At 67.8% G+C, this 136,368-nt stretch overlaps 3 protein-coding genes across 16 annotated transcripts; 1 reads left to right on the top strand and 2 right to left on the bottom strand.

Moving 5' to 3' along the window:
• Positions 1-63,505: 63,505 nt before the first annotated feature.
• C6H8orf90 (chromosome 6 C8orf90 homolog) lies at positions 63,506-66,405 on the bottom strand. The gene is made up of 2 exons (XM_070075720.1): positions 66,311-66,405; positions 63,506-64,027 (listed from the first exon to the last, which is right to left on the bottom strand). The coding sequence occupies exons 1-2, from the start codon at positions 66,375-66,377 to the stop codon at positions 63,552-63,554; spliced, it is 543 nt and encodes a 180-aa protein (XP_069931821.1). The 5' UTR covers positions 66,378-66,405; the 3' UTR covers positions 63,506-63,551.
• A 5,342-nt stretch (positions 66,406-71,747) lies between these two features.
• LOC138850085 (maestro heat-like repeat family member 5) lies at positions 71,748-112,949 on the top strand. Of its 13 annotated transcripts, none has more exons than XM_070075871.1 (30): positions 71,748-71,905; positions 79,407-79,588; positions 80,839-80,984; positions 81,827-81,955; positions 85,367-85,526; positions 86,310-86,362; positions 89,524-89,631; positions 89,791-89,871; positions 90,015-90,134; positions 90,490-90,642; positions 90,998-91,120; positions 91,549-91,628; positions 92,206-92,341; positions 93,257-93,352; positions 94,870-94,974; positions 95,891-96,026; positions 96,128-96,291; positions 99,049-99,198; positions 101,482-101,636; positions 103,193-103,352; positions 103,589-103,770; positions 105,910-106,047; positions 106,406-106,520; positions 107,045-107,188; positions 109,034-109,316; positions 109,512-109,667; positions 110,012-110,134; positions 110,221-110,323; positions 110,429-110,503; positions 110,788-112,949. In XM_070075871.1, the coding sequence occupies exons 1-30, from the start codon at positions 71,841-71,843 to the stop codon at positions 110,930-110,932; spliced, it is 3,966 nt and encodes a 1,321-aa protein (XP_069931972.1). In that variant the 5' UTR covers positions 71,748-71,840; the 3' UTR covers positions 110,933-112,949. The 13 variants fall into 13 exon arrangements, with proteins under 13 accessions (XP_069931972.1, XP_069931975.1, XP_069931977.1 ...); XM_070075874.1 differs by having other exon boundaries at positions 89,755-89,871; positions 109,034-109,210; positions 110,015-110,134; positions 110,455-110,503; XM_070075876.1 differs by having other exon boundaries at positions 89,755-89,871; positions 109,034-109,210; positions 110,015-110,134.
• On the bottom strand, positions 112,622-125,249 carry PTP4A3 (protein tyrosine phosphatase 4A3). Of its 2 annotated transcripts, none has more exons than XM_070075882.1 (6): positions 125,187-125,249; positions 117,305-118,190; positions 114,937-115,029; positions 113,580-113,710; positions 113,051-113,125; positions 112,622-112,949 (listed from the first exon to the last, which is right to left on the bottom strand). In XM_070075882.1, the coding sequence occupies exons 2-6, from the start codon at positions 117,407-117,409 to the stop codon at positions 112,832-112,834; spliced, it is 522 nt and encodes a 173-aa protein (XP_069931983.1). In that variant the 5' UTR covers positions 117,410-118,190; positions 125,187-125,249; the 3' UTR covers positions 112,622-112,831. The 2 variants fall into 2 exon arrangements, with proteins under 2 accessions (XP_069931983.1, XP_069931982.1); XM_070075881.1 differs by lacking the exon at positions 125,187-125,249 and adding an exon at positions 120,247-120,420.
• Between the last annotated feature and the right edge of the window lie 11,119 nt (positions 125,250-136,368).

Raw genomic sequence — 136,368 nt, 5'->3', positions numbered from 1 at the left:
GCCCCGGCCATTGTGGCCATCTGGGGAGTGAACCAGAGGATGGAGAGTCTCTCTCTCTCTCTCTCTCTCTCTCTCTCTCTCTCTCTTTCTCTCTTTCTCTCTCTCTCTCTCTCTTTCTCTCTCTCTCTCTAACTCTGACTTTCAAATAAATAAATAAAAGCAGAGACAGTAGCCATTTCCTCCAGGGATCTCTCAGGTTGTTGGGCAGCGTCAGAGTGTCTGCTGTTACCAATGCCCACCGACACCCTGTCCGTGCCCCGGACACAGACTTGTGGCCCCTTGGCCATCCCCTGGTCCCCTGCAGGCTGCTCCAGGCAGAGCAGCTGTGCTGGGCCCACGAGATCTGCTTCCCTCCCACCCTCCCGCCCGCTTCCCGCTCCGTCGCCGAGGCCTCTGAACGCTGGCAGATGAGCCGCTGCCAAGCGCCCCCAGGCACTGGTGTCAGCCTTGCGGGTGTCCTGTGGTCGACCACTTCCTCCAGGAACCACAGCCATGGACGCCTCCTCTAGGCAGGCCTCCCATGCTCGGGGCAGGGCTCCCGTCACCAACCCCTGCGTGTGACCCTATGCCTTCACTGCCAGCCACGCCCTGTCCACTTTCCCAGCTCTGCCCCCCCCGGGGGGGGCAGAACCAGGCAGCTGCAGCCCGAGCCTCACTCCTGGAAGCCACACCAGCTCCTGGACGGCTCAGGGCTTCTGCCCTGGTCTGTTGCTGCTGGAAGACTTTGAGGGTCGCGCCCGGGCAGTCTGTTGGAGGGCTGCTCGCCTGCCTGCTCTATCCTATGGGGGATGAAGGCGTGGTGGGCGCATGGGACGCCCGCCCTTCCCAAGGGACACAGGCCCCGGTCAGGGTCATTCAGGAGAGGGTCAAGGCAGAGGCCCTGGTGCGCCACTGGCCACTCTGGGCAGCCCGGGCCGAGGCCACCACTCTGTCCCCTGGCCAGAGTCCCTGACCTCTGGGAGCCCCTCCCGTGGGTGTGGCCAGGCCGAATGAGAGGCAGCGACATGTCCGAGGCAGGCTAGTGCCACCCGAGTGAGGTGGTCTGAGCTCAGAGGTCTGGAGGGTCCCAGTGGGAGACGGGTCGGCCCTGGTGGCCAAGCTTCTAGTGACCCTGATGTCGCCAGCACAGCGCCCCGGGCAGGACACAGGGAGCGGCCGCCTCTGTCCGTCTTTCTGCTTGGAAAGCCCCCACCCCGACCGAGGACCTGGTGTGACCGTCATCACCTCCAGGAGACCACCCCCAAACAGCCGGCTCAGAGGACACCGCCGCGGTCTCCGTCCCCCTCACCTACGACTCTGGGGGACCCAGCTCCTGCATGAGCGTGGGGCCCGAGCCCCCCACCCCAGCTCACAGCGAGCCCTCCATCCACGCTGGCTGACGCTGACAGCTCCGGTGCTGATAACAGCCGATCGCAGGCACCGGCTGACTCACGCTGCGCAGCGATGCAAAGACCCGCGAAGTCCAGGAAGATGTCAATCACCGCCAGCGCCCCGCCCCGCCCCCACCTGAGCCCTGGCACAGCTTCCCGCATCGCCCTAATAACTCCTCTCCTCAAACATCTGAGCTCCAGATCCGGTGCGCTTCCACATCCTAACAGAACTTCGTATAAGCTCTTTATTTAATAAAGAAATTAAGCTTTGTCTGTCATATTTGCCGGGGCCGCGCCTCTCCTCGCCCTCCGATTTGGCGGTTTAATCCTGACATGCGGGAGCTTTTCCGTTTTATGCAGTCAAATCTGTCCACATTTCCTCGGCTGATGCCTTGTATCAGCTCTAAACTTAGAAGTCATCCCTCTCCGATGAATATTAAATTCCACTCAGCTCTCGCTTTCCTGCGCCCTCGGTTTTTTTTAAATATACTTAATGCTAATCACAGCGGCACGGAGTGAGGCGAGGGGGCCGGGGGTGCAGAGCTGGGCTCCTCACGCTCCGGTGCCCCGAGACCCTCCTGAGGGCCCCCAGATCCTGGCCGGCGGCAGCCCCCGGCCTCTGTGGCCGCTGCCCACCCCGGGTGCTGGCTGGAAATTCTGGGGCAGAGGAGCAAGTGGGCTGAATCCCCAACACACTCCCAAGTGCGCCCCATGGAAGTGACCTCAAAAACGGGCCAGGTCCCTGCAGCCCAGGCCCCTCCAGCTTCCGGCCCCGCCCAGAGGGACACGCCCCAGGCTGTCCCTGCTGCCCCCCACCCCCATGCCGCCCGGGCCGTGCTCCAGGCTCTAAAACATCCACCCACATGACGCACGCCCAGCCCGCAGGTGCACAACCGAGGCCCAGAGGGTTTAGCCACCTCCCAGGGAGCGGCGGCAGCACCAGACAGCAGGCCCAGGCCCAGGCCCAGGGGACGGGGGACCCGGCTCTGGCCGTCGGTGGCGGGGTTCTCTCCACTGGCTGCTGGGCGACAGGGTGCCTTGTTGGGCCTGCGTCTCCCTTGACGCTGCCATGGCTCAGTGTAGACAGTGTGGCTGAGCAGGGACGGGCTAGACTGGGCGGCCCCGGGACCGACCGTGCCAGGGCCGGGCATGGGGGGTTGTCATTGCCTGGGAAGCCGGGACCCCAGCAGGCTCCTCTGTCAGACCCTCGACCCGGGCACCCGGCGCTCGGGCGCTGACAGGGAGGACGCAGCCCGGGGAGCTGCAGCCCGTTTGCCTCCTGCCGCATCCTGGGGGCAGCAGTGGGGCTCAGAGGCTGCAGGCTTGGGTCCCTGCCGCCCGTGCGGGCGCGCCGGCCGGAGCTCCTGGCTGCTGATTTCAGCCCGGCCCAGCGGCACTCATGGTGGGCATTTGGGGGAAACTCACTGTTGCTCTGCCATTCAAGTAGATGAAAATAACTAAATAAGCTTAAAAACAAGCAAATCTCTTTGGTGGCACCCAAGGGGCCTGGCGGGGACAGTGCCAGGGTCCTCCTGCGCTGTGTCGGCCCCTTAGGCGTCGTCCCGGCCGTTCAGAGAGCGCCTTCTGCAGTCAATGGTTATTACTTTAATAACCGTCAGATGTTATCTGCATAGTTTAGCGATCCTGCCGCGCTCGGTGCGGGAGGCAGGGGCCTGGTGGCGGCAGTGCCCCCTTGGCTCACCGTAGCGGAAGCAGGAAGGCATGGAGGGGCTTTGTGAGCACCTACTGGGCCTGGCGCTGAGTCAGCGTGCTCCCGTGGGCCACCGCGCGGACCCCGGGATGTCACAGTTGTCACGGAACTTTAGAGAAAAAAGCACACTCAAAGGGGTGGGTGGGCGCCCAAGGACCCCAGCCCTCACAACAGAGGCGCTTTGTGTGCATGGGGGGGAGGGGGCACTGCTAGGAGCGTCGGTGAGTGGGCGAGGCGGGCACCTCCGATCACGTGGCCACAGAGCCTCCTGGCCAGGCTGGGGGTCGGGGGGCGGGCTGCCAAGCCCGGGGGGCTCAGGGCAGGGACGGAGGCAGAGATGCCCAAAGATCCCAGGACCCGAACTCGCCCCGACTCGCCCAGCGGCGCAGTCTGCCCCAGCTGCGTCTCAGCAGGCTCCGGGGGCGGGGTCCTGCCGGCCTCTTCCCCTGTCTGCGCCCACACCCCCGCAGGGGCTCACCCTGGCCCTGGTGGCCTCAGCCGAGCTGAAGTGACCTCCGGCACAAATGCTTCCTCCAGACCGGGTCCCGGGGAGATGAGACCCCCGGGGGTGCGTCTGGCACCAGAGCGGGACAGTGCCAGCCTCGGCCACAGCAGTTAAACGGCCCACGTCCCCGTCACGGCTGGGGCACACGTGTGAGGCTGCCTGCGTGTTCTCCCTGCACCAGCAGCCACCTCCCTGGCCTCTGAGTCCCCACGCAGGCACGTGGCAGGTGCACGCGGCTGTGCCCCTCCGGCCAGCCCAGTTCACCCATCTGCCCCCCCCCCCACTGGGATGGTTTGGTGTGGGCGGGGCAGGGAGGGAAGGACACGGGGCTTGGCCCCAGGGCCCAGGTGAGGGCTAGGAGGCCGTGGTCCCCTTGGGGGTGGTCGGTGGGATCAGCGCCCCCAGGAGAGGGCCCCCAGGGACGCCTCTCCCTCCGGCTGTGTGAGGGGCAGGATATTCCCAGCCCACGGGCGCCCTCGTCCACACCTCCAGGCTGCGAGAAAGGAGCCCGGCTGCGCTGAGGCTGGCATCAGATTTCCAGTGCCAGCTCACTCTTGCGGGCGGCGCATCCTTTGCTGCACCCCGAGAGGGCGGTGCCCACGGCAGTGGCCCAGCGCGGGGGCCGAGGCTCTGCCGGTCGGAGGAGAGAGAACTCTGTAGGCTGGAGGAGGAACAGAGCAGTCGTCACCCCGAGACAGCCCCGGGGCCTGGGCTCTGCCCCTCCCGCAGGGCGGTCCCTTGTCAGGGTGACCTGGAGGCTGTCATACGTGCAGGGGCACAGGGAGTCTGCAGCCAGCACCGGGCTCGGGCGCAGTCTGGGCTGGACTGGAAGGCCGCGGGGCGGGGGAGGGGCGTCTGCTCCCCAGGGGGCGCCTGGCCAGGCTGTCTGCATCACCACCTTCCAGGAATGCTCACTCCCTGACTGGCCGTGAGCTCTGCACAGCCCCAGGGCAGGCATAGGACCCCTGGGTTACCGACAGGGGCAGTGCAGGACGGAGACCCTCGGGCTGCCCGGGGCGCCATGCTGCCTCCAGGACAAAGCCTGGGGACCCACGGATGCCCACCACGGCCGGGCCATCGCACCGCGCCTCCCACTGCCGGCCCTGGGGTGGTGGCACCGGGCTCCAGCACAGTCAGGAGTGAGTCAGCTCCCTGTCCAGAGCCAGCCAACGCCGTGGGACAGCGCGGGCTCTCATCACCAAATGTTCCCTGTCACTTACTGGGAAATTAATCAGCCACTCTCTCCCTGGGCCCCTGGCAAGCCTCTGGAATCCCAGGAACTTGGTGGAATCGGAATGTCACTCCTGGCAGGCCCGGCTCCATCCCACCCACCGCCCGCCAGCTCTTGGCCCTGCGTGGGTTTCCACTGCACCTGCCTCCCGGCCAGGACCGCACACCGGAAGCCAGGGCCTAGTCCCAGTGCCCATCCCCAGCCCAGGCCTTGGGCCTGCAAAGACCACCGGGGACCGGGCAGTGGCCTGCACCAGATGGGCCCAGGCTCAGGCCCCACCCCCTCCCTGGACACCCTCAGGGACCCCATCTGCATGCAATGCCCACTTCCTGCCCTGCTCACGGAGAGGTCCCCAACCAGGCTGGCCCAGGGCCCTGTGTGTGCTTGTGTGGGGGGCTGGGCCCGAGTCACACAGGCAGGCGCACCTGCAGCCCCTCCTTGCCCTGCATGTCCCTGGGGGCTCCAGATGGACACAGCGGCTCTCCACGCCCCCCTGCCCCGCTGGGCCCCTGGCTCCATCCCTGGCACTCAGGGCCCGGGTATCCTCTGTTCACCTGCACCCTCTTCCAATCCAGCTCCTGTCCCAGCATAAAAACACTTTTTTTTAATATTTTATTTATTTATTTGAAAGGCAGAGAGGGAGAGAGGGAGGAGGGAGGGGGGGAGAGAGAGAGAGAGAGAGATCTTCCATCTGCTGGGTCACTCCCCAAATGGTCACAATGGCTGGAACTGTGCCAGTCCAAAGCCAAGAGCCAGGAGCTTCTTCCAGGTCTCCCACATGGGTGCAGGAGCCCAAGCACTTGGTTATCTTCCACTGCTTTCCCAGCTGCATAGCAAAGAGCTGGACTGGAAGTGGAGCAGCCAGGACTGGAACCAGCACCCATGTCAGATGCCAGCACTGCAGGCGGCGGCTTCACCTGCTGTGCCACCGCGCCAGCCCCGTGGAAGGCTCTTGGTAAACAAGGCCAAGACGAGGGGTCTGCTCTGCCCTTGGGAGCTGAGAGCCGCCGAGCCGGGTGCAGTTCCTGCTCCCCACCAAAACGTAGTGCTCCAGATCCACAGCTGCGGCGGCCCTGCCTCCCGGCTCGCGGGTCTGCCCTGACAGCCCCAGCCAGGCCCCGGCCAGGCCCCAGGGGCAGGCAGAAGGCATTCATCTGGGAGCTCCCCGACCTGCACAGGAGCTGACGTGAAGGGAGGCTTCCCTGCCAGCTCGAGGGGCTCGAGAATCCAGGGGAGACTTACCAAGGAAGTCGGGGCGCAGGCGCTCAGCGGTTTCTGAGCTGTCTCCCAGCGCCTCCCAGTGTCACCCAGTGCCTCCCAGCGCCTCCCAGCATCTCTCAATGTCTCCCCGTGTCTCCCAGCATCTCTCAATGTCTCCCAGTGTCACCCAGCATCTCCCAGCGTCTCCTTCCTGCTCCTCTTCCTTGCCCCCCCCCCCATTGTTTACAACAGGACAAAAGCTGACAGGCGATGGCATGGAAGAGAGGAAGGACTGAAACTGACCGGGCTCCTTAGCTAAGCCGAAGGCGCGGCGGACATCGGGAAGGGAGAGAGCAGCAGGGAGCGGTGGAAACACGACTGAGCCGAGCCCAGCCCCACCCCCCCCCCAGCTCCCTGGGTCACACTCGAAGCTCACTTCGGAACACTGGCCGAGGCCCAGGGAGACCCTGACCGCCCTCAGAGGCTGCTGCGGGGGTGGGGGGCACGGGGCCAGCTGCCCAGGTCAGATCCTGGCTCTGTCTCTGCCTGTGTCAGGTTGCCCAGGTTAATCTGATGCGGGGTGGGACGGGCTTTGCCCAAAGGCACAGAAAGCCGGGACTCAGAATGCGGCACTCGGGTGACACGGCCGCGGGGCTCCGCCACCCAGGATCCACAGTAATACGGCAGTAGTACTCCTAGGGCCATGGTGGGGCCTGGTAGGAACTCACACAGGGCCCGGCTCAGTGCGGGGCGGTACCACGGACCCTGGACCCTGGGCTCAGGCGCGGCTCTGCAGGGCCGCAGGCGACCTCAGCCTGCGCCTCCATCTCCTCGCTGTAAAATGGGGTCAACAGCGGCCCGGCCCCGGAGGAGGCTGCGAGGCTCACCGGGCTCGCCTACAGGAAACTTGGGAGCTCCTGCGAGCGAGGGCACGGGTGCCATGGTCAGAAACGCCTGGCCCGGGGCGCTGGGGAGGCGGAGACGGAGCCATTCTGCACCTCGCCCAGCCCCAGGGCAGCCCCGGGGCAGCTCCTTGTTCCCCGCACTCGCCTTTGATGGAGTTAATAAAGCGGTGCCTCGTCGGCTCCACAGCAAACCCGCCAAGGAGATGGGGCTGCCGGGAGAAGAGACACCCGGAGCCCGAGCCCGGCTCCCGACCACTCTCGGAGCTCAGCCCCGCCCAGCCAGGGTCCGGCAGGGGACCGGCCAGAGAGGACGCCTCCTGCAGGCACCACCTGCTGCCCGAGGCTCCAGAGACCAGGCGGCCGGGAGTCCTCAGAGCTGAGAAGCACAGGGCATTCAGGGCCAGGCGCAGCTGGGGGCGACACCTGCAGGACGGACCCCTGCCCTGGTTTGCAGCCCCGGATCGAGGCAAGATCTTGCCCCAGCTCCTTAGGAGGTCACACTGAGCCTTGATCCTGATCCATACTGGCCCTGACCTTGGTCACAAATTGAGCCCTGATTCTAGACATAGACTGAGCCCTGATCCCAGTCATAAAATGAACCCTGATCCTAGATATAGACTGAGCCCTGATCCTAGGCGTAGACTGAGCCTTGATCCTAGATATAGACTGAGCCCTGATCCTAGGCATAGACTGAGCCCTCATTCTAGTCACATGCCAAGCCTTGATCCTGGTTGTTGAGGGCCAACCCCAGACACAAGCTGGGCCCCAATCCTGATCCTAGGCAGCCTGACCACAGCCACAAATGTAACTCTTTTTAAAAGATTGATTTGAAAGGCAGAGTTACAGAGAGAAGACGAAACAGAAATCTTCCATCTGCTGGTTCACTCCCCTCATGCCTCAACAGGCAGGGCTGGACCAAGCCAGAGCCAGGAGCCAGGAGCTCCACTGGGGTCTCCTGTGGGGGTGGCAGGGGTCCAAGCACTCACACCATCTTCTGCTGCTAGGCCAGAACTGGGGCAGCCATGTGCGATGCCAGCGTCGCGGGCGGCGGCTCCACCCCTCCACCCCAAACAAACGCAAGGCCCGGCCACTGGAGCAGGTGCTCAGGGCAGGGGAGGGGCAGGGGCGGCCAGGCCCAGCCCTGCCCTGCTGGCCGCAGCGTGGGCGGCTGCATCCGCATGGCCACGCCCCGGGACCAGCCAGTGAAGGAGGCCCAGGGCAGCCGCGTCAGCTTCCCCAGGACCCGGGCAAGGGCGCGCTCTCTGCCCCGACTCTTCCCCACCAGCCCATGCAAAGAATTCGGGAAAAGCTCTTAAGGGAGAATGCGTGTCTGACACTTGCTCGCGCGCCCAAGCTAATAACCAGCTGCCCGAGAGCCGGCTCTATTTCAGGAACAAGCGTCTGGCCGCACCTTCACCTTGCCGCCCGGCTCAAGGTCAGCCCTTGGCCCTGCTCCGCAGAACCCGCATCTGACGCTGGGGGCCGGGGGCAAGCCCCTCCCTGCCTGGGATGAGTGGGACAGAGAGCAGCGGGAGCGGCAGCCTGGTGGAAGGCGCCTCGCAAGGCAACCACTCAGCCTAGCGCTGGGGTTGATGCAGGACACCGTCCGGGTGCACAGCCGTTTGCTCCAGGCTCTCGCAGACGCTGGCTCACCTGGTCCTGCCAGGAGGCGGCCACAGCCAGACCAAGCAGGGGCCGGGCACCGGCTGGGGTCTTGTACTGTCCCGAGCCTCGTGTGCACCACGCTCGGCGTCCATGGCCAGCAGCAGGTTTGTATCCGGGGCCCCGGCTGCAGCTTCGGCCTGCTGTGAGCTCAGCAGGCAGCAGGGACCCTGTGCTGAGACGCTGAGACGCAGAGATGGGGCCCTGGGTACAGGAGGCAGGAGCACAGCTTTACACATGCGGCCGCAGGAAACCGCTCAGGCCGCCCACCGTGAAGCCAGCCTGCTGGCCACATCGCCTCCCAAGTCCCTCGGCCTCCTCATCCGTACAACGGGCACCACTGAGGCCGGCGCTGTGCTGTAGCTGATGAAGCCCCGGCCTGCGGCGCCGGGCTCCTATATGGGCGCTGGTCGAGTCCCCACTGCTCCACTTCCGATCCAGCTCTCTGCTGTGGCCTGGGAAAGCAGCAGAAGATGGCCCAAGTCCTTGGGCCCCTGCACCCACGTGGGAGACCTGGAGGAAGCTCCTGGCTCCTGGCTTCGGTTTGACCCAGTCCTGGCTGTTTTGGCCATCTGGGGAGTGAACCAGAGATGGAAGACCTCTCTCTCTGTCTCCCTCTTACGCGCGCACGCGCGTGCTTCCTCAGTCCCCACTGTGCTGTGTCTCAGGTCTGCCCTGAGAAAGAGCTGAATAAGAAACACAGAAGCAGCAGACGGGCGGCCGCCCGGGTCCCCGGCCACGCGAGGAGGGAGCGTTACGCTGTGGCTCCTCGGGGCACCTTCCGGCCACTGGGACTCACCCTGTGCTGCTGCGACGCACATGCAGGCTTTCGGCCCCAGAGTGCAGAGCCGAGGCTGCTGCCCACACAAGACCAGTGCCCAGCAGGGGGCGCACGGGCACCGCCGGCGCTCTGCATTGTCACGTGGACCCCAAGGACTCTGGGATGTGGTGAGTCTCAGTGACACCGCTCACAGAGGGTCCTGCCGTGGCCATGGCCGTGGCCGGGCTGGGCCGCCCCGGGCACCTCTCCTCAGGGGAGGGGCACGCTGAGCACAGCCAGTGTCCCCGCGCAAGACAAGTCTGGAATCCCGGTCGTCCCCTCCGAGATGACCCTTCCCTGCTGACACGAGATCCCTCGGGAAATGGAATTCGAAAATGAGCTTATTGAGGTGGAAAGAAACCTGCCACCCGTGCTCGGCTTTCCTAACACGCGCTTCCCGTGAACCTGCCCTTCTTGGCCGAGCAGACCCGCAGGGCTTTCCCAGGCGCCTGTGAGAGCCAGGGCTGGGCCGGGCCAAAACCAGGAGCCAGGAGCTCCCTCGGGCTCCCACGGGGGTGGCAGCGGCCCAAGCCCCTGGGCATCGCCTGCTGCCTCCCAGGGTGCAGGAGCTGGGGCTCAACGCAGGCAGTCGGCTGTGGGGTGCGGGGGCCCCAGGCAGGGCCGCCCCCAGCGTGGTTTTGAATGACGGCCTCAGCGCTGTAATCTCTCAGCTGTGCGCAGACCGAGGGTCTCCCAGCTGTCACTGTGTCACAAGCCACGCCCAGACACAACCCAGCAAAAGGCAGTCGCTCGAAGCCCGGCGTTCCCCCACAGGCCCAGCGGGGGCGCTGCGGGCCCGTGTGCAGCCCCGGTCCCCCGAGGGCAGCCGTGGGTGCCGTGGGCAGCTCCAGTGGCCTCGGCTGGCCACAGATGCCTCTAGAATCGTCGTGAGCAGGACGGCACGGCCCCGCCTGCGTGGACTCAGGCTGGCCAGGGATGCCCACGGTGACAGCACCCAGAGCCGTCAGTAGCGAGATGGCTCAAGTGCTTGGGCGCCTGCATCCACACAGGAGACTGAAGACGCTCCTGGCTCCTGGCTTCGGCCTGGCCCAGCCCTGGCCATTGTGGCCATTTGGGGAGTGAACCAGTGGATGGAAGACCTCTCTCTCTCCCTCTCTCTCTATAACTCTGCCTATAAATCTTTAAAACATAAGTGCTCTCAGTCCTAGAGACATGGAGAACTGGTCACCCCAGAAAAATACCACCTCTGCGTGGGAACAGCCACAGAACCGTGCCACAAGGGGTGGGGGCACAGGGGCTGCAGAATCCCACGTGCGTCCGCAGTGGCTCGGTCCCCCGGGAGCCACGACCAAGTCCAGGTTCGTGCTTGGGTAGGGGTGGAGGTCGCCTCCTGCCACCACCCAGACATCAGCGATGCTGAGCGAGGCCCCAGGAGCCGCAGGACGCACCCCACCTGCAGGCGAGCAGGCCTCTGGGAGAGGGCTGGCCTGGGCCTGGGGACAGCAGTCACGAAGCGCTGGGCCGTTGTCTCCGGCTGAAGATCCAGCGCTCGCCGGAGTCCCAGAACAAACAGCCGCGGCCCGTCTTTCCTCTCCCCGGGCCTCAGACGGCCCTTTCAAGTCTGGCAGGCGGGGGCCGCGTGCTCCACGTGCCGGGTCGGGGGTGACACGGCGGGGTCTGTGCGACTCGGGCACCCCGGGGGTGACGGGCCAGAGGCCGCCCCGCGCTGGGGCTTGAAAGCTGTCCCCAGGAGGGATGAAAGGGAGAGGAGGGGCGGAGCGCACGGAGGGAGCAACACAGCAAATACAGCAGACGCATGGAAGGCGTCCGCGGGCTGGGCACGGAACAGGCCCCGGGGCCCGCGTGGAGCTGTCTGGAGGCATCTGGGGCCAGCGCGGCTTGGGGAGGAGGCAGCTAACAGTGCCCGAGGGAGAAGCCCACGGCAGGGGCGGCTCGCCTGCGGCAGGCACCCGCCCGAGCCCCGCGTCCGGGAGGACTCCGGCTCTGAGCTCCCAGCATCGCCGCGCCTGCCTAGGAAACTGTTTGCTATTCTGCCCCAGGCCCTCGCACAGCTGGCTCCGCGCCCCGGGAGGTGGAGGGGCCACCCTAATTGCACTAATGGTTTGTAATCAGCCGTAATGGGGGTGTTTGCACACACAGCAGCCGAGCTGCAGGTGTGGAAGGCAGGCGAGTCCCACGGGGCTCACAAAGGCTCAACCGCTCCCCGCAGCTGAGCGGCCGGGGACCAGCAGCAACCCCGCCCCGCGCGGCGGCCACCACCTCCGCGGCCTGGCACCGAACACCGCGGGCCAGCCGTCTGCAGCCACTCAAGGCCGGCCATCGGCCTCCAGCCCGTCAGGTTGGCCACGTGGAGACACGCAACACAGATCTGGGCCCGGAGGCCCCCACAACGCAGCTCCCCGGGCAATCCCGGCCCGCGAAGCTGCAGCCATGCAGGGGAGCCTGCTGCAGGCGGAGCGAGGGCCACGTCCCACTCCCTGGCGGGGCAGGGAAGAGGGAGGAGGGGGTGGGGGCTTGGCCTGAGCAGGTCTGGACCCTCCCTGGGGTCCGCCAAGGCACAGGGTGGCCCCGACAGCTCCCAGGACCAGTGACCAACACAGAGCTCCAGGGAGGAATGGCCCCCGGTGGGTGGGGCCGAGGGCCAGGCCGGGCAGCCTGGAGCTGGGACGGAGTTCCCATTACAGAGACAGCGCCCTGGCCCAGGGGAGGCTGCACTGCAGACACGCGTGTCTGAGACGAGGGCGCAGAACACGAACAGGAGAAGCGTGGCTGGACTCGAGCTCCCGGCTCCCAGCTTGGCTCCTGCGCTGAGACGCTGGGTGACCTTGGGCAGGTTGCTCGCCCTCTCCGTGCTGTGGCCTCGCACAGTGTGGCCGGGAAGACCCCATAAGCAGCTGGAGCAGCGTCAGAGCCAACCCCCGGCCATAATTATGTCATCCCAGCCAGACCCAGAAGGCCTGCGGGGCAGGTGGAGGGGCAGAGCCCCTGGGTTTGCCGGCATTAAGTGTCAGGGCCCACTGCGCCGGAGGGCAAGGTTGATGGGGCCACAAGGCCTCCACCATGGAGGCCACACCTCTGGGGGCCCTCACTCAGGGCGTGCACCGCGACTGCCACCTCCCGCCCGCTCTCCGGCTTCTCCAGGGCTCGGCCAGGCTGACCAGCGTCCAGGAGGACGAGGGCAGAAAGTCCATGGGGACAAGGTGCCCGACCTGTGCCTGGGAGCCCCCAGCCTGGGAGGGGGCGCTCCACCAGGAGCGGGGACCCCGGCACCCACAGGACACACCCCAACGAGCGAGCAGAAGGTAACCGACACCTAGCGCCCAGCCCCTCCGAGAATGCGGCCTCTTGGAAACACAGCCGCTGAGGACGGATCCATGCAGAGATGAGGCCTTAGCGCTGGGGCGTGGCCCAGGGCCATGACGGGCATTCCTGTGAGCAGAGGAGACGCAGAGGGGACAGCGTGTGCCCAGAGCCGCGGGCCAGGAAGACCCCAGACTCGCCGGGGTCCCCAGAAGCTGCACGCGGCATTTGCACCCAGGTCTCGGATTCCAAAGCGCATGCCCCCCAACCCCCCGCTGACGAGGCCCCGTGCTGCACACGGCCCCGTGGCCTGCGAGGGGCTGCGGCTGGAGCAGGGGACAGAGCCCACCCCCCAACCACGCCCCACCGCAGAACAGGTCCCGGCTCCGGGAGGGGGCAGCCACGGCTGAAGCCCAGAGGAGGGGGCGTTCTGCCACCCTGCCCTGGGTGTGACCAAGCCACTGAGCAAGCGTGGCCCAGGGGTGGCCCACAAGTCCCGCCCGCCACCTCGCCCTGGCCACAGCTGCTGGCCCCTCTGCACGGGCTGGCAGCCGGCGGAGGAGCAGAGCTGGTGCAGATGCCCGCCCTCCACGCCACCTGCTCTGGGGATCCCCCCAGCCTCCGGGCGGCGTCTCACCTCCCTCACCTTTCCCAGGGCCCCGTGCACGTCTCTAACTGCCCCACCCCCGACAAGCACGAAACCCTGGTGGGGCATCCTGGGGCAGCATGAGAGCCGCTGAGACTCAGCCCCACCCGGTGCTCCTCACAGGGGCCGGCGATGGCGGGTGGGGCTCGGGACAGAGGACAGAGCGCTGACCAAGGTGCTGAGGCAGGCGTGGGGGGCGCAGTCGGCCAGGACCTGGGTCACGGGCACACTCTCATACCCATGATGGCCGAGGTCGGCAGGGACACCCAGGGCCCAGCCAGCAGAGTAGAGACAGAGATGGACCCAGATAACCCCCAAAGGCGAGCAGAACGAGAGAAGGGCCCCATGATGGATCTGAGCCTCACCACGCTCACCATGGCCTGGTCGCTGCCCCTCCAGGCTGGCCTCTGCACCACCACCTCCAGGAAGCCCCCTTTGTCCTCCCTCGGCTGGGCTCAGGGGCTGGGCTGGACGCCCTCTCCTAAGGCCCCACCACCGCTGCCTGGCCTCTCGGCAGCTCAGAGGCACCAGGGCCCACCCCGTGGCGACAGGCCCCCACCAGGAGCTCTTGTTAGTGTGGGTGAGCAGCCGAGGGGCACTGGGGGGGGGGCAGGAGGAGCTGGCAGGCGCCTGCTGGACCCTTGCTCCCAGGACCGCGTCCCCACCCCAGCTGGGTGTGCAGGATCCCTCTCGTCTGCACCGTTCATGGAGGTGCCGGGAAGGTGCAGCCTGCAGCCAGCGCCTGCCCCTCACCGGGACCTCCCAGAGAGTTGGGCGTCAGCAGGTGCACTGCTGGCCCCGCCCCCTCCCCAGCAAGAGCCCCCCCCAGTCCTCCTCGCAGGGGTCGCCGCTGCTGTGGAGGAGGAGGAGGAACCCCGGTAACAGTGACTCCCCAGCGGAGGTCTCCCCTCTCTCAAAGCCCCTGTGACGGGTTCCGTGTCCCCTCCTGGCCCCTGCCCACAAGCCCAAGAGGACCTGGGCGCTACTCCGTGCCTGGTACAGGAGGGTGCTGGGTTGGGTTCACGATGCCTCACACAGCCAGGGGCAGGCGACAGGTGACAGGTGACAGGTGGCAGGTGACAGGTGACAGGTGGCAGGTGACAGGGAGCAGGTGGCAGGTGGCAGGTGCAGGGGGCCATGGCCCTGTGTCCTCCTCTGGCCCTGCAGGTGCAGCTACCCCACCTGGTGGGATCCCCCGCCTGCCTGCCCCCTCCTCTCCACCACCCTGCAGACCCCCTGGGACGTCCCTGCCTCTGTCACTCTCAGCCCCGCTCTGACACTGCACTTCGCTCAGCGCGTCCTCCCGGGGTGGTTTCCAACCTGGGACTGGTCCCTGGTGGAACCCCCTGCCCCTCTCCCCTGCAAGCCCGGCTGGTCCAGCTCAGAGGCGCCCGGGCCAGGAGGGGACCCCTGCACCTGCCCCCAGAGCCGCAGGACTGTTTCCAATGGACTCATGGCCCTCGGGCTCCCATGTGCTGGGCACCCCAGCTTTGGTGAACCCCACAAAGCTGCCTGTCCTGAGGCTGCCGAGCGGAGCGGTCGCCCCATCTCACAGGTCCGGGAGCCGGGCTCAGAGGCTCCCAGACATTCCTCAGCGGGCGGGATAGCGGCCGACAGGTGCGGCCCCACCTCATGCCTTGCAGGGCTGGCTGGCCAAGCTCACCCGCCTTGCCCTGCACAGAGCCCTCACTGTCCACGCCCCCACCCCACGACGAAGCTGCCGTCCCTGGCTGTGGGCTCCGCCCCTCCGAGTCTGGCAGGGACACCCAGCCCACCCTGTCCCCTTACAGGTAGGGAGTGTGTTCCGGGAGAAAGCGAAGCCCAAGCCCTTCTCTCTCCAGACCCTCAACCCTGTCCTCCACGGGCCTCACCCCTGCCCTGGACACCGCCGCCCGGCCTGGGCCCCGGTCTCTGCCTCTGAGACCCCCTCCCCACACCGAGAGCTGCCGGCCGGCCCTGGGGCGGGCTGTGGGCGGGGAGGCGGTCATGCTCCTGCCGGGGACAAGATCCGCCAGTAAGTGCACGCGTGCAGCCCACAGACTGCGGCCACGAGATAAGGAAAGCGGCTCGGGCGCCCGGGACGGCGTTAGCAACCCCTTTCTTGTGGTCTTTTTCTTCTTCACTCAACTCCGCTATTCGCAGGCTTAGAAGTGACTGCTCTAATCGAACCAGGAGACCCACAGCGGGAGGCGGATTTGCTCCGGAACGTGGAAGGTTTAAAAAAAAAAAAAAGCAGGCAGAAGGCTGGGAGACTGTTCTAGAAACAGGGAGGGGGCCTCACCGGGTAGGGATGGCTCTGCCCAGCCCCGACACGGCCAAAAGTGTAGCGCTGGGGCAGCCAGGGCTCTGCCTTCAGGAAAGCCCCAGTCTGATGGCAGAGGCCCTGTCTGACGAGGGTACCAGGCCCACAGCCCGGCCGGTGGCCGCCCCTGAGCACGCCTGGGGCTGCGGCTGCCCCTGGAGGGACACCAGTGCCTCCTGGTTCCGGGCAGAGGAACGGGCCGAGCCCGACAGAGGGGGCTCTGCTCTGCCCTGTGTCCAGGGAGGAGGGAGGGCCTGTGTCTGGCCTCGCCCCGCACGTGACTGAGCTGTGATGCCGGCGTGGGGGTGCAGGACACGGAGGTAAGGCCGGCAGGGGCGGGGCCTGGGAGAGCGGCCCAGGGCACACAGACCTGCGCGCCTCTGCCTCTGGGGACCTCTGGGACCATGGCCTCCCACCTCCCACGCGCTCTCCATCAACGGGCCTCCTCACGTGCTGTTCCTTCACCCTGCGTGCCTCACAGGGCGGCGATCCCTGCCTGCCCCCTCCCCCAGGAAGCCCTCCCAGACCACCCGCTCTGCTGTGCTCCGCAGATGAGTGATTGCACCCTGGATCACCTGCCAACCTGAACCCCGAATCTGAGGGCCACCGCGAGTTCTCCTGGTCCCCACGGTCACTGCGGCACAAACACGCACCAAATGAATGCGACCTCGGCCGCTGTCTCCTCTCCCTAACCAGCCTCGTGGCCATGAGCACGCCACAGACCTGCTCCCCGAGTCCCCCAAGCCGCCACGGCCCACAGCCTCCCTCAGGGGCTCCCCAGGCACCGAGCGGTCCCTGGCCCCCGGCGGGGGGCTGACAGTCATGACCAGTCTCCCACCCCCCCATCAGGAGGCGGCCCCGCTGCCCCAACCCTGGCCTCTGTGCTGGCTGGGACTTGGCTCTGTTCACAGAGCTTGGCCGATGTGACCCCATGCAAGGTCCGGAGGCCGGGAGGCCGGGCCCTGGCCGTGTCTACCGTGCAGGACGGGGAGCTGCCCCAGTCCATTTGCCAGGGAGGGGAGTCACAGCTGCCCCGGCCACTCCTGGCAGCAGCAGGGCTGGGAGGGGCTCCATTCAGCCGATACCCCGTCCTGGCTACGACCCACAGCTGCTGGGGCGAGTCCACCCACACACGGCCTGGGCGCAGGGTCCCAGCCGGTGGCCTTCAATGCCAGTCAGGCTGCTGCGCGGGCACTCGAGGCCCCTGTGGTCAGCCTTCTGCCCAGCCGCCAAAGCTCCCGGCACACCGCCACTGTCCAGGCCCCCGCCCCCTGCCAGCCTTGCCTCCGTCTCCGGCACCCCCATGTGACACCCCCGCTCAGCGACGGGCAGCGGCCCGGCTGGGCGTCCCCGGGACCAAGGCCAGCCCTGTTGGCCTCCTCCTTGTGCCCACTCGCTCCTCGCCACTCAGAGGGAAATGAGTCGGTCCCAGTCCCCTTGCACCAGCTCCTCACGCCCGGCGCTTGGGGCATGGTGTCCTGCTGCCTCCCTGGCCCCCACCTGCAGGAGGCCAACGGCACCCCCACCCCACCCTGACCATGAACGATCCCAGGAAGGCGCAGGCCCAGAGCAGCCTCTGGCCTGGCAGGCAGCGGAGCCTGGGACGGAGTCCTGACTGCACGGAGGTGGCTGGGCCAGCACTGCCACCCAGAGGCTGCCCAGGATCCTGGCCGCTGAGCCAGGGACCCTCCTAGACCCACAGTCCGGGCGGCCCAGCAAGACCTGCAGCCTGGAGGGCAGGTGACAGCCTGGGGGTCTCCAGGACAGAGCCCGAGGCTCAGAAAGGACCCAGCGAAGCCCCCAGGACCCTGAGCACAGTGACAGGTGGAACAGCCCCGGCTGCCCCTGCCGCCGCCCGAGCAAAGCTGTCCACGGCTCTCGGGCGGAGGCACAGACGGGAGGCCTGAGCAAGAGGCCAGAGCCCCAGGCGCGCGCGGGCGCCCCGGCTCCCTCGGACCCCTCTCCACACCGGGGCCCTGTCCTGGGCACGGCTCCCTCCTCGCCACAGCCCTCCTGGGCTCCCGGCCACCCCCAATCCCTCGCTGAGGCCAGGCCAGCCTGTGTGACTCATTCTCCAAGGGCACAAACAGCCCAAGAACAGAGGCGCACATGGGCGCCCAGAGCCCGGCTGGGGGCATTGGCTGACAAGGACAGGACGCGCGGCACGCGGCTGAGCCCCGGGCACACCTCACCTGCGCCCACTCTCCGCAGGCCCCCCTGTGAGCCCCTCGCCCTGCGGCCGGCACCCCTCGCTCAGCCCAGCCCCCGAGGGCCTCCCTGCCTCCATGCCCAGCCCCACTTCACAGAAGAGGGGGTGAGGCCCGGCGGCCAGCACCCAGCACGGAGGGAGGGGTGCGGCAGGCGGCTCCCAGGCCCGGCCTCCCCCACACTGGCCCCGGCGACGAGCCCTCGAGGGCAGGCCAGGAAGAGCATCCCCTGCGGCTCCTGACAGGCTCCAGGACCAGGCCCAGCTGCTGGGGTGCCTCACTTCCTAGCCCTGAACCTGCTGTGCCCGTCTTCCCACAGAGCCGTGACCTTGACCTTGGCTGCAAAATGAGGCAAGGCAGGCACTGGGGGGTCTGTACACCTCTGGGGGCTCCTGGGGCACTTGCTGCCTGGGGCAGGGTACCTTGTGTGGGCTACGGCCTGAATGAGGCAACAGGACAGCCATGCACACGGCCCCTGATACAGAGCAGGCGCGCTAGGCCCTGGTCTCTCCCTCCCCACAGCACTATGCCCAGAGAGAGGGCTGCAGGGCCCGGGCCACGCCCTCCTGAAAATGCCCCTCCCCTCTGCTCATCACATTGGCCAGAGAGGCCCAGGGAGGGGCAGCCAGGGCCGGGACTTGGCAGGTGCACCCTTGTCTCCCGCCCCCACCCTTCCTCTCCTGCTGGGGCCAAGCACCACCAGGGAGGACGGGACAAGGCCGTGGCAGGCACTCGGTGGACGTCCCTCCTTGGCCACCTCACAGCCACCTGGGAGGCAGGTCACGGTCCCCGTGTCTCACACAGGAGGGCACTGAGGCCTGGGGTCGCCCCGCCTACAGGGAACAGGACCCGGACGGGACGGTGTGCCCATGGGTGCCAGGGCCCCACCCAGACACACCCCTGGTTCTGCGGTTGTGACTCCACCCCCGTTGAGGGAAATGGCCGCTTCGCTCCTCCTTTGGGTGTGCGTGGTTCTATAGAAGGGGCGAGGGAAGCCCCCTGCAGGGGTCCTGATGGTTGTCACCGCTCCAGGTCACTCCAGAGGAGCAATGCTGACAGCCACCTGGCCCACCTGCCACAGGCGGCAGAGCCCTCGGCCAGGGGGGCCTCCTGCAGCGCCTCGGTGACCAGCCCGGGACAGCTGGGCAGCCCCCAGATCCGGCCAGGGAACTGGCACCAGCAGGACCCCCCAGAGGGCGTCACAGCAGGGCCACCGCTAGGCCTGCACACAGCCCCGCTGAACTGCCATCGTCCCCCTGGGGGGTTGCTGGGTCTGATGCAGGCGGGGGGGGCAGGAAACAGACCCGGGAGGGAGGCGGGGCGCTGAGCCTCTGGGTCTGATGCAGGCGGGGGGGGGCAGGAAACAGACCCAGGAGGGAGGGGGGGGTACAGGGCAGCGAGCAGAGTCTGCAGGGGCTCGACTTGAGCAGCGGAACCCAGAGGCCAGCAGCTCCCACGGCCTCGCCTCGCACTTGCACTGAACATCGGAGCGCGGGGGTGACCTGCCCGAGGCCCGTGGGGACCAGGGCTTCCTGCACGCACGTAGCTCCCAGCCGCCTCATTGCTGATGACAGAGCAAGATCCCCCGAACCCACGCATTCTCCCACCGCCCAGCCACCCAGCCACGTGCTCACGCATCCACATGTGCACCCTTGCGCCCACCCACCTGTATCTCCTCATCAATCACCCACCCACCCTTCCATCCACCCCCTGGATAGGCACCCTTCTGCCCACTTGTCCGTCATCCACCCACCCATCTATTTCTCCCCATCCATCCATCCATCACTCACTCTCAAATCCACCCACTCATTCACCCACCTGTCTCTTACCCAGCTGTGTACCCATCCATCCACTCAACCTCTCAATCATTGATTTATCTGACCACCCACATACCTTATCCATTCATTCACTCACCTCGTTATCTCCCTCCCACTCACATCATCCACGTAATGATCTGTCCACCCTGCCAGCCACTCACACTCACCCATCCACCCGCCCAGTCTCCTGTCCATGCACCCGCCCATCCACCCCCCATCCACCCCCCATCCACCAGTCCATCCACCCCCAATCCACCCCCAATCTACTCCCCATCCACCCCCCATCCACCCCCCATCCACCCCCCATCCACCCCCCATCCACCCCCCATCCACCCATCCACCTGTCCATCCACCCCCCATCCACCTGTCCATCCACCCCCCATCCACCCGTCCATCCACCCGCCCATTACCCGTCCATCCACCCGCCCATCCACCCCCATCCACCCCCACCCACCCGCCCACCCACCCCCCACCCACGCGTCCACCTGTCCATCCACCCCCCCATCCACCTGCCCATTACCTGTCCATCCACCTGCTCATCCACCCCCATCCACCAGCCCAGCCACCCCCCATCCACCCTCCATCCACGCCCATCCACCAGCCCATCCACCCCCCACCCACCCCCACCCACCCGGCCCCATCCTGTCCCAGGATCCTCCAGCATCGCAGCCGAGCAGGCCCCTTGGTGCTCCTGGCTCTGCGCAGAGCAGTGACACTGACAGGAAGGGACCCCGGGGCACCTGCTGTTCGCCCGCGCCCGTTACACACCCGGGGCTGGGGGCCAGGAGCCAGAGCAGACAGGGGGGTGCAGAAGCTGCTGCTAAAGGCGGGGAGGCTCCCCCCAGCCCACCCCGCCACACTGCAGAGGTCACTGCATGCCTCCTGCAGGCCCCGAATCCCTCACCTCCCGTGCCCCCAGCCCCACCGCTTTACCCCCTGGGGCAGTGGCCCAAGCCCTGGCTCTTCTCCAACCCCCAACCCAGGCTGTGGGTGGAACTGTCACCCCGGCCTCGGCCCCCAAACCCAGCCAGACAGCCAGGTTCTCCGACCTCCGACACCAGCTTCCCGCATGACCAGGGACCTAGGTACTGGGTCCCCATCCGGCCCCAGCCACAGCCCCTCTCTGTGCCCTGAGGCACCAGGACCCCTGACTCACAGCACAGCCCTGGGTTGGGGGGGGCTGTCCTCTCCAGAAGCAGATGGAACCTTTGCCACCTCCCAAAGACTCGCCTGGCCACCACAGACAGGCCCCGCCCCCACCAAGCTCTCAGCACGGGGCCTGCCCGAGGCCAGGGCCAGGGGCGCAGCTCAGCTCCAAGGGACAGGAGCCAGGCAGGTGGGAAGGCCACTGGCCCACGAGGCCACCAAGGCCCAGGGAGGTGAGCCACCGCCCAAAGCCACGCAGCTCCCAAGGGGCAGTGGGGCGCCCACTGCGCAGCTGTCACTGGCCAGACCCACGTCCCCGCTGCCCTCACACTCCCCGCAGGTGAGCTCTCGGCCCTAGGAGGCTCTGCCCGCGCAAACCTCGGGCACAGGGCCGCGGGCCTGCCCTGGCCGGGGACCGGAGGCCTGCGGCTCAGTGGCTCCCGCTGTGGTCCTGGGTCAGCAGGCAGCACAGGCTGCCCGGCCCACACCAGGGCATCCCCACCACACCCCTGCCCCTGGAGCAGCATGGCTCAGCCCAATGCCTCGGCCTGGGAGCCCCGGATGTCCGGATGCCCCCGGACGCAAGAGGGCACCAACCGTGGCCACTGTGCGCTCGCTCACTCAGCCCCTCCCTCACTCACAGAGGCCCTGCAGCCGCTCAGGGTCTGAGGGGTGTGGGCGGGAGGGGCCGACTCTGAGGGTGGGGGCGGGGCCGTTTCCCAGGCTGCCCCGCTCTCCTTAATCGTTTTTATTATCTGCTGCACAGTATCAGTGTTTTAATACTTAAAGCGGATTTGAATTAGCATAACTGGCCCTAAGTGAAAATAAATTAATGTTAGTGCGTAAGAAGTTTCTCCAGACAATTAGAACCCGAACTAAATTAAATTAATATCTCTAATCTTCCCCGTCCTCACTCTGGAGCTGGGCTTCCAGATGGCGCGGGGTCTCGGGTGACCGTGCAGCCTGCTGGGATTCACCTTGCCGTCCCGGGCACAGGGGAGGGAAACTGAGGCCCCGACCCCAGGCAGGCTGGGAGGGTGGGGGAGGGGCCGGGTCTGGGACCCCAGGCTGGAGGGGGCTCCTCAGGTTCTGCCTTTCTCAGCCCCACGTCGAGTTCAAGGACATCGACTTGGTCAGGGCCACAGAGAGGGGGCGGGGCAGAGCGCAGGCTCACAGCCAAGAGGGGCCGGCCCCCACCCACGCGGCACTCCACACCGTGATCTGACACGGGGATTGGGACCGGGACCATGCGGGTGGAAAGCTCCTGTCTTGCACGTGGACAGCACACGAGTGTCGGGAGGCCCGGGACAGAACACTGCAGTCTGCACACAGTCCCGGGTCAGAGCTCCGTCCCTGCCACGGGATTCCACGTGGGACCAGGGCGGCCACGCCCCTCAGCAGGCAGGTCACCGCTGGAGACGCTGGAGACGCAGCATCTCATGGCCGAGCGCCCAGCTGGAGTCCAGCTCCCTGCTAATGCGCACCCAGGAAGGCGGCGGTGAGGGCTCCGGTACTGGGGTCCCGTGGGAGACCCAGGAGTTCAAGGCTCGCGGCTTTGATGGCTTTGGTCTACCCAGTCCCAGCCATTGCAGCCATCTGGGGAGTGACCCAGCGGATGGAAGACCTCTCTCCCTCCCTCCCTCACCCCTCTCCCCCTCACCCTCAAGAAGCAGCTGCAAACAAGCACCGCTGTGGGAGGCCAGTCCACGCACACTGCTAGGCTCACAGGGCTCTCAGACACCAAGGAAGGGGCCCCAGCCCCGGGGAAGGCAGCCCAGCCCCAGCCCAGCCCAGCCCAGCCCAGCCCCAGCCTGCTGCTTCCCCCTGCCCCTCCCACCCACGGACCGCCAACCTCAGGGCGGGGCACCGTCCACATCCGGCACCGCAGGCCTGGCCCCCTCAGGGGCGGGGCGTCCACGCCACGGGCCCCGCCCAGGCCCAGGAGCGCCACCACTGGGGCAGGTGTCCCCGGGGCTCACTTCCAGCGGCTCCAGGAGTCTGGCAGCTCAGGCTCCCGTCCTAACGGGAGAAACAAACTCGCGGAGAAATCTTAATCCACTGTGAGACAAGCGTGGCCATTTTATAAAGTCCTTCACCATCCACTTATGGGATCGACCACCAAGAAATTAGCCTCTTCGCTTCTCCTCAAGGTGGGCGTGCAAACTGGGAGCTGCGGCTTCCGCACGCACCCTGGAGCTCCTATCCTGGTGCAGCCGGGGCCCGGGGTGTGCAGAGGGGCGGGGCCCTCCCGGGCCCCACAATCACCTGCCCCCATCTCTGGCACTGGCTGTTCCCGCTCCTGCCCGAGCGCCCTGATCCACTCTGGCTCCAGCGTGGCCGTGGGTGAGACAATGGGTGGAGGCCACGGTGACAGCCCACAGCTGAGGACCCATGGGTCACTCTGGGGCCAGCTTCCGAGACAGCCACGCCCGGGAGCCAAGAGGCCCAGACGTTCCCCGGGCCCCACTGCAGCCTCTACCCAGACCTCGGGGCTCATCTCAGCCCCTTAGCCCCTAAAGAGGCCTCTGAGAACCTGCTGGGGTCTGTGGGGCCTTAAGAGAACCATCCCCGGAGGACGACCTGGAGCCACTGGCTCAGCTGTGGCCCCGGTGACAGCCGCGGGCCCCCCAGAACATGGCCAGGGACCTGAGGATGCTGCCGTACTTCAGAACCGCTCCCTTGGGGTGCGCAAGAACCTCAGCCCCAGCCCCCCTACCCCGGGGGTCCCTGAGCCCAGCACTCATCCCCCGCCCTCCAGGCTGGGGGAGGGACGCCCCGCTGCCTGGTTTCCCACAGGCAGGAGCCGTGTTTTCTCGATTTACCCAAACGGCACACAAGCTTGAGGCTTAGAAGCCTGTATGATCCGTGCCTACTGTTGCTAGGTCCGCCCCCAGCGCCCCGTGGCTCCACCCACGCTGAAAGACTATTGGGCGATGAGCTGGACGTCCAAGGGCACAGCGGGACCCCAGCCCTCCACCCACCCTGCACTCGTAGGTTCTCCATGCACGAGGGGCCAGGCCAGGCCTCCTGCACCCCAGAGGCCAGGCCGGTCCCCTCCCTCACGTGGCCTCCAAGAGCTGTTGCATGTCCAGCCCTCCCGGCCTGCTGCTGACCCAGCTGGGACAGGTCTGGAGGACCAGGAAGCCTCGCCGCGGCCAGACAGAGCCTGGGCGGCAGGCAGGGGCAGCGCTGAGAGATGCCCGCGCGGCCCCTGAGCAGCCCTGGTGGCACTCGGCGATGCCCAGGTGTCAGGAAGCTCGGACAGCACAAGGCTGGTCTCCCAGCAGGTGCAGGCCTCGGGGCCATGGCGGGGGTGGAGGTGACAGTGGCCAGCTGCTCTCCCGGGCCTCCCACCTGCTCTCCGCCTTCCAGCAGGCGCACATCCTTGGCCACCAGCCGACAGTGACACTGCTGCACCCAGGGACATCACCCATGCGGCAGCACAGCCCACACACTCCCCCCCCCCGCCCAGGAAGCCAAGCACCTGCCTGGAGCACAACCCGCTCAGGACCTCGAGCTACAGCTCTGCCGGCGCCGCTCGCTCTGTTTTTAATAAGATGTCAGGCCTCCCGCTGCCAGGAGAAAACCCCATGTCCTGAGCAGCGGGAGCTGCCAGCCCCGGGCTGTTCCCGCCAAGCGGAATGCAGCTGCGGGGGGGGGGGGGGCAGGTGCAGGCCGGAGGCGAGCTCCTGCGGGGCCGAGTCCTGGGGCCCCGCGGGCACAGTGCTGCAGGAGGGAGGCACTGCCCGGAGCCCCCAGCCCCTGAGGACCGCTGCCCTGGGGAGCAGGAGGAGACGGGGGCGCGAGTGGACACAGCCCCAGCCCCGGCCGGGGACCCCGCCCTCCCAGAGTTTGAGCCAGGCCCAGGAGGGGAGGTGACAGTGCCCACCGATGTGCACGCACCACGGCACTTGGGGCCAGGCAGGGGCGGTGCAGAGGGACCTGCAGACGGGTCTCACCAGCGTCACCCACTCTGCGTCCCGGGACCACGAGGCTCGGGGTCCGCCGCAGAGGCATCGGCTGCCTCATGGACACCCCTGACAGCTGAGTGTCCCCACCCAGCACACTCAGCCCACCGCTGACACCCCGCCCTTGTCTTGGTTTCTCCCTGCCAAGAAGTCACACCCCCAGGGGCTCGGCGTCTGTGGGGGCCCCCCAGCCTCTGGGCTCGGGGCCTCAGCAGGTGCAGGTGCTGACGGAATCTGAACCTGGGGCTGCAGGACGGACGCCCCTGTGCCCCAGCAGCCTCCCCGGGCCCCCGGCGCAGTTCAGGTTCAGGTTCAGGTCCATCCTGACGGTCAGTAGTGCTGGCAGGGAGGGGGGACGTGCATGGGGCGTCAGCGGGCACACCACTCGCCACCCACCTCCCAGGCCAGCCTGGTGGACCCACCCTGTAGATGAACAAAGAAAGCTCGTGGGGGCCAAAGAGCTCCCAGGCCGCACAGCCCCCTCCGGAGCCCTGCTGGGTGCCCGTCTCAGGGTTGGTGGCACCATCTGGGCTGCTGGGGTGCCAGGGCCCCCTGCTCCTGGTGGCAGACCCCACAGCTGCTGCCAGCTGTCCAGGCGCAAGCAGGGTGACCCTCCCCAGAGCAACCATGGCCTCTCACAGCAGGCTGCCCCCCGCAGGCCCCCGCGGGGCTCCTGGTGTCGCTCAGCGGGCGGGCAGGCAGCCGCAGAGAAGCGGGCGGCGCCCCGGCGTCTGCCCTTGGCCACCCTTCACCTCCCTGTGCCTCCTTCCTCGCCCATGACGGCTGCCAACAACAGTTCCTCTCGGTGAGCGCCAGCTGTGCAAGAGCCGCCTGCCTCGAAACGGATCACGCAGCGGTCAGCTCGCCCTGCCCCCACGCGCCCTGCGTGCCCACGGCACCTGTGCACACTCGTGCACACACACACAGGTGCATGCTGCACACGCCTGTGCAGTCCCATATGTGTGCTGCACGTGTGACACACACGTGTGCATGCTCGTGCACACACCGCTCCCTGCCTGTGGCAGGCTGACACGGAGAGGCCCTGCCGCCTCTCCTCCCACTCCTCCACATCCCCACCCGTGTACCCCGGCTGGGCTGCCTGCCCCACCCGGTCTGCCCCAGCCCCCTGTGACCAGGGCCCTCCCCGGGGGCCTCCTTGGACGGCCCCACGCAGGGGCTCCCAGCCCCGCGTCCCACCCCCCGTGTGGCCGGTGGTTCCGCCCACTCCCGCCTGGCAGGATCCTTGCTGTCTCCACCACTCCCCACCAGCACTGCCCAGCCTCGCCCTCATCTCCTGGCACCGGGAGGGGTCGCCGCTGCCACCCTGTGAGGCCAGGCTGTCCCTGCCACAGACACGGTTCTGGCTCGGAAGACCCCAAAGAGCCGTCTCTGGGGGGAAGGGAGTCCGGGACAGGCAGACCCTGAGCCTCCACAGCCAGGGACAGGCTGAGCACCGTGACACCAAGGCCCCTTGTCTGTGGCGACCTGGAGCCTGCCGGGGCTGGCAGCAGAGCGGCCCGGTGCGGGGCAGGGGTCCGGACAGTGAGGGCTGAGTGTACGGTGACCTTGAGCAGCAGCACACACGCTTCCGGTCTGGAACCCATGGCCGCCGCGACCCAGGAGCCCAGCACGGGCCAATCTGGCGCTGAAGGCTCGGGAGAGCCCGGCTGCTCCCTGGCCACCCCTGCAGGCCCCGCTCGGAGCCCGGCCGGCCTCAGCCCCCACGGCCCAGCCCGCAGACCCCCCTCCCCGGCCATCGGCCGGAGCAAAGGAGAGCCGGGGAGCAGAGAAGTTGGGGACGTTTTGAATAGAAGCCAAAACAGCTGACGATCTGGGACTCCCGGTGGCTTCCGCTCAGGAGTCACAGCCCCGGCTCACGGCGTCCCGGCAGGGGAACAGGGCCCAGGGTGGGGCTCCGGGAGGGCCCCCCAGGGGTGCTCCAGCCTCAGCCCTGGTCCCTGCTCCCCGATAGGCAGGCGGTGGACTCCCCCCAAGCCAGGCCTGGGGGGAGCTCTGAGCTGGGCACAGCAGCCCCCACGGCACCTTCTCTCCCCTCGTTATCTCCCACCTCCATGTTTCTCTGCTCCTACTTCCTGCACCCCACCCCTCACCTCCTCCTTCCCTCACCCCCTCCCGGCCCCAGGCCTCCCCTGATCGCCCTGAACCACACCAGAGGGGTCAGATAGGGGAGGCAAGAGAGCCAGAGGGGAGCTACTGCGGGTGGCCTGGCCACGGGCGCTCGGCAGCCACATCTGGATGGGCCACAACTCCCGGCAAACCCAAAGGTCAAGGGCAGGGGCCAGGGGCAGCAGGGGCCTGCGGGATGGAGCTCCAGGAAGTGAGGGGAGCGTGGGGGTCGGGCAGTCGCTCCGGATCCCAGTCACTGCCAGGTGTGCCTGGCCAGCAGGGAGCTGGGGCAGCGGGACAGCACACCTGGACAGCAGGGGCACAGCCTACAGGGCCCCTGCCTGTGTGCAAGGGCAGTGCCACAGACCGGGGGCCGGGGCAGGGGTCTCCCTGGAGGTGGCCATGGCCTGGGACCCTGCAGGGCTGGTGGCCGCGAGGACCAGCACAGGGCCCCCACCACCACCAGGCCCGTGGTGCTCCCGGCACGAGGAAGAGAGTGCCTGGGCCCAGCGGAGGCCAGCAGGAGCCAGGTGCCCGCGCAGGGAGGCGGCCGCACACACAAGAAGCCCGCGAGGGGGGAGCACAGAATGAAGGCCGCGCACAGGAAGCGCGCCCTGCACCACCTGGGACTGCGCCTCTCTAGCCTGTCAGGCTTGGGGCGGCACAAGGGTTTCCCTTTGATTGCGAAAGGGAGCGAGGACAGACCCACAGACCCCCACAACAGTGGCCAAAGGCCCTGCGCGGCTCGGGCAGAAGCCCCCTGGGCCGTGGGGAGCTGGCAGCCCGGGTTGGGGGGCCTGCGTTCTATGTGCGTGAAGGGGCGGCCGCCTCGCCCGCCGCAAAGGGCCCCCACGTGTGGGCCTCTTGCCGCTTACCAAGAGCCAGGCCAATTTCCACTTAAGCCCCGGGCCGGGCGCCTCCGCCTCGGATGCTATTTTGAACCGTCCAAAGCGCTATTTCAGTGCCGCAATCAATAAAACGCACCCAAACCGGGGCGAGCGCCGGGAAACGAGGCTTCTGAGCGGAGCGCTCCGGGATGCGGTTCCAGGAAAGCGCCCGCCGCACCTGCCGCCTCCGCCGCCCCCGCCACCCCCGCCGCCCCCGCCCAGCCTCGCAGCTAGGCCCGGCTGCCCCCTCGTGTCCAGGAGACACACAGGGCAAGTGAATAAGGAACCGAGCCACGCGGCAGGGCCACGCTGCGCCGGGCCTGGGGGTGGCAGGTGGGGAGATGGAGGGCGGGAGATGGAGGGACCCCGGGCCTGGGGCAGCACCTGCTCCTTGCTCTGATGACCTCGCCCCCCGGGGCGCTTCTCCTTTCTCCCTCTTCCTGGGGGCCTGGGGGCAGCCAGAGTGCCCCTGCGCGGCCAGTGTGAGGCGGGCACTGCCCCTGCCCAGCCCTGCCTATTCTGGGTTTCAGTGGCTGGAACGTGGCCTTGGCGGAGGGAGGTGGCCCCCAGACGGCTCATGGCAGCTCCTCTCTCCCGGGATGCAGTCTGAGCTGGGAGGCCACAGCCCTGGGCAGGCGAGGGCCAGAGCCTATGGCCTCCCTGCCTCCCCCAGGCCTCCGCTTCCCTCCCCAGCCCCCAGCCGCCCAGGGTGGGGCCGCGTGGACATGGATGTGGGAGCCGCTTGATGGTGAAGCGCACCTGTCCTTGGACATGAGGGGGGCGCCCCCCCGAGAGATGAGCGTCAGCCCTGCGCAGAGCAAACCCCACCCCGATGCCCTTCCAGAATCTTCCAGAGCCTCTGCCCAGGCCGGGCTGACTGCCCCTCCCCTGCAGCCGGCGGCTCCTGACCCGGCCCAGCCCAGGGAAGGCTCCTGCCTCTGTGGGCAGGTGCATCTCACGTGGGACTCCGCAGCCTAGGGGCGTGGCAGGTAAGTGCTGTGGGACTTAAATGAGCCTGCGGTGCCCCTTCTCCCCGCCCATCTCCAGGGCACCCCTCATCCCAGGACCCCCCACACCCGGCTCAAAGGTCATCACCAGCAGGGACTCCCCTAGAAACCGCCTAGAAACTGCCCCTCCCCCCAGCCTGGCCAGAGTGGGCGTGTTTCCTTCTCCGGTGAGTGACAGCGCCAGCGAGGGGCAGGGCTCCGTGGCTCACACCTGCAGGGGCCCGGCCCCAGGCTCCCGGCAAGGCAGAGGGTCCACAGCCCGGGGCTTCGTGCTGGCCCCGCTGACCCCGGCTAGGAGTGGCCCATGGCGGGCTCTGCCAGCTTAGCCTAAACGCAGCTGTGCGGCAGGATCCTGTCTCCCTGCAGGAAAGAGCTGGGACGTGCGACTAGAGTGGGGCAGGGGGCGAGGGGCGGGCACCTCTCCCGCCAGGCTCTGTGGGGATGGCCGCAGCCCCACCTGCCCAACTTTGGCTCCCAGCAGCCGTGCTTGGGGGGGGACCCCCCCAGGCCTGCGCCTCAGGCCCACTCTCCCCCTCCTGCCCACCGACCGTCATGAGAGCCTCACACGACCCCCGCTGGGGACCCGGCAAGGAGCAGCCCTACAACTATGGCTCCCTGCTGCCAAGATGAGGGAGGCCTGGGGGCCGGGCTGGGCACAGCCAGGCCAGGAGAGGCCTGGGGCTGGGGGTGGGCACAGATGCCAGAAAGCAAACACACAAAGACAAAGATATACACACAGCACACACAGATACATACAGACACAGACACACATACACACACAGAGAGATAGACAGCACACACACAGGCACAGAGATATATAGACAGAACACACAGATACACACACAGAGAACACACAGCACACACACAGACACAGAGATAGACACACAGACACACAGAAAGACACACATACACATAGCACACACAGACACACACACACACACACACACACCAGGACCCCCGGGCCCCCAGCACCGGCTGTCTGCGCCAGCCCTGGCCGACGACCTTGGCAACAGTCCCGTGAGTGAGCACTCTTCCCATCCACTGGGGCAGGGGTCCGAGCTCTCCCAAGACCACCGCCGGGTTCAGAGAGGGAGGACCCCCCCATGGGGCACACAGCAGGGTGCTGGGCACATGGGCCTGGGTCCTGGCAGGAAAACAAGCCCCACCCAAGGTCACTGAACAAAGCAGCCACCCCCAGAGACACTGGGATGGGGACAGGACAAGAGACCCAGGCAGGAAGAGGGGACAGGGAGACAGGGCGAGGGGACAGGGAGACAGGGAGAGGGGACAGGGAGACGGGGAGGGGACAGGGAGAGGGGACAGGGAGGCAGGGAGGCAGGGGGAGGGGACAGAGAGACAGGGCGGGGACAGGGAGGCAGGGAGACAGGGCAGGGACAGGGCGGGGACAGGGAGGCGGGGCGGGAACAGGACAGGAGGCAGTGCGGCCACAGAGGGAAGGCTGCCGGCGGGCACCGGGGCGCAGGGGAGCCGGGTCCCGGGGCAGCAGCTTGTCAGCACCCTGACCCAGGGGTTTTGCACCCAAGGATCCAGCAACTCCCAGAGCGGGTGCATCTCCCTGAGCACGTGGCTGATCCCGGCACAGCACAGCGCCACAGCCACTGTGCCGCGTGTGCACTGCGGGAGACCCGGAGGACTGGGCGTGCGGACTCTGCGTGGACGCCGCGGCACTACACAGGAGGCGCTGGGGCCGCCTCCTCCCAGCCCCACGTCCTGCAGGTCCCCTCATCCACAGGACTGAGCAGGGGCGGGGGCAGGGGCCAGGGCAGGGCCAGTCCTGCGGGGGTGGAAGCAGTGGACACTGGGGGACACAGGACGGGGGGCTCCCCAGTCCCCTCGCCCTGCCTGAGGACAGGCCCAGGCCCACGACAGCACGAGGAGTGTGTGTTCTGAGTCCCGGGCGTCCCTTCGGTCAGTACTACCAGGGCAGGCAGCGTGCAGGCCTGGTCCCCGGCTCTGGCCCCCAGGGAGCTGCTGTCCTGCGGGGACACAGAGGCCAAGCAGGCTGCCGGCGACAACAGCGGCAGGGAGCAGGCACCGAGGGCATCAGCCGGAGCCCGGGCTGCAGGGGGGGCTGGCGGGGAACAGCATGAGAGCCAGCGGGAACAGAGCTTGCGAAAGGAGGGAGCAGGCTGGGGCTGGGGCGGGGCCGGGCAGGAAGGAGCAGTCGGGAGGGGCTTCTGCAGTGTAGGGGCGGGGGCATGGGGCAGGCTCTTCCCCGCCCACCCCAGGGGAAATGCAGGGGTGCAGCCGCAGCACACAACCCACAAAGCTGCCTCCGGGGTCCGGGGCGGACGTGGGCATCCTGCCTGGGTCTGTTTGCTAGAATTTTCTTAAATGCCTGCAGCTAGAGTCTTTGTGAAATCCACATGAATATTCATGCAAATCATTTGCAAATCACACCACCCCCAGATCTGCTGCAGGAAAACATGGCCGCCTCTTCCTTCTGCGAGAGGGGTCAGCCTCGCCTCCGGGGTCCCTGAAGACGTGGTGGCAGGACAGGCTCGTCACCGTCCCCGCACGGCACAGCCGGGGAGGCCGGACCAGCGCGGGGGCTGGGCTGGGCGGCCGGGAGGGCCCCGGACCTGGGCACTTCTGCAGCCCCAGCCTCCCGCCTGGTGAGCCCTTGCTCTGGCTGGGAAGCCCACGCCCACGGGGGCTGGACTCCTCGGCCGTGGGAGGGGCCGTGCGGGAGGGTCCTGGATGCCGAGATGAGAAAACGGCCAGTTTGCTGTAAGACCCACCCCCGGGGCCACTGCACCGGCGCCCTCCCCTAGTTAGAGCCAGCCCGTGCCCTGATGAAACCGCACCGCAGAGCCGCAGCCCAAAGCCGGCCTCGGGGGCCCTCCCCACGCAGCCCAGCTGGTCACAGCCACCCTGGTGCCTCACCTGCAGCCAGGGCACCAGGAGCCTCGCCGCACCGCTCCGCTATCAAGGCACACCCACTCCCAGGGCCACCACCGTGCAGGCCGCCGTCCACTGGACTGGGCTCCCCGGGGGTCCTGCCCTGGGTCATCTCCTACAGCCCTTCCTCCCCGCAGCCGCGCGTCACAGCCTGCCCTGCCCGTGTGGCTCTGGGTCTCACTCACCACCTGGGCCACCCCGTCCGACTGCCCCTCGGCCTGCTCACTGCTCCTGGGCGCCCCAGCTGGCACCTGCCCCTGGGCCTTTGCACCTCCCTTCCAGCCGCCGGAACCCAGCTCCCTCCTGCACCTGCTCTGGGTCTCTGCCCAGACTCTGAAGCCTCGCACTTGACCCCGAGTCCACGTCCCCCTCATTCCTCTCCACCTGCGGTTCCCCCTCCTCCTCGAGCCCACACAGTCAGTCGGGCCCGTGCACCTGCGCAGCCGCTGAGGCCCGCCAGGGCTCCGGCCAGCCGCTGGACACACTGCCCGGGCAGCCCAACCACCAGACCCCGGATTCTCCCCACTGCCCACGCCTCCACGGCAGGGAGCAGTCTGGGGCTGGGGGTTTCTTGAGGTCCAGCTGGGCATGAGATCAGCACTGCCCCCACATCAGGGCAGCCCAGTGTCCCGGGGGAGAACGTGGCGCCCCAGTCAGGGTTGCCATGGAGGCGGCGCAGGCTCCCGGGGGAGGGGCCGAGCAGGCACGGAGGTTGAGGGGCAAGCGAGCCCCAGGGTCTCACTCCACTGTGCAAAGCAGAGGGTCGGTCTGTCTGGGGCGGCCGCCAGTCCCCAGGCCTCCCGGAGCGAGGGGTGGGCGGAGCTGGGGGCACAGAGGTGGGAGGCCCAGCCCAGAACAGGGACACAGGCCCGGGGTTCCACACCAGCCCGACTCAGCGGCGCCGTGGCCAAGAACGTGGCAGGAAAGGGCGAGGCCTGCCGCTCAGGGCGGCAACATGGTGTGAGCGCCAGCCTCCCGGGCCACACGGCCCCTGCAGAGAAACACGGTGTGAGCGCCAGCCTCCCGGGCCACACGGCCCCTGCAGAGAAACACGGTGTGAGCACCGGTGTGAGCGCCAGCCTCCCGGGCCACACGGCCCCTGCAGAGAAACGCGGTGGCTCTGGCCAGCTGGGCAGGCTGGGCGCTCACCCATATCCTCCGGCCGCCTGCAGCCCGTGGGACCCACCCTGTGGCCCCAGGGAGGCCGGAAGCCTCCACCTGGGTTCCCCTGATCCCTCACCTGCCTCCCCCCCCACCTGTCCCCCACTCCCCCACCTACCTCCCTCTCCACCTGCCCCCACTCCCCCACCTCCCTACCTCTCCACCTGCCCCCCACTCCCCCTCCACCTGGGCCCCCCCACTCCCCCACCTGCCCCCCACTCCCCCACCTCCCTCCCCCTCCACCTGCCCCCCACTCCCCCACCTCCCTCCCTCTCCACCTGCCCCCCGCTCCCCCACCTACCTGCCTCTCCACCTGCCCCCCACTCCCCCACCTCCCTCCCTCTCCACCTGCCCCCCTACTCCCCCACCTACCTCCCCCTCCCCCTGCCCCCCACTCCCCCACCTCCCTCCCTCTCCACCTGCCCCCCGCTCCCCCACCTACCTGCCTCTCCACCTGCCCCCCACTCCCCCTCCACCTGGGCCCCCGCTCCCTCACCAGCCTCCTCTCCGCCTGCCCCCGCCGTGGGCTGCCCCCACGTCCAGCACACCCTCCCTACCGGTCACAGGTTCTCCTGGACCGTGGCTGCCCCAGGACCCCCGAGATGACCCCTCTGCCCTGCCCTTTTGTCTGTCACCCCTCCTCGTCTGTCCATCTCTGACCTCCCAACAGGGCCACCCGCCCCCTCGTCCACTGTGCTCCGCGCGGGGCGGCAGCCTGCTCAGCCCTCCCCACAGCCCCCACCTGGCTGCAGGGGCTGCCCCCCCCACACCCCCGCTCCCCCAACTCAGCACGCACAAACCTTCATGAGCCTCTCACGGACCCATCGCCAGTCTCAGGAGCCCCGGGCCGTCCCCGCACAGCCCCACGAGAGGCAGGAAACTGAGGGCCGCAACCCCTCGTACCTCAGTCTCCCTGCCTCGAGAATGGGCCCACTGGAGGGCTCTGGGGGGGTGAGGCCCTGATCCCTGGGCCGGCTCCTCCCCGCAGTGGGCTGACCACCAGCCAGGCAGGCAGCAGGCACCTGGGCACTGGGGGACGTGGGGGGCCTGGGCTCTGGGGGATGCGGGGGCCTGGGCGCTGGGGGACGCGGGGGACCTGGGCGCTGGGGGACGCAGGGGGCCTGGGCTCTGGGGGACGCGGGGGCCTGGGCGCTGGGGGACACGGGGGCCTGGGCGCTGGGGGACGCGGGGGACCTGGGCGCTGGGGGACGTGGGGGCCTGGGCGCTGGGGGACGTGGGGGGCCTGGGCGCTGAGGGACACGGGGGACCTGGGTGCTGGGGGACGCGGGGGACCTGGGCACTGGGGGATGTGGGGGCCTGGGCGCTGGGAGACATGGGGGCTTGGGTGCTGGGGGACGCGGGGGGCCTGGGCACTGGGGGACGCGGGGGCCTGGGCACTGGGGGACGCAGAGGGCCTGGGCTCTGGGGGATGCGGGGTCCTGGGTGCTGGGGGACACGGGGGCCTGGGCACTGGGGGACGCGGGGTCCTGGGTGCTGGGGTACGCGGGGGCCTGGGCGCTCGGGGATGTGGGGGGCCCATACCTGGGGGACGTGGGGGGCCTGGGCACTGGGGGATGTGGGGGACCTGGGCGCTGGGCACTGGGGGACGTGGGGGGCCCATACCTGGGGCTGCTGCTGCCTCCGCCACAGGCACCTCCTCACACCCTGGGCCCCCACCCCAGCAGAGCTCACTCTTCCTCCTCACTGTGGCTCTGCTCCAAAGCCGCCTCCTCCGAGAGGCCTGCCCTGACTGCCCTGGCGCCCGCAGCACAGCCCTGGCCGGCCGCCAGCCCGCCCCAGCCCAGGGCACTCTGGGGCTCCTCCCAGCCGGGCGTCCAGCCCCTGCTTGTCGGTGAGCAGCTCCACAGGGGGGGGCCCAGGCCAGACGGCCCTGATGCAGTGGCGACTGCGTGCCCAGCTCCTGCAGTGCAGACCACGCGCCCGCAGTCCCACGCGGGGGTGGCCACCAGGGCTGCCTGCGATGGCATCTGCAAAGGCCCTGCGGCAGGCTGGGCTCACAGCAAGTGCCCCTGGATACCCGTCCTCCAGGAGGTCAGCACAGAACCCTCCTGTCTGCCCCTGAGTCCCAGGGCTGCGCCTGCGCCTGCGCCTGCGCCTGCCTCCCAGGAAGCAGCTGCTGAACAGGGAGCCAGCCAGAGCGTCCAAGACCCCGAGCTGCCCAGGCCACAGAGAGCTGTGCCGCCCAAGACGGTGCCCCGGGGCCCCGGCAGGACAAGGCGATGCCTGAGCCCTGCAGCCTGGACCCGCAGTGGGCGTGGCCTGCAGGCTGGGACCCCCGCAGCCCCGGGCCAGGGTGCCGGGCTGTGGAAGCGGGCACGCGGCCTGCTCCCCTGCACAGGAGCCCAGCTCTTGGCTGGTGGGCGGGATCCGGGCAGGAGGGGAGGGGAGGGGACAGGCCAGGCAGGGCAGGGCGCTGGCTGGCCAGGAGCTCAGAGAGCTGGCGGGAAGCTGGGGCCCGGGGCCGAGTGGTCACCAGGGTGCGGTCACAGAGCCGGCCCCTCCCAGACGCAGGTGACAGTGGCCAGGGACCTGACACCAGGGCGATGCCATGCAGCCCTCTGCCCACCCCCGATCCCACAGAGCCACCGCCCACGCCCCGTCCCCAGGCTCAGAGCCCACTGAGCTGACCCCGGGGTCCTCGCAGCTCCGCCATGGGGCAGGACATCTGTGAGCCCAGGAGACAGCCCCGGGCGCCTCCATCACAGCCACCCCAAGGTTGTGCAGAGGCGGGGGAGGTGAGACCCCGGCTGGTCAGTGAGGGAGGACAGCGCTGGGCGAGCTGGAGAGGGTCACGCAGCCCCCAGGAAACCACCCACCCCACCCCGGGGACCCTCGCAGCAGAGCCACCTCCTCCAGGAAGTCCTCCCTGATGCAGCCTGTTCTCGAGGGCCCTGGACTCAGCAAATCTGCCCTGCTCCACGTCCTGCCTGCATTGCACATGGTAGACAACCCCCCACCCCTCAACACCCGGCTCAGGGTCCCCTCCATGCAGGAGCACAGCCTTTCCTGGGGGCCCCCACTCGGGACAGCCCACTCAGGCCTGTGACCAGCCCTGGGTACCCCCCCTCTGCCTGCAGGACAGGCCACACCACCCACCGACCCCCTCTCAGGTCCACGCACGCTGGAGTGGCCTGACAAACCCAGTCCCCCTGCAGGGAGCGCCAGGGCTGAGCTGCGCCCGGGGCGGGGCCGGCGCCCTTCACAAGGCCCGGGCACTGGGAATGAGCGCGGTCGGCACAGGCGGGCGGGCAGGGCCGGGAGCACAGGCTGGGTCCGGACAGAGCGAGCGCCCCGCAGCCACGGCTCACCAGACACTGCCCTGCGGCTGCCAGGCTCAGGGTCAGCCCAGACACAGGGCTGCAGGGGTGGGAGAGGACCCCGCTGCGGACCACCCACCAAGTGCCCCCTGTGGACCACCTGCTGAGTGCCTGAACTATGGACCACCCACCTTGTGCCCCCCACTGCGGGCCACCTGCTCTGTGTCCATCTAGGTCCCCTGAGGAGCCGGAGCTGCTGCCTATGCCGTGCAATTCACAAGCCCCTGGAGCCTCAGTTTCCCCATCTGTAAGTGAGGGAGACGCCCCTCCCCAGCCTCTGCCGCACCTTCCCGGGGACGGCTGGCTCTGCCCGCCCACGCCACAGGGCCCCTGAGGACAGGCCACTCCTCCAGCCCAGCCAGTCTGGGGCCAGGGCTCGGTCCCGCCCCCGCGGCCCACCCTGGCCCCAGTGCTCCTCAGGGAGACAGTGGGCACCCTGAGCAGCCTTGGGCACACTCACGGCCGTGGCCGGGACGGAGACATCGCCCACGCTCAGGTCTGCCAGGGACATTGCATGGTTAGTAAAGTTTAGTACCAAAATGAGGACTCGGGTGGTGAAGGTTTATGGCCAGCGCCGGTGCCGGGACGGTCTCACTGCCGGCTCCCTCCGCCCCACCCCTGCTCCCGCACAGCCTCGCCTTCCTCTCAGGCCCTGTGCAGGCCATGGCACCTGCTCAGTCCCAGAGTGCCGGCGCACTGGCAGCTCCCCTAGGCCGCTGCATCCCAGATGACCCGAGATGTTCCATGGGACCGTTCCCAGGAGGATGCATGGGTCAGGGCAGGAGCGTGCGGGGGAGGCCTGGCAGCCCTGGGGCCCGGGCAGCGCCCTGGACTCATGCCTGAGCCAGCAACAAGCCCACTCCTGCCTGCACAGAAGGGTGTGGGGAACCTCAGGCAGAGTCCCAGGCGAGCGGCAAGGCCGGCGGGCAGGAGGCGGCCGAGAGCGCCTGTCCTGTTGGCTCCAGCGCCGCCCGCTCCTCTGTCTCAGGTCTCCCCCGCTCCTCCCCTCCCAGAGACTCTGGTGGGTTTAGAGCCCCAGGACAACCCAGCCTCCGCACCTGGACGCCCGGAAGCCCATCTGCAAGGCCCTTTCTCTGAGTGGGGCCCCAGGCACCGGCTCCTGGATGCAGGGGCTCCGGCAGAGGGCGGCGGAGGCCTGAGCACAGCTGGCGGGGAGGCGGGGCCCAGCAGCCCTCCCGTGGCCCTGGGGGAGGACTGCCTCCTCCGTGCCGGCTCCTGCACCGGCGAGGGTGCGGCCGAGCGTTCCAGCACCAGGGCTGCGGCGGCAGGCGTCGCCTGGGTCTTCCGGGACTCCAGGTGTGGGGCGGCAGGAGCCTGGCTCTGGGGGTCACGGGTGAGAAAGCACAGACAGCACTGTGGCACCTGCTCCACCCCCAGCAAGGAATGGGGCCCACCCCCCCACCCCCCACAAGCTGGTGCATTGGGCCTGCACGGTCAAGCCGGGGTGACGGGGCCTGTGGGTACAGGCGACAGTGGGTGCAGATGACAGTGGGTGCAGGCGACAGTGGGTGCAGGAGGCGACAGTGGGTGCAGCAGGCAACAGTGGGTGCAACAGGCGACAGTGGGTACAGGAGGTGACAGTGGGTGCAGGAAGCGACAGTGGGTGCAGGAGGTGACAGTGGGTGCAGGAGGTGACAGTGGGTGCAGGAGGCGATAGTGGGTACAGGAGGCGACAGTGGGTGCAGCAGGCGACAGTGGGTGCAGGAGGTGACAGTGGGTGCCGACAGTGGGTGCAGGAGGTGACAGTGGGTGCAGGAGGCGACATCCACTCGTCTCTGGTGCTTGGAGGGAATCGGAGCCCAGCACCATGGCCAGTCCACCCACCTGCTGGGCGCCGACACGTCCAGAGATGGTCAGGGGCTCAGGCCTGGGCTGGCTGCCCACGCGCACCCATGATGTCCGGGCACTTTGGGGGAGGGGCCGTACTGGACCCTTCTGCCCTGCAGCTCAGGGCCCTCGGCCTCCATGTCCTGAAACACGGCCCGCGGGCAGCAGTCCCCTAGCCCCCCCCCCGCCCCACCGAGGGCTCTGGGGGTCCAGGTCCCCTGGGCCACTCCGCAGGGGCAGGGCGAGGCACACAGCAGGTTCTCGGCTCTCACCTCCCTGACCCTGGTCCTGAGGCCGGCAGTACAGGAGGTGTGTGCACACGCGTGTGCCTGCCGCACAGCCTCAGCGCGCCACTGGGCGTGCGGTATTTATAACCGGCTCTCGCGGGCTCCTAATTTAGACTGCGGCATGAGGAGGAGCAAACCTCCCAACCCTACCAGCAGCGCCTCCCCCAGCCCGACTACGCAGCGGCCTTGCACGGCTTCACGCTACCTCCTGCACCCAGCTCGGCCACGCCCAGGGCTCACCTCGGCCACGCCCACTGCTCACCTCGGCTACGCCCAGGAGTCACCTCAGTCACGCCCACTGCTCACCTCGGCCACGCCCACTGCCCACCTTGGCCACACCTAGCTCCTGCCTCAGCCACGCCCAGAGCCTACCTTGGCCACGCCTGGAACTCTTTGGCCACGCCCAGTGCCCGCTCGGCCACGCCCAGGGCTCACCTCGGCCACGCCCAGCGCCCACCTCAGCCATGCCCACTGCCCACCTTGGCCACGCCTAGCTCCTGCCTCAGCCACGCCCAGAGCCCACCTTGGCCACACCTAGCTCCTGCCTCAGCCACGCCCAGAGCCCACCTTGGACACACCTAGCTCCTGCCTCAGCCACGCCCAGAGCCCACCTTGGCCACGCCCAGCGCCCGCTCGGCCACACCCAGCAGCGCAGCCCGGAGCTGCCCCGCCAGGGCTCCCAGCTTGCTGGGCCCTGCGCCTCCCCCAAGCCCCTCCCCAGCGTCGTCTGCTTTCCCAGCTCCCGCGACTGTGACACCCACTGAGCCCGAATTCCTTACAGAGGAGAAGCGGAGACAAGAGCCACACGGCGGCCTCCCCCTCCCCCTCCTCACCTCCCCCCTTTAGGTTTCAGTCTCACCGCCGGCTGTGGAAGCCAGCAGGGCGGGAGCCGGCCTGAGCCCGGTGGTTGCACCCAGGGTTCAGGACCCAGCCAGTGAGGGCTCAGGCTCTGAGAGACAGAGGGTCCCTCCAGGAGGCTGGGCCCACCCTCAGCTGCGGGGCCGTCAGCTGCTATGGGGCCGGCCAAGGGGTCCCCCCAGGGGAGGCACACAGGCCGGCGTGCGGCAGGGGCTGGGGGAGCCCGGGGAGCCCACTCCTCATGGAGCCCCAGCCTTCCTGGACTCCCCAGCCAGCACCTGCACACCCGGCCACTCCCCCGCAGCTCCACCCAGGCCAGCAGGCACCAGGCCACCCTGCCCGGCACTGGGGACCCCCGCCATGGCCCTCCAGATCACGAGAAGCCCCCCTGCTTGCCCAGGCCTCCTGGTGTGGCTCAGCCTGGACTGAGGCCTGGCCGGCCCTGGCCACCCCTGCGTGTCTCTCCCCGAGCGTCTCCTGGCCCCGGGGGTGGCGACAGGCAATGGAGGCGTGCCTTCGGCCAAGATGGGCAGCAGCCGCTCGGTGCTCCTGAGGGCCCTCTCCCCCACTGCAGCCCGGGAAAGCCCAGCGATGCTCCTGTACGCAGATTCCAGGTCACAAAGCTGCCCTGCGGGGACTCTGCGTGCCCACCCGCCCCCGGGCCCTGTCCTCACTGGGCATGGGAGCCCAGCCTGGGCTCGCTGCCTCAGGCACTGGCCAGGCCACGGCGCGGGGAGCGAAGCCCCGGTCTCTGTGGTCCCTGCGGGGACTGCACGTCCCCGGGCAGGTCCACCCTCAGAGGACCGCCCCCCAGCACTTTGTACCTCTCTTTAGGGCCAGATGAGCCAGCAGGGCGAGGCAGCTCCTCAGGGCGCTGTGTCGTGGAGGGGACGTTAGCGGCCGCTCCTGGGCGAGGCAGCCAAGGGTGACAGCAGCCCGAGGTCCAGGCCAGTGTCAGAGAGCGGCAGGAGAGTGACCCCCGCCACGCCGCTGGGAGAAACCAGCTGGACCCCACAGACAAAACCCTCAGCACCGGGCGGGCGCGCGGCACAGTGGCTGCAACGTGGCTCGGACACCGGGGTCCCACTCAGGGTGCCCAGTTCAGGCCCCAGCCCTGCCCCCGTTCCAGCTCCCTGCTAATGCAGACCCTGGCAGGCAGCAGGTGGCAGCTCAAGGAGGTGGGTGCCTGCCGCCCACGGGGAGACCTGGACGGAGTTTCTGGCTCCTGGCTTTGGTGTGGGCATTTGAGGGGTGAACCAATGGAAGCCAATGGAAAACCGAATTTTCTCCCTCTCTCTCTCCCTCCCTCTCTCTCTCCCTCCCTCTCTCTCTCTCTTCTCTCTCTCTCTCTCTCAAAAATGTATTATTTGAAAGTCAGAGTTACACAGAGAAAGAAGAGACAGAGAGAGAGACGTCTTCCACCTGCTGGTTCACTCCCAAGTTGGCTACAACAGCTGAAGCTGTGCCAATCCAAAGCCAGGAGCCAGGAGCTTCTTCCGGGTCTCCCACATGGGTATAGTGGCCCAAGAACTTGGGCCATCTTCTGCTGCTTTCCCAGGCCACAGCAGAGAGCTGGATCGGAAGTGGAGCAGCCAGGACTCGAACTGGTGTCCATATGGGATGCCAGCACTGCAGGTGGCAGCTTTACCAGCTACGCCACAGCACCAGCCTTTCTCTCTCTCCCACACACACACACACACACACTAAATAAATAATTACAATCGGCAAGGCCTCAGCCTGATGGAGGAGCTGGAGCCCCACTGCTTCTCTCGGGGCCTCTGGCCTTGGACCCCGGCCACCACAGGCTGGGGACAGGGCCCCGCTGCTCCGTCAGCACAGCCAGCCAAACGCCTGCAGCTTGGCCTAAATTAAGCACCTGTGTTTGCAAACTGACTGATTGTAAACTCACAGCATACACGGAGCTGGAGAGACTGCGCTTCAGAGAGGTGAAGCCCCTTGTCGGAGGCCACACAGCAGGGAGTGCAGGGCCCGGGCAGACAGCCAGGCTCCAGGCTCCAGGCTCCAGGCTCCAAGGCCGTGTGCTGCCATGTGACAGGGAGACCCCTGTGCCTGGGCGGATCCAGGCCTGGCTCCTCGGCCGCACCCAGCACCCGCTGAGGCCGGAGCTGTGGGCACCTCGTGCCCCCAGGGACCGCCCCAGCTCAGGTCTTGGGGTGCCTGCAGGCACCCCTGTTTGTCCAGAGGGAGCATGGGGGCCTCGGCCCAGAGCTGACTCAGCCTCAGAGACCTCTGTGGGCCAAAGAGGGCCCGGGGCTGCCCAGGCTGGTCCAGCGAGCAGAGGCCCATGACCCCAGTCACCTCGTGTGGAGGACCCCGGCCCAGCTAGGGGGCTCCCAGGGCTTGAGACAAATGCAGTCCTACAGGGTCCTCCCTGCAGGCTTCAGAGAGCTGCATCAGGCTGGTGTCGCCACGCCACAGCCCACGTGTAGAGGAGGAGCCACGCCACAGCCCACGTGTGGAGGAGGAGCCACGCCCACAGCCCATGCATGGAGGAGGCAGGGCCACGCCCACAGCCCACACATCACAGCCCATGCATGGATGAGGTGGGGCCACACCCACAGCTCACACATGGAGGAGGCAGGGCCACACCCACAGCTCACACATGGAGGAGGCAGGGCCACGCCTACAGCCCACACATGAAGGAGGCAGGGCCACGCCCACAGCTCATGCATGGATGAGGTAGGGCCACACCCACAGCTCACACATGGAGGAGGCAGGGCCACACCACAGCCCAAGCATGGAGGAGGTAGGGCCATGCCCACAGCCCACGTGTGGAGAAGGCAGGGCCACGCCCACAGCCTACACATGGAGGAGGAAGGGCCACGCCCACAGCCCATGCATGGAGGAGGCAGGGCCACGCCCACAGCCCACACATGGAGGAGGCAGGGCCATGCCCACAGCCCACACGTGGAGGAAGCAGGGCCATGCCCACAGCCCACGTGTGGAGAGGAGCCACGCCCACAGCTCACACGTGGAGGAGGCAGGGCCACCCACAGCTCACACATCACAGCCCATGCATGGATGAGGTAGGGCCACGCCCACAGCCCACACATGGAGGAGGCAGGGCCACGCCCACAGCCCACACATGGAGGAGGCAGGGCCACACCCACAGCCCACACATGGAGGAGGCAGGGCCACACCCACAGCCCACACATGGAGGAGGCAGGGCCACGCCCACAGCCCACACATGGAGGAGGCAGGGCCACGCCCACAGCCCATGCATGGAGGAGGCAGGGCCATGCCCGAAGCCCACACACAGCCTACACATGGAGGAGGCAGGACCACGCCCACAGCCCACACATGGAGGAGGCAGGGCCACGCCCACAGCCCACGTGTGCAGGAGGAGCCACGCCCACAGCCCATGCATGGATGAGGCAGGGCCACGCCCACAGCCCACACGTGGAGGTGGCAGCCCCAGGCCCGTGCCCCTCCCTGCCCACCCCACCTTGCAGAACCCAAGCTGGGAAGCCACGGGAGGCTTCAGGTGGGGCAGGGAGGCCTGCTGAGACAGGGCTGACGTCCAGTCTGAGAGAGGAGGCCCCTCAAGGAGAGGCGCCGACCCCTGAGCTGGGCTGTGGCTGTCAGACGGAGGCTGGGAGGCCAGGGGAGATGGACCCTTGGAGCAGGAGAGTCGTGCGGCCTCCACGTGCCCTTGGGTGGTGCCCGGAGTGGCTCATGGCGAGGGGGGTGCTCGAAGTAGAGCTGGGGGACATGCATCTGCGATGTGGGGGCAGTGCGGCCAGAGCCAGGGCACCCGGGTAGGGGCTGCAGCCGGTTGAGGCAAGAACTGGGCGGAGCATGGGGTGGAGGGGAGGAGCCATGGGCATCAATCACCCATCCCACCTGCCGTGTCCCTCCCAGACCCTGGGGAGCCGAGTTACCCCCAGGCCAGCTCCACGGGCCTCAGGGTCCACCACCCCGGCTGGGCTAGGCTGGGCTAGGCTGGGCTCAGAGGTCAACTGTGCCATTGACCAATCCACTCTGCCCCCGAGGGGGCCACCGAAGGTCTGGGGTCTCGCCTCCTCGTGGAAGGAAGTTCAAGGGCGTGATGCCTTCCGACCCAGAAACCCAAGTTCTACTTCCTCTCCCAGTGACCCCCCCCCCCGCCAAGGCATGTGGCCCAGGATGAGCTCAGAGCTGTGGACCTAGAGCCAGGGGCCTGGAATCAGGTCCCACCTCTCCGACCCCGGCCCTGGGCCCATCGCCTGAACCGGGCACACGGGAGGGGGGACTCCGCCACCTCGGAGCACCGGGCACGGTGGGGGGACAAGGACACTGCATGAACAGGGGCCTTCCTCCTCCTCCTCCTCCCCCTCCTCCTCCTCCTCCTCCTCCTCCTCCTCCTGCTCCTGCTCCTCCGGCTGCGGTCTTGTCTCCAAACACAGCCTCCGGCCCCGGAGGGGACAGGGCCTCGGACCTTGGCCCGCGCCAGGTCTTCCCGCAGAGCGCCCTCCTCTCGTTGCTCCCGGCAGGCCGGGCTGGCTCCCGCAGGCGCCGCGACTCCCCAGTGGAAACAGCTCCTCCTCCCAGCTCACTGGGTGTCGGGCGCCCTCCTCCCCATCCTGCTCCGACCACCTGGAGCTGTCAGCGCCTGCTTAGCCTGCGAACAGGTGACCGACAGACTTGATCCTCACGGTGCCACGGAACCTTCCAGAAAGCAACGGGAGGCCACGGTTCTGGGGTCAGTGGGTAGGAGGGCATCCCGGGGAGGGTTCTGTGTACGTCTGCTGCCTTCCCCTCCGCCACATTTGCCTAACCACATCCTTGCTGGGGACGCGCAGACCCTCTGAGCTGTAACATTTTTAAATGTAAAGGATAAATTTAGGATCTCCATGTGTGTCTCACGCCAGCACGGTGCTCACCACCAATATGCCCAGCACCACTTTGCATGCTCGTCTTGAATTAACTCTTTGGTCACCCACAGCAGCCCTGGGGGGGTGTTATCACCACGCACACCTTACGGGAGAGGAGGCCAGGGCAGGGAGGGGCTAAGCAACTCGCCCGAGTGTGCAGTAAGCCCCTCCCATCCCCCAGCAGGCTGGCCCCCACCTCGGCCCTCCGCACTGCTCAGCTGCCCGTAGCACAGAGCACAGTGACCCCCCACCCACCTTGGAGGACCCCAGGGCGGGGCCCATGAAGACTTCGTTCTTGAACCCCGGGGCGCTACCACAAAGGGAGAGCATGGTGAGTACTGAAGCCGTGAGAATTTGCTGGATGGACGGGTGAACTGCAGGCAGGTGGATGGCTGGGTGGATGCCCGGACGGATGTGTGGATACGTAGATTATGGATGCATGGGTGCCTGGGTGCATGGATGCATGGATGGATGGGTGCATGGGTGCATGGGTGCATGGGTGGATGGGTGCATGCGTGGATGGGTGCATGGGTGCCTGGGTGCATGCGTGGATGGGTGCATGGGTGGATCCCTGGATGGGTGCATGGACAGATGGATCCCTGGATGAACTGGTGGAAGGGCAGACGGACGAGCTGGTCCATGGGTGAATTGACGAGTGGATGGATGGGTGCATAGAACAAAGAATCCAATTGGGCCCGGGGGGACTGCTAGATGGGTAGAGTCAGCCCCCTGCAGAGGCTGAGCGCTCAGTAGGTGCTGGGTGCTTGTGTCTGAGTGTGTGTGTGTGTGCGTGCACGCATGCACACTCTGGCCTCTGTTGCTAGGGAGGGATTGCTTTGCCTGTGTCCGTGGCCATCACCGTGGCCATCACCGTAGGCATCCTAACATCAGCATCAACGCCAGACGTGTTTTCCGATGGGAGCCCCGCGTGGGGGCACCGGCCAGCTCCTCGCACAGCTGGGTGTGAGCCGTGTCCCCAGTCCCCTGTCAGGAAGGGACTTTGCCCACGGGCTCTGAGTGGGCAGGGCCTGCATCGGGGTCAGGACCCTCCCCAGCACCGCCCGGGGCTGTGTGCAAGTGTGCACGAGTGTGAGTGCGCATGCGTGTGCACACAAGTCTAGGTCAGGACACACGTGTGGGCTGTGCGGCTGCGCGGGTCGAGCCCTCGCGGCTCGGTGCCCGGCTAATTACTACTTTCTACCAGGGGGCCATGAACCTTCCGTTTCCAGGGGGTCCCTCAACTTCCACAGCTGCTCCTGACCGTGGGCAGCCGTGCTGCGCCCCACCGACCCCAGCAGCAAGAGCTCACAAGGGCAAAAGCTGCTCCTGCCTGCCTCGCGGCGGGGCCCTGGGCTCTGCGCGGTGTGGGGGCAGCCACGCGAGGGCCCCGCCACCCTGCCGGGCCTGGCCGGCTGCAGGCTCTGGGAGCAGAGTGCCTTCTGCCAAGCACCCCCTCCCCTGCCTGCCCGCCTGCCCGCGGGGCCCTGCTCCATCCGCGTGCCAGGAGAGCGCGGCGTGGTCAGAAGTAACAGATCGCACCATTAGGGAGGCGAGCGGCTCGGCCGCAGAAGAGAAAAATGAGCCCGCCGGGAGGAGGAGCCAGCCTCCCGGCCGTGATTAACAGGATTGGGCCAGCCACACGCGGCGGCAGAAGGTGCCAGGAGATGATTGCTTACCAAATGTACCAATTACCTCCGCGCCTTCCCGCCCACCCCCGCCGCCAGGCAAATAAACACATCCACTGCCAGCCTGCTCCAGCCCGGGCTTGCCAAGGACGCGGCAGCCCGGGGGCTCGGTGGAGGCGCTGGGAGCTCCGTCCTGGCGCCATGGGTCCTCTGCGGGTGCTCGGCTGACACTCAGCAGGAAAAGACCAAACCTCAGGCAGGAGGCGACGTGCGCGTCTTCTCGTGCACACATGTGTGTGTGCATGTTGCATTGCATGTCTGTGTGTAAACACGATGTGTGTACCCGCTTCCACGCATGCACACGTGGGTGCGCCCGCATGCACACAGCACATTCTCCGCCCCGCAGTCCCGACCGGCACGGGGCGCCCGCCTGGCTGCCTCTGATGCTGCCCGAGGAGGGTGGCCAGGGCCAGGCTAGGAGCTGACTGGGAGCTCACCAGCAGAGGGCGTGCGAGAGCAGAGTGGCTGCCGGGGCCTGCTGTGGAACCGCCAGGAGCAGGGACATGGGGTGATGGACGCAGGGCTGCACGGATGGGTGGGTGGGAGGGAGGATGGGTGGATGGGTGGATGGGTGGATGGGTGGATGGATGGGTGGGTGGATGGGGGGGTGGGTGGATGGATGGAGGGTTGGATGGATGGATAGATGCATGGATGCGTGGAGGGACTGGTAGGGGGTACATGGATAAACTGTGAGACAGTGAGGGGCCACAAGGGGCCTTCACTGGTAGGAGGTGGGCCAGAGCCAAAGAGGAAGCTGAGGGAGGCGGACAGCCAGGAGGGTCAGGCCCATCAGTCACACACACATCACACAGACACCCAGGGGCCCGTGCACACCGGGTGTCCCACTCTCCAAGCCCGGAGACAAGCCCCGCCCACCCCAGTGGACCCAGACATCGGCGCACTCCCTGAGCAGCCTTGGATCCTGCAGGAAGGAAATGGAGCAAGACTCTCTTGGGCCTTTGCCAGTCCTGGCCCCACCGTGTGCAGGCTGGGCTGGCCGTGACCCTGGGCCCCACCATGCACGGGCTGGGCTGGCCATGACCCCTGGGCCCCACCACACGCGGGCTGGGCTGGCCATGACCCCGGGCCCCACCACACGCAGGCTGGGCTGGCCATGACCCCTGGGCCCCACCATGTGTGGGCAGAGCTGGGCTGGCCAGGACCCCGGGCCGGCCGCTCACCTCTTGGCCCGTTTCCTTGCCTGGAGTATGAGCGTCGCTGGAGGACAGGGTGCCCGCCAAGGGTCACACGCAGACAGGGACACGCCATGCTTCTACCCTGTGCCCTGCTCCCTCCTCTGTGGGCCCCTCCGTCCAGGCCCCCTCTGTGCGGCGGGGTGGGCAGGTCAAGGACATGGACCCTCAGACCACACAGAGCCACAGTCCTTCTGCCCGGCGAACACCCTGCCACCGTCTCTGTCTCCCGTGGGGGACCATCCCCTTCCTCACCCCCAGGCCAGGGCAGCTCCCCCCTCCTGCCCCGTCCCCTGGCCTGACGCTTTCAGAACTGGCAGAGGCCACCTCTGGGCCCAGGCCAGCGGACACGGTCACAGGAGGGCGCACAGGCCAAGTGGTGGAACGCTGGAGCCGCCGGGCACCGCCCCGATCTGCAGAGCCGGGCGCTCAGGCCCCGGAGCTGCCCCTGCTGGGAGCCAGGCCCCACCCACCTCTGGGCCAGTGGGGGGTGGACGCCACTGTTCTCGCTGCCCCTCCGGACAGGACGAGGAGCCTGTCCCCGGAACCAGGGCCACAGCCGAGGACAGCGGGCCTGGACTGGGGAGTCCTGGGGATGAGGCCTGACCCCCCCCAGCCCTGGCCTCTGAGGCTCTGTTTACCCAGAGCCGGCCGCTAGAGGACCGCTGTCTGTGCCCAGGCTGGCCCGAGCCCTCCCCTGCACGGGAGCAACCTCCCACCGCGCCCGGCACCGCCGAGGCCTGAGCACCTCTGGGCCTCCGCTCAGTTCCAGCACTGCCAGGGGGCCTCCGCCTGCCAAACACAGCTTCTCCCCGCCTCCTGTTCTCAGGACACATCCGGGAAGGCACGCGGGGTCTTGCTGCACCCTCGTCGGCTGTTAAGGGCTATGGGCGCATCCCAGTCCCCCCTCTAGGAGTGGGGACGGTCAGCCGGGGAGCTGGCACTCACCGTGCACCGCGCGCTCAGCTCCTGTGCTGGGCCGACGGGCTCAGAGAGGTCGCGGAACCTGCCTCAGGTCACACAGCGGTCGGAGAGGAGCCGGGGGGGACAGTCAGGTGAGATGACCACACCTCGGAAGACCAAGGGCCCTCCCCGGCCCTGAACCAGGCCATGGTCATGGGAGGTGCAGGGCAGGGCCCCCACCTGTGCACCAGCACCGACCCTGTCCCGGCACAGGGCTCGGGAGGTGAGAGGCACTGCATCATCCATGCACGGTCCCAGCCCGCAGCACGTGGAGGGAGCCCTCCCCCAGGGGCCCTCACGGCAGCCCTGGGCCCTGGAATCCCGCCCCGTGACACCCTGCGACGTCCTGTGATGGTGACCCCCGGCCGCTGAGAAGCCACGCCTTCAGGGCGTGTGTGCAGGGCACTGGGTGGGGACCGGCGTTGAGTGAGGAAGGCCCCACCTGCTGCACCGCCGGCCAACGGGAACAGCCACAGCGGGGGGCCAGCGTCTCCATCCATCCTGCGGCCGAGCACCCACCTCTGCCCTCACACACCAGCGGTCCTGCCCTGACGCCTCCAGAGACAGGCGGGGACTGAGACCAGAGGCCAGGCCCCTGCGTGCAGAGGGCAGGCCACAGTCACCTGAGCCAACACCTCGTGAGACGGCCACCTCCACCTCCCTGTCCACCTGCTGCCTCCCACCTCCACCTCCCTGTCCACCTGTCTGTCTCCCACCTCCACCTCCCTGTCCACCTGTCTGTCTCCCACCTCCACCTCCCTGTCCACCTGTCTGTCTCCCACCCCCCCCTCCCTGTCCACCTGTCTGTCTCCCACCCCCACCTCCCTGTCCACCTGTCTGCCTCCCACCCCCACCTCCCTGTCCACCTGCTGCCTCCCACCCCCACCTCCCTGTCCACCTGTCTGTCTCCCACCCCCACCTCCCTGTCCACCTGCTGCCTCCCACCCCCACCTCCCTGTCCACCTGTCTGTCTCCCACCCCCACCTCCCTGTCCACCTGTCTGTCTCCCACCTCCACCTCCCTGTCCACCTGTCTGTCTCCCATCTCCACCTCCCTGTCCACCTGTCTGTCTCCCACCTCCACCTCCCTGTCCACCTGTCTGTCTCCCACCCTCACCTCCCTGTCCACCTGTCTGTCTCCCACCTCCACCTCCCTGTCCACCTGTCTGCCTCTCATCCCCACCTCCCTGTCCACCTGTCTGCCTCTCATCCCCACCTCCCTGTCCACCTGTCTGTCTCCCACCCCCACCTCCCTGTCCACCTGCTGCCTCCCACCTCCCACCTCCCTGTCCACCTGTCTGTCTCCCACCTCCACCTCCCTGTCCACCTGTCTGTCTCCCACCTCCACCTCCCTGTCCACCTGCTGCCTCCCACCCCCACCTCCCTGTCCACCTGTCTGCCCAACCATTCATCCATCCGCCCATCTATCTGTGTCTATCTCTCTATCCATCTGTCTCATCTGTTACTCATCTGTCTGTCCACCTCTGCCCATCCTTTTACCTCTCTGTCCATCCTGTATTATTCCATCTATCAACCTGTCTCTGTATTCATCTACCCTGTCTATTTACATATTCATCCATTCATCTGCTTGTCTGTCTGTTCGTCCACCCATCCATCCATCCACCCATCCATCCATCTGTCTACTTGTCTACCTACCCATCCATCCCCCCAGGCATACTGAGGTCTGGCCAAGCCTGCCTTGCCCAGCCTGGCGTGCCGTGTCCCGGGCACACTGGAGGCAAGCAGCCAGCCACTGGGCTGCATTTTGTGGATGCTTGCCGCCTTTGCTACCCTTCTCATGGCTGTTTCTCTGGGGAGCCCCATGCCACAGACAGAGCGCCAAGGTCAGGGACGAGACTACAGCAGAGACCCTGACAGGAGCCCTGGGCTCAGGGAGCAGCGTGGGCTGCAGGGGTGGGCGACAGGGAGGGTGCAGGCAGGTGGGGCCAGAGCGCCTCGCCCATGGCACGCACCCATGGGCTGGAGCGATCACAGCCATCCAGGGCCGCATCGCGCTCGGCGGCTGGTGGCTGTCCCCTCCGCACCTCAGCGCAGGGAGCCGAGTGACCTGGGTCATGCAGATGGACGCTGATCTTGTCTGGGTGTTCTTGGGATGTCAGCGACAAATACCAAGGTGAGTGATGAGCAAAACTGTTCCCGGGAGGAGCGGGGAGTCTCTCTCTAGACAGCCGCTGGAATGGGGAGGGGCCTGGAGTCAGGAGGACCTGGATCCTGGGCGGTGGGGGCTCGGCCCAAGCTCGAGGGGGACAAGCGAGGGTGTTCCCGTCCAGGGCACGGGGACCCAGGGAGGAGGCTCACAGATGTGGATATGGCCCGTGGTGATGGCGGTGACAATGGGACAACTCCAGGGCCCTCCACCCACGGCACCTGCTATGTCCCACCCTGTGGTAGTGCCCAGGCTGGCGGAGCTGGGGGCTAAAACCCCCATGCGTGAGGAGGGTGACCAGCCCACTTGGGGGGTGACCAGCCCACTCGGGAGGGTGACCAGTCCACTTAGGGGGTGACTGATTCACTTAGGGGTGACCAGCCCACTCGGGAGGGTGACTGGTCCACTTAGGGGGTGACTGATTCACTTAGGGGTGACCAGCCCACTCGGGAGGGTGACCAGTCCACTTAGGGGGTGACTGATTCACTCGGGGGGTGACCAGCCCACTCGGGAGGGTGACCGGCCCACTTGCGGGGTGACCAGCCCACTCGGGAGATGACTGGGCCACTTGGGGGGTGTCCGAGTCTCTGGGGGTAACTAGCCCTCTCGGGTTCTGCAGTCTGAGCACTTGCTTCCCAGAACTGCAGCCCTTAGCCCGCAACCTGCCCCCTGCACCACCTCCCACTCTGGGGGGAGCAGTGGCCCCCCAAATTCACACTGCCCAGAAATGGGGTCCACAGATGCCGGAGGAACCGTGCATTCATGCTGGAGGAGGCTGGGACCCAGACCTGGCGAGACACGCTGCCCCTCAAGAGAAAGGTGAGAGCGGCACTCGCCACCGGCTGCCCCCCTCCCACGCAGCTCCTGCGGGCAGCGGACGGCAGACCAGGCATCGTCCGTCTCCGTCCCTCCTGGACCTCACTTCCCCTCCAGAGCCCAGCCGCCTGGCAGCCTGCACACGGCGGTGAATTTCCCACGTGCCCATCTGCCCCACCCGTGCCCTGCCCAGGACACAGGACTCCCAACCCCAGCACCATGCTCCTCACCCAGCAGCCTGCAGCAGGAGCCCCGCCCACTGTCCCCACCTCACCTCTGACCTACCACCAAGGCCATGGTCACGCCTCCAGGGTGACGGCCATGCCTCCTGTGTGACGGCCATGCTTCCCGTAGGACAGACGTCCCTCCCACATGATGGACACGCCTCCAGAGTGACGCACACCCTGGCGCGGTGGGGGCACCTCCAAGGCCGCACCCCAGCTCCAGCCCAGTCCCTGAGGCTCCTGCCCTCCCGGGGGCTGGGTTCTCTCCATTTCTCCCTCCGGTCCCCTCCCCACTCCCACCTGCCTCGTGGATCACGAGGGCCCATGTGAGCCTGGGGTACCCAGCCCGGCTCCCGTCACAGGGCCGCGGGAGGCAGGCCCAGCCCACGCCCATCAGGGCCACAGAGGGGCTCCCGGGAGCTGCACGGTGCGCAGGGCCCCAGGCTCCAGCCCTGTCTCCAAACCTCGCTTGTGTCCCCTTGGCCGCTGTGCTGCTGGCCAAGGCAGGCCAAGGGCCAGGCCCCGGCTCCAGGGGTGGGAAGCCGAGTCCCAGGCCCCAGTGCAGGGGGCGGGGCCCCAGGAAGACGGGGCATGGGCATAGAGGCAGTGGGTTCCCAGCATTTCTTGTCCCAGCAGGGACAGGCGGGAGACAGCCAGCTCCAGCGGGAACAAGCCACGTGGCACGGGGCTGCACCCCATTCCAGTTGTGAGGGGACAACCTGGGCCGTGAGGGGACACCTGAGCCGTGTCCTTGGCCGTGCTGCACACCATGACGGCACCATACACCCTCCAACGCCGACCCGCCGCGTCCAGTGTCAGCCACCCGGAAGCCCATTTCGCTCAGCTGGCTTCGCTCAGCTCCGGCACACTGAGGGTCACCTCCGGGGCGGCCCCAGCTCCAGCCCCTCCCTTGACTTACGGCTCTGGAGAGATCCCCGGGTGTGGACGGGCCAGCCGGCCTGCCACCACTGTCCCCACTCAGTCTGCTTCCCACCGCCGTCCCCACGAGCTTCCGCACGGCTTCTGGGCTAGGAGCTTCATTCTTCGGATCCAAAGCCTCTGTTGAGTCACCCTCTGGCCACAGGCCTGACCGCAGCCCCCAGGGCCCCCCATGTGTGACAAGAGCCCCTGAGACCACCCGAAGGCGCTGTCTCCAAGGACCCTCAAAGGCCCAGTGCCCCGCGCAGCCCAGCCCAGATGCCGGCCTCCCTGTCCCCACCCCCCAACCTGACATGGACAGAGCAGGGACCGGCAGAGCTCGGGGGATCCCGGGGCACGGAGGGGCCATCAGCCCCCTGGAGAACAGCATGGCCCGCACTGACCCCATGACACAGGCACAGGCCCAGGAGAAACCACACCGACGGCCGTGCAAGACAAGGCTGCATCGATGGCGTCGGCCACAGGCTCAGCCACCGGGCAAGGCACAGGGGCGTCCCCCCGGCCTCGGCAGGAGGTGGCCGGAGAGACGGACGGACGGCGATGCTAAGCCAGAGAAGGCAGGCGGAAACATCCAGGACAGACACGCGCGCACACACACACACACACACACACATGCACACACATGCACACATGCACAGGGAGCAGGGGCTGGGGCACAGAGCAGCCCCGGAGCCAACGACAACGTGGCTGCCCGACCCTAGGACACGCGAAAGCCACTGAGTTGCAGGGATCTGAACTGGAGGTGGTGCAGGGTACAAGTTAATTTCATAAAACTTCCTTAAAAATAAGAGAGGCCAGGGGCCGGCGCCGTGGCTCACTTGGTTAATCCTCCGTCTGCAGCGCCAGCATCCCATATGGGCGCCGGGTTCTAGTCCCGGTTGCCCCTCTTCCAGGCCCGCTCTCTGCTGTGGCCCGGGAGTGCAGTGGAGGATGGCTCAAGTGCTTGGCCCTGTACCCCATGGGAGACCAGGAGGAAACACCTGGCTCCTGGCTTCGGATCAGTGCGGTACGCCGGCCATGGCAGCCATTAGGGGAGTGAACCAATGGAAGGAAGACCTTTCTCTCTGTCTCTCTCTCTCTCACTGTCTAACTCTGCCTGTCTAATTTAAAGAGAGAGAGAGAGAGAGAGAGAGAGAGAGAGAGAGAGAGAGAGAGAGGCTGGCGTTGTGGCGTAGCCGGTAAAGCCTCTGCCTGCAGTGCCGGCATCCCATATGGGCACTGGTTCGAGTCCCGGCTGCTCCACTTCTGATCCAGCTCTCTGCTGTGGCCTGGGAAAGCAGAAGAAGACGGCCCAAGTCCTTGGGCCCCTGCACCCACGTGGGAGACCCAGAGGAAGCTCCTGGCTCCTGGCTCCTGGTTTTGGCCTGGCCCAGCCCTGGCTGTTGTGGCCATTTGGGAAGTACAACCATGGATGGCAACTCTCTCTCTGTGTCTGCCTCTCTCTTTCACTCTGACTTTCAAATAAATAAATAAATCTTCAAAAGAGAAAGTTAACCCGTTTCCTGCCAAGGGCCCTGCTGCCCCCCCCCCCCGCCGGGGGGTGCTTTCTCCACGCTCCGTGGGGCTCAGAGCCCCCGTGCTCTGAGCTGCAGCTCCCGCTGTCCGGTGCGGCCATGCTCCCGGGAGTCCACCCCTGGTCAAGCCACTGTCTCCCCAAGGACAGCACTAGGGTGAGCCCCAGGGACACGCAGCGCCAGGCGCTGTGTACACAGCAGGCACCTCCTGGGTGCTGGCAGGGCCCCTGGGAGGAGTGAGCCAGGGCTGGGGCCGGCCGGGGGCGCTCCTGGGAGGACGGTGAGGACAGCGAAGGCCCCGGCCCCCATGGGAGGGGGTGCTTCCTGCCGCTGCTCGCCGCTGCCCCCCCCACAGCTGGCTTCCGGTCGGTGTGGGTAATTACCCGCCACTCAGCCTGCTTCTTTCCCTCTTCACTGCAGGGGGCGGGGCTGTCCAGCTCGGCAGCTGCTCCGCTGGGCTCCGGGAGGGGCCAGGTCCTTCCAGGGACACCGCTTCCTTCCTTCCGCCCTCGCTGGGGGAGGCGCCACTGTGGCCTGGGGGCCTTGGAACCCCAGGGCCCTTTGACTGCCAGGGGCGGTTTGAGAGACACTGGCAGGCTGGCCGGTGGGAGGGCACTGGGGCTCTCTGGACCGGCTCTGGCCCCGCCTCCAGCTCATGGGCATGGACCCCGAGGCCAGAGAGCCCTTGCTGGGTGCTGGGCAGCAGAGGGTGGCCAGGGGCGGGGCAGGTGGGGTCTCAAAGGGTCCAGCCTGGTGGTCCCTTCCGGGGCCCCGGGAAGACCCTGCCCTGTCTGTGTCCCCACTCTGTCCCAGCCTGGCCTCCCTGGCTGGTGCTCCCAGCACCCACCCCCGCCCCCAGGCTCTCATGGCCAGCTCCTCCCCAGCCTCCTCCCCTCCATCTGTGCCGAAGCTCCCCTTCTAACCAGGACACTGGTCACGGGGTCAAGGGTCAGGGCCCACCCTCCTCCCATGGGTCCCCCCTGTTAACTCGGCGACCTCTGCAAGGACCCCAGCTGCACAGAAGGTCGCAGGCATCGGAGCTGAGTGCAGCTTTGGGGGATCACAGCTCAGAGCACAACTCTCGGGGAGCTGGACTGACTCCTCGGGGGGACCCACAGGGGGGCTGCGGGGAGGGCACTTCGCCTCGAGTCTGTTGATTGAATAACAGACCAAGCACGGCTCCCACCCCAGGGGTACGGCTCCCAACAGCCAGAGGCCGAGTCTCCCCTTGGGCAGTAAAGCTGCAGGTGCACCCGGGTCCTCGCCTGTGCCCCTGAGGAAGGGACCTCCGGCCGTGTCCTGCCTCCAGGCTCCATGGTCTTGGCTGCTCTGCCTGGAGGCTGCCCCCAGCACCTCCAAGTGACCCAGGGCAGCCAGGGCACCTGGTTAGTGTTGGCAACTGTCCCAGGTCGCACTGCGGGATTTTGAGTCTGTTCAGCTGGGGACTGGCGCTGCGGCACAGCAGGTGAAGCCCCTGCCTGTAACACCCGCAACCCACTCAGGTGCTGGTTCAAGTCCTGGCTGCTCCACTCCCCATCCAGCTCCCTGCTGATGCACCCAGGAGGGCAGCGGAAGATGTTCCAAGTGCTCGGGGCCCTGCACCCACGTGGGAGACCTGGACGGCGCTCCCGGCTCCTGGCTTCAGCCTGGTCCAGCCCTGGCCATTGCAGCCACTGGGGGAGTGAACCAGGATGGAAGACCTCTCTCTGTCTCTCCACCCCTTACCACTCTGTCTGTAACACCGCCTTTCAAACAAATGCATAAATCTTTAAAAACACAATAATAAAATGTATTGAACTGGGCAGCAAAAGCACCCAGCCCCAGAACCAGCAGAAGGTGCTCACAGCAGGGGGTCTCGTGCACACCCACGGCACCGTGAGTGTCCTGCCCAGGACCCCGTGGGGGTCTCCAACACCTCCCACCCCCACAGGGAGCCGGCCAATTCCTTGGAGAGACCACGGACCTTTGCAAGTCTGAGATTAGAATACAAGGGGAAGGATCGAGGTAATTAATTTTTTAACTTTAAAAAGACGTGCCTAGTCCGCTCCCCCGCCCAGCCCGGGCAGTACAGCTGCGTGTGCCAGTGCTCGCGGCGATAACGTTAATGAGTTAATGAGCAGCCGCCGAGCCCGCTCCTCCGGATGCAGATAACCGGGCGCTGGGAGAGGGGTTACTTTTGTTTCTATTAGAAATGTACAGTTTCGGCAGCGTGGCACCCTGCAGGCAGCGAACAACCCCCGGGCCCAGCGCTGGGTTCCAGGTCCTGCCAAAGATGGCCTCTTCCCAGGGCGCTGCCAGGAGTGACAGAGCTGAGTGACGGGGGGCGGGGCGGGGGGGCAGGCTCCTCGGGCTCCTGCCTCCACTCTCCCCAAGCGGGGTCTCCTGCCTCCACTCTCCCCAAGCGGGGTCTCCCGCCTCCACTCTCCCCAAGCGGGGTCCACCCCAGGGGTCCCGGCTGCCCAGCTGAGATGGGGGAAGCCACAAGGGAGGAGGCTGCGGGGGGCGGCGATCCTGCACCTGGCGGAGGGATCAGTCCCGGGGGAGGGCAGCAGGGCCGGGCCTGAGCACGCGGCAGCCTGGGGTGTGCGCCCGCCCGCCTGGGCCCCTGCTCCCGGAGGTGATGTTGGGTTGAGGTGCCCTAGCCCAGAGTGGGCGGGACCTGGGTGTGCAGCGGCTGTGCACACAGGTGTGCGGGGAGAAGCAGGCGCATGTGCTGGGCGTGACAGGAGCGTGTGGAAGGCGTGTGCTCCCTGGGTTGTGCGTGTGTGCTGTGTGCACACGTGAGTGTGAGTTGTGTGTTCTGCTGTGACCCTGCAGTGATGGAGAGAACAAGGGGGTGTCGGCCCGGGGAGGCCAGGGCGTGCAGTGCTGTCCCGACCCCCACTGCCTCACACGGGGCTGTGCTGGGGACTCCGCCTTGGGGGAGGAGGGGTTGGTGAGGAAGCTAAATGAGCTTCCACAGGCGCCTGGATCCAGTGTGACTGGGGTCAGAGGACAGGGCGGGAAGGGGAGGGCCAGCCCCGCCCACGCCGTGATCTGGGACTCGCACCCCCGGCCTGAGCCGGGCAGCTTCTCCCAGGGTGGAGCACTCACACGGAGACTGGGGAGGGGTCTCCCTGGTCCCCGGGGGCAGCGGCTTTACCCAGGGGCCTCGGAGTCCCCACTCTCTGTGGACGACGTGAGCAGGGCTGTGAGGGCCTCTCGGGGACACCGCCTGGTTCACCCCTCCCCACACTGCACCAGAGCTCATGACCTGGGACACACTATTCTGGAAGGGGACCCTGGCCACTGCTGCGTGGGTGGGGGAGGCCAGGACAGCCAGGATCCCGATCTCCCTGCGGAGGGCTCTCACACTCTCAGAAAAGGGACAGGCCTGCCCCCTGCTGCTGGCACGGCCCCGGCCAGCATGACCAGGTGCCCCTGCACACCAGGGACCTAACAACAGGCAGCGGAGGTGCTGGGCAGGGAATGACGGACAGCAGTGCAGTGACGACCACGGGTTGGAGCAAGGCTCAGAGCCTAGTGTGTGAGTGGGATCAAGGCTCAGTGCTTGGTCTGTGAGGGGGATCAAGGCTCAGTGCTTGGTCTGAGTGGGATCAAGGCTCAGTGCTTGGCTGTGAGGGGGATCAAGGCTCAGTGCTTAGTCTGTGAGTGGGATCAAGGCTCAGTGCTTGGTCTGTGAGGGGGATCAAGGCTCAGTCCTTGGCTGTGAGGGGGATCAAGGCTCAGTGCTTGGTCTGTGAAGGTGATCAAGGCTCAGTGCTTGGTCTGAGTGGGATCAAGGCTCAGTGCTTGGTCTGAGTGGGATCAAGGCCCAGTACTTGGCTGTGAGAGGGATCCAGGCTCAGTGCTTGGTCTATGAAGGTGATCAAGGCTCAGTGCTTTGTCTGTGAGTGGGATCAAGGCTCAGTGCCCCAGGCCCCATGCTGAGACACACATCCAGACACAGGAGAGACCCCCGCTGAGCCTGAGGTGCTGAAGGTCAGGTGCAGGTGGCCCCAATGGGTTGCAGGCTGCCAGCGCCCACTGCAGCCATTGCCAAGCAACCACTGAACTGAGGACTCCGCTCAGGAATCCACTCAACACGTCCGCGGAGGAAGCATTGGCACTCGGCACAAAACCTGCCTGCCAGCCCTGGTGCCATGAGGGGGGAGTCACCCTGGAGGACAGGCAGCGGGGCCCGCCCAGCCCGAGCTCAGATCTGCACCGATGCCCACCGAGGCTTCATGAACAGGGCCCCCAGCACGCGAGACAGCCCTGCTGGGACGGTGTGCGGTCACACAGTGACAGGAGACAAGGCCTCGGGAGCCGGAGCTCAAGCCGGAGAGGCTGCCTGGAGGAAGCGAGCACTTCGAGGCAGTGTGCTCAGAGAGGTGGGGGGAGGAAGAGCAGGGAGGTGCTCGGGCTGGGAGTGGGGCGAAGGGGAGGAGCCAGAAGACCCAGTACCTGCAGCACAGGCGGCAGGTTGGAAGCTACCTTCGCCTTGGAGCCACGTGTGGGGCTGGAGGGGCTGCCCAGGGCCCCCAGGGACCACAAGCTCACGTGTAGGAGTGTGGGGGAGGTGGCCGCCCGGCCCACCACCCAGCTGGTGCCCAGTGTCTTCCACACCTCCGCATGGGCCTTGCACACGCATGAGAGGCGGTGTGGCTGGTGACAGACCTGGCTTGCGGACCCAAGGCAAGTCCCCTGCACTCTAATTAGGGTTAGGATCAGGGTCAGGGTCAGGGCTAAGGTTAGGGTTTAGGGTTAGGGTTAGGGTCAGGGCTAGGGCTAGGGTCAGGGTCAGGGTTAGGGTCAGGCTCAAGGCCAGGGTCAGAGCTAGTGCTAGGGTTAGGGTTAGGGTTGGGTCAGGGTCAGGGTTAGGGTCAGGCTCAAGGTCAGGGTCAGAGCTAGTGCGAGGGTTAGGGTTAGGGTTGGGTCAGGGTCAGGGTTAGGGTCAGGCTCAAGGTCAGGGTCAGAGCTAGTGCGAGGGTTAGGGTTAGGGTTGGGTTAGGGTCAGCGTCAGGGTCAGGGTCGGGTTTAGGGTTCGGGTTAGGGTTAGGGTTAGGGTTGGGTTAGGGTCAGCGTCAGGGTCAGGGTCGGGTTTAGGGTTCGGGTTAGGGTTAGGGTTAGGGTTGGGTTAGGGTCAGCGTCAGGGTCAGGGTCGGGTTTAGGGTTCGGGTTAGGGTTAGGGTTAGGGTTGGGTTAGGGTCAGCGTCAGGGTCAGGGTCGGGTTTAGGGTTCGGGTTAGGGTTAGGGTTAGGGTTGGGTTAGGGTCAGCGTCAGGGTCAGGGTCGGGTTTAGGGTTCGGGTTAGGGTTAGGGTTAGGGTTAGGGTTAGGGTTAGGGCTAGGGTCAGGGTCAGGGTCAGGGTCGGGTTTAGGGTTAGGGTTAGGGTTAGGGTTAGGGTTAGGGTTAGGGCTAGGGTCAGGGTCAGGGTCAGGGTCGGGTTTAGGGTTCGGGTTAGGGTTAGGGTTAGGGTTAGGGTCAGGGCTAGGGTTAGGGTCAGCGTCAGGGTCAGGGTCGGGTTTAGGGTTCGGGTTCGGGTTAGGGTTAGGGTTGGGTTAGGGTCAGGGTCAGGGTCAGGGTCGGGTTTAGGGTTCGGGTTAGGGTTAGGGTTAGGGTTGGGTTAGGGTCAGCGTCAGGGTCAGGGTCGGGTTTAGGGTTCGGGTTAGGGTTAGGGTTAGGGTTGGGTTAGGGTCAGCGTCAGGGTCAGGGTCGGGTTTAGGGTTCGGGTTAGGGTTCGGGTTAGGGTTAGGGTTAGGGTTAGGGCTAGGGTCAGGGTCAGGGTCAGGGTCGGGTTTAGGGTTTGGGTTAGGGTTAGGGTTAGGGTTAGGGTTAGGGCTAGGGTCAGGGTCAGGGTCAGGGTCGGGTTTAGGGTTCGGGTTAGGGTTAGGGTTAGGGTTAGGGTCAGGGCTAGGGTTAGGGTCAGCGTCAGGGTCAGGGTCGGGTTTAGGGTTCGGGTTAGGGTTAGGGTTAGGGTTGGGTTAGGGTCAGGGTCAGGGTCAGGGTCGGGTTTAGGGTTCGGGTTAGGGTTAGGGTTAGGGTTGGGTTAGGGTCAGCGTCAGGGTCGGGTTTAGGGTTCGGGTTCGGGTTCTTGCTCATCAAAAGGTGCCCAGACAGTTCCTGGCGCTGGGGGGAAGCTTCCAGAACTGCAAAGAACTTTGTTTCATTCACGTGGAAACGTCACAGTGCACACAGGCACCCGCAGACACACACGCAGCTCGCACTCGCGTGTGCATGGGCAGGTGGACACGCAGCCTATGCGTGCCTGCACGTGCCCAGACACAAACATCAGCATGCGTGCACGTGCACACACGTGTGCACACACATGCGCATACACACATGGGCACGCACACATACACACGTGTTGTCCCTGCCCACAGGGCCTGTGGACCTCCACACACACTGTCCTGAGCTGCGCTCGCTCAGGACATCAGACATCAGAAAATGACACCAAATCCGCAGGTGCTGACCCCCCGACACCCCCCAGGGGCACCTGGAACCCTGGTGCAGAGCGAGCGGCACAGGGCCCCCGACCCCTCCCCATGGCCACCCCAGCCAGAGACAGCGCGGACAGAGCTGGGCCTGGGCAAGCCTGGAAACCCAGCCCTCCCCAGAGATGAGCGGGGTCCCGGGAGCCTGAGCGATCCCACTGCTGTTGCCGACGCGGGAAGAACACCGAAGCCTGTGGGTCTGGAGAGGCGGGCACAGCGCCAGGGATGCCGCGGGGATCGCCCCTCTCCTGCTGCCCACATCCGGCCCAGGCATCTCAGAGCCCTGGCCGTGCGCTGAGCCCCCGGAGCCCGGGCCCCTGCTCCCGGGCCCGGCACCGCCCCACCCCAGGCAACTCCAGCTTCCTGGAAGGAGCCTCCAGGATTTCTCTTCGTTCCCAGGAATAACGGCCCCTGAAGCAGAGACTCCTGCCAGCCACGCGCAGGGATGAATGTGCGGGTCGCTGCAGAAGCGGGGGAGGGGTGGCGACATCGGCACACACACGGCCCTGGACAAACGTGCCAGGTGCCTTGAAGCGGGGGAGGGTGCTCCCCACAACTCTGCGGGCACAAGGCGAGGGCCAGGCGAGGGCCAGGCGAGGGCCCAGCGAGGGCCAGGCGAGGGCCAGGCTGAGGCCATGTGACCGAGGCCCACCTGGGGCAGCCCCTTGCCCAGCCCCACGTCTACGCCCCGCACTCTAAGGCAGGCCCTGGGCTGGGCACCCACTGGCCACCGGCATCCCCTCCGTCAGTCCTCAAGGCATCCTCCGCAGGGGCGCCCGTCACCCCAGGTCCGGAGCAGCCGGCTGGGACTTGGAGAGACTGGGGAGTCTGGCCAGGACCGGGGCAGCCGTGTGTCAGAGGGCCCGGGTCACAGGGGAGCACCCTCAGAGTCTGCTCCTGGTTTGTCCCAGCACCACGGCTGCCGGCAGACAGTCCTGCGCCTCCCTGAGCCTGCGTCCCCAGCCCACCACTCTGCCGCCCCAGGGCCCCCCAGGACCCCCACCCCGGCGCACAGGAGCCCCATCCTCCCCCTGCCTTCAGCCCAGCCCCTGGCTGAAGCCCTCTCTCTCCTCCCGACCCACCGATGAGAAAGGAGAGAGGAAGTCGGGCTGCCTGCACCCCAGGGCGGGGCCTGCTCCGCCCTGCCACAGGACCCTGCGTGAGCACGCGCCTCCCCAGGGGCTGGGCCCTGCCTGCCGGAGCCTGTGTACCCCAGGAGAGGCCCAGCTGTGCTGCACGAGGCCAGTCCCAGCACCTGGGCCAGTGTCGCCAGCTTCCTGCTCACCTGTACTGCAGAACCCACCCTGGCCCTGAGACGCGGCTGTCGGGGAGCCACCACCTGGAGCACCACCAGTCACGCCAAGGGCTCCCTGAGGGTCTCACTCCGGCCACAAGGCAGTGGACGGGAAGTGACAGACGCCACATGCATGACTCCGTCGCAGGCATTGGTCACCTGCTGACCGCCTCAGTTGCAGGCTCTGGGAGACGCACTGAGGGAGCCAGACAGGGACGCAGGTGAGGTGCACCCATGACCGTGCCAGACCCAACGGCCTTGGCCTCAACCTCGGCCCAGAGGGCCTCGTGCACGCGGCCACCACCTCCACCCAGCGCCTACCCACAGCCACTGCAGGGCCTCGGGTGTGTGCAGGCTGAACGTGGGCCCCCGGGGCAGCTCAGTTAATCTTCCGTCGGAAACGCCGGCACCAAGGGATTGGGGAGCGGGCCGCCGCTGTGCCACGGTAATTAGCAGCAACTTTCAACTCCGGGCTTCCTTTGAAGATTGTAATTGCAATTAATTAAACGTCCTCGCTGCTCCTCGAATTCCATGCCCCCAAGAAACAGGAGCAGAGGCGGGCACAGGGGGTGCTTGACCCCTGCGCCCAGCAGCCCGGGAATCAAAGCAGGGGGCTGACCTCTCTCAAGGGCAGGAAGTCGCCGGGGCCCCCAAGAGGGGGAGGGAACCCAGCCCCGTCCCCCCCTGTAGCCAGGCTCGGCCCGTGCCCAGACGGAAGGGGCCCCGGCCGCCCCAGGCATTCCACTCAGCAAGGTTACCCCCAGGGCACCAGGCTCCACAGCAGGGGAGCAGCAGTGACCGTGCCAGGGCCCCGGGGCACCTGTTCCAACCCCAGCGACTGTAGGTGCCGGCAGGGCAGTGGGAGTGGGGCCGGTGCCTCCATGCAGGGGCATAAGCCCTGGGAGCCACTCTGCTCCCTGTACAGCAGCGGCTGCGCGGCCCCGGGTGAACACACAGCACCCACGCAGGTGCAGCGGGCAGGAACCCACCCGTGTGCTCCTGACTCCAGCACCTGGGTCTGAGTCCCACCAGGGGCCAGCCCGGCCACATCACGCCCGGCCGTGCCCGGCACTCACGCGGTAGCCTCTCACCCATCCAGGAAATATGGCAAAGTCACCTTGAGAATGGATAGGAGGAAAGGGGGTGGACGTGGCCCCCGAGCCAGGAGCTAGGACCTCACTGATTCCCAAAAATAACTGGAAAGATGTTTCTTATCATGCCGGTGCAACCATCCACAGACCTGAAAGCCAGTCAGCCGGAGGCGGCAACACAGCCAGAAGGGGGAGGCCAAGTCCCCCCCAAAGGTGGTTCCTGGGGGAAGCTGTGGCAACTGGGCGAGCCGGCTCTGAGCCTTCCGGCAGCCAAAACAAGACAGGTTCCTCGCTCTTCCGGTCGGATCCTGGGTACTGCGCCCCCAGCCTTCTCAGCGGCCAGTGGGGACCGTGACCCCACGGCCTCCTGGTCCTGCCACCCCTGGCGGAAGCCCACCTCCTCCGAGAGGGCCCTTGGATCGCCACCCCTCTGCAGCCGAGCCAGCCCCTCCTCTTCCTTCCTGGCACCCTCCTCTGTCCGTCTCTCCGCTGGCTTTGGGTGTTGGAGCGGCTGGAACCAGCACTGCTGAGACGGGCGGGGGTGAGGCCCACCGCCTCTGCTTCCGGTCTTTCAGCCTCACACTTTTGTGAACTATGTTAAAAATAGACCGCTCGGAAAATGAAATTAAAAAAGTTAAACAAAGCATAAACCCGAATGTGTATGCTTTTTATCTGCAGTCATAAAATTACTCTGTCAAGTCGTCAAGAACCTTCTCAATGGCAGCCCTCGGCTGCCGCGGTGCCTGGGGGCGCACGCCCACTCCCCTCCCGGTGTCCCCTCCCCCGGCTCCCGCCCCGCAGCCCCCGTCCCATGCCCCTCCGCCACGGGTAGGAACCACCCACATCCCAGCTGTTCCTTGGAGCCCCGGGGCCCCAGCGTTCAGATCCGTGGGCTGGGGACGCTAACACCCACCACGGCGGCCCCCGAGGGCATGAGGCCTGACCCGCTGCCCGCCTTGCCGTCACCCCGCACGCCTGGTTTCCACGTGCGCACCCCGAGGTGCGCTGGGGTGAAAGCCCGCCCGCACCAGGGCCCCGGGTGAGCTCAAGAAAGCACCGCAGCGCACAGGAGGCCCAACACGTTTTATTCGCCGGATCTGGGGTCTCGCCCTAGCCCAGCTGAGGGGCGCCGGGCGCGCTGGCCTCCGGCCCCGCGGGCCCCGCGAAGGCAGCGGCGGCAGCGGCGGGCGCGGGCGCCAGCAGCACCAGGCCGGGCCTCGGGCCGCCGGCGCCCGCGTAGCTCAGCGCCAGCTGCTCCAGGCGCCGCTTGCGCAAGGCGGCCTGCGCCGTGGCGTGCAGGGGCCGCAGCAGGGCGGGCGGCGTGGCGCCAGGGCCCCGCAGCAGGAAGTCGAAGCCGGCGCGGTCGTTGGGGTCGTAGAAGGGCGGGCCGCGGGCCGGGTCGGGCCCCGGCGGCCAGGCGAACGGGAAGGGCAGCGTGAAGTCCTCGGTGAGCACGCGGATGGCGAAGTCGTCCTCCTTGCCCAGCGCGCGGTAGGCGCGCCCGATGCCGCGGAAGTGCGCCTCCCAGAGCCGCGCGTCGCCGCCATAGATGTCAGGGAAGGGCGGCTCCTGCGGGGCGGCAGCACCTGCGGGGCGCAAGGGGTGAGTGCCAGGCGGGCGGGGCCGGGAGGAGCCCCCCACCACGCGAGCCCCAGGCCTTGGAGCAGGGAGGTGGGGCCGCTCAGCCGGGGAGCGGGGACCCGGGCCTGCCTCCTGATGCTGTCTGGACAGAAAGTTCCAGAACCGCAGAGGCCGCCCCCAGCAGCCCCGAGGTGGGGTCGGCCCTGCAGAACGTGGCTTTGGGGGCGGGAGGTGACCCGGGCACTCCCGGCTGCTGTGAATGCCAGGGACAGGTCAGCCCCAGGTGGAGGCGGGGCGAGGGCCAGCTCAGGGAGAGCCTCGGGCTGGGTTGGGGTTGCGGGCCCAGCCTTGTAGATGGGGGTGGGGAGGAGCCAGGCGTGAGGGACGGGTCTCAGCCTGGACCCGGTGACGCTGCCACCAGAGGCCGGCTGCCACCAGAGGTGCGACACCCGGAAGCCATCCTGGTCGCTGGAAGCAGAGCCGGCCGCCCTCGCGGTCCCAGCACTGCCTGGGCCCTGGAACAGGAGGGAGACCTCCGTCCTTTGTCATTCTTTAAGGGATATGTTTAGCTCCGGGGACATGGAAGTGAGCTGGGCAGCTGTGGACCTCGCGCGAGGGCAGGGAGGGACGTGCACAAGCCACAGGTGGGTGCGGGGCAGAGACCAGGCGGCGAGTGGGATGGGCGGGCCTGGAAGGCTGGGAATGGATGAGGCTGTGCCGGCTCAGGCGCCCCCCCCACCCCGCCTGTGAGTCTCCTCCCCTCCACACAGTATATCACCCAGCAGGTACCACGCCAGCCCCGGCCACAGCCGTGAGCCACACCCACTCCACCTGCTGTGCTCCAAGGCCAGGTCAGCCGGCCTGGGTCAGGGCTCATTCCTTCTACCTGTGAGGACCTGGACCTGTCTTGCACCCTCCACCAGCCTCAGTTTCCCTGTCTGGAAAATGAGTTCAAATGGCCTCTACAGCCCCCTGCTGCTCACTGGATCAGCACCTTGGACAGCGTCAAGGGCACCCGCGGAGATCCTGGGCCTGCGCAGCCGAAGGGCAGGGGTGGCTGTGGCTGTGGGCGGGCGAGGGAAGAGGTGAAGAGGACAGGGCCCTGATGGCCTGGGAGTTGGGAAACGGCTTGGAGAGCCGGTGACATCACCCAGCGAGAAAGAGAGAGAGAGAGAAAAGGCCAGAGATGGAGCCGGGGCCACTCATCACGGGGTCAGAGGACAAAGGGGCCCGGTCCAGTGAGGCCTGAGAGCTGACCCAGACTGAGCAGCAGGCAGGTGCCCTGTGACCTTGACCGGGCCGCCTGAGTGAAGTGCGGGAGACAAAGCTGCGTTCCAGTGGGTTCCGGAGCACGGAAGGGGCCGGCGTGGAGGCAGCCTTGCCCCTGGGGAGCAGAGACACAGGGCAGGAGCCCAGAGGGCGTGGGGTTGTGAGGATAAACACAGGTGTGTGGGTGGGGGCGGGACGTCCCAGAAGGGAGAGAAATCGTGATGCAGGTGCGAGGGCGAGATTGGGAGGCTGACCGTGGCCGGGGGCGGGCAGCACCGGACAGAGCCCACGGGGCCCCAGGTGCGGACAGGCAGGTGGGCGGGTGCCTGAGTCCTCTGGCCATGTCCTTTGTTCAGGGAAAGGGAGCGAGGCCAGCAGCGCGCCCACGCAGGGCTCGGAGAGACGCAGCGGGGCTGCCTGCCAGGGCTGGGTAGGGGAGGCGCCCGCAGGCTGGGGTGAGCAGTAGGTGAGAGCCGCAGCAGCTGCTGGGTGCCCGCGAGGCAGGGTGGGGAGTGGGTGTCCCAGGGCACAGGTGTGGGGGTGATGAGCGTGGCAGAGGCCAGCAAGCTGGGGCCACGGCACCGGGGGCAGGGACAGGGAAGGCAGCCCCCAGCAGGCCAGAGCTGGCCGCGGAGGGACTGCGGTCCGGGCACTGGTGACCGACAGGATCCCTGGGGGACGGCTATCCAGGGGACTGAGACACGTGAGGGAGCGTGGGCCGTGCTGGTGGGGGCGGAGGGAGCCTCAGCAGAGGGTTAGGGTGCTGATGGACCATGGTGGGGGAGGGGCAGATGGCTGCCCCTCCCTGGTACCTCTGGGGCCTCAGGCCCGCGGCTGGGTCTTAGAGGGGCAGGAGAAGGATGTAGACGGGACCCAGGAGGGGGAGGACCAGCCCAGGGGCCCCAGGGCTGCCGCGTCCCTGCCGTGTAGCCCGGAAGAGCGAGTGGCTGCTTCCCGCTCCCACATCCGCAGGCCCCGCCTGCCCCTCCTCACCCGCCCCACCTGACGGTGCCTCTCACCTGGAGTGGATACAGGAGCAGGGGTCAGCCCTGCGGGGCTGGGGTCCCCACAGCACGGGGAAGCCATGCTTCTGTTGACTTGGCTGCCTGGGAGACTGGGGGAGGGGCTTCCGGGGGGGGGAGAACCTGACACTTAAAGGGCCCCCCACCTGGAAGCAGGCTGGGGCCGGGGTGTGAGCGGGGTGGGCGGGCTCTGCCCTGTCTGTGAGGAGCCATGCAGCAGCCCCACAACCCCACACCTCTCCTGCTCCCTGCAGGACCCCTGGGCGCAGACCCACCCTGACCCCTCCCTGCAGCCCAGGGGGGTCTGCTCACCTGCCCTGCTCAGGGACCACGGCCGCCTCCACCCTCAGACACCCACAGCCCATCCCTGCCACCCCGCCGGGTTCACGGGCCCCCAGCCCTTCTCCTCGGCTGCAGGTGGGCGGGGGCAGCCACGGGCGGGACCCAGCCCCAGCTCCCCTGTGTGTCCCAGCAGCCCCCGGAGCCCAGTTCAGTGCCCCCCCCCCGCAACTCCCATCGTCCCCCGAAACAGCCTCAGAGAGCCCACGGGGGGACGTAAGTTCCCCCAAAGAGATCCAAGCGCCAGTCTGGGGGCAGGGGAGAGGGGCGTGAGGAGAGGAGGGAGCAGACACCGCGAGCTGCACCCCCGGCCAGAGGCGCCCCCACGGAGAAGCAGAGGTGTGCTCGGTGCCCCTCTGGGGCTACGCAGCAGGGAGACCCCCACAGCAGGCTGCGTGTGAGCTCCAGGGTCTCCATGTAGGGTGCAGTCCCCCTCCTGGGGCCCCTCCCAGCCCGTCTGCCGTGCACACTCGGGTTCCCGGCCTGGCCCGCCCCACAGAGCCCTGCAGGCCTGGCGCTGGGTCCCCACTGGAAGTCACCCGGCCCCTCCCTCGCCTCCTGTGGTCTCCCATGTGTGCTGGCAACAACACCTGGTTGCATCCGGCCATACCCGACCCCACCTCGGCGTCCAGGGCCCCACAGCACCTCAGCGGCTCTGGGTCCTGCACAGAGGGGCCTGGGGCGTGATGGGGGGCGGCCGTGGTTGGCTGAAATCCCCTCCCCCGTAAGCCTCACCCCACACCCTGCTACCCCCAAAGCAAAGCTGGCACAGGACAGCCTGGTGGCCACCCGAGCCCGTTTTCCCCGTCTGCACGGTGGGGTGAAGGCAGCCCGCCCGAGGCTGAACGAGAACCTGTCTCTGCAGGGCCCCAGGCTGCGGCCGCATGCTCGCAACAGGCCTCGGGCCGTGGGGCTTTCGGGGACGCTGCCCTGAGCTGTCACTCTGCACTGTCCCCGCAGCTCCCTGGACCACCCCGAGAAGCTACCGCGGCCCAGCAGCCCCACGGGGCCATCCCGGGACCCAGGCTCCGTCCAGCTGGTAGCTCTTCACCCCGTCCGATGTGGTCCCCACCCGCCATGGGGACAGGGTGGGGCCATCCCTGCTCAGCGCTTCCTGTTAAGGGCGAGTTGGGTGGTGGGAGGCGGCCACTGGGAGCCCCTTGGCTCTAAGGGAGGCGGGGAAAGCCCACACCTGGGCCCGGTGCCCAGCATCCATCGGCATCCCAGTGGCCTGGGCTCCGCCTCGGCAGGCTGGGCGTCTCCTGGGGCTGCGTGCCCAGCCCCACGGAGCTAGGGTGGAGGGGAGCTCCCCAGGCCCGGGGGGGCCTCCCCGCCGCCCGCCTCTGCTGACAGCCACTGCTCCTTGGCTGGGGCCGCGGCCCACCAGGGCCTGCCTCCGTAGCCACACGGCCCCCTCCCCTGCGGTGCACGGACCCTGCCCATGGGGCCCAGCCGGGGACTCGGGCGACGTCTGTATGCAGCCCCATCACTCACAGAGCAACAGAGCCCGCTGTCGCCATCAGAGGCGACAGCTGCAGGGACCCCAAACAGAGGTGTCTTTGGGAGCCAATTTTTTTTAAGATTTTATTTATTTCTTTGAAAGGCAGAGAGAGAGAGAGAGAAACAGAGAGAGAGAGAGAGGAGTCTTCAATCCACTGGTTCACTCCCCAGATAGCCACACTGGCTGGAGCCGCTCCAATTGGAAGCCAGGAGCCAGGAGCTTCTTCTGGGTCTCCCACGTGGGCGCAGGGGCCCAAGGACCTGGGCCATCTTCCACTGCTTTCCCAGGCCACAGCAGAGAACTGGATGGGAAGTGGAGCAGCCGAGTCTTGAACCGGCGCCCACATGGGATGCCGGCGTGGCAGGCGGAGGCTCACCCCACTGCGCCACAGCGCCGGCCCCTTTGGGAGCCAACATTCAGCTCCCGCACAGCCCAAAGGCGGTGACTTGAGGGAGTGGTCCTGGGACACTGCAGGTGGGACGGGCGGGCGACCAAGCCACTGGGCCTTCCCAGTGAGGGCTGGGGCTGAGCTGAGGGCGCCCCGGACCCTGGCTCCCTGGCACGATCAGCCAGCGCTGTGGGGGCTGACGTGATGGGCGCCCAGCTGGCTCTGTGCCCCCGCCCCAGAGAGCTCGCCCACTGGGAGCCGGCCCAGGTGAAGGAGCCCAGCGTCCCAGCCCCACCCTCCTCCCTCCCCCCCAGCCCATGGCCCACAGCCTGGCCCCCATGAGGGTGGAGAGGGCCCACCGCCTCGGGTCTGAGAAGCGGCCGGGGCAGAGGGAACAGGTGGGGAAGGCCCGAGCGTGGCCGGCAGCGCGTGCCCAGCTCAGTCCTTGCTGCGGCTGCCCGGGGTCCGGCTGCCTGTCTCATGCTGTAGACGCCGACTGTATGCCCTGGCAGGTGCATGGCAGAGGGCAGGATCCGGTCTCCAGCTCTGGCTCTGGGGACACAGGGTCCAGTGAGCCCGGAGCCATGGGGAGGGCCTGAGGCCGGCGAGCGGACGGGTGGAGCAGGGCCCAGCTGCGGTGCAGTGACACGGGGTATGAGAGACCCCGCCCCCCCGGGGGGCCTCGGGCCGGTCAGGGGCGTGGGCGGGACCAGGACTCCATCCTGGGGCTGGGGGCGGCCCTCCTGCTGCACGTGACAGGGCAGCCAGGAAGCAGGGGGGTCCCGAGCCATAGAAACCCCAGAAGACCCCGCACGGGCCCGCCCCTCCCGCCGCCCCAGGGGTTCCTGGCCCACAGAGGGTGGCCTCAGCCTCGCTGGGGGTCGGCAGTGGCCGTGCTTTTCTGTCCGCCCGCTGGCCCCTTGCCTGCGCCGGGGGAGAGGCGGCCTCCCCTGGTCCTTGCTGTCTGTGGCCTGCGGGTCCCAGTGCCGCCCAGAGAAGAGGTTTGCGGATCCCCCCACCCCCAGGCCTCGGCGCCTGCGCGCTGTTGGCTGTTGCCCCTACCAAGGAAGCGGCCTCGGCTCCCTGCCCCACTTGTCTGCTTCTGCTGCCTTCGCCCGAGCGTCTGGTCTCGGATCCAGAAAAATCCCTGCCGAGGCCACCGGGAAGCAGCCCCTCCCCCGTCTCCCCCCGGGAGCCTCAGGGCCTCCCCGAAGGCAGCCGCGAGGATGCCCCTCACCACACAGGCGTCCCGGAGGAGGGAGACCTCGGGGACACAGCTGGGGGCGGGGCGCCGGGGCGCCTGGCTGCCTCCTGCCACCTGCATCGGCACCGTAGCCTGCGCCACCAACCTGTAGACCGGCCAAGCGGGCCCCAAGGAACCACAGCCAGGGAAACGCTCTGGGAGCCCAGAGAAATTGGGGTGGCTTCCTGGAGGAGGAGGTCTGGCTGGCCTTCAGGGACGAGCAGGGGCATGCAGGGAGTCCTCCGGTGCAGTCCCAGCAGGGGCCGGACTGTGCAAAGGCCCTGAACCCGCCGTAGCCACGTGTGCGCTCCCAGGTCCAACCGGGGGCCTAGGGCGGCAGAGTGCCAGGCCCCTGCCTGCCATGTCCCTTCTGCCCTGCGAGTCCCGGCCCAGAGGGAGTGGGCACGAGGGGGTCCCACAGGAGCCAGGCCTGGGCCTCAAACCCCACAGGGCTCTGCCTCTGTGCGGGTCCTGCCTGGGCCCACAGCGCCACCTGCTGGCCGCTGGGGAAGTGGCAGCCTCTGGGACTGAGTTGGTCCAGGCGCCTCCCCTCACCCTGGACTTGGGCCCGGGACCCAGATGGGTCCTGCTCCTCGCTGGGCTGCATCCCAGTGCAGAGGGCACAGCCAGCTCCCAGACTGCCCTGAGAGGGAAGGGACGCCCCCTGGCAGGGATCCCGCGCCCAGGAGGGGGCATTACATCCACCAGGTGGACAGGCACACAACATGACCCAGCCAGGGGCACCGTGGCCCGGACACGCTGCCACTTCCAAGCGGGTGAGGAGTGGGGGTCCTGGGCAGGGCCAGACCCCAGGTCTTCGTAGGTGTCGCCGGGCCCAAGAGGCAGCTGATCCACTGCCCTGGCCCAGAGTGGCGTGGGAAGCTCCCTCCTCCACACAGAGGGACCCACTGGGGGCCCCCTGCCCACGGTGACTGGCTGGAGGGGAAGGAAGGCTGTCTCGGGGTGGCTCCGCCCCCCGACATCTGGGACGGCTGGGGCCAGCACCTCCAGCCCCTCAGCTCAGCCTCGCTCCAGCCCTCCCGCCTCTGCCCCCTCCCTCCTCGCCCTGAGGCCCAGGAAGGCCCGTGTGGCCCTGTGGGATCAGCCCAAGGTCCCGCTCGCAGCTCCAACTCCAATCCCCAGGGCGGGCGCCTGGCCCACCTGCCCACCAGCCAGCCTGGAAAGCGGGGACCTGTGCCAGCCCCTGCTCATAGCGTGTGCCGTGTCCGTGGCGTGGACTCGCCCACCGCACCAGCTCCACGCTGCCCGCGAGCTGATCCCTGGGCACACGGACCCATCCCACCCCACCCCACCCCGACAGGTGCAGCAGGTGGAAGCGGCACAGGTGACAGGCACACGGCACGGGGCAGGAGGCGTGGAGTCCGAGCTGCAGCCCACGCCGCGGTCTGGCTGCACTTAGCCCCGTGAGCTTGTGATGGCCCGCACACCTGCGGCCTAGGCCACCCAAGCTGGGCTGCCAAGGGCAGAGCAAGGCTCCGGGGAGGCCTGGGAGGGAGCCTTCTCCACGGATCTGGGTCCACAGCAAGCAAGCGTGCGGGCAGGACGCCGCCACTCTGCCCGGGTCGGGGAACAGCACAGCCGGGCGGTTCACGGGCTATAACATTTACTTCTCACACTCGGGGGCGTCGGGGGGAGTCCAGGACTGAAGCCCAGCCCGGTGCTGCGTCCGGTGACACAGAGCAGGCACGGGGACTGAGAGCAGGCCTTGCCACATCACAGGGCTCCTCCCGGCCGCAGGGGACCTGGGCGAGCCCGGGCTGCCCCCACCGCCCGCACCCGGGACGGTCTCCCCGTCCCGTCCAGTCTGGGTGGAATTCCATGCCAGCAGGGACCCGCACACACACACGCGCGCCCTCCCCGAGAACACACACACACGCCCGCCCAGAGCCGTGTGGGACCCTGGAATGGGCGCTGTGGGCACGGGAGCCATTGTGACCTCAGGGCTGACGTCAGGGCTGGGGGCGGGGGCGGGGCGACGTCCAGAGGACAGAGCTGGTACCCACGGCCTGTGGGGCCTCCGCTCCACAGCCACGTCATGGACAGGCCACGCAGCCACACCTCCAGTAGTCGGGCATCTTCAGCCATGTCCCACAACCCCAGGTGAGCATGACCCTGCCGAGCACGCGGGAGCCATGGGGGCCCCAGCCCTGCAGGGAGCCTGGCCTCCCCACAGGGGGTGCCTGGGGAGGGGCGAGGAGGGGCGGGCAGCCACTGGCACCGCCCCCGGCACCCTGCACGGGAGGCGAGGGAGGCTGCAGCCGGCCCAGCTGTGTCCTCACCACACGTGGCTGCTGGCTGCTCCTGAGGACCGGAGGTGCAGGTGGCACACCTGGCTGTGGGAACGGGCGAGTGGACAGCTGGACAGACAGGCAGCAAAGCTGCCCAGGGCGTCTCTGAGCCTGGCTGTGGCTGGGCACAGTGAGGTAGACGCTGCCGCCTGTGTCCCGCAGAGACAGAAGGGAGCAGGAGTGGAATTCGGTTCCTCTGCAGCTTCCATGGCCCCGAGTGTCCCCGGCATCCCCAGTGTCCCCAGGAGGCTTGGAGACCCCAAGCCAGCCATCCCAGCCCAGGCGGGCGCCCCCTGGTGGCCGTGACCACGTTGCCAGGGCGCCTGCCGTGGTTATCTTGACGCCTACTATCTGTTTTCAAAAGTGCATTTACCTCTGCCGCCCCCTGGCCCTCGACGCAGGCCAGAGGTGGCAGGTTCAGCCTCGCTTGTGCCTGGGGGCTGCTCTGTGGCCACTGCCGGGCCCCAGGAGGCCAGGCAGGGAGATGTGGCCAGCCAGCCTGAGTCCAGGTGACGGTCATTAACCTCCGGCCAGACGCCCCATCCATGCCCCAGCCTGCCTGGCCTGGCCGCTCAGAGTCTGCCCCACCCCCGCCCTGCTGGCTCCTCCCCAGCCCCCCGCCAGCTGCCCCTCAGCCCCCAGCTCCCTCCTCTGTCCCCGGGGTCTCTCTCGCCCCCAGGAGGGAAGGGACCGTGGCTGTGCTGTGTTCACGGAGGTGCTGGCCAAGGCAGGAAGGAATGGTTCTGCTCCCCACACGGGGCAGGGGCGGGGGCATCTCGGTTCCAGAGGCGGGGGTTGGGGACCGGGTGCTGCAGCCTGGGCTCCTGGGAGCCTCGTTCCTGGCTTGCTGCAGCGCCACCTCGCAGTGCCCTCGCGGGTCGGACGGGGCTGGCAGGTGCTCCTCTGACCAGGCGCTAACTCCCACCGGAGACCTCCCCGCTGGGCCTGCAGGAGGCCGCAGGGATGGTGGCCATGGTGGCCTTGCTGCAGCTCAGAGGCCCTGCGCCCTCCCCCCAGAAGTCTGCAACGCTGGCCTTGGTGGCACAGCCCATACGCGGGGTGCTTCCCGGGGACGGGGGTGGGGAACGGCTGAGTCACCAGCTCTCGGACGCCCAGGAAGGCGACATATTGGACAGCCCCAGGCTGTGATGTGCTCAGCAGGGCCTGAAGGGGGCAGCAGGAAGAAGGAGGCCCGCCCTGGGCAGAGTGGCCACTGCCGCTGGTGTGCAGGGTTCAGGTGACCCAGGCAGCAGGGAGATAACTCCAGGGCCGGGTGCCGAGATCGGGAAGCAGAGGGGTTGCCTTGGACACCTTGCTCGGCCGTCCAGGGTCCATTCGTGCCACAGCGCTTGCTGGACTACGGGGGGAGCATAAAGGGCCCCGCCCCCGGGGCAGGTGTTCAGTCCCCACCAGGGGCCCTCATCCGGCACTCGAGGGCCGGGCCCCAGTCCCATCGGCCCCCTGCTCCTGCGTGGCACTGGTGACGGCTCAGGTACCTGAGTCGCTGCTCCCCAAGGAGGAGACCAGGGTCAAGCGCCCAGCTCCTAGCTTTGGCCTGGCCCAGCCCCACCTGTTAGGGTGAATCAGCAGGTGGGGTTACGTCTCCTCTCTCTGCCTCTCCCCTTTGAAATAAAGCAAAAGCAAATAGTTTGTTCAGAGCGATCCTTCCTTTGTGCCTTATCAGCCTGGGAGACAGCCACAAACAAGAGACACCATCCTGTCCCGAGGCAGAGACGATGGAGGAAACATTTCGAGGGTGGGGACAGAGCGGTGAGGGTCGCTGACCGCTGAGGTCGGTCTGTGAAGGGAGCAGTCAGGGGAGCACAGGCTGGAAGGGGAGGCGCAGGGCCAGGCGGCTCTGTGGGGGCAGCTCGGTCCCCCGGCTGCAGGAGCAGCAGTGCGAAAGCCCACGGGTGGACGGGCTGGGAGGGCCGAGGAGCCCCAGGCGCTCACGGTGACCGGGGCAGTGAGCCGGGGAGGCCAGGGAGAGGGCGAGGGCATTGCTGCCAGTCCCCACCACGCGAGACTTGGAAGTTCCCGCCTCCAGACACCCGAGTCCTGGTGACCTCTCGCCACCTCCCTGTCCAGAAACTGCCGGTCTGTGTCCTGTCTGAATGGCATGGCCTTCTTCGGGGGCCATAGAGATTTGCTGGTGCTCTGCGTAGCTCTTGGGCCCTCGTGGGCGGCGTCTCTCAGTGCTTTGTCTGCATTTCCTGGCCCAGTGGCGTCTCTGGGTGGAGCAGGTTTGGTCATGCACTGGGCGTTTGCGCATGGTTTCCATGTGGACGTACGTTGCCACGTCACCGGGCACCGCGCGAGAGCGGAGTCGTTGCTCCACGTAGACCTCGCTCTCAAAGACACTGACAAACAGCCTCCCACCCGCCGTGTGCCCGTCCCAGCTGCTCGGAGACCTCAGCAGCTGGGGTCTCGCTCAGATGCACCGTCTCTCTTGAGCTGATTCCCGCGGATGGAGAGAGGTGTGGGCTGGGAGTTACTGTGTGCCTGCCCAGGTGCTGAGCACGGTGTGCTGGGTTGACTGTGTTGGATTCTTCTGCACCTTTGTTGAAAACCGACTGGCCGTGTGTGTGTGTGTGTGTGTGCTCCATGTGTGCTCCGTGTACTTACAACGTGTCTGTGCTTTTGTCGGTATAGCACTGTCGAACACTACAGCTTTGCAGGAAGTCCCAAAGTCGTCGGTGGCCTTGAAATCAGGCCTCCCGCATTGTTCTCCAGAGTCATTTTGGCCTGGCCTGGTTCCTTTACCACTTCATTTAAATGACAGAACAGCTTGTTGGTTACTGTGGGGAAAATTCTGCAGGAGCTTGATGGGAATTGAATATTTAGATAAATTAGCAATGTTGAGCCCCCAATCCATGAACATGGTATACCTTTCTACTCACTCAAGTCTTTTATTTCTGTCACCAACGTTCTGTGGTTTGCAGTAACAGATCGTGAGAGTATCTGTTGGGTTTATGTCTAAATAAGTGATGACATCTGTACTGTTGGACACGGTATGTCCTTATGTTAATTCCCAGTTAATTGTTCATTGCTGGTTTATAGGAGGAGATGCACTCACGCTTCTGAACTCACATTGCAGTCCCCGTGGTGTTTCCTGTAGATTGTCTGGGACTCTACTTAGATAACAACGTCTCCCACAAGTAGAGGCAGCACACTGCTTTCCCAGTCTCTGGGCCTTGATCTCTGTCTCTTCCCTTCTCATCAACCGAGCAGTGGCAGGTGGTCAGAGCAAACCTCCTTGTGGGGACACACAGCCTGGTCACTGTGGCAACATTAGCTGCAGGATTTCTGTCGGTGCTATCTCTTGGGCTGAGAAATACCCCTTAATTCTTTGGGGCTCGCCATGAACGTAGGGAGGTTAATTTTGTCAGTGCTTTTCCACATCTATTGGGGTGACCATATGATTGTCTGTGTAGCCTGTCCATGTAGTGGGTCATCCTGACCGGTTTTCAGATGTTCAACTGACCTTGCACTCCCGGGAGGCCACGGCGGCCGTGTCCACACAGTTTGCACTCTGCCGGTAGAGGAGACCAGGTGAGCTTTAGGCATTTGCCGTTCACTGTGCTCTCGGGACCCGGGTAGTTCCTGCCCCAGGATGAGGTGGGAAGCGGTTCTTCTCCATTCACAGTTGATGCTGTTTGAGAATGAAGCCGTCTGGCCTGAGGCTGCCTTTGTGGGAGGGTTTCCTCTGCACGGTCAGCTTCGTCTCAGTGCCGGGCCATCCTGGCCACTTGCTTCCTGAGCTTTGGTATCTGACTCCCAGGAGTTCATCTCTAAGTTGTGGCTGTGCCGGCATGAACGGATTCCCAGTGTGGTCTTGTTAACACTGTGGGGTCTGTAGCCACTCTTCTTAATAATGTGTGTCTTATCTCTGTCTGCTCCCAATAAGTCCTGCAAGTTTATCAGCGTATTTGACTTTTCAAAGAACACCTTATAGCTCTGCTTGTTTTCTGCGTTGTTTTTCTGTTTTCTGTTTCAATGATGTCTGCTCCACTTTTTAGAAGTTCCCTTTCCCTGGTTTTTTGTGCTGTCCTTCTCTGGGAGCGGTGTGCGGACAGGCAGGCCACACCTGCCGGACCACTGCCGGACCTTGGTTCCTTCCTTCCTGGCACAGCTGCTCAGTGCTGCGAATCCCCCTCGGGGCGCTGCCTCAGCTGCGCCTCAGGTGGACATGGGGTCTCATTTTGTTCCTCTCCAAATGCCTTTCACTTCCCCTCTGATTTCTCCTGGTGCTGTTCAACTCCCGAGCGTGTGAAGACTTTAATTCTACTGCGGTCAGAGGCCGTGCCTGGCTCGGTTTGAGTCCCTTTAAGCTTCATGAGACGTTGGCGCGGTGGAGTGTGTGTGCCGTGTGCAGTGAGCCCTTGGAGTCCTGAGTGTTGATGAGATTATGCGGGAGTGCCCAGGCCTCTGCGTCTGTCCCTTCAGCTACTGAGGCAGGTGCGGAGAGCCACGGCTCCTGACCTGTTTGCGCTTCGGCCTTTTCTGTAGGAACTCTGCGGGGCCATCACTGGTGCCTCCACCCTCGAGAGTCCTGTATCGTCTTGACAAACGACTCCTCCATCATTACAGCCAACTCTGCTCGGCCCTGTTACGTCATCGACGTTTTCTGGCACTAACACGGCCACCACGGTGTCATGTGGACTGATGCTTCCCGTGTCCCTCTGTAGTTCACTGCTGTGTTTCGTATCTCACGCATATTTCTTACAGGTGGCACCTGCCTTGGTCCTGCCTTGTTACCCTGTCTGGCCGTCTCTGGTGTAGGAATCATGGGGCTGCCAGCAACTTAGATAGAATTTGGTTCTCGTCGGCCACTGCGTGGTTTGCTCATGGCGTCTCAGTGCTGTTTGTCCTCTAATGGTTCCGTTGGTTTCCTTTTCTTTCTTTTTTTCTTTTTTTTTTCTTTTTTTTTTTTTTTTTTTTTTTTTTTTTTTTGACAGGCAGAGTGGACAGTGAGAGAGAGAGACAGAGAGAAAGGTCTAACTTTGCCGTTGGTTCACCCTCCAATGGCCGCCGCGACCAGCATGCTGCGGCCGGCGCACCGCACCTATCCGAAGGCAGGAGCCAGGTGCTTCTCCTGGTCTCCCATGGGGTGCAGGGCCCAAGCACTTGGGCCATCCTCCTCTGCACTCCCGGGCCACAGCAGAGAGCTGGCCTGGAAGAGGGGCAACCAGGACAGAATCCAGTGCACCGACCAGGACTAGAACCTGGTGTGCTGGCGCCACAAGGCGGAGGATTAGCCTAGTGAGCTGCGGCGCCGGCGGTTTCCTTTTTGATCTACCACCTTCAGGTCCTGTGTTGTTTTATTTTCAGTCGTCATTTTGGGTCTGCTGCAGACAACGTGTCTTCCCTCAATCTGCCTTCATGGGATGCGTTCCGTCCATAGCCTGAGGCTCTCACGGAGTTCACTTCCAGTCCCCTCCCTGCCTCCTGTGCTGTGCCTGTTACATACTTTACAGCTCCTACATGCCCCACAGTATACTACTCTGTATGCTTACATTTTTACCCCTTTCATTTTATTTGAGAGCCAGAGAAACAGACAGAGAGAGAGGTCTTCCGCCCAGTGGTTGGCTCTCCAAATGCCCCCCCGGCCAGGCTGAAGCAGGAGTCTGAGCTCCGTCCGAGTCTCCGGTGGGAGTGGCAGGGACGCAGGGTGCACATTTGCAGGGAGCCGGGACTTAAGCAGGCACTCGGATACGGCTGAAGGTGCCCGGCGGCGCCTGACCCGCTGCACCAGTGCCCCTCCTCTAAAGGTAACAGAAAGGAAAACGTTCTCCGTGTGTCTGTGTTGGCCACTCCCATGCTCCGCGCCGCCGGCGTCTCCACGCCTCTGTCGGCCGCCGCTCCCGTCTGCCAGACAAGGCTTCCCCGACATTGCTGGCATGGGGTTGCTGGTGGTGACTTCTATGGCATTTGTCATCAAGAAAGCTTTTATTTAACCTTCAGTTTTTAAAGATGTTTTCTCCGAGTACAGAATTCCAGCAAGGCAGCTATGGGTTTTCCTCCTTCTGTGTTTTAAAATGTTGTTCCACCATCTCCGCCTTGCATTGTTTCCAAAGAGATCTCTGCCCTCATTTCTTCTTAATTCCTTCTTTTAAAAGATTTTTTTATTTGAAATTGTTACGGAGAGAGAGACAGAGAGACAGAGAGAGAGGGAGAGAGAAAGAGAGAGAGACAGAGAGAGGGGTCTTCCATCCACTGGCTCACTCCCCAAATGGCCACAATGGCCAGGGCTGAAGGTCAGGTCCAAGGGCAGGGGGCCCTTTTGGTTTGGCGTGTGGTGAGGGTGTCAGAGGAAGGATCCCACCATGTGCCGGGAAGCAGGGAGGGGGCTGAGCCCAAACTCAGGCTCTCACAGCCACCGTCTGAGGACACACCCCCAGTGTTTGAGGAACCACCCACTGGCCCGCCCCCTCCGTCTCAGTGCCATTGATTAATTAATTCACGACCTCAGGGATCCTTGTCCCTCCTGAATTCCGTGGCCAAGCCACATTCCCACCAGAGCATCCGCTATCCATGCTCCCACGCGGGCTGGTGGGGACTGGGGGTGTCTGGTCCTCGTGCCTCCCTTGGCATCATCTTCAGGTCCCGGGGCTCTCCGCCGAGTGGTGCGAGGACCCCGGGGGGCTCTGAGTGGCCTGGCCTGAATAAGAACTTGGGAGGGCAGCGCCTTCGAAGGCACAGCACAGTCCATTCCTGGGCCCTCCGCCTTGATCCTCACACTCACTGATGTCCCCAGGGCCTGGGCCCTCCTCGGCCAGGGCGGGGGCTTTGCAGGTGGCCGGTGCTGGGCAGGAAGCCAGTACAGCACTGGGAGGGGCGGGAGTGAGCAGGAGCAGACGCCGCGGGGCCTCCGGCGGCAGCACCGCCAGCAGCAAGGGTGCTTTGCCTGCCCTCCCCGTCCCGGATGGAGCTGTGTCCCTGCAGGGGACGAGGGGCAGGCAAGGGCCAGCCCGAAGGGTCCCCTCAGCCTCCCTGCTCCTGCAGCTCCCCCAACCCCCCCTCCCCCGGAGACCCCACTGGTGATGCCTGGGTCACCAGCGCAGCCTCCCCCAAGTAGGAGCTACAAATAAGGACCTCCCACATCCCACCAGCCACCTCCCGAGCACGCCCGTGGGGCCTCACCCCCCACGCCCCTGCCGGGGCTCAGCCAGAACTGACTGCAAGGGTGGACACACGGAAGGACACAGCTGAACCTGGCCCAGCCCCAGGCTCCCCCGAGCGCCCCCAGCGTGCGCATCCTGGAACGCACACGCCTGCCCACAGAGGCCAACTCCCAGCGCTTTCCGTTTCAGAATCTTGCCCCAGGTCTCCGCGTCCACGACGGAGCCGACTGGCACCAGGGCACCTCAGGACTCTGCCCAGAGGCACAGAAAGGTGCACCCCACCACCATCCTGCTCCGCAAGTCGGAGAGCAGCCAGGCCGCCCTGGTGCCCCAGGAGCACAAGATGTTCATGGAGGAAGCCTACAACGCCGGTGAAGCCCAGCCCCGGGACAGGCAGGGCAGGGCAGGGCCCCGACAGGCCCACCAGGTCCCTCCAGCAACGCAGTCCTGGGGCGAGGCTGGACCAGACCCGTCCAGGGCCGAGGCCATGTCAAGCAGCTCACGCCCTCGGCCTCTGCGTGCTCCCCAGGCCCCGTCCAGAGCCCAGAAGGCCCAGCCCCCCACCCTCTGACCATCTCTCACCCCCTTCACGCCACAGAGCTGCTCCTGCCCCAGACCGCTTTGCCCCTCACTGAGACACTAGGCATGTTGAAGGGAGGATGGGGCATAGGAAAATGGGTCAGGAGTAGAGGGGTTGGTGCAGGAGGTTAGTAGATGGGGGGTTGGGGAGCTGAGGGATGGAGACGTGGGTGGGTGATGGATGGGTGGATGATGGGTGGATGGGAGAGTGGATGGGTGGATGGGAGAGTGGATGGGTGGATGGATGGGTGGATGGATGGGTGGTTAGGTGGAGGGATGGATGGATGGGTGGATGGATGGGTGGATGGATGGGTGGGTGGGTGGATGATGGATGGATGGATGGATGGGTGGATGGGTGGGTGGATGGATGGGTGGATGGATGGATGGGTGGGTGGGTGGATGGATGGATGGGTGGGTGGATGGATGGATGGATGGGTGGAGGATGGGCAGATGCATGGATGATGGATGGGTGGATGGATGGGTAGGTGGAGGGATGGGTGGATGGATGGATGGGTGGATGATGGATGGGTGGATGGATGGGTAGGTGGAGGGATGGGTGGATGGGTGGATGTGTGGAGGGATGGATGGGTGGGTGGATGGATGGATGGGTGGAGGGATTGATGGGTAGGTGGATGGGTTGGTGTGTGGCTGGGTGGACGACGAACACACTAACTACATAGCAGGTGAGTAGATGAGTGGAAGACGAGGGACAAGCAGGAAGGACGGACTGATGGACAGACATGTGGGTGACCGTATGGACACTCGGGCGTGTGGTCAGGTGGATGAGTGGAAGGCTGCAGAGGACGCTGGCTCAGTGACCGGCTGGAAGGGAGACCGGCGGACCGGGATGTGCAGCCCCGCACGTGTCCTGCTCCTTACCTGTCAGACACCAGAGGACCGTGCACAGTCAGGAGGCCCGGGGCTCCCCACGGTGCCCACTTCCCTGCCCCTCACTCCCAGATGGCACCTCCCCCCAGCCCTGCCCTGCACCCCCCAGCCCTGCCCAGCACTCCCGCCCTCACGCCTTTCCTGCCATCCGCAGCCATCTGCTTCAAGATGCTGCGGGATGCGAGCAGCTCAGACCCACTGCACCTGAAGTACGTCATCAAGAAGGTCGCGAACATGGCCCGCGGGGCCCCAGACTTGGTGCTGGAAACCATCCATGACTACTTCAAGGACAACCCGGAGGTGAGAGGTGCTCGGGCCGCTGGGTGCGGACCAGGCACGGGGAGGGGGCTCAAAGCCGGCACTAGGAGAGCAGCTGCGTAATCTCAGGGAGTCTGAAACCACGGAGGGAGACAAGTGGGCCACACGTGCCGCCCACCTTCAGAGCCCCTCAGGACACAGGGGAGGGGACAGGCTGAGGGGAGGGGACAGGCTGGCCAAAGCCACAGCATCCGTAACAGGCCAAGACAGATGGAGGGATGAGTAGGTGGACGAGTGCGTTGATGGAGGGATGAGTGGTGGATGATGCATGGGTGGGTGGAGGGAGGGATGAGGGGCAGGTGGGTGGACGAGTGAGTGGGTGGGTAGATGGGTGAAGGGAGGGATGAGGGGCAGGTGGATGAATGGGTAGATGAGTGGTGGATGATGGATGGATGGGTGGGTGGATGGATGGATGGGTGGAGGGAGGGATGAGAGGCAGATGAGTGAGTGGGTGGACAAGTGAGTGGGTGGAGGAAGGGATGAGGGGCACGTGGGTGGACGAGTGAGTGGGTGGGCGGATGGGTGGAGGGAGGGATGAGGGGCAGCTGGGTGAGTGGGTGGGTAGATGGGTGGAGGGAGGGATGAGGGGCAGGTGGGTGGACGAGTGAGTAGGGAAAGATCTGTCTAAGCATGAATGAATGAATGAATGAACGTTCTGGAAATGGGATGCTCTTTGCAAACCCTGGCAGCACCTGGCTCCAGGCCGGCGTGCAGGGCGTGCTCACCGCATGGCTGTTAAGTGCACGGGCAAATGCAGCCACCCGGGGTCCCCCCAGGCTCCTCCCAGCCCGAGCCTGAGCCTGCGTCCGCCGTGCGGCCTGCAGATCTCCTCCCGGCACACGTTCCGGCTGCTGCAGGTGCTGGAGGCGGTCATTGGAGCCAGCGACTCCCTGGAGGAGACCTGGGAGAAGTCCTTCATGCAGCTCGCCCTGGAGAACATGACCAAGAACACGGTGGGCCCCTCGCCCGGCCGCCCCAGGGCCGAAGGGGCTGGATGTGCCCAGCTCTGTGCTCCCCCCAGGGCCTGGGTCCTTTACCTGAGCTCCTTCCACCGCCCCCCAGGGGCACAGTCCCATGCACCCCACCTTAGGGGGAAGAAGGCGAGGCTCTGGGGCGCCACTTGCCCAGGGTCTGTGGGGGCTTCCTGTCTCCCAGGAGGTCCCCTCCCGAGGCGGGCTCTCTGTCCTCCAGCCCCTCCCCGCCTTATGGTCTTGTCCCTGACCTTCCGGAACATCTGCTGTGGGCGTGGTCTATTCCCCAGGGGAGACTCGGCCCTGCGTTCCCGCCTGAAACACAGTAGCAGGGTCCCACCTGCCCACCCCACCTGCAGTCCAGGGAGCCGCCCCAGCCCAGCCCCGAGTCTCTGCCTACAGCCGCAGGGGCTGCAGACGGCGGCTTTGACTCAGAGCAACCAGCCCACGGCCGCCCCACAGCAGCCCACTCACTAGGCCTTGGTGGACGGAGGCCAGAGGACAGGGACCACGCCCTCGGCACCCCACAGTGGAATCACTGCATCTCTGGTGGTCCTGGGTCCCCCGGGCACTAAGGGGACACAGGCAGGCAGGAGTCCGTGCTATGGGGAAGTGGACTACGCCCACAGCGCACCTGCTAAATTGTACACAGCCGCGCTCTCCAGTCCGGGCCTGGGTCCAGCAGAGGCGGGGGTGGGGGGTGCTCAGAGAACAACAGACATCACCTTGCCAGGACAGGATGGAAGCCACAGTGAATCAGCCCTCCAAGCCGGGCCCATTGTACAAATGGAAAGACTGAGGCTCGGGGAGCGTAGGGGGCTTGTCTGCAGTAACATGCTCTTGTGGACAAGTCCAGGTCCACCCAGGGTGAATGACAGACGTGGGGCACAGGCCAGACCCTCCTCCTGCCTTCTCTGGCCACCCCTCTCTCCCTTGCCTCCTATCTGTCTCAGTCCCCACTGGGAGGTTCTTGAACCCGCGTACAGGCGCTGGGGGCAGGGCAGAGGTGACTGGGAAGCTGAGGCTGCAGGACAAGGTCAGGGTCAAAGACTGCCTTCAGCCTCCCCGTGGGTGGACAGGCGCCCTCCGGAGGCCGTCGGAGGCGGGCCACACCGGCGCTCGGCTGTGCTATGCTTCTGCACACAGCAGGGCGACACGCCCGGGGGCCGGGAGCCCACCCAGGACCCAGGGCTGAGCAGGCAGGTTGCTCCCAGCTCGGGGCCAGCCGCGTGCTGACACTGCTCCAAAGCCCCGGCGGGTGCCCCGTCTCAGCCAGGGGTCTGCCTCAGCCTGAGGTCCCTCACCCTCCCCTGGGGGGACCCCGGTTCCCAGGCCCCAAGTCTTCCTCTCGCCCATGGGCTGGAGGCTGGAGGCACACGTCCACCAGCAGCTTCTTCCAGAAAGAAGGGGGACGGAAAACTGCACCACTGCTGGCTGGGGATCTGCCGGCTGCGTCGCCCGCTGTCCGCCTGTCCTCAGCGTGGCTGAGCCGCCTGGCGCCGGTGCTGCCCCTGTGGCCGGCGCTGCTACTCTCTGCCAGATCCTTGCCCCCGGTCCCCTGAAACAGTGCCGTGAGCAGCCCCGCGCCCTCCTCGCACCGACTGGCCCTGGACAACCCTTGGTTCCCCTGGTCTGTCTGAGGCAGCAGAGACCCCGGCAGTGAGGCCCGCGGCTTCCCGTGGCTCCTAGCCGCCCCGCCCGGTCTCTGCTTTGCCATCTCTCTCCCTTGCATCCTCTTCAAGAGTCGCCCGCAGTTGCTCTGTTGTTTGTTTGAAAGGGAGAGAGACCGAGATCTTCCATCCACTGGGGTCACTCCCCAAATGCCCTAACAGCCAGGGCTGGGCCAGGTCAAAGCCAGGAGCCAGGAGCTCCATCCGGGTCCCCCATGTGGGTGCAGGAGCCATCGCCCTCTACCTCCCAGGCGCGTCAGCAGGGAGCTGGATCAGAAGCGGAGCGACTGGGAAGGGAACCAAGCCCTCCGACATGGGACGGTGGCGTCAACCATTGCCCCAAACGCCTGCCCCTGCGCCCTGGTCTTTAACCGCACCCACGGAAGAGGCGTGGCCTGAGCACCTGCTCCCAGCTCAGCCCAGCCCAGTCCCAGCCATCGCGGGCCGTGGGGCTGGGAAATTGTGTGTGTGTGTGCCTGCCTCTCTCTGCCTCTCAAACAAATTTAAAAATATCAACAAACAGCCCCAGTCCTGACTTTGAGCTCAGAATGTCCCCTTTCGTGTCAGCTGTGTGTGGCATCACCATCTCTCTGAGGACAGAGTGTGCGTGGCGTTGCCGCCCTGTCTGTGGCCTCGGCGCCCCCCATGGCTCCTCTCTGGCTACGCAGGGTCCTGCGGCCATGGGGTCTTGTCCCTCCCCTGCCCCCCACCCAGGGCAGCAGCTCTGTACCTTTCCTGCCCAGCTCTGAGGGTTTCCGGCCTGGAGGGACAGAGACCAGTCCTGCAGGGCTGTGCAGGGCCTGGCCAGGGAGGGAGCAGCCCCTGAGCCTGCAGGCCTGGCCTCCTCCCCGCAAGGACCCTCCCCGCTCGGCCCAGAGATGAGCTCCAAGGGCGGGGGTGTCGTCTGGGGATGAGACTGCTGCTCCCACGTTTGCAGCCCCCCCCCGCCCCAGCTCCCGGGCTGGGGGCACCCGAGGCCCCCACTCCTGTGCAGACAGCACGGGGCTTCGCCGCGGCTCCCGCCCAGTCTGCTTCAGGTTCCCGAGTGCACGGCTGCCCCGTCTTTGTCTACAGCACTCCTAAGCGAGGTTCTGGGTGAGAGTGGCCATCTTGGCGTCCACAATGGCCGATGGCCATGTCACACGGGGCCGCAAGGCGCCTCCTGACCTCACACACACTCACCCCCCAGCTGCCGCCACAGGCCGAGCCTGCCTCGCACCACGCCGCCCACGGAGACACGCAGGGCAGGGATTCACACCGGAGCAGACTCCAGCCGGGCTCCGGGTCTCAGCGCCTGCCCTGCTTCTCAGGACGCCCCTGGCGTGAGCGAGGGGCACCGGGCGCCCGGGCACAGCTCTCGGGAACCCGACGCGCTGACCCTTCGGGAATCCGGCAGGAACACGGCCACTGGCTCCAAATCCACAGGGCAAAGAACGCAGAGACGGAGGGGTCCTGGCCGGGGGGAGCACGGGGTCGCGTTGATGGAGGCTCAGGCGTCCCGGGCGTGTGCTGGGAGCGCCAAGGCGGCCGGGGCTGTGCAGGTGGAGTTCCAGGCACAGCCTGTACAGAGGCTCAGACTTCCCAGGACAGAGGACCCTGGCCCTGCGGGAGGAGTGCGTATCCAGGGACCACCCGAGTGCCTCAGCCTCACCCTGCCCTCCAGAAAATGGGCTGAGGATGCTGGCGGCCAGCTCACCGCCCGCCGCCCCCACCCCGCCCGCAGGAGCTGGAAGACACATACCAGGACGCGGCCGGCGACGTGCTGGTGGCCCTCTGCAGGCACTCGTGGCGGGCTGTGGCCCAGCACCTGGAGACGGAGCTGCTGACGGGCGTCTTCCCACACCGCAGTGTCCTGTATGTCCTGGGGGTGCTGTCCACCGACGGTACGTCCTGCCCGCCCCCACCCCGCCAGGCTGTGCACAGAAAGGGGCTCCGTGCAGGGAACTCCCCCAGCCCACCGCCCCTCACTGCTCACAGAACCTCCGGCCACAGGGGGACCAACCCAGCCGCGCCCGCGTCTCACGGGCTGAGCCAGGACGGAAACAGTGGGAGCGGGAGGCAGGAGCTGGCTCGGGGCGGGGCCGAGGTGTCCTTGGGGGCGCCTCCAGGGAGAGGCATGCCCGACTGCCCGGGGGCCAGGGAGAGGGCTTCCTGGGGGAGGCAGCACATGCGTGAGCGTGAAGCTAGCTCTTCCACGGACCTCAGCGGGAGGGGCTCTCGTGGCCTCCAAGGTGGGCTTGCAAGCCTGGGCTTCACGGCCTGGAAGGAGGCAGAACCTGGCTTGTGCCCCTGCCCCAGGACTGCAGGCTGGGCAGGGGTCCCTCTGCAGCTGGGTGACGTCTGACACCCCCACCGCCCAGGGCTCTCCCTAAAGCAGCCCCTCCCTCTGCGGTAGGATTTCCAAATTCCCAAACTCGCTGTCCCATGTCCCACACCTCTGTGCCGGAGCCTGAGGGGCTGCACCGGGAGGGACCCCGCTCCCCGCCAAGGGAGAGCCCAAGGCCCCAAGAGACAGCGTGGCTTGCCGGAGGCCACACAGCAAGGGCGGACGGGGCCACAGCCCCAGGCCCAGTGTCTGCAGCGCCCCCCACAGGCCAGTGTGGGAGCCGCGGGGAGGCAGGGCCCTAGCTCCTGCGCGGCCTGTGACCCACCCCTCTCCGCCACAGAGCAACTGTTCACCAAGGAAGACAAGGCATGCTGGGAAGAGAGGCTGACCCAGGTACCAACACCGGCCAGGGGGTGGGAGGTGGGGGAAGAGGGGGAGAGGCGGGGAGGGGGCACCTCCACGTGTGTTGGGAAGGGGCTAGGTCACAGCCTGGTCACTTGGGAAGCTGGGGTTGGACCTCGGCCAACAGAGGCGCAGTGGGAGGGGCTCTCACACACAGGCCCCTCCCACCTGTCCTGGAGCCCCCACTGGAGGCCCAGAGAGGGCGCAGGTGCCGAGGCAGGACAGAGCAGGACACGCTGGGGGCTGGCGGCCGCCGCCCCTCCCCGGCCCCACAGCGAGAGAAGGGACTCGGGACCCCACAGCCGCGCCGGCCCGGCTCCAGCCAGTCCCAGCTGGAGACCGCGGCAGCCAGCGCGCCTCTGTCCCTCGCCTGCCCCAGCCGTGGCGGGAGACGGGAGACAAGGACCCTGTTCTGTGGAAGTGACCCGGGCCCCGTGCGCCCGTGCGCAGCCACTGCTGCAGAGGCGAGGGCAGCGTGGTCGCGCCTGTCTTGGAAAACGTCACGGGGAGCTGCCGCGGGCGGTGCTGGCGTGATTGGCAGCGGTGCCGACGGCGGCGCTGACCCGGTGCGGTAGACCGGAGCGGCAGCGGTGCCGGGAACGCACTGGGCACTCGGGCGTCGGCAGCAGTGCCCGCAGCCGCCCACCTCGCCCGTCCTCTCAAGCAGGCAGAGCGCCCGCCGGTGCAGGGCCAGTGCGGCCACCGGGACCGCGCTCACAGGCCCCTGTCCGACCACACGGAGCGCGGCCGCGGGGAGCTGGGCCTGCAGAGACTCAGCACACGGTCAGGGGGAATCGCAACAGGAGTTGGGAGCTTGTGGCCCGAAGGATGAGGAAAACCTAACGCGGGGGCCGGCGCCGTGGCGGAGCGGGGAAAGCCGCCACCTGCAGTGCCTGCATCCCACATGGACGCCAGTTCGAGACCCGACTGCTCCTCTTCTGATCCAGCTCTCTGCTATGGCCTGGGAAAGCAGCAGATGATGCCCCAAGTCTTTGGGCCCCTGCACCCGCGTGGGAGACCTGGAAGAAGCTTCTGGCTCCTGGCTTCGGATCGGCACAGCTCCGACCATTGCCGTCATCTGGGGAGTGAACCATCGGATGGAAGACACCTCTCTTTGTCCGCCCCCCTCCTTCTCTCTCTCTCTCTCTCTCTCTCTCTCTCTCTGCCTCTCCTCTCTCTTTCTGCCTCTCCTCTCTCTCTCTCACTCTGCCTTTCTGTAACTCCATCTTTCAAATAAATAAATAAATCTTTTAAAAAAAACCGAACATGAAAAATCGTGGGATACCAGAGAAAGGACGGCTTACATGAATTTCAGTTTTGTGTCTTTAGTTGTTGCATTAGAAGACACCGAGCTCTCAGAAAACAAAGCAAACCTGGGAGGCAGACGGAGGAAGGCAGAGCTGGAGCAGACCTCGGGGGCAGCACAGGGCAGACGGAGGACCAGGACCCGCCCAGTGGGCAGCAGCCCCCACGAGGCCAGCCGAGACGTCACAGGCACCAGCAGCAGGTGCAGACCGGGTGAGGAGCGCCTAATGAAGATGAGGCAAGGGCCCAAACAGGCGATTTAGATTCAACAAACTCCCCGAAAACACGCGGGAAGAAGCAAACCCACACAGTGCTGGATCCGTCAGGAAACCGGAATCATCGAAGACTTGCCATAAACACCAACTCCGCGTGCTTCTCCCGCAAGCCTACCAGATACTGCAGGAAAAACATGGCGTCAATCCCACCGCCTGCAGCGCCGGCACCCCATATGGGGGCTGGTTCACGCCCTGGCTGCTCCTCTTCCCATCCCGTGCCCTGCTGTGGCCTGAGAAAGCAGCAGAAGATGGCCCAAGTGCTTGGGCCCCTGCACCCGCGTGGGAGACCTGGAAGAAACTCCTGGCTCCTGGCTTCGGATCGGGCCCAGTTCCAGCCATTGTGGCCATTTGGGGAGAAAACCAGTGGACAGAAGCTCTCTCTCTCTCTGTCTCTCTCTGTCTCTCTCTTTCTCCGTAACTCTGCCTTTCAAATAAATAAATAAATCTTTTTAAAAAATTCTATGTGGACATTTCAAAGGCCCTGGAATGGCCGAAGCCATCAGGACAAAGAGAAAAAAAAGTCTAAGAAATCCAAGACTTGAGGCACTGGCGTGCGGAAACCAGTAACCGCCTGGGACCGCGTAGGAGGAACGGGCGCAGCTATGCAGAGACACGGGTGGCCCTGATAGGGGCCGGGCGAGTCCGCGGGGCAGGGGGTGCAGGTGCGCAGACCCCTGCTACAGGCGAGGGTTCCCCCAGCGCCTGCTGCACCCCGGCACCCCCAAACAGGCCAGGCAGGGGTCCCCTTGGGGCACAGTCTCCATGCCCGCGATGCAGGGCGATGGCACCCTACTTCCGTCTAAACTTTAACTCCTACTGGTGCAGCCTTTTGGTTGATATCGCCGAAATCTTCCCAAACCCCGTTGTCGGTCCCATCACCGTCCGCCAAAAAGCACTAGCTTGTCAAAGCTCCGTGTTCTGCTTCTGGCCAGTCTCGGCCGGAACGATCCAGCGTCTGAATTTCCACTGGGGACCGTCAGCAACGCGGCATTCCCCGCGGCCGCTGCCGCCGCCTCTCGGTCCTTCCGCAGCCGGCGCCCGAGCTGCCCCCGCTGGCTTTGCCCAGAAGCCTCCCCGTGAACTCGTCTGCACATCGATCAAAAGCAGCGGCTGGGACCACACGTCAGAGGGCTGTGCCCGCCCGGAAGCCGGACGTCTTGGAAGCGTCGGATCCAGCAACCCAGCCTCATTGACAGCAGGGTGCTCTTGCCAACTAGGTTCAAGGTCACGGAACTCTTCAGACCTCGTACTGCCCTTATTCCTCCACTCTCCCACGCATTCGCTAAATCCGTGAGGGTGCACCCACCACGGGGCGGCAGTGCAGGGGGCGTGGCCGTGCCTGCCCTCCCAGCTCCCCCCTGCAGAGCGCCGCCTCCCGCCAGTACCAGGCATCGCTGCATCTGGGACCCTGCTGTGCTACTGGGGATACGGCGTCCCCAGCTTCCTGACCCCCAAGGGTCGTCAAACAGACCAGAGGGCTGGCAGGGGGGACACAGTCAGGGCTCGGGGGGCACCGGGGCTGGCGGAGCTCTGGGCCCCAGCTCCAGCCCCGCCCACCCCACGTGCTCACAGATGGCCACCAAGTCGGTGTCATTCCTGAACTCCGAAGTGTGGTCCAAGGAGCTGCTGCGAGCACTCACCAAGCCCAGCCAGTCCCAGCAGGAGCAGTCCCCGGAGAAGGTGGGTGCCCGGCTGTAGGCGCGTGGAGCCCGAGAGAGGGGAGGCCAGGCTGGCCCAGGGCCGAGGGGGCTGTCGGGCAGGCTGCTCTAGGCCGGGGGACGAGATGCCACCACCCTCCACCAGGACTTCCTGTTCACCTACTACGGCCTGATCCTTCAGGCGGAAGAGAGCAGCCTCACGGTCAGGACGCACCTGCAAGGCCTCCTGGAAACCTCCCACCAGTGGCCCAAGCAGAGGGAGGTGAGGCCTGACCGCACCTGACCCTGACCGCACCTGACCCTGACCCTGGCCTCACTCTGAGCCCTGGCCCTGGGATGTAGGTGAACCCCTCTCTCAGGCAGCTTGAGGCTGCCTCATAGTGGCCCCACCCCCACCCCCCACAGGGCATGGCTCGCACCGTGGGGCTGGCCGCGGCCCGACACCTGGACGACGTCTGGGCCGTCCTGGACCAGTTTGGCCGGAGCACGCGGGTCAAGTGGAGCCTCCACCTGTTCTCCCTGAAGGTGGGGGCTCTGGGGCCCCCAGGGGCTCAGCAAGGGGCCAGAACACCAGGACCCCCACCCCAGGCCTTGGTTTCCTGCCCCTGCATGGCATGTCCAGCACACAGCTGTGACACATGGTGCCTGCTGGCCTCTGCACCTGCTCGGGTAGCCCTGACCACCCAACAGGGGCCAGTGCCCTCCCCAGGCCCCACTGCAGTCCCCCTGGGCCAAGACCCTCCCAGGACCTGGCAGCCAAATCCCCCATGGAGCAGGAGGGGAGGGGTGGGCCATCCCAGGGAGGGGGAGTGAGGGGCCGGGGCTCCAGACATCCCCACCCCCAGAGAGCCCCTGGGACACCTCCCCGCCCCTCCCCCAGGGCCAGAGCTCGGAGGACCTGCGCTGGAAGTGGGCGGGCAGCACCATCCTCCTGGCCTACGGGGAGGTGGCCGCCAAGGCCAAGGCCCACATCCTGCCCTGGGTGGACAACATCCTCTCTCGGATGATCTTCTACTTCCACCACAGCTCCTGGGTACGCGACCCCCGCCGCCCTGCCCCGGGAGCCCGCCCAGCGGCCCCCGCACCTCAGGGCTGAGAGCTCTAGAACCCTGCACTCAACGCACACGCACACACGCCCAGCTCTGCCCACCTGCGCCACAGGAAACAGGCCCGGTCTCACCCGGCACCTTCCAACGCCCGTGCCCCACGCCTCCCCAGTGCGAGTGGGCAGTGGCAGGCCCAGGCGCTTTCCCATCCTGCACTGCTCCTGCGGGGATGTGCGGTGGGGGACAGAGTCACACAGCCCAGGGGGCTAGGGTCTCCAGGCCCCCGGCCAGCAGCGGCCTCTGCCCTTGGATGGCGGCCGCGCTCTCTTGCTCCCTCTGCAGGACGAGACACTGAAGCACAGCTTCCTCACGGCCATGCTGATGCTGGTGGGGGCCATCAGCCGGAGCGAGGGCGCCCACAGCTACGAGTTCTCCCAGACCTCCGAGCTCCTGGAGTGTCTGAAGGTGGGGCCCGGCCCGGAGCCGCCGGGGGAGCGGGGGTGCTCCTGGAGCCCCCTCCTGTCTGGGTGCACTGGGGCCTCCCGGGGAGCTGGGCTGGCCAGGTACGCCAGGTCAAAGGCCAGCCCCATCCATTCTGCCCACCCTGACCTGGTGCTGACCAGTGGCCCGGCTCCACGGAGCCTCCGGTTAATCAGACCAGAACCAGAGCGGGTTGGAGACCCAGCCACAGTCGGCATCTAGCAGGCGGTGCTGGGGCACCCCGGATTCCCCAGCTTCGCTCTGGTTCTCTCGGGGGGCAGAGATCGCCCCGACCCAGGGTGGGGGGTGAGAGCTCTGTGTGGGTCCCGGGTCGGGCGGCACAGGGGCCAGGTGAGCCTGGTGTCAGAAGCCGGACTGGCGCAGCCTGGTGACAGCCGTGCCTGGTCCCGTAGGTGTTGATGGAGAAGGAGCCACAGGACGCGCTGTGCACACCGAGCCGCTGGCAGACCCTGCACCTGATCTCCAGCCTCTGGTAGGTGCCCGCCCCCGCCGGCCTTCCTGGGCACCCAGCGGTGAGCCAGCAGGGCCCGTCCTGACACTAGAGAGCTGCAGGAAGACAGAGTGGGGGCACGAGGCAGGGAGGGGCTAGGGACGGAGCCCGAGGCCAGGTCAGGCTGCCCTGCCCGGTGTGACACGGAGTTCTGCGGGGCCTGGCTGACTCCAGGGGAGTACTCGGGGGACCAGCGCAGAGCCCCGGAGTGACCCAGGGCGTCCGGCCAGCAGGCGGCTGTGCACAGACGTGCAGGGACCAGGCGCCCTCCTCAGGCCTGCGGGGCGCAGGAGGACAGCCAGATCTTCCCTCCAAGCAAGCAGGGGGATGGAGAGCCGGTCGCGACTGGGGTGCCGGGTAGACACCGAGCCGAGACGCAGGGGGCTTCAGGGAAGAAGCCCAGGCCCGAGGCATGGGGCAGGGGTCATGGCGTCCAGGGGACGGAACGGATGGACCAGGAGGCCGGCTAGAGTGGAGGCGGACCCAGAGCCACGAGGGGCCGCCGCTGGGTCTCCAGGGCGCTCCCGGGGCCAAGCCCACCCCCTCATCGTCCCAACAGTCAGCTGAGGCCGCCAATAGGGCTGGAAAGGAAGTCGCGGCTGCTGTCCGTCTGCCTCCGCGCCGTGTTTGCGCTGCCGCCGCTGGACGCCCTGCAGAAGCACTCCTGCCTCTTTCTGGAGCCGCCCGACATACAGGTGCGCCCCCAGCGCCCGCCCCCAGCCCAGGGCGGCCTCTCCCCGGCCCCCAGCCCCCTACACACACACACGCACGCACACACACACACACGCACGCACGCACACCTGTTCAGTCCCTGAAGACAGATGCCTGACGGTGCCCGCGGCCACCACCAGAGGGCGCTGCGGCCCCAAGGCACGGCGCAGCACAGGGCCTCCGAGCAGGTGCCGCATGGCGCGTGGCCGTAGCTGCTCCTGGCACCTAGGGTGGCCGGGCCTCTGCAGAGCTTCTGTCGCCTTCCCAGCAGCGACCAGGGGCAAGGAAACCGGCTCAGAGAAATGCAGCCGTCTGGGCCGTCCGCCCCGGCCGCACCCCCAGCCCTGCAGGTGTGCAGAGTGACCTGGGCCGGCTCGCCCTGGGTGCCAGGAGCTGGGAGGCCCGGGCTGGGGCTTCCGTCCAAGCCGGCTGTGCGGTGTTGTGGAGGGAGAGTCCTCCAGGACACCCAGGCAGTGGCCGGGTCCCAGCCTCCGCTCCTAGGGGGCCTGGGAAGGGAGGGCGGACCTGGCCTGCTGCTCCCCCCCCCCAAATTCACGAGGCAAAGCAGTGAAGACACGGGGGAGGGGTGTGCGAGACCCAGGGCTCAGCGCCCGCTGCACCACACCCAGAGGCAGGCGCTTCAAACGCGTTGAGAGCTCGGGGCGGAGGGGGAGGCCGCCCAGCTCTGCCCCTGCACAGGGCCCATGGGCGCCTGGGGCCCGAGCCCCAGACGCCAGCCCTGCCCAGTCTGCCTCTGCCCAGTGGGGCCACTGCAGGGACCCCAGGTGGGCACGGTGGCAGCTCCGACGGGGGCAGCCTGGCCTGGAGGGTGGGGGCGCCGTGCAGGAGTGTGCTCCCCCCGCCGCGCTGAGGCAGCCTGACCCCCGCCCTCCACCCAGGCCCTGCTCAGCCAGACCACGGAGGCGCTGGACGGCATGCTGCAGGGCTTCCTGGTGCAGAGCCCCTCGGCAGAGGAGCTGCAGTTCCTGCTGTCGGTGAGCACGCGGCTCAGGGCCCCAGCCCGGCTGCCACGGAGGCACGGCCTGCGCCACTCCCCCTCCCGAGGGCACCCCTGCAGCCGTGCCCCCCCGAGGGTCTCAGAGCCCCTGCAGCCATGCCCCCTCCAAGGGTCTCAGAGCCCCTGCAGCCTGTCCCCTCCAGGGTCTCAGAGCCCCTGCAGCCATGCCCCCTCCAAGGGTCTCAGAGCCCCTGCGGCCGTGCCCCCCCAGGGTCTCAGAGCCCCTGCAGCCGTGCCCCCCCAGGGTCTAAGAGCCCCTGCAGCCGTGCCCCCCCGAGGGTCTCAGAGCCCCTGCAGCCATGCCCCCTCCAAGGGTCTCAGAGCCCCTGCAGCCTGTCCCCTCCAGGGTCTCAGAGCCCCTGCGGCCATGCCCCCCCGAGGGTCTCAGAGCCCCTGCAGCCGTGCCCCCCCGAGGGTCTCAGAGCCCCTGCAGCCGTGCCCCCCCGAGGGTCTCAGAGCCCCTGCAGCCGTGCCCCCCCAGGGTCTCAGAGCCCCTGCAGCCGCACCCCCCCGAGGGTCTCAGAGCCCCTGCAGCCGTGCCCCCCCGAGGGTCTCAGAGCCCCTGCAGCCGCACCCCCCCGAGGGTCTCAGAGCCCCTGCAGCCGTGCCCCCCCAGGGTCTCAGAGCCCCTGCAGCCGTGCCCCCCCAGGGTCTCAGAGCCCCTGCAGCCGTGCCCCCCCGAGGGTCTCAGAGCCCCTGCAGCCGTGCCCCCCCCAGGGTCTCAGAGTCCCTGCAGCCGTGTCCCCTCAGGGTCTCAGAGTCCCTGCAGCCGTGTCCCCGAGGGTTTCCGAGCCCGCTGCCCCTGCCCCCCGCCCTCCAGGCCCCTGCCCGGCTCAGGCAGTGAGAGCCCAGGACTTCACCAGGGCGTTCCGAGGGAGCTCTGGGCCATCACTGGACAGGGCAGCGGCGGGACGGGTGTGCGTGCGTGTGCACTCACCGTGTGCGTGCGGAAGAGCATTCTAGACGGGAGGCGGGACAGCCATGCGCCCCGGGGGGGGGGGGCTCTGAGCTGACGCCTCCACTGCAGAGGAGCAAGGGGCCTCTGGGAAAAAGCCAGGGCTGGGCCTGGTGGAGAGGGCGTGGCCTGGGTGTGGTGGGTGGGTCCTAGCCGAGTGGGCGTGGTCTGGATGCCTTGGGTGCGGTTCAGCCAAGTGGGCGTGACCCGGCACGGTGGGTGGGGTCCTGCTGAGGGGAGTGGCCTGGTACAGTAGGTGGAGTCCTGTTGAGAGGCGTGGCCCAGCGCAGTGGGGGGTCCTGCTGAGGGGAGTGGCCTGGTACAGTAGGTGGAGTCCTGCTGAGGGGCGTGGCCCGGCACGGTGGGTGGGGTCCTGCTGAGGGGCGTGGCCTGGTACAGTAGGTGGAGTCCTACTGAGGGGCGTGGCCTGGTACAGTAGGTGGAGTCCTGTTGAGGGCGTGGCCCGGCGCGGTGGGTGGGGCCTGAGCCTAGCCCGGCGCCCAGCTGGTGTGACCAAGGGCCCGCTCCCTGGCCCGCAGCACATGTACATCTGGATGGCGTCGGAGAAGGAGCATGAGCGGCAGCGGGCCGTGAGCAGCTGCGTGGTCCTCCTCGCGTTCCTGAACCGCAGCCTCCCCCTAGACGTGAGTGCCACCCCGCCCCTCCCGGGGCTGCCGGAGCTGCCGAGGGGGCTCCCGGCCCTGGGCTCCTAGGCCCTGCAGCCGGAGGGCAGGGGCTCCAGACAGAAGCGAGCCCAGGGCCCTCCCTTCCCACGCCTGAGAAGCACACGGGAGTGGGCACCCCTGCCCCCGAGCCCCGGCCCCCTGAGCCCTCGCGGGTGGGGGCTGGGCGGGCGGGGCTGGGCCCGCCCTGCACCTTGAGGCCTTGGGCAGGCAGCCCCTTCCCACAGCCCTGCTCTGCCGTGTCAGAAGGGTGGGGGCTCACGGCTCCCATCCCGACCCCTCCCCCACTGCTGCTCCGGCTTGGGTGGAAGTCAGCTCCGCCCAGGGGAGCAGCCACAGCACGCGGTCCTCAGGGAGACCTGGGCCATGGCGGCGTGGCCGCGGACGGGAGAGCAAGGACGCTTCTCCTGGGGCGGGGGACGGGGGGGTCTCTGTGTTCCCGGGGCGGGGCACCCCCAGAGGGGTTCAAGTCTCCCCGTGTCCCAGGACGGGGCCCAGGGTGAGGCGCGTGAGGCAGTCGCCTCGGCCGCCGGAGTGGGGGGGGTGGCCGAGGGCTGGGGACGCGGGATGCGCCCCGCCTGCCCGGGCAGTGTCTGCGTTTGTGACAGAGCTGTGCTGGGCGCGGGGCGGCGTGAGGGGGGAGGCAGGGCCCTGCGTGCACGCGGATGCTCGTCCCCACCCCTAATGCGCACTGCTCAGACCGGGCTCAGCAGCGTTTTCCCTCTTCCTAAACTCTGCGTGGGAGTGGGGCCCCCTCCTCACTGAGTGGAGCGGGCAGCCCATGCCCTTCGGCCCCGCCCCGTGAGGCCGGGCGAGCGCGCGCTCGGACCCCGCGTGTGCCTTCCGCCGCCAGCCGTGCCCCGCCCTCTCGCCACAGCCTCAGCAGGGCCTGAAGCGCGCCGGGCAGCTGGCGGGCGTGCTAGGCATTCTCTGCCAGGACCCGGACAAGGCCGTCCGGAGCTGCGGCCTGCAAGGCCTGGGCCACCTCTACCAGCTCCTGCTGCGCCAGAGAAGTGAGCTCCACCCCCGGGCACACCACGCCCCCAGCCAGGGCCTCCCCCCTCCCCAAACCTGCTCTGCGCCCAGGCCCGACTCCTGCCCTGTCCCCTCCTAGAACCTGAGGCCACCCCAGCCCTGCCCTGCCCCCCGCTACTTGGAGAAGCCGCTCAGGTTGCAGTCCAGACCCAGAGGGAGCTCCCGCCGCCCGGCGTGCATGGGAGCCCGCCCTGGAGCAGCGCGGACCAGCGTGCCAGCCCCCCGGGCCCCCTGGGCATCAAGGTCAGCCCCTGGAGTCCGGGCGGGCAGTGCGGGGTGGGCCACGCCAGAGCTGCCACCCCAAGCCAGAAGACGTCTGGGAGCCACCGCCCGATGGCCACGCCCCTCTGAGATGTAGTCGGCCCGGCCGGTGCCCGTGGGGGCTGGTCCCCGCCTGCCCCGGCCACATTCCCGTTGCAATCTGTGCTGACATGGCGGGGCTGCTGAGGAGCTGGGCCCCATTCACAGAGACCCCGTGAGTGGGGAGAAGGGGCTCTCGCCATGGCCCGAAGCAGCCCACAGTGAGCGTCCTGGAAGCACAGATTGACCCAAAGGCTGACGGGGTCGCGGCCCAGCGGGCTTGCGCCACTCCTGGCCCTCAGCGGCCCTCGCGAGCTGTCGGGGTGCCAAGGCCGGGCAGGAGTTTAGTTCCAGAAGCCGAACCCTGGAACCAGCCAGCACTTCATTTCTCAGTGCCCAGAAAGAGGCCTGGCTGGGCTGCAGGTCACATCCTGGAACCTGGGCAGGGGGCAGCGGGGGGAGGGGCACGCCGGCTGCCAGCTCAGAGGGGGTGGCAGCCAGAGGAGAATGCTGAGGGGCAGCCCACTCGCCCTGTGTGCCCCTGACCCAGGCGCGGGCGCGGGCTCTGGCCACCCTGTGTGCCCCTGACCCAGGCGCGGGCGCGGGCTCTGGCCACCCTGTGTGCCCCTGACCCAGGCGCGGGCGCGGGCTCTGGCCACCCTGTGTGCCCCTGACCCAGGCGCGGGCGCGGGCTCTGGCCACCCTGTGTGCCCCTGACCCAGGTGCGGGCTCGGGCTCTGGCTCTCCCTGGACAGGAGACGGTGACAGAGGGGAGCAGGAAGCAGAGGGAGGCCAGGAGGGTCTGCCCGTAGACGGCGGATCTGGGAGCTTCAGCTGCAGGACAGACCCCTGGGCCTGGGCTCCGCTTCAGGGCTCTTCGGGTTGCCCTGAATACACTGCACCTTCATCCTTGTCACCACCACCACCATCACCCCCACTGCTGTCGTCACCCCATCATCACCGTCATCACCATTACCACCACCACCACCACCACCATCACCATTACCACCACCACCACCACCACCATCACCCCCACTGCTGTCGTCACCCCATCATCACCATCACCATTACCACCACCACCACCACCATCACCCCCACTGCTGTCGTCACCCCATCATCACCATCATCACCATCACCATTACCACCACCACCACCACCACCATCACCATTACCATCACCATCACCACCACCATCACCACCACTGCTGTCGTCACCCCATCATCACCATCATCACCATTACCACCACCACCATCACCACCACCACCACCACCACCACCACCATCACCCCCACTGCTGTCGTCACCCCATCATCACCATCACCATTACCACCACCACCACCACCATCACCCCCACTGCTGTCGTCACCCCATCATCACCATCATCACCATCACCATTACCACCACCACCACCACCACCATCACCATTACCATCACCATCACCACCACCATCACCACCACTGCTGTCGTCACCCCATCATCACCATCATCACCATCACCATTACCACCACCACCATCACCACCACCACCACCACCACCACCACCATCACCCCCACTGCTGTCGTCACCCCATCATCACCATCACCATTACCACCACCACCACCACCATCACCCCCACTGCTGTCGTCACCCCATCATCACCATCATCACCATCACCATTACCACCACCACCATCACCACCACCACCACCCCCACTGCTGTCGTCACCCCATCATCACCGTCATCACCATCACCATTACACCCACCACCACCACCATCACCATCATCACTACCACCACCACCATCACCCCCATTGCAGTTGTCATCCCGTCACCACCATCACCACCACCTCCATCACCATCACCACCATCATCACCACCACCACCACCACCATCACCCCCATTGCAGTTGTCACCCCATCACCACCACCACCACCACCATCACCACCACCTCCATCACCATCACCACCAGTACCATCATCACCTCCATCACCTCCATCCCCACCACCCCCATCACTGTGCCGTCACTGAGGCCTCCACACCACCCTGTTGCCACTGCCCTGTGCCATCACCAAGGCCTCCACGCCCCTGACTGCCCTAGGACCCCCCAGGACCCCCCAGGGCCCCCAGGACCCCCAGGACCCCCCAGGACCCCCAGGGCCCCCAGGACCCCCAGGACCCCCCGGGACCCCCCAGGACCCCCTAGGACCCCCAGGACCCCCCAGGACCCCCTAGGACCCCCTGGGACCCCCCAGGACCCCCAGGACCCCCTAGGACCCCCAGGACCCCCAGGACCCCCTGGGACCCCCCCAGGACCCCCGGGACCCCCCAGGACCCCCGGGACCCCCAGGACCCCCTGGAAGCCTGCTGTGAGGTTCCAGATTCTTCTGCAAGCCTGGGGGCTTGTCCTTGAGACCCTCACAGCTCTGAGGTTCGATTTCTCATGGATTAAAACGCTCATGGAGGTCTGGGGCCTGCCGGGGGTAGGGGCACGCAGGGGAGGCAGCCCTGCAGGGGAGGAGGCCGGGCCACCAGGGTCCGGGGACAGGCACGGGGCCGAGCGAGCAGAGAGCCCCAAGCAGGGTCCAGTGTGCCCGGCGCAGAGACGTGGCCGGTGTCAACCGTGAAATGGGGGGCCAGCCCCAGGGAGAACGGGGGTCGGGGCACAGGAGGCTGGGTGGGTGGACTTGGAGGCCCGGGGTGACAGCCCTGCACCCCGGCTGCAGGGGCTGATGGAGCACCTCACGGTGATGGAGCTCACAGACCTCGCCTGGACGGCCATCGACGGCCTGGGCTCCCCCAGCCCCCTCCGCGCCCAGGCAGCCGCCCAGATGCTGTTCTCCGTCATGAAGGAGCACGGGGCCAAGCTGGAGAGGGTGAGGGGCTGCGGGGTGGGGGAGGGGGGAGTCAGCACCCAGGGGGTGCGGGGCGGGTGGGGGCAGTCAGTACCCAGGGGCTGTGGAGTGGGGGTGGGGCAGTCAGCACCCAGGGGCTGTGGGGTGGGGGAGGGGGGAGTCAGCATCCAGGGGCTATGGGGTGGGGGAGGGGGCAGTCAGCACCCAGGGGCTGTGGGGTGGGGGAGGGGGGAGTCAGCACCCAGGGGCTGTGGGGTGGGGGTGGGGGCAGTCAGCACCCAGGGGCTGTGGGGTGGGGGTGGGGGCAGTCAGCACCCAGGGGCTGTGGGGTGGGGGTGGGGGGAGTCAGCACCCAGGGGCTGTGGGGTGGGGGAGGGGGGAGTCAGCACCCAGGGGCTGTGGGGTGGGGGAGGGGGGAGTCAGCACCCAGGGGCTGTGGGGTGGGGGTGGGGGGAGTCAGCACCCAGGGGCTGTGGGGTGGGGGTGGGGGCAGTCAGCACCCAGGGGCTGTGGGGTGGGGGAGGGGGGAGTCAGCACCCAGGGGCTGTGGGGTGGGGGAGGGGGGAGTCAGCACCCAGGGGCTGTGGGGTGGGGGTGGGGGCAGTCAGCACCCAGGGGCTGTGGGGTGGGGGTGGGGGGAGTCAGCACCCAGGGGCTGTGGGGTGGGGGTGGGGGGAGTCAGCACCCAGGGGCTGTGGGGTGGGGGTGGGGCAGTCAGCACCCAGGGGCTGTGGGGTGGGGGAGGGGGGAGTCAGCACCCAGGGGCTGTGGGGTGGGGGTGGGGGCAGTCAGCACCCAGGGGCTGTGGAGTGGGGGTGGGGGAGTCAGCACCCAGGGGCTGTGGGGTGGGGGTGGGGGGCAGTCAGCACCCAGGGGCTGCGGGGGGGAGTCAGCACCCAGGGGCTGTGGGGTGGGGTGGGGGGCAGTCAGCACCCAGGGGCTGTGGGGTGGGGTGGGGGGCAGTCAGCACCCAGGGGCTGTGGGGTGGGGGTGGGGCAGTCAGCACCCAGGGGCTGCCTCGGGGCTCGGCCCGTGGCCACCCAGGTCCCGCCCTGGGCAGCAAGCGACATGACTGACTGAGAACAGTGGCACAGCCCTAGCGAGTGCCCAGGGCCCTGGTGGGGCTGCAGATCCTGGACAACCTGCAGGGCTGGGCAGCTGCCCTGTGGCCTCGTGGGGGCGGAGGGGGCGCACTGATGGGGGACACGGCCGGCTGTGGGGGGGACAGCACACACGGGAACGGCAGGGAGACAGGAGGCGGGGCCGGTCCCGCAGGCGTGACTCTGGGCCTCAAGGATGAGTGAGACCCAAAAGCGGGGGTGGGGGGGCGGGGGAGCAGGGGGACAGGGGGGCGTTCCAGGCGCAGGAACAGCAGGTGAGTGACAGCTCAGAGAGCGTCCGACTTCCAGCCAGAGCAGCTGGGGCTGAGTGTGAAGACCCCAGGTGTCCTAGACGGTAGTGGGCTTGGCTCGCCTCAGACCAGACATCCAGGGCGTGGCTGCGCCTCCCCCATCAGACCAGACATCCAGGGCATGGCTGTGCCTCCCCCATCAGAGCCCCCAGGGCATGGCTGTGCCTCCCCCATCAGACCCCCAAGGCCATGGCCGTGCCTCCCCCATCAGAACCCCCCCAGGTGTGGCTGTGCCTCCCCCATCAGAACCCCCCCCAAGGCATGGCTGTACCTCCCCTATCATGCTCCCGCCCTCCAGGCATGGCTGCCTCCCCTATCAGACCCCCAGGCGTGGCTGCACCTCCCCCGTCAGGCTCCCCCCCTCCAGGCATGGCTGCCTCCCCCGTCAGACCCCCAGGCGTTGCTGTGCCTCCCCCCGTCAGGCTCCCCCCCTCCAGGCATGGCTGCACCTCCCCCATCAGACCCCCAGGCGTGGCTGTGCCTTCCCTGTCAGACCCCCCCCCCCAGGCATGGCTGCACCTCCCCTATCAGGCTCCCCCCCTCCAGGCATGGCTGCACCTCCCCCGTCAGACCCTCAGGCATGGCTGCACCTCCCCTATCAGGCTCCCCCCCTCCAGGCATGGCTGCACCTCCCCCGTCAGACCCTCAGGCATGGCTGTGCCTCCCCTATCAGGCTCCCCCCCCTCCAGGCATGGCTGCCTCCCCTATCAGACCCCCAGGCGTGGCTGTGCCTCCCCCATCAGGCTCCCCCCTCCAGGCATGGCTGCCTCCCCCGTCAGACCCCCAGGCGTGGCTGCGCCTCCCCCATCAGGCTCCTCGGAGCAGGCCCGTGGCTGAGGGTTCCACATTCACCTTGGCCTCCCTCTGCCTCTCAGACCACCCCTCCCACACAGGTGGCCAACATGGGCCGCGCCATCCACCTCCGCCTCTGCTCTGTCCACGCCTCCCAAGCCAAGGACACGGCTCTGCAGGCGGTCACCCAGCTGGCCCGGAGCCACACGCCCGAGCTGGTGACTGCCTTCCTGGACTTCTCCCAGCCGCTGGACAGGTGTGGCCCCGCCGTCCCCCTCTGCCCCCCCCCCCACAGGGCCGGGTGCGGGAAGGGAACCTGTGCACCTGTTATTTGACACACTCACCTGGGCCGGGCGCGGGGGCCACTGCTCACCAGCCCTGTGAGTCCCCGGCCCCCGGGAGCTGATGACGCAGCGGGGCCTGGCCGACCCTCCTCTCCCAGAGACACGTGCCCCCTGCCTGCCGGGGGCCAGTCTCCTCGGCGTCCTGCTTTCCTGACCCCTAGACCTCAGCCGGGGCTGCTCTGCCTCCCTGGCGGCCCCTCCGTCCCCAGGGCTCTCCTGGGCCCAGGCCTCTCCCTGAGCACCTGACTTCTGCCCTTGGATGTCCAGTGGGCACTTCAGCCTCCCACGCGGGGGGCCTGCGCCCCCTGCGCCCCCTGCAGGCTGGGCCTGATGATGCAGCGCTTCCTGCTGCTCAGCCTGAAACTCCTGGCTCATGGCCCACATCCCCTCCTCCCCCAGACTCCCAGCCCCTCCGCTTCCGCCCTAGCCCTGGTCACCACGGGCCTCCCCCAGAGGGTCCGGTCTGCTTCGGGCTCCCTACACACACCCAGCACCCCGGGGGGCCTGGGACCCTGTGGCTCCTCTGTGCGAAGCCTGGTAGCAGCCCCACCTCCCTCAAAGTCAGGGTCAGGACGGGGCCCCGCCCCCTCCACCCCGACACCAGCCTCCTGCGCCCGGCTGCCGTGGGCTGTCCTCCGTCTGTCTGTCCATCCGCCCAGCTCTGTGGCTCTGCACAGCATCAGTCACACACACACACACACACCCCGCCCCCCAGCTGCCCTCTGTATTCTGTCCAACCCAGATGCATCCTGTGTGTCCCTCGGTGAGACGCACCTGTGCTCCCACAAGCCCCTCACGGCCACCTCCTGAGGCCGGCTCGTCCCCACACTGCCACTGGCATCTGCGGCCCAGAGGGGTGCAGTGGCTTGGCCGAGGTCACACCGTGCAAGGCAGGGCGAGGGCTGGCGCCTGAGTCGCGGGGCCGGTGCCCACCAGGCAGGCTCAGGGACACTGGGACGGATTCCCGCCCCTCCACGTGACAGCTGGCCTGGGGCAGCCGGCCCTCCCTGGGCCTCACAGGATCCTGACTGGGGAGGTCAGAAGTGGATCAGACCAGATGCCAGGCAGGGCCTTGGCCAGGCGCAGGCTCCCTTTCCGTGCTTTCGGACCCCGTCGGCAAAGTGGGCGTGAGGCCCCCTCCCCAGCTGGCGAGCCCTGCACCTGTGCCACCAGCGTGGCCTGGGGGGGGACAGACCTGCACCTGCGGGGGGAGCCTGGCTGCCAGCCTGTGTGGAGGCCCCAGGGCAGGAGAGGAGGGGCTGAGGTCAGAGGTCAGGGCTGTGAGTGTGGCTGAGGAGGGGCCGGGAAGTGGGGGCTTTTAGGAGGAGGTGGGAGGAGCAGGAAGTGCTCCCCACCCCACCAAACCCCGCCCCCACAACCGAGGCCCCGCCCTTGTCCCAGCGTCCAGACACACCAGGCTCAGGTTGCCCAGTGTTGGCGGGTCCTCACGCCCACTCTCTGCCCGCAGCCACGCCGTCGGCCTGTGGAGGGCCCTGGGGGCGGAGCAGGCCGTGAGCCACGTGGTGCTGGAGGCCCTGCTGGCCTGGCTGCAGGAGCGGCCCCTGCCCACGGGGGCCGGCGAGGCCGGGCCCTGCAGCTCCGAGAAGCCCTACCTGCGCTCGCTGGCCGTGAGTCGCCGCCCCCACCCCCCCGGGCCCCAGGCCGGCCCGCGGGGAGGGGTCCCTGCATCCAGGCCGCACAAGCCCAGCCCAGCCCCCACTCCCTGGCCCAGGGCTGACCAGTGGCTTGGGGTGGGGCTCCTGTCGCTCACAGTCCCCCCTCCACGCCTGGGTTCCAGAGAGGGCAGGGGCCCAGCCCCGCACGGACGCAGGCCCGCGGGAGCCTCACGGCCGGCCGCCCGCAGGCCATGAACACACTGCTCGAGCTCCAGTTCACCCGGGAGTTCAAGGGCGCCGTGCGGGATGCCTACCCCCGGCTCCTCCTGGCGCTGCTCACCCAGACGCACTACGTCTTGGAGTTGAACCTGCCCGCGGAGCCCCAGCCGGGGCAGCAGGCCCAGGAGACGGCGGCGGCCAGTCCCCAGAGGTGAGCCCCGGGCACCCCGTGCACAGCGGCCCCACCCTGCTTCCGCCCAGCTGCCTGGCGCCTGGGCAGGAAGCTGCCTCTCTCTCACCCTGCCCCCGATGTCTCCCCGCGTGTCATCACCTGCGTCCCCTCAGTCCTTGGCGTGGGCCCCCCATTCCCGCCCTCGGCTCACCTCCCTTCCTGCGTGATTCCAACCCCGTGCAGCCGTGACCCCAGATGCACCCACAGCCGGGCAGTGGGCAGCACTGACCACCTTGCCCACTGGCCAGAGTGACGGTCAGAGGTCAAAAAACACCCACCCCAGGCACTGGCCCACGCCTGCACCCATCACCTTGGCTCCCATACCTTCCTGGGGGCCATGGCGGGGCCTGGGCCGCCCTCCCCCAGTGGGAAACCTCGGGGTGAGGGGACAGCAGGCACAGCCCAACCCCCAGCCACTCTGACCCATGACATCAGCAGCCAGGGGCCTTGGGGAGGCCAGCGACCCCTGCCCAGGCCTCAGACGAGCGCTTCGCCCGGGTACCCCCCGGTGCCCACTGGCCTGCCACAGCGCTGTGTTGGGCCGGGAGGGGGTCTGGACACCCCCACCGCGTAGTGCGCCGTTCTTGCGGATGCCCTGGCTGGCGGGGTGGCCCAGGACATGGCACGGCCGCCCACGGCTCCGAGGATCCTGGAGGACTCAGGTTCACGGGCAGGGGTGGGAGTGGGGGGGCAAGACAGGCCTCCAGGGAGGAAAGAACAGGGACCAAGTTTCAGTGTGGAAACTGCGGTGATCTGTTAGAAGCAGCAGCGGCCATGGAGACGCACAGTGGGGGTGGCCGCAGGGCACGGCGTGCATGACGCCACCCACCCCTCAGTGAGCACCGACCGCCAGATGGTGTGTGCGGCGTGCACGTCACCACGGTTAAAAGAAGCGAAACAGAGAGGCGGCGAGGAAGGGCTGGTGGGCCCGCGGGGCTGGGGGCTGAGAGCTGGCGTCCCCGCCCTCGAGGGGCACGCCGCCTTCCCCGAGCGCCCGGCCCTCCCCCGGGGGGCTGAGTGCGGGCAGAGAGGGGCTGGCGGCTCAGGCAGGCGCTGCTGGGGTGCAGAGCGCCCAGAGAGGCTGAAGAAGGCAGCCTGGGGCCAGGAGGAGCGGGGAGACAGGCGTGGACCACGGGCTCCCTGGGCTCGGTGGGCGTCCTGGGCGGCTCCACACCCTAGGGACCCAGAGGGCGTGACTGGGTGCTGGGTGGGGGCCCTGGCACTGCTGCCTCAGCTGAACACCATGGTTCCGGAAGCTCCCATGTTGGTTGCAGGGGCAGGGCAGCCTGAAGGACGCACCCCTGTCCCAGGCACCCCCAGAGGGACGCCTCCCGGTCCCCTTGTCCAGGCAGCCCCGGTGGCTCTGTGGCTGAGCTCAGGCACCTGACAAAGGCTGCCTCTTCTTAATGACACGGCGTGGGGCAGGGACACGAGCCGGCTGCCATTCAGGCCGGCACCAGCAGGCACATTCAAGTGGCCTTCACTTCTTGGGACAAATCTCTGTCGGACTTCCTGCCGCCCTTGGCCCGCCTGCGTGACCCCGGGAGAACTCACTGCCACTCAGGGCCCTGCCCCCCTGCTGGACAAGGGCACTGGCGAGGGTCCTGGGGGGGCAGGGGAGGCCCGGCTGCTGCCAGGCACACGGCCACACCACATGCCACACCACATGGCACCTATAGCGTCCCTTGTGCCTCACAGACATGAGTGGGTGGCGCAGCTGGCATTCCCATGTCCCCAGTGGGCAGGGGACTCCGGGGCTGTGCCACACTGCCCTGGCCGTCCTCCTCCCTCCCCGGCTGCCCCACATCCTGAGTCTCTGCCGGGCTCCTAAGGCCACTCCCACTTCAACATCAGCATCCCTGGGGCTTCCACGGCCCCCCCAGTCCCTGCGCTCCCCAGCCAGGCCCTCTGTGCCCTGGCGCCCCAAGATGCTCCAGGGCCCCCCCATGCCCAGCGCAGGCCCCGCATGTCCCTCGCCTCAGCGTTAACCCAGGGCTCGGGGACACTCGGTGGCATGAGGCGCTGGAGCCAGGACATGCCCTTCTGGCTGGGACAAGGCAGCCTAGGCGGGAGCTGGGGCGGCCCCGGGCGGGCCCTGAGCGCTCTGCTTGGCCGCAGCACGTCCGTGGAGGCCCTGAGGAGCCTGCTGTCCACCACGGGGCACTGGCACGACTTCGCACACCTGGAGCTGCAGGGCGCCTGGGAGCACTTCGCCTCCATCCACACCTACCAGAAAGGTGTTGGCCTCCTTGCCAGGTACGGGTCGGGGGGCCAGCTGTGTGCACCACCTGCCCATGCTGGGTTCTCAGGGGTGCCTGCCGCGCCCTGGCACGCAGGAAGGCCACGCCCCCTGCACCAGGCCCCTGGCACAGTCACTGCAGACCTGTGCCCTCCCCGAGCCCGCACCCTGGGGCACAGGGGCCGAGCCAGCTTCTCTACCGGCCCGTGTCCGGCCCAGGCCTGGCACAAAGCAGGAAGTCAGGGGGTGCAGGGAGCAGGGCGCAGTGGGATGCACGCCCGCCCCGTCGGGCCACTGCCAGCTGCCTGCTCCTGGCGGGGCTGGGGTGGAGAAGGGTGCACACTGGGCAGCGGCCGAAGTCCAGCCCTCTCCCAGGGCCATGGTGGAAAACCAGTGCCCGCAGATCAAGACGGTGCTGGGCCAGCTGCTGCCCAGGCTACAGAGCCAGGAGGAGCGGGAGAGGAAGGCAGCCATCCTCATCCTCACTGAGGTAGGTGTGCCCTGGGCCCAGCTCCACCTCCTCCGCTCCTGGTCAGGGGGTCCGCGGGGGGGCTCCCAGATGGGTCCCCCAAGACCTGTCTTGCCACCCCCCGCTCCTGCAGGGGTGAAGGGGCTGGGTGGACACCCACACAATCCAGGTGCAAACGTGCGGCTGGGGTCACCCCAGGTGCGAAGCTGGAGGGGAAGGGGCAGAGCCTGTGGGGGGCGTGTCATCGCCACAGCTGAGGCTCGGGGCGGGGGTGGGGTGGGGGTGAACCCACGCACCAGCACCCTCCACGGGGCTCTGTCCCCGGCTGCGCTGTGGACACGGGGCCCCCAGCCTTGCCGTGTGACCTGGGCCAAGGCCCATCCCCTCTCCTGGCCTTGGTTTCCAGGGATAAGTTCCAAACCCTCCCTACCCCCTACCGGAGACAGCCAGAGGGTGTGGCCACTGGCTCTTCCTGAGAGCCCCGCCCCACCCCGCCCCTGAAGGGGGTGCCAGGCCTGAGCCGCCTGCCCCCGGGGCTGCCCCAGTTCCTCCACAGCCCGGCACTGCTGGAGGCGCTGCCCAGACAGGCCGCCCTGACCCTGCTGGCCCGGGGCCTCCGGGACTCCAGCGCGGCCGTGCGCGTGTGCAGCCTGCAGGGCCTCGGCGACATCCTTTTCCACCCGGAGAAGGTGAGGGCGCACGCGGGGGCACCCCCGCCCCGACGCACAGCCAGGGTCGGACCCTGACTGCGTCACCCCAGCCGCGCGCCTTGGGCCACCCGACCCCTACACCCTGGGCCGTGGTTCGCTCATCTCCAGAGCGGGGCAAGCTGCACGTGCCCATTACCCAGATCTGGTGGCTCTTGCACACCGGGGAGAGCCGAACCCTGGAGCCCCCTGCAGAGCCAGCCGGGGCTGCCCCAAGCCGGGCCGGGGACGAGAACCCCCTGAGAGTAGCCTGGCCCAGTCTCCCGAGCTGTCACCGACTCCTCTGTTCCCAACCCAGTCCACCCACCACCATGACAACCGCATCCCAGAATGGGCAACTGGAAGAGAGCGGCTTGCAGAGCTGCCTTGGCGGAGGCTGGCGTACCCACGCCGGTCAGGGCTGTCACACTCCAGACGCTGCCGACGGCCCCACGGCAGCCGTCAGGAACCCAGGCCGCGGACCAGTCCCCGCTCGGGCACACTCTAGACCAAGCGTCCTCAGCTCCCCGGGTCTCAGTGTCCACAGCCGTGCCAGAGGAGTGGTGGCAGCCCATCTCCCAGAAGCACCTGCTCAGCCTCGAACCCCGGCTGTCCCGGGAGCGGCGGCCTGGGTGCTGCCGGAGGCTGACGCCATCCGGCACAGGGCGAGTTAGGGACGATTTTCTCACCAGGGCGGGAAGCGAGCAGCCTGCACTCCCCTCCCGCACCCACACCAGTGGCTTTGCCACGATGCCCAGCCCCGCACTGTGGCTCGTGGAGGAAGCCATTCATCCACCCACATGTCCATCTATCCACCTGCACATCCAGCCTCACATCTGTCCATCCCTACACGTCCACTGTCCATCTCTGCATCCAGCTACCCACCCACTCATCTGTCCACCAGCCACACATCTGTCCATCCACCTTCGTGTCCATCCGTCACCCAGCCACACAGCTATCCATCCACCTACATGCCCATCCGTCCACCCAGCCACACACCTGTCCCCCTACCTCTCGCCCTACCACCCACCCACCCACCCATGGCCCACGTGCTCCGTGGGTCTTTCATCTTTGGTTCATCTCTTTCCATCTTTGGTCATTCACCCAATCAGTTACTCAGACATCAGCTCGCCCCTTCACTCCTTGAGTGGCCGGGCACCTGTGCCCTCCTCCAGCTTCTCCCCAGGCACAGGGAGGACAGGGGCTTCCCACGCTGTCCAGGGCTCTGCACGAGCGCAGGCGTGGACAGGAAGCCGTCCGGGGACAGCACCCAGTCCCGCCCCCAGGGAGCCTGTGCTGCTGCTGTACGGCTGGGCTGCTAAAGCCGAACCCGGACGGAGCTCAGGAAGGCGGCAGAGACGCCACGCGCCTGTCGGAACCCGCCGGCGTCAGCACACGCCGCTCCCACCGTGGCTCGGGGACAGCTCAGGACAACCTGGGGACAAGGGGCAGACAGAGCACTGAACAGGAGTGTGAAACATGTCCAACGGGACCCGCTGGCCACTCCCAGCACAGAAGTCCCTGGCCACCACCTCGGCACCGTGTCCCTGGCAGCCTGGCCACCCCCTGCCCACTCTACCGCCTGGCCCCCACCTCGGCACCGTGTCCCTGGCAGCCTGGCCACCCCCTGCCCACTCTACCGCCTGGCCCACGGCACCCCCGGGGTGGGAGGGAGCCCTACAGGCGTGCGGGGGAGCGAGGACCTGGGGCCCCACGGGGACTGAGCTCCGGGAGGGCCCCAGGTGGGCCGGGCTCTGCTCACGCCGGCCGGGTGGGGCCGGGGCGCGGGGCGCGGTGAGGGGCCCGGGCGGCCCGCGCCCTCCGCCCACAGGCGCCCGCCGCCCCCAGGGAACCCTGCTCCGCGGGCAGCTGCCGCCCTTCCTCGACGGCTTCTTCCAGAAGAGCGAGCCGGTGGTGGTGCGCGTCATGGCCACCGTGTCGGACGTGCTGCATCGCCTGGGCCGGCACGGCGCGGGCGCGCAGAGCCTCGGCGTCGCCATCCACGCGCGCTCTTTCTTCGACGACGTGAGCGTGCGGGCGGGACGCCGGCTCCTCCCGGGGACGCGGCCTGGGGCGGGCAGGGGCTCCGCCAGGGGTGCTCGCCGGCCGCCAGGGGGCGCCACAGCCGCAGGTTCGGTCCCGGGGCTGATCCGTTGCTGGGAAGGTGGGGGAAAGGCCCGCCCCCAGCCCCTTGCCCTATGCTGGGGCGTCGGGAGACGGTGTGGGGTCCTGTGTCTCTGCGGGATGCTGCGGGGCGGGGCTCTCAGGTGGGCGAGGGCGGGGACCCGGCCGCACCGGGCTCTGCCTCTGAGCCCCCGCCTTGCAGGAGCGGGACGGAATTCGGGCGGCAGCCATGGCACTGTTTGGGGACCTGGTGGCAGTGATCACAGGCCAGGAGCCGAAGGGGCTGCGCAGCCAGGTGTACCAGAGCCTGGTGCCCCTGCTCCTGCACCTAAAGGACCAGTGCCCGGCCGTCGTCGTGGTCAGTGCCCCCAGGGCCGGCCGGGGTGCCCTTGGCGGGGGAGGCGCCAGGAAGAGCAGCGGGCAGGCTGGGGTCTGGGCACCTGGGCTGGGGGCCCTGCCCTCCCACTTACACACACACCTGCGCATCTGTGCCCACACCTGCGCCCACACACCTGCGCCCACACACCTGTGCCCACACCTGCGCCCACACCTGTGCCCACACACCTGTGCCCACACCTGCTTCCACTCCCGTACCCACACACACGCACACCTCCGAACACACCTGCGCCCACGTCATGCCCTGAGATGAGGGCTGGGGCCCCGACACACACGGCTGCTGGTGACCCCCCCGCGGCCCCGCAGCAGGCCAAGTTCGCCTTCTACCGCTGCGCCGTGCTGCTCCGCTGGCGGCTACAGCACACCCTCTTCTGCACACTGGCCTGGGAGCGCGGCCTCAGCGCCCGCCACTTCCTCTGGACCTGCCTGGTGAGCGGCGCGGTGGGGAGGGGCTGGGGCCCTGCGGCAGGCCCCCTCCCCACCAGCGACAGTGACCGCGGGCTGTGCTCGGCCAGATGACGCGCGGCCAGGAGGAGTTCAGCATCCACCTGGCGCAGGCCCTCAGCTCCCTGCACAGCTGCCACCAGCACATCAGGACCTGGGCTGCGCTCTTCATAGGTGGGCACGGGGGCGGGGCCCCGGAGAAGAAAGGGACGGGGAGGGGCCGGAGCGGGCCTGGGCAGCCCCGCGCACCTGCCAGCTGCCCCCGTGTCTCCTGCACAGGTTACACCGTCTGCTACCACCCCCAGGCCGTGGCGCAGATGGTGAGCAAAGGGGACTCACAGCTGCTGCTGCGAGGTAAGGGGAGCCCCGCCCCGCCCAGGCCGGCCCCGCCCCGCCCCCGCCCCACCCGCTGCCCAGCCCCGCCCCGCGGCCCGCTGACACCCAGTGCACCCACAGCAAGGCAGGCCCCGGTGCAGCCCACAGGCACCCGGGTGGAGGAGGGCTCCCGGTGTGAGCAGGTGGCACGGGGCGAAGAGAGCCACCCAGGCCGGAGCAGGGCGTGGGCACTGCCCGGCCACCTCCCTGGGCGGGACGGAGGACGCAGGGGTCCAATCTAACCTGCCCCTCCTCTCCTGGAGCCTTCGAAGACCTCAGGGAGGACCCCGAGCCGGGCATCCGGGAGTTCGCCACCCACCAGCTGTCCTTCCTCCACCAGGTGTGGGCCAGGCCCCAGTGATGGAGCCCCGCCCCCCCACCCCGCCCCCAGAGCATTTTTCTATTTGAAAGAAAGATCTAGATTCGCAAAGAAGCGTCCCACCTGTCAGCTCCCTACCCCCACCCCAGGGCCCTCCCCAGTGCCCAAGCCCAGCCCCCAAGACAGGGCAGGCCTGGGAGGCTGGGTCACCCCCCACCCCAGGGCCCCAGGAGACAGGGCAGGCCTGGGAGGCTGAGCCAGACCCAGAACCCCCTGAGGGCCCGCGGATGGCCCCTGTCCACCGCAGGGAGAAGAGGGCACCGAGGCCCCGCGGCCAGCCCCGTCCTGGGTGTGGGAGGGTGCTCACCACTGCTCGGGGGCCACCACGGCACCAGCCCTCATCCGTCCCCAGCCTGGGGGGGTCGCCTGTCTCCTCCTCCATGCAGCCGCCCTAGGGCCGGCCCCACCCCCGTCACCCCGTCGCTGGGCCTCAGCTGTCCATCTATAAAATCAGTCTCCCGGTCCCAGGGCCCACCGGGGTCCTGCCCTGCCTGCAGCCAGGCCCCTCCCCTCTCAGCCTCAATCTCCCCACAGGGGAAGTGGGCAGGGACCCCCCACACTCGGGCCCCACCCCCAGACTGCACCCCTGCAGGGCCAGCCCCCCTCCCCCCACCTCCCCACTCACACCGCCCAGCCCCTCGCTGCCCCTGCCCTGCACGGCACAGGGCCTGGCCTCTCGTCCCCACCCTGTCCCCACTGTCCCCCTAGACTGTGAGCCCCTCGGGGCAGGGACCCGGCTGCCCAGGCCAGCAAGTGGAGGCCCCACAACTGGACGGTGGATTGAAAAACTGAGCCATCTTCCACAGAGCCACACGTGTGCTGTGCTGAGCGGGGGCGCGCGCGCCTGCGGCCCCCTGCCTACTGCCCTGGGACTGCTGGTGTACCCCACCCCAGCCCAGCCCCGGGGCTCCCTCCCTCGGCAATCCTGATTAATCAAGACTTGGGGGGCGCAGACTCCCCTGGTTCCAGGAATAGCAGTGGCTGTGCACGAGCCCTGGGGCCCCGGGGTCTGGGTCCCCATCTGGGAGTGGGGAGGCCCGGGGAGAGGAGGGGGCTCTACTGTGGCGTCAGTGGCAACCGCAGGCCCCTCCCAGAATGCAGACAGACAGGCCCCACGTGGTGGGCGCCCAAAGCTGGGCAGTGGAGCCTCTGGCGGGACTGGGGTGGGGGGTGTGGGGCCAGGGTCCCTCTCAGGTGCCCGTGGAGGCCCCGACAAGGGAGGCGCCGAGGCCAGGCCCGCAGGGATAGGAGGGTGGCAGTCTAGGACTAACAGGGACTGAGACGTGGTCCCGGGGCCTGTGTCCGTGGGGGCGGGGCAGAGAGCACCGAGCAGGCCTGCCTGCTGGACCCAGAGTGCACACACCCCCCAAGCTCCCATCCCCAGCCCCCTGCTTCCCTCCCAGGGCTGACCCCCATGAGCCCCCGAGGCCACCCCGCGTCCCTACACGCTGAGGCTGCAATGAACGTCTGCGTGGGGCGGGGAGGCGGCCGCCCTGCCAGCCCACAGCCCTGCACAGGAGCCAGCAACGCCCGAGTCCTGCACACGGGCAGCGGCCGCCCAGCCTCCTCTCCCACTGCGACCCCCATGGCCGAGCCGGGAGGGGGGACTCCCGGGAGTTCGCAGGGCCCCAGGGCGAGGTCCACCTGCAGACCACGGCCTCCGGGCCCCAGGGCTGCCAGCCCTCGGCCTCCCCCCCCCCGCACCGTCCACACGCAGCCACGGGTCTTGTTTTATTGCCAGGACATCTGACCGCCCGGGATCCAATAACTTAAGGTGCTGAGAACAGGTCTGGGCGGGGGGCGGGGGGTGCTGAGCCCAGTGCTTCCAAAGTCGCGCCCTGCCCAGCAGCCACCAGACAGGAGTCCCGACCCTGGTGGCGCGCGGCGCTGGATCCTCGGCCGGGCGGGGCGGGGCGGGGCGGGGCGGGCTACATCACACAGCACCTGGTCCTGTGCGTGCGGGGGTCCTTGAACCGCAGCCTCTGCTTGGGCCGGTACTTCTCCAGGTAGGTGAGCTGTTTGCTGTTGATGGCCCCACGGCGCTTCCTGGAAGAGATGGGGTCACCTGGGCTCACCTGGGGCCGCGGGCCAGGGAACGCGGGGGGCGGGGGGGGGCGGGGGGACGCGGGAGGCGGGGCCGCACTCACTGCCGGATGAACTGGACGGCGTCTTCATACTTCATGCCGCTCTCCAACAGTGCCAGCGCCACCAGCACCGGGGCCCTGGGGGCGGACGCAGGGCTGCGGTCACCCGCCTGCGCTGGAGGCCGCCCGCCCGGAGCCCGGCCCCGCGCCTGCATCCTAAGGCCGCTGCCTCCCTGATCAGGGCCCCGGGCTGCCAGCGAGGGCGGCAGGGGAGAGCCCGGAGCACGCGGGCCTTCAACCCCGCTCCTGGCCCCTGCTGTGCACTGCCCGGGCCCTCCAGTGCTGGCTGCCACCCCCTTCCAGGGCCCTGGCCAGGGGGCGCCTGTGCTGAGGGGGCAGGGTGGCAGCTCCTCCCTCCGCAGCGGGAGAGATTCGGGTCAGACTTTAGGAAGGACTTCCACCAGGCCCCCTGGAAGGGGGGAAGCTCCTATGGATGTGACCCTGCCCTGGGAAAGTGAGAAAGCCCGCCCCCAAGAGCCGCCCCCTCCCCACTCCCGAGCTCAAGCTGATGCCAGCAGCCCCGGCCGCTCACCGTCCCAGGCCGGCCACGCAGTGCACAGCCACGCAGCTGCCCGGGTCATCGCAGAACTTGGCCTTCAGCAGGCTCAGCCAGTCGTCCACCACCTTGCCGGGCGGGGGCGCCCCATCGTCGAAGGGCCAGTCCTGCCGAGGGGAGCGGCCCGTGAGCACCCTAAGGCCGAGGGGCTGGGGGCACTCGGGAGGGGCTGAGCCTCCTGGCAGCCCGTGGGGTCTGGGGACGCTGGGTGGGAGGGGCAGGCTCACCACGGCACCCCACTGTGAGCAAGCAGTTTGTGCCCCCTCCTCCAGGAAGCCTTCCTGGATCACCCACCCCTTTCTGAGGACAGCGTCCTCATGAGCCCACACTGGCAGCCCTCACCGTGCTGCTGGGGACACAGTCCCTCCTGCCTGTGCACCAGGGTGGGGCAGGGGGGCCCTGAGAGGTTCCAGGCCAGCGTAGCCCATGGCCCCCAGCTCCTGTGGTGACACCCAAGCCTGCCCACACAGCCCGGGCTGCGGGAGGGCAAGGGGAAGGACTATGGGCTCAGGCCTTCGTCTCTGCCCAGGGGCCACCTGGGCTGTGTCCCACAGTCCCCAAGGCCAGCAGAGGCGAGGCCCAGCCTGGCGGCAAGGACAGTGGCGCCATCTATGTCCCGGTGAGGGGGGCATGGGGAGTGCGGCTGAGGGGCCGGCCCCAGAACCGCCGCTCTTACTTGTGGGGGGTGAACCCACTGGGCTGACCGAGGCTGGCCCTCGAGGCCACGTGCCCTGCCCGGCTTCGCTGCGGGAGAAGCAAGCACCCCAGAACCCCCATGCTGCTGGGGGCATCGGCCACGCCCCCGGGGAGCACCCGCAGCGGCCCAGGGGGTCCTGCAGCCCAGGCCACCCCACCCTAGCCGGCTGCTCTCTCCAGGGCGAGCAGGCGGGCCGGGCCTGCTTGAGACAGTGACGCCCGTCAGAAACGGGGTCCCCGCTGCAGAGCAGCAACCGAGGGGTGCCGGGAGCCGCCCCGCTCCTCCCACGGGATTTGGCCAGAACAGAGCTGCCTGCTGCACCCGCAACCCGGACTGGGGTCCCCATGGCCACAGCAGCCAAGGAAACAGCCGCAGGGCTGCAGGCACGGCTCCCAGCAGGGCCTCCCGAGAGGCCGAGTTGGCCCCAGGCCAGGCCAGGCGCCCAGGAGCCCAGCAACACGGCAGGCACCCGGATGGGCCTGGCCTCCGCCCCGGCGGGCTCAGGGGCCCCCGGAGACCCCCGCGGTGTGTGCACCATGGGGTCGGCCCAGGAAGGCGGGGCAGCGGGAGCTGCAGGCGGGGCCCTTGCCCTAGAGGTGGGCCGGGGGTCCAGGGGCGCGGGGCCGGCGTCCTCACCACCACGGTGATGCCATCTTTCTCCAGCGGGGCCTTGTCGTAGGTCACTTCGCACACGCGCACCACCGTGGTGGCGCCGTACTTCTTGAGGTCCTGCGGGGCGGGGGGAGGAGGAGGAGGAAGAGGCTGGGCGGGGGCGAGTCCCAACCCCCCTCCCCCACCCAGAGGTACGGAGCAGTTGGGTCCCCCCACCCCCTTCACAGCTTGGCTCCTGGCACACGGCAGGAGGCCCGACGCGCTGTGGCCTGCCCCTGTAACCCAGGGGCAGCCCCTGCACACTCCCCCTGCCCGCCCCCCACACACAGGGTGCTGACCCCGGGTCTCGGCGGCGAGGCCCTGCTTCCAGACAAGGCTATGGGGCCTTCAGAGTCGCCCCAGCGGCCCCGTGGGCAGGGGGCCTGGAACGGGGTGGGGCTGGGCTGGGGCGGGTAAGTCCAGCCCAGCCGGGCAGAGGGCAGGGCAGCTGAGGGTAGGGGGGCTGCTTCCACCCCCACCAGCCCCAGCAGCGATTTGGGGAGTGGTGAGCACTCAGCCACAGGGCCATGCTGGGCACACAATGGGGACACCGGACACAGCAGGGCCACGGCCCAACCAACTGAGACCACAGGGAGTGGGGAGGGGTGCCCCAGAGTCCCCCATGCCCTCAGCAGAGGGGCGGCCACCCCTGGAACTGAGCCCTGATCCTGGTCTCACTCAGCCCTGACCCTGGTCTCATACTGAGCCCTGATCCTGGTCACACTGAGCCCTGATCCTGGTCTCAGCCCTGATCCTGGTCACACACTGAGCCCTGATCCTGGTCTCACTCAGCCCTGACCCTGGTCTCATACTGAGCCCTGACCCTGGTCACACACTGAGCCCTGATCCTGGTCTCACTCAGCCCTGACCCTGGTCTCATACTGAGCCCTGACCCTGGTCACACACTGAGCCCTGATCCTGGTCTCACTCAGCCCTGACCCTGGTCTCATACTGAGCCCTGACCCTGGTCACACACTGAGCCCTGGTCCTACTCACTGGCTGAACCCCAACCTTGGTCACATTCTGTCTGTTCAGAGACTCAGCACTCACCCTGATCACATGCTGACCCCTGACCCTGGCCACACAGTAAGTCCCAATCCTGACCACATGCTGAGCCCTGGTCCTGGCCACGTGCTGAGCCATGGTCCTGCCCACATACTGACCCCTGTTCCTGGTCACACACTGAGCCCTGGTCCTGGCCACATGCTGAGCCCTTATCTGACCACACACTGGGCCCTGGGCCTGACCACATGCTGACCCGACCCTGGCCACATGCTGAGCCCTGGTCCTGACTACACACTGAGCCCTGGTCCTGACTACACACTGAGCCCTGGTCCTGGTCACGTGCTGATCCCTGATCCTGGCTACATGCTGAGCCCTGGTCCTGGCCACGTGCTGAGCCCTGGTCCTGGTCTCATACTGAGTCCTAATCTGACCACATGCTGACCCCTGCTCCTGGCCACAGGCTGAGCCTTGCCCTGGTCACACTCTGAGCCCTGCTCCTGGCCACAGGCTGAGCCCTGGTCCTGGCCACACTCTGAGCCCTGCTCCTGGCCACGTGCCATGTGCCCACAGTGCTGGACTCAGTACTTCCCCAGACCCTGATGTTGCCATGAGAGGGGCACCTTGCTCAGTGTCCTGAGCCCAAAAAGCCCCTCCCCGCCTCGCAGGCTCTGTGCTGTTTAAGAAGCCGGAGGGGCTCAGCCTACACAGAAGAGAGAAGCCCGGCGGCCACTGCCCCACAGCCCTGGGTCATACGGGGGGCAGATGCAGACTTCACACACACTTGTGGCTCTGCAGCCAGGGTGGCAGGCAGCAGGAGGCCTCTCCTGCCAGGGCAGCTCCAACCCAGCCCAGGTCTCCCCACTCAGAGGGCTGGAGCCCTGATCTCTCTCCACGCAGAGGGCTGGGGTCCCGGGTCTCCCCACGTAGAGGGCTGGGGCCCCGGGTCTCCCCACGCAGAGGGCTGGAGCCCCGGGTCTCCCCATGTAGAGGGCTGGAGCCCCGGGTCTCCCCACATAGAGGGCTGGGGCCCCGGGTCTCCCCACGCTGAGGGCTGGGGCCCCTGGTCTCCCCACGTAGAGGGCTGGGGTCCCGGGTCTCCCCACGCAGAGGGCTGGGGTCCCGGGTCTCCCCACGCAGAGGTCTGGGGCCCCGGGTCTCCCCACGTAGAGGGCTGGGGCCCTGGGTCTCCCCATGTAGAGGGCTGGGGTCCCCGGGCTGCTGCCACCCCAGGCCTCACCCACAGCGCGCAGGCTCCTGCAGCCCGGCCGGCCCCTCCGGCCCCTGCACCCGCCTCTGCAGCCCGCTTCCCTGAAAGGGCCCCTCCCGCCTGCGGCAGCGCCCAACCCACCTGGATGAAGGTGCTGAGGGTGGCGTTGGTGGGGTTGTGGGTGATGAGGAAGCGCATGTTCTTGTAGCTCAGCTCCACGGGGGCCGGCCGGTTCATCCGCGCCATGGCCGCCCCCGGGGCCGGGAGGGGGCGCCAGAGAGGGCTGGGCTCGCAGACCAGAGAAGCCCGCCCAGACAAGAGCCAGCTGTGCTTGTCCTAGGAGAGGCTGTCTGAAAACCCACCCCTCACTCCGCACAAATATTGTGCAAATACTCGGGAGGGGGAGGGAGCTGCCCGGTGCGTGGATAGTTAAAAAAGAAAATCCAGCGTGTCAGAAAAAAGACCCCCAGAGTAAAATGGGCAACTCCAAAGAGCTGTCTCTCGGGGCTGATGATGGTAGTGGGGTGTAGAAACAAAAGACGAGTGACGAGTCAGCGAGAAAAAAAAAAACCTTAAGAAGCCCAGAGTGAATCCGGCCGTGGGGACGCTGTCCAGTGCTGTGTCCCTCGCTGGGACGCCCCCCTGCATCAGTGGACGACCAACGGCACCCTTGGCTCACAGGTGGGCCTCAATCCCCCAAGGACCAAAGGAAAAATGAACTTGAAATGAACCAACTTGGGGGCGGCCTTGGGGTGGGCGTCTCAGGCAGTCTCAGGCGCACAGGGTCCCTGTCACGTTACCCCATCAGGGTCCAGCGAGTCCCGGAGCAGGGCAGGGGGCTTAGGCGGCAGCGCCGGCCCCAGGTCGGGCAGCGGCGGCCAGCGGCAGGTGAGGGCGATGGTGACGGCCAGCGGCGCAGGGCGGTCGGCAGCGGCAAGGGCGGCAGCGATGTTGGGCACCGCGGCACTCAGATCGGCCCCCGGGCGGTCTCTCCATAGGCCCCCCGGCGGTCAGCCGCAGGCAAGGTCTGGACGAGCAAGGAGCGGGAAGTTAGGGGCCCTGAGCTGACAGGACCACCCCAGATGGGGTGGGCAGGGGCAGGGACCACACAGACCCCAAGGGGGGCTGACTCACGCAAGAGCCCGGTGCCTCTGCGGGGACAGACAGCCCAGCCCCACTCCTTGGCCTGCAGTCGGCAGACCCCGCCCCGCCCCCGAGTGTCTGTGGATTCTTGGCCCCTGTGCAGTGTCTGAGCCCCAGGGAAAGGGGGTCGGCACAGCCAGCCCTGCCGGGGGCGTGGTGGGGTGTGGGGTGCAGCCCCAAGCATGCCTGCTGCCCCTGAAGCCTCCTGCCATGGCCAGTCCCCGCCCCCAGCCACCACGGCTGTCCCCAGCACGGGCTCCCAAGGTTGGCAGGGACAGGAGATAAACAGGTCAGCCCTGCCCTCAGGGAGCTCAGAGAGGCAGAGCGGGCCGCAGGGGCCAGGGCCGGCCGCCAGGCACATGCCATGCCGCTGACGGCACGCAGGTGGCCAGGGGCCGGTCACACCGTGACCCTCCCCAACCTTGGGCATGCCACTGGCCCCTCTGCAGATGAGGGGTCCACCAGGACGCCCCGAAGTCCCTTCAGCTGCAGCCAGGGGCTAGAAGACCCCTCCAGGCCCTGCATTCACCGCTCCTACCTGCTCAGCCCAAGACACGGGCACCGCACGCCACCCTCACCGGGCAGAGCCGCAGCCACCACCTCGTCCCTCTGGCCCCACCCCGGTCGCCTTCTCCGACTGCCCACAGGCAGGCCGGCCCCGCAGCCTCAGCCTGTGTTCCCCCAGGACCGGGAAGGAGGGACGGGGGCTCCACCGTGGCCAGCACAGTCCCACAGGTGCCCACAGCCTGCAGCTGCAGCTGTGTGGCGTGGGTGGCCCAGCACTGCTGGGCTCCGGGCAGGCCCCACGACCCCCAGAGCAGCCCTGGCCGCATCTTGGGGGCCCCAGAAGGGAGACAAGGCACAGAGAAGGACCTGTCCCTGGCTCAGCCAGCCCCCAAGCTGTGTGAGTGCCTGGGTGTGAGCGTGAGTATCGGGGTGTGCACATGGGTGTGAGCGCACGTGTGTACCTGTGTGTGGGCACGTGCACATATGTGTGCGCGTGTGTGTTGAGGAGAAAACAGCCCAAGGAAGCCACAGGTACACAGAGGCCCCTCCCCGAGGGACTCACCCCAAGGCCTGACTTGTCCCTTGTCTATGGGAATCAGCAGTTTTACTGGGCTGGGCTCAGGGGCCAGGGGCCAAGGGTCAGGGTCAGGAGCTGAGGCTGGACCAGGCCGAGCCGGGGTCTTGCCACACCCGCACCTGTCTCTGCAGCCTGGGGCCCCAGAAACACCCCCAGGCTCATCCCTGCCCTGGGGCCGCCCCCCGGGGAAGACCCTTCCTGCCCACTCACTGAGCAGAGCCCAGAGGAGGCCTGGTGGGCGCAAGCCTGGTGCCCGTGGGGGTCCCGGCCCGGCTCCCAGGCTTGTGGCTGTACCGGGGGCAGCCAGGCACACCTGGCCCCCTGCTAAGCCCAGGGTCCCAGGTCTGGGCAGAGGGCTCCCGGCCACCCAAGCCTCAGGCTCTCCACCTGGGAAACAGGCGGAGCCCCTGCCCCCCAACCAGGGGGCTCCGCTCCAGGGGCCTCTAGCCGCCTCTGCACTGGACGCCACGCCCACCAGCCCCCATGCCCATGGGGTCCTATGGGGAGCTGCAGCTCCTCCTTCCAGGGAGCCGCGGCCTGGGCCCTCTGCTGTGGCGCCAGGCGTGCAGCCGACGGCTTTCTGCCCGCTCAGGTCCAGGAGAGGATCCCACTGAACCCCAGCACAGAGGAAGCCCAGGTTCAGGCCGGCCCCGCCTCATTCCTTGCGGAACCCCGCCTCACAGGGGCCCCGTGTGACCCTGCAGGCAGAAGGCTCGTGGGGGCCCCGGGGAAGGGCCGAGATGCGACGGCTGGGGGTTCCCCCGCACCCCTCCTGGGGCGTCGCCGCCCGGGGGCGGGGCTGGGGTCCTAGGTCCCGCCCACCCGCCCGCACAACGCGTCCCGCCGGCCGGCTCACCAGCGCCCGCACGCCTCCCGCCGCCTCCATGCGCGCCGGGCCAGGCCGGGCCGCGCTCGCCGGCCCAGATCCCGCCGCGCGGGCCTCGCAGTGGGCGCCGGCTCCAAGGCGGTGCCCGGCCGGCCCCGGCTATTTATAGCGCCCGGGCGTCACGTGGGGCGGTGACCCGCGGGCTCTCGGGCCGCGGGGGCTCCCACACCTGCCGCCTAAATATAGCCGCGGGCCGCTGCCCCGGGCGCTCACACAAAGGGGCCAAGCGAGGAAGAGGAAGCCGCCGGGCCGCAGGAAGGGATAGGCGCAGGGCTCGGCCCTTCCTCCTAGCTCCGGTCCTCGGCCCTGGGGGGCTCGCGGGCAGGGGTCTCCAGCAGGACGTGCGCCTGCGAGGGCCCCACGCCGCAGCCAAGGCAGCTCTTGGCGCGCCCAGCACCCGCACAGGCCAGCGAGGAGCCAGGGCAGCTGGCAGCCCCACGGGGGTCCGGCTCTGCACCCACCTTGTGCACCAGAGCTGCCAGCCCCTGGGGACCCCTCTGCAGGGGGCTACTCTCATCACCCCACCACAGGAGTGGAAAATGAGGCGCAGCTGATGTCTCCCAAGCACCAGGACTGGGGGGCCCACCTCCCACTCAGGGCGCCCCGAGGGTACAGGTACTGCTGGTCCCCAGCATTCCTTGGCTGGCCAGCAGGCGCTCTGGGAGCAGGGTAGGCAGTCCCCAGCACACAGGGTCCCCGGAGGCCTTGCCTCGGGCTGGGAACCCGGCTCTGAGCCCAGCTCCCAGACGCGCAGCCTAGCCCCTGCAATCAGCGGTCAGCGCCGGGGCCAGGGGGCAGGGGCAGGCTGGCCAGGGGCCTGGCGGCCGACTCAGTCCCCTCCCAGGCCCTCCCAGCGCACACACCCCGGAGCAGGAGCCTGGCTGGGCCCCAGTCGAGGACAGCAAGGCCACGTCCAGGTTGCTGGCCGGCCTGCAGGAGCCCCACACCCACGACCCCCCAGAGCCCTGCTTGGCGGAGCACAGCCCTGGGGGGGGGCGGAGCCAGCTGCTTCTGTCCCTTCAACCGCAAAGGAACCCTGGTGCGCGGTCCCACCAAGCGCTGCGACGCTGCGGCCAGGCGCAGGGCCCCCTTGCTGCCAGGCTGCCCCGCCCCGCTCTGCCCCCCCAACTTCTTACCAGGGGCCTCTGGCTAGGCCTGGGGGGCACCTGCTGCAGCTGGCACAGCCCCAAGCCTTTCGGAGAAGTCTATTTATATCCGGGTAGGAGCGTTCCTGGAACCCTCCCAGAGCAAGCCCAAGTCTGCCCATCGCCGGGGGGCTGGAGGGGAGACCCCAGCAGGCCCAGCCCCTGCTACGCTGCGCCGCGGGGCGGGGGCACCTTCCCAGCCCCTTGGGCCCAGCCCCCCGCTGAGCCACCCAGGTTGTGTGTCTCCCCCTTCCACATGCCCGCGGGAACTGTGGCCCCCACGCTGACGGGCTCCAGCCTCCCGCACAGGCCCTGGCACCAGAGGGCGCCCACTTGTTTGTGGAGGAGCAAATGACCCAGCATTCTGGGAAGAGGCCCAGGCCCGAGAGAAACATCCAGAAGCCATCACGGGATCTCAGGCCCAGGATCCGGAGGGGCCTCCAAGGTCACCACCACCTAATCCCCAGCTGGCACATGTCAGCCACAGGGCACTCACCACTCACCGGCAGCTCCCAGAGTCGCCCGGGCACTGAGCCGGGCGCCAGCAGCCCCAGGGTGGCAGGGAAGGCTTCCTGGAGGAGGCGGCCAGAGGGCAGGGGTGCCGTGCTCCCAAGGCCGCACTCCCTCAGTGACCTAGGCCAGCACCGGCCCTGACCGGGGCCAGTGACCTCTGTAAAGGGAGACGCAGCCAGGGAGGGGAGCCACCTTCCGCACTGGTGCCAGCTCTGGGCTGGTCACGGGGCGCCCGGGCTGGGACCGGGAAGCAGAGCTGTTGGGAGCAGGCTTGGGTTTCCCCGGGGCAGGTACCTGTTCTCCCTGCCAGGGATCTTGAGCCGAGCCAGGCCGCAAGGACAACCCCATACAGGCCGCCCTCCCCCCACACGTGGCTCCGACAGCCCGTGGGGCCTGCTGCTGACTTAGCAACCCCGGTGGCCGGCCCCGGAGGACACCCTCGCTTGTCCCCAGCCGGCCGCAACACCAGCAGGCAGGCGGCCGGGGCCCAGGGCAGGAGCCAGGCAGGGCTGCTGCGGGTCCACCCAGGCTGTCCCCTCACTGGACAGAGTGCTGGGGCAGGCGTCATGGGCCCCGGAGCCTGCGGCCACTCGGGATAACACCAGGAGGGCGTGCAGGCGACAGGCAGCCATGGGCCCCTCGGCAGGTGCTTGGGCCCCCGGCGTGGATCCAGCAGGGTGGGGCCCCCTCTTCCGGGCTGCACCCTCCCAGTGGGACCAGAAGGAAGCAGCAGGGCCAGGGCACCCACTGCCCCGCTCTGGGCCTGCCAGTCACCTGTAAGGGGACAAGCCCCGCCTCTGCGGATGCTGAGGGGTAAGGGGACAGCTGGAAGCCAGGGCCTCTGCGGCCCCTGGCAAAGTGGGGCCCCAAGTGAGGACATAAGAGCCCTCCAGGTGCCCCCTACCATTCCAGAAGTGGGGTGGGGGCTCCCTGCCTGGGGGCCTGAGATGGGCACGCCCCCTCCCTTCCTGCCAGGAGCCCAGGGCTGCGCAGGGCTGGGGCTGTCCGTGTCGCAGGAGCCTCCCCTGGCTAGGATGCTGTGGCACCACATGATGCCACACTGTGCGCCAACGCGGGCTGCCCCAGCCCCACTGCTCCACCGCCTGCAGCCCCCTTGGGGCCTCCCCAGCTCAGGACCCCCACCCCCACCCCCGTGGGGAGCAGGGAACTAGGATCGCCTTCCTTAATTCACTCATTCTGCAACTTGACAAGCGTCTGTCCAGCCCCATCGGGCGCCACGCACTGGGCCGAGCTCGGGGTCACAGGGGAAGAAGCTGACGGAACCTGGGACCCAGCGGGAGCCTCTCCGACTTCCTGTGGGTGGGCTGAGCCGGCCTCTGTGTCCCCTGCTGTCCTGTGCAGGGTTAACAGGCGGCACGCTGCAAACCTCCCCCACGGCCACTTCCTTGCGTCCGTCCGCTCCGTACACCGCCTCTGCAAGCGAGGGTCCCCGGGCAGGTGCCGTCCGTGCCTCAGTCCTCCCATATGGGAAATGGGACCACACAGTGACCAGAAACGAATCAAGGCACGGACAGAGCTGGGAGCCATCGGCATCACCCGTGTGACCCCCCCCCCCGTCCCCATGCACGGCACACCGCCTTCCCCCCTCTGGCCGCGGCCTGCACTGGGCAAGGAAGGGTCCAGCAGGGCCTGGACGTCCCCGGGGCGCCCAGTCTCAGAGGCTCCCTGCCCCTCCTCCCAACACCCAGACCTGCGCTGCCGGCCCTGCCCTTAACATCCAGTGGCGCATCCCCAGTGGTCCCCAGGCCTCTTTCTCTCTCCCCGCCCCCACCCAGCCAGCCACTCCACTCCCCAGGGACCTGCACCAGAGGCGACCCCACGCGGTTCAATCGGCAGGTGCCCCGCCCCCAGCCCAGTACACCCCCATCAAGGGCCCACGTCCCCTGCCCTGGCCTGGCTCGAGCAGGGGTGCAGAACCGTGGCCTCCACAGCCCCGGGGCTGTGGCCACAAAATGCAGTTCCCCCCGGGGGGAGGGACACAGCGGGAAGGGTGCCGGATTGGCTCCTCCCGGGAAGCTGGTCTCCCCACCCAGGCAGGGCCCCTCTTCCTCCAGGAAGCCCTCTGGTGCCTTCCGTGCCTGGGTCTCCACACAGCCAACCCCAGGGAGCAGTCGGGTGGAGGGCAGTGGGGACACTCAGTGGACTGCGGCAGATGACGTGGGACATGGAGGGAGCAATCCTGGCAGCTTCCCAGAGGAGGTGGCAGAGACAGTGTCCCCCGCAGAGTGGCACGGGGAACAGCCCAGCCTCTACACTGAGCCCCAGGTCAGCCCCACGCACGCACACGCCCCCACCCGAGACCACAGCCTCGCAAACCCCATTTTACCCAAGGCCTCGGACAGGCTGGTGGAGCACCTGCACCTGGTCTGTAGCCCGGGTTCCTTCTCGCTCCCAGCCCCGGGAATCGCACAGCGCTGGTGCTCAGAGCCCAGACCCAGGGGAAGTCATAAGCCACACGACAGGGCTCAGAGCGCGCAGCAGGCACAGGGGCCCAGGGACACTGCCTCCCACTCCCGAGCCCCACGGGGCGTCATGAACACCCCAGCTGACAACAGCTGAGCCCTGCACTGCGTTTACAGCAAAGACTATAACCACGGCCGCGCCCGCCAGGCCCCCAGTTCTGGAGGGACCCGAGCAGGCCCGAAGGGTCCCTCATGTCCAGGGTGGGGGAGATCTGCAAGTCCAGGCAGCCACCTCTGCCCACACAGAGGTCTCCCAGCCTGGCCAGCCGCTGCCAGGGACGGGGGCGGGGCTGCCCCTGCCTCAGAGGGCGTGGCCAGTCCCTGCATCTTGCCAGCCAAGCCAGGTCCACGTGGGGCACTTGTGTGGGTGGGCGGGGGCCCCGGGAGTTCAGGCCAGCTGTTCCACAGTGCCAGGAGCAGCGCGAGTGACAAACCACGTGGTCACGGCGTGGTGACCATCATTTAGTCAGTGGAGAAGGGGACAGAGGGGATGGAAGAGCCAGGCTGGACTCCCCACACACCCGCTAGAACCCCAGTCAGTCCTGTGACCCACCCCACAGCGGGCGTCGCCGCATGGGCCTCCGCGCACCCACACCGGACAGGACAGAAAGAGCCCGCCCCGCAAAGCCTGGCCCCCACGGCCGCCAGCTTAGTGGAAAGGGGTCCCACCAGCAGGGCGGCGCCCCGGCCCCGCCTGCCCTGGGGAGGCCCGGCGCCCCTCCCTCGCGGCCCCCTACCCCGGCCCGCCGCGGCGCGCACGGACACTCACCAGCGCCGGGCGCTCCGCGGGCTCCTCTGCGCCGCGGCGGCCTTTATCCCGCCCGCCCTCCGCCCCCCGCGCGTCAGAGGCCCGGCGGAGGCGGGAGCGCGGCGGGGCGGCCCCCCGCGGACACCGGGACACCCGCCCGAGCGCGGAGCGGGGGCTGGGCCGCGGGGTCCCAGGCCTGGGCATCCCTGGGCCCCTCCCGCGCTGGGCTGGGCTCCGGGTACTCCCCAGGGGCCGGTGACAGCGGGAGCCGAGGGAGGGCCCGCGGCTAGCGCGCCCCAGGTCTCCAGCCTGTTTCCCGCCAGCCTGCTGCAGGCCAGGGAGAGGGTCCCACAGCCCCTGCCCTGCCGCCGGGACCGAGGCGGGGGGAGGGGTCACGGCACCCCCACCACTCGCTCCGGGAAAGAAACGGCCCCAGCCCCCAGCCCGCTGCAGCCTGTCTCCAGCCCGGGCGGCAGCCCCCTGGGTCCTGGGGGTCGTCCTCCCGCGTCCTTTCCGCCTAAAGGAAGCGGAGGGACATTGAGTAGCGCGGCCGGCCAGTGGCCCACCCCCCACCCCACAGCATGCACATTTCATCCGCAGGAAGCAGGAGCCCCCCGCCAGGATGCGCCCCAGCCAAGGGGTATCAGGAAGGGGGCGGGCCCTCAGGCGGGGCCTCAGACCCACCCTGGCCGGGAGTGTACCTCTTGGAGGCAGAGGCCTATCCGGGCCTGTCCTTGCTGGGTGCAGGGAGCCATGGGGCCCCCTCCTGGGCGCCCCCATCCACAGGTCTCCCCACCTCTGCCCGAGGCACTGCCCAAGGGCCCAGGGATCCGGCTCAGCTGAGCCTCAGCCTGATGCCCGGAGCCCTCCCTGTCCCTCTCCTGACCACACACCTGCCACCAGGCTGTCCTCCCTCCAGTCCCCCCCCCCCCGCCCTGCGCATGAACAGCCGGGTGCCCCGCCCCCTCCCTGCCACCATGACCCAGCCCCTCTCCGGGAGGGTCCCAGGGGCTGCTCTACCGGGGATCCCCCACGGAGCGCAGGGCCACGGCCAGCCAGGTGCCTCTCCCACGGCAGGTGTGAATCAGGACCGCTGTCCCCAGGGGACTGAGCAGCCAGCGGGCCAAGCGAGTGGCTGGGACAGGACTCCCAGGCCACGGCCAGCAGCTGCACTCCACATGTGGCCCCCGTCAGCGCGCCCGGCCCCCAGCCTCCCTGCCACTGGAGCCCCAGGCAGGTGTGGGCTCGGGAACTGGCAGCTCCGGGATCCCGGACAGCCACGAGGAGGCCTCGTGAGCCCTCCTAGCCCGGGCGTTACACCTGGGCACCCCCAACCCTGGGGCTTTGTCCAGGCCCCACACAGGCTGGCGCCAACTCCTGGCACTGAGTGCCCGGGGCTCTGAGGCCCCGGGGGGACCTGGCCCCCACGCACCCCCACAGCCAACCAGGCACACAGAGGCCCCCAAGAGGTGCGGCCAGAGCCCTCCGCGGGCAGGGCCCTGCCCCCTCCCGTGCCACACACGGAGCCTTCTGGGGTCTCAGAGAGTAGGTGGGCTCCGTGACATGCGAGGCCCTCCAGCCTCCCCTCCGGGAGGGCCCTCAGCAGCCAGGTCCCCAGGCAACGTCAGCCAGCAAGGGGACCAGGCAGCCCCGACGCCCCCCAGGCACTGAGAAGGCCCCTGGGCTCGCGTGGGCCTGTGCAGACCCAGGAGCCCGGCTCAGGGCGAGAACGGGCAGCGAGGCCCCGCCCGGTGACACAACGTGGAGGCTCCCGTGGCACCGGGGTTCCAGCCGAGCCCTCTCAGCCGGAGGGATCCAGAGTTGGCCAGACCGCCTGTGCCCGGCTGGATCAAGCAGGGCATGGACCCGTGTCCTCCTCAGTGCCCTTGATGGCCATCAGCCTTCGACCGGCACCAGGCCCTGGCGCTCCTGGCATGCACACCCCAGCCCCAGGAGACGGTCAGCTGCCAGGCGGAGCCTGGGTCCCTGTTCAACCCCTGCGTGCCCCATGAACGTCCCCTCCCTAAGCCCAAGGACTCCCCAACCCGCCCCCACAGACGTCCCCAGAGCAGTCTGCCACCAGTGCCCCATTTTGTGGATGGAGAAGCTGAGGCTCGGGCCAGGCTCTCAGGGACAGCCTGGAGGGGCTGGGGCAGGGCCCAGGGCCAGGCTCAAGGTCAACGCCACTCCTTGTCAGAGCTCCAGGAGGCCCAGCCACCCAGGGCTTGCGTTAGTCCCCAGCCTCCCCACCCTGGCCCTGCCCGCAGCCGGGACCTCTGGGGTCAGGCAGGCAGGAAGAAGGCTTGAGATCTCGGAGGTAGCCAGGGCTGCTGGCCAGGGCTGCTGGCCACGCGTCAGAGGGGCCTCGGGAGGCCACGTCCAGAACAGCCGGCGCGGTGAGAGGCCCCGGCTGGTACACGTAGGCTCCCGGGCCAGGCCAGTCCAGCAGGCTGCGCCAGGAGCCGGCTATTTCTGGGCTGCCCGCTGGCAAGAGGCAAGCCGGACACACCCAGGGCCAGTACCCGAGGGGTGATGGAGATCCTGCCGGGGGGCCCCACGCCCGTGGCCCCCCTCCTCTCCCATGAGGCACAGCCAAGGCGCCGTGTCCACCGCACCACCGCCAGGCTGCGTTCACCCCACTGCCCCCGTGACCATCCAACACAGGGGACAGGGGGCTCACCAGCATGCAGCCTTAGTGCAAACAACGCAGGCAGGTTCCAGGGGACCCCGAGGGGAGGGGGGCTCCCTCCCATCACCCCAAACCCAGGGCTTGCTCCAGCCTGTGGCCACCGTGCTCAGAGCTGCCCCTCACAGAGGGTTGCCATCCCGCTACCTGGCTGTGCCTCAGTCTGCCCATCTGTAAAATGGGTTCACCAGCAGCCCGTCCTCCATGGCGCTGACCTGGGGGCCTCCTGGCACCTGGAGGGACAGTCCCCTTTCCTGGAGTCCTCAGCTGAGACCCTTGAACTTGTCCGCTGGGCTGGCACAAATCCAAGAGGACACTGCGAATCCCCGGCCACCACACCCAGGCTTCAGGGGTCTCCGCGTGGGACGGCCGCTCCTGCGTGGGCTCTGTGGGAGAAACAGGGTTAACTGTGTGGAAGGAATTTCTCTCCCTGGGGACTTGGGGTGTTCTTGATGCTGGGAGGGGGCCTCACAGAGCCCAGCCCAGCACAGCCAGGCGGGGCCACCCCAAAGGGCCCCAAGATCCCACTGTCAGCGGAGATCATAGTGTGGGGTGTTTGTCATCACGCAAGAAAAAATTCAGACATGTGCGTGCTGGCCGTGGCTTGGGGGCAGCAGGATGAGCTCCTGGCTGCAGGAGCAGGCAGTGGGGGGCAGGCAGGCCAAGCCACGGTTGGGGGGGGCATCTGCCAGGTGCCGGGACGTGCGGCCCCACCAGCCCTGCCCGTGCCATCAGAGCCGCCTTCCCAGACGGGGCAGAGCCAGGCCTGGACCGCCCTGAGCACACAGCCGGCCGCCAAGCACCAGGAAAGGCACCGGAGACCCACGGGCACCTTACCAAGGGCCTGTGCTCAGCTCACGTCCCTCCAGTCCACCAGGCCCTCAGGGAGGCCGGGCTGGGCCCAGCGCTGGCAGCTCCCGCCCTGCCCCCGCCTTCCTGCGCTGGAGCCCCAGGTCTGGAGCCGTGGCTGGAGGGGCTCAGAGGAGCTGGTCTGGACCCCGCCTGTGGCAGGGTCCCAGGCGCGGCCCAGAGGCCAAGACCTTCAGCCAAGCTGCTCACACAGGACGGACGGCGCGGCTCCCAGGCCTCCTCCAGCTGCTCCGTGTCTCCGGGCCAGGCCAGCCCAGGCTGTACGTCCCCCACTCCAGACTCTGGGGACCCACTGGGGACCACACCCAGGTGGAGAGGGAGACCGGCCGCCCAGGACCCTGCACATCACGGCTGCCCTCTCTTTTCCTTGTCACTCAGCAGAACCCCGCCCCCAGGCACTCCGCTGGGTTCCAGGTTCCCGCCCAGAGGGTGCCTAGCAGGCTCCCACTGCCATGGTCCCCCAGGCACTGTGCAAGGAGGCCCCAGGCCGGACCGCGGGCAGCCAGCCTGCTTCCCAGGGACTGTGGGCGCTGGGGCCAGCCCTGGGAGGGGAGGGGCTGTTGCGTGTTTTTAAACTGAGATGGACCTCGCAGGACACGAATGTCACCGCCTCGGCCATTTGAAAGGCCATGGTGCAGTGTGCTGAATGCTCACCACCACAAGCCAACCCAGAACCCTCGGACGTGGCCCGGGCAGCCTCGCTCTGCCTCCGCAGCCGGGGACGCGCCTGTCCATACACTTGGGGCAAGCGGCGGCTCGGGCACACGCGGCTCTGGGCACCTCCTGCCTGCTGTGGCCAGACACCCCAGAAGGGAGCCTAAATCGCGAGCACCCCAGGGCCCCCCGGCCTCGGGCCGCCCTCCTGCCCCGCACCAGCCTCTCCAGTGCTGCCCCTGGGCCTCAGCGCCCGCTGGCACTCTGACCCACATAAGCAGACCTCAGGGTCGGGTGGCCTGGCTCCTGCATGTCGCCTGCCGGGCGCTCTCCCACCCTCGCCCACAGAGCAGGCCTGCAGGCGCCACCCTTGTCCACCCTGCTCTCAGCAGGCACAGCACACAGCAGGGCTCAGTGCGGCTGCCGCCCCCTGGGAGGGGAGTGGGACAGGGACAGCCACTCCCAACTGACCAGCGAGGACCTGGCCCGGCCAGGACCCAGGGAACTTCCAGGAAGACCTGCCTGAGTCCCCAGGGCAGACAGATACCCGGCCACCCAGTGGGCGGCCCGAAGTCGCTGCTCGGGCTTCCTGGCATCTGCCAACGCACCCAAGCCGAACCAGGGCAGAGGCCAGATGGGCAACCTCGCTCCTCTGGGCACGGCCGCTTCCTGACTCGGGATGGGGGCGCGGGGGGACTTTTCTGGCCTCCTGCTGAAGTGCGGCCAGCACAGGAGGCCCCACGGAGCCCCCCGGGGCCCCCAGCATCGGGCGCGGGGTCAGGCCCGCGGCAGACCTCACTAACGCATTCCCAATGAGGGTTTCTGGATTCTCCGTCTGCCGGCGTAGACTTGGGGTGCTGGGTGGGTGCTGCCGGTGGGTGGTGAGGGTATTGTTGGGTCAGGGGTGACCCCCACAGTGGGGAGGGGAAGGCATCGGAGGAGCGGCATCCAGGGCTGGGAAGAGTCCAGGGGGCTGTGGCTCCTCCCTCCAGGCCTGCCCACGTCGCCTCCTCCCAGAAGACCTCCCGGTCGCCGCTGAGCTGCTGTGAGCCATGGCCCTGTCCACCCTGAGGCGTCCTGGCCACTGGCTTGCTGAGCCCCTGCTGAGTGCCGGCAGCCCTGGGCGGGCCCTGCCACCCTCCCCAAAGCGCCACCCCAGGGGGCCTAGCCCCCTCCTGCTGCCTCAGGGGCGTCCCACCGCCAGGCCTCCGCTTTCTCAGTGCAGACCACCTGGGGCACACTCAGGGCCCCATGCCGTCGGTGCCTCCAAAGCCCACCTCCTTGGAGGCCCACTCGATGGCCACATTTAGTGAGCACCTGCTGGATACCATGGCTGCACTCTGGGTCGACATGGAGAGAATTCTGGGTCCCTAGCGTGACGATGGATTTGGCCACAGCCACCGAGAGACCCCTTGGGGGCAGGGTCCCTGGGGTCGACCCTGGCAACACTACAGCACAGGGCTGCAGAGAGACCTGAAGCCACTGGGGAGCCCCTGGCCCCAACGCCACGAGGCTCCTTCATCCGTGGCCAGCCGCCGCGAGGAGGGGGCGGAGACAGCCCCTGCGCGTCCTGCCCACAGTCCCCAGGCCAGGCAGGGGCAGAGCGGATGCTCAGACCAGAGCCCCCAGCACCCTCAACACCCCTCCCTCTGCAACAGCATCTCAGCCGCCCCCCCACGCAGTACCCCGTGCTCTGAGGTTTGACCCCTGTGGTCCCGGGCTTGCGGGCAGCGCAGCATGGCGGGCACAGTGCACACCTGGGTCCTCCCGGCTCCACCTGTGTGGCCCAGCTCTCTGAGCCCCCTCAACACCCCTGCCCTCCCCCCAGCACCACACAGCACAGCAGGGACTCAGGACCAGTCACTGACCTACGGACACCCCAGGACCTGCGCCCACGGGCCTGAGCCCCAGCACCCCCCACAAAGCAGTCTGGGTGGACAGGCCTCCAGCAGCCGGTGCCCCAGACCCTGGCCAGCCCAGTTCTCATGCTTGCTTCCTCCTGGGTGTGGGGGGGGGGACCGGCCATGTTGCATCGGCATCACTTCTGAGGTCCAGCGGCCAGAGCTTCCAAAGGGAAGGCGGTAGGAAGAGGGGGGAAGAGGAAGAAGTGGGCAGGGGGCTGCCCCTTGGCGTCCCCAGGGCCGGCAGGACAAGGCTGTCTGACCTCCGAGGCCACCGAGCTCCTGCGGGCAGGAGGCCCGGCACGCTGGCCCCCTGGGGTCACAGTCTGTCCTCAGCCCGGGCGGGCCCAGCTGGCAGGGTCCGTGGGAACCATCCCAGGCCCGCCAAAGCCACACTGGGGCCAGTCCGTGGGCGCTGGAGCTGCCCCCGATGCCAGGGCCGCCAGACGTGTCCCTCGGGGAGAAAGCAGCCCCGGCCGCTGAGCCTGCACCAGGCACGTCCAGGCCTCCGCACAGCCCCGGGCCGTGGGCAAACGCGGTCACTCCCACTGCTGCTGGGGTGTCTGCAGACACCCCCCCCAGGCTGGGCTGCCCCGTCTCCGCCACCCCTGGCCCGCCACGCCGCTGCGGCCCCCAGCCCTCCTGAGTGGGCACCCCCTCCCCGCCTCCCTCCCCCAGCCTCCTCTTCCACCCTCGGCTGGCACCCAGGGTCTCTTCCTCCAGCCCCAGCAGCTCCTAGGACCCCACACAGACCCCTAGGCTGAAGCTGGGGTGGCCTCATCCATGTCCCAAGACTGAGTTTCATGAGAGGAGGGATGGGCAGATGGACACTGCCCGGGCAGCCCAGCCCTCACTGCGGTCCGCATGCCCGAGCGCCCCTCCCCCTCCTCCACTGGGGACTCCGCAGCACGGACCCCCGAGCCACTGGCTGTCCTCACAGGCCCGGGGGCCCCTGGGGACGGCCTTTCCGGTGACTTCCTGCCAGGGAGGCCGGGGGAGGGGGGGGCGAGCAGCCTGCAGATGGCTTCCTGCGTCTGGGCAGCGTGGGAACGGCCCCGCCCAGCGAGGCCACCGAGGGGCGGGTGGGAGAGGGGAGGCCTGCCCCACCCCCACACGGCAGCTACTGCACAGGGGCCCACAGGGTCTCGCACCTCTGTGACACGGGGGAGACTGAGGCACGGGGCCCAGCGCCCAGGTGAGCTGTCAGGTGGGAGTGGGGGGTGCGAGGCCCTGGGAAGACAGAGCGCCGTGGTCCTGGCCTCGGGCAGTAGGGCAGGCACAGCCCCCTCGGCCCAGGCCTCTGCAGGGATGTTCCTTCCTGGCCTGCGGGAGGCCTCCGACTACAGTGGGAACCGCACCCTCGCCTTCACAGCCGGGAAACAGGCAGCCAGGGACAGCCGGGTGGGGGGAGGCGTGGCCCCGGGGTCTGCATCAAGGTGGCCCAGCCCATGTGTCCTGGGCCCAGGGAGGGCCAAGGCTAGTCCCAGGTCCCCAGGGACGGCCTGGCAGAGCCGGGCTGCCCACAGCTCCCCAAGGCCCCGCGGCGTGGCCACGGAGATCGCGGTGGGGAGGGGCAGCCGGGAGCCCCGGGCACCCTGAGGCAGCCCCTGACCTCCGCCTGGCGATTCCCAGCAGCTGAGGTTCTGGGCAGCCGGCCAGAGGGAAGCGACGCCCGGGACGAGGGGCCCCGCTGACCCTGGAGGGGGCATTGTGCTCGCCTTGGCGGGCCCTGGGTCCAGCCGAGCGAGAGAGGAGGGTGCTGGCGTCCCAGGCGGTGCCGGGGCGGGGGTGCTGGGAGGAAGGGCGCCCTCTGGGGGGCGGGGCAGAGTGGGCAGCAGGTGAAGCCCTGGCGCTCCGCAGCGGGGCGACGATGGGGACAGAACTCCGGGAGGAGTGGCGGGGAATCCTCGGAGCCCTCCGGAGCCCCTTCCGGGAAGGCTGAGTCACGGGCGGGCCCGGGTCAGGGGAGCAGCTGGGAGCGCTGGTCCCGTGGGAAGGGGCCGGGGCAGGGCCGCTCGCCTGCCCGCCTCCTCCAGGCTGGGCCAGCCCTGGCTGCAGGGTCTCTGGGGCGGGTGAGGCTGAGGCCGTGGGAACAGATTCCTGCCGCTCCCGGCAGGGGCTGGGGAGATGATGCAGGGGCTGCAGACAGCGCCCATTCTACAGACGGAGGAACTGAGGCCCGAGACAGGAGCCTCTCAACTGTGACCGTCACAGACCAAAGCGGCCACTGCCTACTGGGGAAACCGAGGCAGGCAGCCCGGGCCCAAAGCAGCTGCCTTCCGAATTCCCAGCCTGGAGAATCCCGTTCCAACTCAGCGGCCCGGGCAGGGACTCAAGACCCCAGACCCTCCTGCTCCCAGGATGCCCCCGGGGACCCGAATCCGGTTCCCACAGCTCGGCTCCACCCCACCCGCCCTGCCCTGGAACTTCCCTGCCTCCTGCCGCCCTGGCCCCCAGATCCGACTCAGGCAATCGAACCACCGTTCTCACCTCCCATCTGCCCACGCGGTGGCCCCTGCACGGGCGCTCGGCCCTCCTGGAGCACCACGCAGTCAGAGGTCCCCCAGCCCAGGACCACCGATGGGGGCCAGAGCAGAGACTGCGGGGCACGCTCAGCCTGGAGGGTCAGCCCTGGGCTCACTGAGCCCTCGACCAGCAAACAGGTGCCAAACACCCCCTGGGACCCCCTGGCTACCCCCGCCCCTGCCCTGCTCTGACTGCCCAGGCCTGCCCATCCAAGCCCCAGCCACGGGCGGCCAGGCACACAGTAGGTACGACAGAGAGGGGACCCGGCGGGCCCAGGACGGAGAGGGAGCAGCAGGTGCGAGGCTGGGAGCCCCGGCGGCAGGAAGACCCCAGCTCGCGTCCTGGCCCCGGGCAGCGCCTTGCCCAAGTGCCTCGGCCCTCTGACGGGGGCAGGCACGCCATCCTGGAAGATCGCGGCCCTCCAGAGTGGGGAACGCCCTGGCCCTGGTGTGCAAACGCCCGCCCCACCAGCTGCGGCGCCAGGGGGCCCAGCTCCGCCCAGCCCAGGGCAGCCACACAGGCGCAGGTCCTCGGTCACCGCACGGGCCTCGAGGCCGGAGCTAGGTATGCTGGGAACTCTTCCCAGAAGCACCCTGCCCTCTCCCGGCAACAGGTCCTGGCACAGGCGCGCTCCCAAGCCCGCCTCGGGGGCCCCGGGTCCCTGGGACCATCTTCCGAGACCCCCGCCTCCTGCCCCACAGCAGGCTGTCAGCAGGGGAGGGGCCTGGCACACAGCAGGCACGAGGCAGGGGTGCCTGTCTTCTCAGGGGTTCCCACCCCGAGTTCCAGCAGCAGAACGGGGAAAGGGCGCGGCTGCGCGCACACAGAACCCCTGGAGCCCTCGCCCCAGCTGCTCAGTGCCCTGGGGCAGCCGCAGCCCCGTCACACACACACGGCCCCGTGGCCAGCACAGCCGAGCCAGGCCTGCGAGGGCCCCGCTGCCCGGCTCGCCCTGGGCACAGCACCCACCCCAGCTCCCTTCCGCAGCCGTAGCACGAGGTGAGGGTGGCGCCCCAGGCCCCGCAGGTCCCGGCCGTCGCCGGAGCACGCAGGAAGCCAACCACACCAGGTGCTCTGCCCAGGTTAGCTTGGCCGTGTCCAACGGTGCCCTCGCCCAGAAAACCGCGGCCACTGCTGCTCGCAGTGAATGCTGGCCACGGGCTGCACCTCGGAGCAGCCACAGGGCCAGCGTGGGCAAGGGGAGGCCGCCCTGGGGCAGCAGCTACCCGCCGCTCCTGGGGGGGCGAGCTCCCACTCGGCCTTGAGCTGGCCAGGGTTCAGCAGACTCAGTGTGCGCTACTTCCTGGCTCTGAGCCACGTGGTCCCAGGGAGCACCGGGAGCCTGGCGTGGGGGTGGGGCGCGGACAGCGGGTGTGGAAGGCTCCTAGGAGTTCGCCTGCAGAGTGGCTGCGAGGTGTCTTGCAGCTCGAGACCCTGAGACCCTGGGCGTGGCTGTTGGTGGGCCCTGGGGTGGGAAGAGAGCCAGATGGGGAGGGGTCTGAGAATCACCGTGGTTCTCAGGGTCTCGAGCTGCAAGACATCTCACAGCCACTCTGGAGACAGAGGGGACAGCAGGGCGGGGGGACGCCCTGCAGGGGCATCACCTCCCATCATACTGACCACCACGGCCAACCCACCCCACCTGGCCACCACCACCCCACCCCATCTGACCACCACTGCTCCACCACTGCCCCGCCCCACCCCACCCCATCTGACCACCACGGCCCCCCACCCTGCCCCACCCCACCTGGCCCCACCCTGCTCCACCCCACCGGACCACCACTGCCCCACCCCACCTGACCACCACAGCCCCCCCACCCCATCTGACCACCACTGCCCCACCCCACCTGGCCACCACGGCCCCCCCACCCCATCTGACCACCACTGCCCCACCCTGCTCCACCCCATCTGACCACCACGGCCCCCCACCCCACCTGACCACCACAGCCCCACCCCACCTGACCACCACTGCCCCCCACCCCACCTGACCACCACAGCCCCACCCTGCTCCACCCCACCTGACCACCACTGCCCCACCCTGCTCCACCCCACCTGACCACCACGGCCCCCCCACCCCACCTGACCACCACTGCCCCACCCCATCTGACCACCACGGCCCCCCACCCCACCTGACCACCACAGCCCCACCCCACCTGACCACCACTGCCCCCCATCCCACCTGACCACCACAGCCCCACCCTGCTCCACCCCACCTGACCACCACTGCCCCACCCTGCTCCACCCCACCTGACCACCACTGCCCCACCCTGCTCCACCCCACCTGACCACCACGGCCCCCCACCCCACCTGACCACCACAGCCCCACCCCATCTGACCACCACTGCTCCACCACTGCCCCGCCCCACCCCATCTGACCACCACTGCCCCACCCTGCTCCACCCCATCTGACCACCACGGCCCCCCACCCCACCTGACCACCACTGCCCCACCCTGCTCCACCCCACCTGACCACCACTGCCCCGCCCCACCCCACCCCACCTGACCACCACTGCCCCACCCCACCTGACCACCACTGCCCCGCCCCACCCCACCTGACCACCACTGC

This window comes from Oryctolagus cuniculus, chromosome 6 (genome assembly GCF_964237555.1).
Source record: "Oryctolagus cuniculus chromosome 6, mOryCun1.1, whole genome shotgun sequence".
Lineage (NCBI taxonomy): Eukaryota > Metazoa > Chordata > Mammalia > Lagomorpha > Leporidae > Oryctolagus > Oryctolagus cuniculus.
Note: the sequence above shows the minus strand (reverse complement) of the source record. Positions and strands in the feature narration are given on the sequence as shown.

What these genes read in the sequence shown, in the direction of transcription:
- C6H8orf90 (XM_070075720.1), bottom strand. Translation starts at nt 66,377, where the DNA reads ATGGCTTCCCCGTGCTGTGGGGACCCCAGCCCCGCAGGGCTGACCCCT. An exon ending in TGCTCCTGTATCCACTCCAG is followed by an intron (nt 64,028 to 66,310) that starts GTGAGAGGCACC and finishes TGCGCCCCGCAG; the next exon opens with GTGCTGCCGCCCCGCAGGAG.
- LOC138850085 (XM_070075868.1), top strand. Translation starts at nt 71,841, where the DNA reads ATGGACAGGCCACGCAGCCACACCTCCAGTAGTCGGGCATCTTCAGCC. An exon ending in TCCTTTTCCACCCGGAGAAG is followed by an intron (nt 107,189 to 109,033) that starts GTGAGGGCGCAC and finishes CGCCGCCCCCAG; the next exon opens with GGAACCCTGCTCCGCGGGCA. An exon ending in CTCACAGCTGCTGCTGCGAG is followed by an intron (nt 110,504 to 110,787) that starts GTAAGGGGAGCC and finishes CCTCTCCTGGAG; the next exon opens with CCTTCGAAGACCTCAGGGAG.
- PTP4A3 (XM_070075882.1), bottom strand. Translation starts at nt 117,409, where the DNA reads ATGGCGCGGATGAACCGGCCGGCCCCCGTGGAGCTGAGCTACAAGAAC. An exon ending in TGCGTGGCCGGCCTGGGACG is followed by an intron (nt 113,126 to 113,579) that starts GTGAGCGGCCGG and finishes GTCCGCCCCCAG; the next exon opens with GGCCCCGGTGCTGGTGGCGC. An exon ending in GCCGTCCAGTTCATCCGGCA is followed by an intron (nt 112,950 to 113,050) that starts GTGAGTGCGGCC and finishes CATCTCTTCCAG; the next exon opens with GAAGCGCCGTGGGGCCATCA.